The following is a 138675-nucleotide window of genomic DNA, read 5'->3' as shown; positions in this document are numbered from 1 at the left end:
TTTAAAGATTTTAAAAAAAACGTACGTTTGCCCTGAGCATGAAGTATGTCAAAAAATCAAAAATAATTTATATTTTAATAACTTAAGAGGATATTAGGCGCAGTCGTGCAATTATGGAGATATCATCATTTATTATGTCGACTACATACAAAAAATTCTAAGTGCGCTGTTTACGATTATAAACCTGAAAGTTCATTATATAAGGTATATAGCAGTTATTCTCAATCGCATTCAAGCAAAAAAAGCGTCACTTGAAAAAATAAATTTGAATGTCTATGAAACGCGAATTTCAGCCCACTGTGCACCCAGAGGGTGTGATGAACATTAAAATCTCCTAAGATGACGAGGAGACGAAAATGTGGATAAGATATTGTTTAATTCTGAAATTAATGGTGAACTAGGGTGGTAAATAGATTGAAAAAATAATATATTAAATATTTTTTATTATTTGAAAACCAAGACCATGGTAAGGGATATAAATTTGCGAGAAGGTAACAGTTCTATCAATCAGAAGAGCGGACCCTCCGTAGCCATCATCTCTGTCATCACGTCAGCATGAGTAGCCAGGTACTCTAAATATAGAACGAGGCTGAAGCCTAGATTCTGAAAGAGCAAATATTGCAGGTTTATATTTATTGATTAAATAAATTAGTTCATGTTTTTTTTTTATTTCGAATACTTCTACAATTCCATTGTTTGATCGTGCGACCCAGCATTTTTATTAACTAAAGTAGAAATAAGCGTTTGCAATAAACTTAGGACATTGTTCGGTGAAGCGTCTCCAAACTTGGAGATCATGTTGACCAGAGCGCAGACCAAAATCTCAATTAAATTATCGTCAGGAGTTAAATTTGGGGTCGCTCAATCATTTGCGGATTAGGAAAAGCTCAACCGTTAGACATGGTGGATTTAGGAGAGTTGGTGATGGAGGAATAAGCATAAACATCATAAGAGGGACGCAAAGGGGTACTAGGACGAGGAGTACTTAACACCATTTTATGGTAGGAGGTAGAGGGAATAGTAGGAAAGCTTTGGGATTGGTGAGTGATTTGAGGAGAAGGATCTATAGGAGAGCTTTGGGATCGGTGAGTGACTTGAGGAGAGGGCTCTAGCCTAGGCGACGCTTGAGAAGCTACAGCATAGGATAGCCGGGGCAGATGAGGGACACGTGATGAAGCTTCTGTGTAACCAATACTCTCTTTGGTCATAATTAGTTTGATTTGTTTTTGCCTTTCATGCTCCGGACATTTTGAAGAATCTGTAGCCTTATGATTGCCTCTGCAGAAAAGACAAGAGACATTTACATCTGAGACAGAGCAGATTGCGCCAGAGTGAGGTTGAGCGCATTTGTAGCATCGGGGGGTGGAACGGCACTGGCCCTTAGTAAGACCGAAACGGCAACAAGCAAAGCATTGGATGATCGGTAATTGGTACAAAGAAACAGGAAGGGATGCGTGAAAACAAAATACTCGTCATTACAGCCTATACAGTCCGCTGCTGGACATAGGCTTCCACAAGTTTACGCCAAAAATAACGTGAACTCATGTGCTTTTCCTATAGTCACCATGCTGGGCAGGCGGGTTGGTGACCGCAGGGCTGGCTTTGTCGCACCGAAGACGCTGCCCGTCTTCGGCCTGTGTATTTCAAAGCCAGCAGTTGGATGGTTATCCCGCCACCGGTTGGCTTTTTAAGTTCCAAGGTGGTAGCGGAACTGTGTTATCCCTTAGTCGCCTCTTACGACACCCACGGGAAGAGAAGGGGTGGCTATATTCTTTAGTACCGTAGCCACACAGTACTACTCACAAAATACTCTCTCAGGTAAATTCTGCCCGAGAAAGGTTATGGCAACTGTAGTAGTAGGTATCCATTTAGGTTTTCCATCGGTAATTCGTTTTTTATTTAGGCGACAAGCTTTGATGACTTTACCGCAGTTATGAGGTATTCCATTAGCTCAACTATATCTGATAAAGACTATTCAATGGAGACAGAGCGGACGACCCCAATACTCGTGACTTGATATTGTGGGATAGAAGCCTCCTAGAATAGGATTATGGACAAATAAATTTGCTATTTCTGCCTAGGTTTTTAATGCCTCCGTTAACAATTCCATTTATAGAGTTCTGAAGGAACTGTGCGAAATTGAGAAGGCGAATAGATGGACCAGGTTTTTGCACAGATTCCAAATTAGAGATATGAACAGAAAAGGGACCTTTATCATCCTGATTATAAGCAACTTTATTTCCTGTGAAATCTGGATCAGTATACGTGTGTTGCACAGAGACAGACGGAGGAGAGGCTTTCTTAACACTTTCAGAATCAGGATCCATTGACAAGCGTCTTATATTGCCGCCAACGCCGCCACTTCCCCCATCAGGAGGAGGTGAAGCGTCCCACTCCATATTAGGGACTACCACTTATTACACAAAAAAACAGCACTCACACAAACCGGCACAGTATACAAAATACAACAATAAATACAAAAATTTCCACCAAATAACAGCAAAGATACACTAGCACGTATTGACTCTCACCTACCCTCAAACGAAAAAAAAAAAACAAAAGCGAGCGAGGATCGAACCCCCGATCGCCTGCAGCACTGCCAGTGCTTTGCCCGCTGCGCCAACGCGTTGTCATTTCCCTTGATTATTTTGATTATGTTATCAAACTATGGAAAAGGTTGGCGGTTGGCTTATAAAATAAGGTAAGCCGAAAACTTTCTCTCCTTTTCATGGGGCGGCTACTAAAACTGACCTAGGTCTGCTCACACCTCTAAATCAGGTCGGACTTGCTCCAATGATTATTTTCAAACCTGAGATGCGCGGTAAAAACAAAATAATCAAATTTAAGTGTTTCATAAGTCATGATTGTTTATGAGCGAATTCATACTCCGAATTCGTTTCCGAATCCGACTAGCACTTCGCCGATTTTCGGATGGGCAGCCACCCAATCACCATCTTTTTTGAGGGCTGGATCTGCCCCGTCGGCATAAGTTTTAGTATACGTTCATTAAATGGGAAATTACACTATTTACCATTAAATATATTTATATATATATATATAAAAATTATATATTATATTAAATATATTTAAATATATATATATATATATATATATATATATATATATATATATATCTTAATATATATAAATCTCGTGTCACAATGTTTGTCTACTACTTAACCGATTTTAGTCAAATTTGCACACCGATCAACCGATCACCGACAGTTTGATCCAACTTAAAAGATAGGCTATATTTTATTTTGATATATTATGTTATTATTATATTTCAGAAAAAAATAAGGTGATACGAAGTTCGCCAGGTCAGCTAGTATATATATATATATATATATACTTAAATATATATATATATTGTGGTAACACTGTTACTAAACACGTCAGAACCAAAAAATAGAATTAGCTGTCATTATGTACTTAAGTAGTCAGGTTCACAAATTAATTTAAATAAAGTTATGTTAAAGACTGGGGACTTTAATTTACAAACCAATAATACAACATGGTGTCAGGTGAAATTATAGCTATTTAACAAAGTAAACACGTGAATAAGTGTAAAAGTAAAAGTATAATATAATTTGAAAATAATACGCTACGAGCACGTTGTATGATGGAGTTTAAACCACCCTCTGAGTTATCGTTTTCGGGTAGTATTGCAGAAAATTGGAAAAATTGGAAGCAGAAATTGGAATACTATCTTGTAGCAACGGAAAAAGATAAAAAAGAAGATAAAGTTAAAATAGCAATTTTACTCAATTTGATTGGAGATGAAGGTTTGGCTATTTTTAATACGCTTGGACTACCTACTGGACCAACATATGACGCTGTTATTGCTAAATTTGAAAATTACTGTAAAGAAAAAAAGAATGTGTTGTTTGAGCGGCATAAATTCTTTAAAACATTGAGAATTGATGGTCAGACTATTGACAATTATGTGACAGTACTTCGTACTATTGGAGCAAGCTGTGAATTCGGTGATCAGTTAGAATCTTTAATTAGGGATCAAATTGTGTTACACTTAACAGATCAAGGGCTACAGGAAAGAATATTAAGAGAAAGTGAACTAGATTTAGCTAAAGTCGTTGATTGTGTAAAAGCATCTGAAACTTCAAAGGAGCAAGTGAGATTAATACAGGAGAAATCTGTAGAAGTACATGGATTAAAAAGAGGTAATAATAAATCTAATTATATCACAGCTAATGAAGAAGGCAAGAAACCTATAAATAATTCTAGGCATAAATACGGGAATCACAGTGGTGTGAACATCAATAATGAAGCGGTATACTATGAGTGTCGGAAGTGTGGTAATAAACATAGAGCCAATAATTGTCCAGCATATGGGAAGTATTGTAATTTATGCAATAAGCCAAATCATTTTGCAGTTGCATGTTTTAAAAACAAGAAAAATATAAGTCTAGTACAGCAAAATACGAATGAAAGTGAACAGGATTATGTGGATTCCCTTATTGACTCCTGTGAATTAGTGGAGAGCTCAACAAAAATTTGTAAAATTAATATCTTGCAATGGTCACAAAAATTAAATATTAATAACAAGGAATTGGAGTTCAAGCTTGATACGGGAGCTGAGATAAATGTAATGCCACTAAGCTGTCTGTCCAGATTGGGAGTAAGTACTGAAAATGTATGTAATAATAGACAAATAATGCTGGAGGTATTTGGAGGCAATCAGTTAAAATCTTCAGGAGTTGTTAAATTAAGATGTAGTACCAATAATGTGAGGAATTGCCAACTTAGTTTTGTTGTAGTGGATGATGCAAACAATAATAAAATTAAACCCTTGCTGGGGTTGGATGGTTGTGTTAAATTAAACTTAGTTAAAAGAATAAATGATCTTACAGTTGATAATCAAAAGAAAACGGAAATTTTAAAGAGAAATGAAGACATATTTCATGGAACTGGCCTAATAAAAAATTATGAGTGTCACATTAAAGTGGATAAATCTGTAACACCAGTCATCAGACCACCTAGAAGAGTACCTTTAGCTATTAAGGACAGATTGAAAGAAAAGTTGGATCTTTTGGAAAGAGAAAAAATTATTGAAAAAATGGATGGTCCGGTGACATGGCTCAGCAATCTTGTAGTCATCGAAAAATTAGATGGAGGTCTCCGAGTATGTTTGGACCCAACTGATCTGAACAAAGCCATCATTAAAACACCTGCGTTAATACCTACCTTGCAAGAAGTAACTTCTCAATTAGCAGGTAAATGTTATTTTTCTTTACTTGATCTTAAGGAGGGATTTTACAATATTAAACTGGATAAAGAATCATCTAACTTGTGCGCATTTTCAACACCTTTCGGGTGCTATAAGTTCCTCAGACTCCCGTTCGGTGTATCCAATGCCCCAGAGGAGTTCCAAAGAGTAAATGCTTCCATATTTGCAGACATTCCTGGACTTATAATATATTTTGATGACATTTTAATTGCAACTGAGACAGAAAAAGAACACGATGAAGTGCTAAATAAAGTATTAGAAAGGGCTAGGTCAAGTAATTTAAAATTTAATCCTAGTAAATTTCAATATAAAACTAATAAAGTCACATTTTTGGGGTTTGACTTTGATAAGAATGGGATGAAAATTGATCCACAGAGAATAGAAGCTATTAAAAGTTTAGAAAACCCTAGTAATAAGAAGGAATTACAGAGAATTTTGGGCATGCTTAATTACATAAGAAATTTTATTCCAAATTTTGCTGACTTAACTTCTAATTTGCGTGCCCTTTTGAGATGTAATGTGGAATATATTTGGACAGAAGCTCATTCAACGCTTCTAAAAAATTTAAAAGAATTAATTACAAAAATTCCAGTGTTAACTCATTTTGATGCATCTAAAGAAATTACTATTGAATGTGATGCATCTAAGGATGCAATAGGATGCTGTTTAATGCAGGAGGGACAACCTATTTCCTATGCGTCAAGGTCGTTGTCACCAACAGAAAAGAATTTTGCACAAATTGAAAAGGAATTATTAAGTCTTCTGTTTGCAACGTCTAAGTTTCACTTGTACATCTATGGCCGTAAAACTTTAGTCAGAACAGACCACAAACCTCTTGTGTCTCTAATTAAAAAGAATGTTGGAGATATACCATCACCCAGGTTGCAGCGGATGATTCTTAAATTAATTAAATATGACTTAGATTTAAGGTATGTGCCTGGGAAGGAATTATATATTGCTGATTTGTTGTCAAGAGGTTGTGAAAATGAGAACATCAATTCTGAAGAAGGTTGGATTAGCGAGATAGTGCATGAAGTAGCAACTAATAATCATCAGTTACAGGTGACACCCAGAAGAAAAAAGATTCTTGAAGAAGAAACAGCCAAAGATAAAACATTGCAACGTCTAGTTCAGTATTATATGAAGGGTTGGCCCGCCAATAGTAAAGATGTACCTGAAGAAGTAAGGATATATTACAAATTTAAAGACGAAATATCTGTGAATGGAAATTTAGTATTTGTGGGCAGAAAGCTGTTGGTGCCTATTTCCTTGAGAAAAGAAATGTTGGAGAAACTTCATAGCCCGCATTTAGGAGTCAGCAAAACTCAAAAAAGAGCAAGACAAATATTTTACTGGCCGCAAATGAATTCGGATATTGAAGAATATGTATTGAAATGCAAAATATGTGAAACGTATAGGAATAAAAATACAAAGGAACCTTTATTGCCTTACCCGGTACCATCAAGACCTTATCAACGGGTTGGTATGGATTTCTTCCAATTAGGAGACTATTCCTACTTAATAATTGTGGATTATTTATCAGCCTGGTTTGATGTTGTGAAGATGCCACATAAAACATCATCAGAAACAATCAAGGCTGTTAAACCGATATTTGCCACACATGGCATACCGGATGAAATTGTGGCTGATAATATGCCTTTCTCATCCTTTGAGTTCAGGAGATTTTGTCAAGATTGGGAAATAAAATTGACTAACACCAGCCCACACTATCCACAATCGAATGGAATGGTGGAGAAAGCAGTTGGTATCTGCAAAAGCATCATGATAAAATGCTGCAAGTCTGGACAGGATTTCCATTTGGGATTGATTGAGTATAGAAACTGCCCAATCACAGGATTGTCAGTAAGCCCAGCACAAGTGCTGATGAGCAGAACGCTAAGAACTGTCCTCCCAACTGTCGAAGAGAACCTTCTGCCAAATGTTGTTAGAGTGAAGGAGGATAGAGAAATTAAACAGCAAAAGTCTAAGCTACACTTTGATAAAACATCAAAGAGGAGAAGAGTTTTCCATGATGGTGAAAGTATAGTCCATAGAAGAGGAAGGAGATGGGAGCCAGCCCAGATTATTAAATCAAATAAAACACCAAGATCCTACATAATAAGAACTGAGGATGGTCAAGCATTAATTAGGAACTCAGTCCATCTACGCGAATCAAGAAATCCTTTCACTATCAATAGAGATATAAATAATGATTCTGCTTTGGAAAATAACATTATTGAAAGTAGTAAATCGAATACTGTTCCAGCTCAACCATCGAATACTGTTCCAGCTCAATCACCTCAACTTCCGCAGGGGAATCCTGAGGTCACCTCTGAAACCCATAACTCAGCTCAACCTATGTCTAGATATGGAAGACAGATCATTAAACCGAGAAGATTGGTGGAAGAATAAACATTATAATTTAATTGGTATAATTTTATGTATATTGTGAAAATTTATGTTATGTTTTAATCAGTTGTATTTTGTGTCTATTATGAAAATTTAATTTTATGTACATTGTGAAAATTTATGTTATGTTTTAATCAGTTGTATTTTGTGTCTATTATGAAAATTTAATTTTATGTATATTGTGAAAATTTATGTTATGTTTTAATCAGTTGTATTTTGTGTCTATTATGAAAATTTATCTTATTTTGTAGTATTGTTAATCTTTAGTTTAAATAAAAGAAAGGAGATGTGGTAACACTGTTACTAAACACGTCAGAACCAAAAAATAGAATTAGCTGTCATTATGTACTTAAGTAGTCAGGTTCACAAATTAATTTAAATAAAGTTATGTTAAAGACTGGGGACTTTAATTTACAAACCAATAATACAACATATAAATAACTCAAAATAAATCGGTTGTACCTGTTGCGCTGGCGGGTGCGGGTTCGATCCCCGCACACGACAACATTTGTTTTTGCCTCGGAGAGCACGTTAAGCCATCGGTCCCGGTTGTTATCATGTACACCTGATAGCGATCGTTACTCATAGTAGGGAATATATCCGCCAAAGCATTGGAGCAGCGTGGTGGATTAAGCTCCGATCCTTCTCCTACGTGGGGAAAGAGACCTATGCCCAGTAGAGGGATTTTACAGGCTGAAGCATTTTTTCTACAATACCTAACTAATATTTTATTTTATGCAATATAGAGGCGGCCTAAAAATAGGTCAGCTAAAAAATATTTGAAAGGCTTTTGTGGAGTTTGATTGAATATTGTAGTTTTATGTCATATACTGAATTTGGGTAATATTTTGCTTTAGTGGGCAGCTCTACCAATTTTGCACTATTACGTTCCAGACCACTGGTTCACTAGAATTATGGGAGCATTTTTAGTAGCGAATGACCAAACTGGTCTTAAATTATAAATTGTCGGCTACAATCAGATGCTCTGGATAAAGTGCTCTTAATTTTGGGCACAATAACTTTTTTCGAGATTTTAATTGTTTATTATCAGCGTAATAATTAATACAATCAATAGTACAAATCAATACTAAATAAGGATAAGCGTAACAAGAAAAGACGTGATTAGGTGTTTGCAATGGTTTATTTAATAAATTAAAATTAATCCAAGTATGTATTAAAAAATGTTTAGGAACATTTGAATTTGAAACATACTATTACGTAAAGATACGAATTTCTCACATTATCATTACGTAAAGATACGAATTTCTCACTCAAAATTTGAGACATTTTAGGTAAGTATACCTAGTTACAATAAGAGTTGGTTATGAATTTTTCGTTTTTAAATTATACGGCTGATTTGAGACAGTCGATTTTGATTTTAGACGATCGTAACCGCAACAATTCTTCATCTTAACACAACTAGCAGTACTTCTTGAGAGTGAGTTTGGGTACGATGTTCATCGAAGCCAGCTCCTGGAAGAGCAGCTTGCATGCGTAGGGCATCTCGACGGCGGCCACGGCGGCGGAGGAGCGGCAGGCGTGGCACCAGGCGCGGCCCGCCAGACGCCCGCACGCGCCGCAGATGTCCGCGCTGAACGCATCCGACGCGAGCATCAGCCGTTCCATTAGTAACATGCTGGCACACGAAATAGGAATTTAGTACGGATTCTACTAGATAAAAGGCGATGCCTTCAACTAATTTATTTGAAATAAAAACATTCAGTTTTTTGAAAAGAACAGCAGGTAAATAAACAAGCAACAGGTAAATAAATACGCAAAGAACATTTTTTTTTTATACAATTATATGAATATATTAAATTCCAAAAACCAATAAAAAAATAATAATACATTCGAATTAAGAATCTCCTACTTTTGAAGTCGGTAAAAAAAAAGTTAACCTGGCGCCGTATCCGATGAGGCAGTCGCGCTCCATCTCGCCGAGGCGCAGGCCGCCGTCCCGCGAGCGGCCCTCGGTGGGTTGGCGCGTGAGCACTGCGCGGGGCCCGCGCGCGCGCGCATGCATCTTGTCCTGCACCATGTGCTTTAGCTTCTGGTAGTACACCGGGCCCGAGTACACGTACGCCTCCAGCGGCTCGCCCGTCAGCCCCGAGTAGAATATGTCCTTCCCGTTGTAGTTGTACCCGTGCCTCTCAAGCTCCGCGCACACGTCGCGAACTTTCGACCCGCCGAATGCGGTTCCTGTAAAAATTATCAGGAAACTTTTAAACTTGTACAAATATTTCCGACCGACCGATGATAAATCGCCAAAATGTTTCTTTTTGTACCACAAAGATGTCAAAAAAGAGCACGGTCCTACCGTATATACATCGTCACTCATCATTATCATCATCATCATCAACACTGCATCAAGGTGCATTGCAAGCCCGTGGGCAACATTCAGTTCCTCTGCTGTCAACGCAGATCAAACCCCTGGAGAACTGACTACCTTATTAACCATAGGGACACAATACTATTTAAAAAAAGTATTATTTAGTTGGGATCTTATGCTTGTAGTTTGACTTCCCTAGTCGGGCTGCAACATGAGAAACAACGCAGAGTTGTCATTGAATTATTAGAGAAAATAGTAAATGACATTTTAGGGACAAATAGAGGAGATAAAATAGATAAGTGACTGAAAAATATAAAAGCATTTTTTTAACTTGCCATCCTGATAGCACTTTTTTATAGAAATTTAACCATCAGAACTCATAGATAAAAATAAATTATACAAAATAGTACAATATAGGAAAAGTAATTATACAATATTTACATACCATAGTGAAACTTTCCTTCCATCAACCCGGCTTTTCCCGCTAGCAATTCAATAGTTTTGCCGACTGTCATCCTTGAAGGGAATCCATGGGGATTCATAATCATGTCTGGACAGATGCCGCGGTCATTGAAAGGCATATCTTCCTGTTGCACTATTAAACCTGTTACACCCTTTTGTCCGTGACGAGAACTGAATTTATCACCGATTTCGGGTATTCTTGTCTGTCTTAGTAATGTTTTAATTAAAAATGCATCTTCAGAATTAGAAGACACCATTACTTTTTCAACATATGATTCGACTGGGCCCTTATATATTATTGGAACATCTTTATAATCTATTTGTTGTGGTTGACCTTGACTGATTGGGTTTGACATAGCTGTGGGCATCTGTTTGTTTATTAACACCTGTCGATTTTCAACCATCTCCCCTGGAGCAGCTATACCATCACTATCTAAAATTTCGTGAGCTTTTATAACTTTTCCTGTAGTAGCATCTCTAGATGGACCTAAAATTCTGTCCGAAGTTTGATTACTATATCGCTTCATTATAGTTTTTGCACTTTTATAGACAAGACATCGACCATAACCACGATCGATTGACGCCTTGTTCAAAATTAAAGCGTCTTCTATATCATAGCCACTGTAACTCATAACTGCTACAGTTGCATTCTGCCCAGCTGGCAACTTATCAAAGTTTGTCAATTCTATAGTTTTAGTTTTGACCATTGGACATTGTGGATAGACTAAGTTGTACATCAAAGTGTCAATTCTATTTTTTTGATTGTAGCCAATTGTACCTGAAATAAAATTAAAAAAAATTGGATATCAGAAAATTGATTACTATAAGATTTACATTAAGAAATGTTGTACTATAGAAAAATAGTTCAAGGAAATTGTAACTTTGTCAGTTATTTAAAGTACATACCCATAGCTTGTTTGCCCATAGCACATTGGTAGGTATTTCTAGGGCTCTGATTGTGATGTGGATATGGCACAAGGCCAGCACAGACTCCTAAGATTGTAAATGGTTCTATTTCTAGATGAGTAGTCACATATGGTTCAATTTCTGATTCCACAGTTGCTATGTGGCTATCATTCTCTTCATTCACATCTAAGTATTCAATGAGACCATCAGTAAGAAAATCTTGAAATTTCCTAATGCCTCTGTTAAGTTCGTTAATGTGGAACTGCTGGACTAGCGGATAGCCCTTTTCTACAATTATATAAGGCCGACACAACCTTCCTCCATCACTACATATATAAACAGTTGATTGTTTATGATTTGGGTAAATAGATACAAACGCTGAAATTAGGCCGCGGCGTCTAAATTTTCTAAAAATTTTAATTAGTTTCTTATATTCTTTAGTTACGCCTAAAATGTTTCCTGAAAATATACTTATTGTTGTAATATGTTATAATTGTTAGTATATGACATTGTAAAGTGTTGTCAATCTTACCATTCAAAAACACCATGTAATATGCTGGATGGTTGATTTCATGACCTCCAAGAATTCTAACATCTGTCACTCCAGCATAAGATGCCAATTTGGCTATAGGTTCTTCAGAACACTCTGTTGTTATATGTGTCATGAGTGCTAAATTTTTTACAAGACCACAAGATTCTCCTTCAGGAGTATCTGAAGGACACAGCATGCCCCATTGTGATGGTTGTAAGGATCGAGGTCCAGACACTTTTCTTGTTTTTTCAAATTGCGAATTCACCCTTGTCATCATACCTAAAGCTGAAATATAGCTAAGTCGACTTAAAACCTGTGTAACACCATGTCGTTCCATTTTAAACCTTTTGATAGTCCAGTTTCCCTAAAAAAAAAAATATTGTCATTTAAAAGGTAAATATATTGCAAACGTTTGTCAAATTTTGTCGTAATATAGAAACACTTACACTAGATATTGCAGTAAAAAGGCCATTAGCAATTAAATCTGGTCTCATATGTTTCACAACATCAAACGGTGCTGCTTTAACTTTGGGGATGATTTTATCAGCTATAGACTTCAATTCCCAGTTAAATCTTTTAAAAAGATCTTCAAACATAAGAGCCAATAATGACCCAGCTAATTCAAGTCTTTTATTTCCATAATAGTCTGGATCGTCTATAGCCGCCTTGTTAATCTCAGCATCAATTACTCTTTTTACCATTATAGCTAAGTAAATGGCTTTGACATAAAAATTGTAATTTTCAACAGCTACATGAGCCAATATTGTAGTGGCTAAAAGATCTCTAGCTTCATCAATAGGAGTTCTAACTTTAGCATTGGGTGCCTGAAATCTATAAAATACATAAGAGATCATGAGTGGTACAAAAAAAGGGGAAAAAACATTTTTTAAAGCATTTACCTCTTCACTTTAAGTTTACTGCCAATGTAAGCTAAAGCTTGATTTTGAGTAAATATTTTTAAATTGTGGCAGTCCATTATACATGGGCCCATTTTTTTCATAACCAATTCATCAGTACCAACAAGTTGTATTATTTCTTGATCACTGCAAATTCCCATAGCTTTGAAGGCTACAGCTATTGGTATGTCCTATAATAAAGACAATTCAAATTTACAATCTATTTATAAAAAAATGCCAGTGTTTGTATGCATATAACTTCCGAACGTCTGCCCCAAGTTGCATAATTCTTTTTGTTATTATAAAGGCAAGGTTTATGTATAAAAATATTTAAAACAAAATCTATAATTATACTAACGAAAAAAAAAAAAAAATATGACGGTACGAAGTTCGCCAGGGCAGCTAATTCAAAATAATAATTGTACATATTCAGGATATAGGTAATAGTACGGTTGGCTAAGAAAGTGGTGTACCAGTTTTAATTTAGTTTCCTGGTCATCGAAAATTACAACGTTCGTTATTAAAAGATATTACTGAAAGAGACATATAATAATGACGTAAACCTAATTGATAGGTATTCATACGTCATTATTATACATGACATTTTAAACTTTATTATAAATAAAATAATAATAATTTTGTTTGCAGGCAAACGAAGAAAAACCGACTTCAATTATATTGACTAGTAATACAACATAGGTAGACGAAAAAATAGTCAAGTAAATACGCATTATCAAAGATTACTCCAAAAGTTGTAATCAGATCTCGATGAAATTTAAATGTGACCACATGATAAACATTGGCTTTCGATTAAACTAAAAACCATCAAAATCTATACCCCCAGTAAAAAGTTATGCGGATTTTCGAGAGTTTCCCTCGATTTCTCTAGTGTCCCATCATCAGATCCTGGTTTCCTTATCATTGTACTAAACTAGGAATATCTCCTTTCCAACGAAAAAAGATTGATCGAACATACATAATATATATTCCGCCTTTTTTGAAGTCGGTTAAAAAAGGAGATTAATTTCTACAATTTTTTTTAAATATATCCAATCAAAAGTAATAAAAACTATTTAAGTAGACAAACAAATTCCATTTGATAAAGAAAACTAACAATTGACATTTTGTCAAATATATTTAAGTAATTTCTATTATTATTTTACTCTAAAATCGATATATTTTCTCTGTTATTTTTCACTCGACTGCATATGTGTAAGAGCAGCTGTCACGTTACAAACAGTAATAATCGTTATCAATAATCAGATAAAGACCAATCTCGATTTCGATCTGAAAGCGAAACTAATCTTTATCATTTATGAATCTGCAAGCGGCATTAAACCTTAGGGTGGTACACCACTTTCTTGGCCAACAAGTACATAGATTTTTTTTATACTAAACATACATCTGATAAGGCATTGTGTCTTAGAACATATTTCCCATTTTTCACAATAATATTTGTTCTAGTTTTCTTTTCGTGGGTTGAGCTTGTAACTTGACATTGTATAGCCCCTTTAAATTCATCCACAATCATTCGATTACGAGACAGTTGCTCTTGAATTAATATCACTTTTTCCTGACCTAAAAACATACAAAAATCAGAGAAAGACAATAAATAAATGTACATATAACATATAGTTTTGAAATGAGATTAAAATATGAACTTTCATTAAAAATATTTTGAGTTTTACCTCTGATGATAAAGTAACCGCCTGGATCATGGGGACACTCATTCAACTGTGCTAATTCAAAGTCAGATTTGTTTGTTAACACACAATTTGATGACCTTAACATCAATGGCATTCTGAAAAAATATAACAATTGTAGTAAACAAATTGTGTAGAAAAAACTCATCTCTGTATTTAATGTTATAATTTTATTTTAATAGCATTGCTAATGATAAACTTATCATTATAAAGTACTCAGTAGTATGGTTTTACCGTCCAATTAACTGTTTATTTTTAATTACTCTTTGATTTCCTCTAATATATTCAATGTCAACTGTTATTGGTGCAGAGTATGTCATATCCCTGAGCCTACATTCATGTGGAGTTGTAGGTTTTGTTATATTATAAGCTTCCTCTAGGTCTGGGGGTCCAACATAAGCATTCAAATATTTAATGTAGAATAAAGGATCAGAATCACAGAACACTTTCTCATTAGCTTGAACTATTTTCTTAATTTCCACATTAATAAAATAATTAAATGAGTCAATATGCTGTTTAACCAATCCCTTTATTTGAAGAAAAGATGGCACAATTTTCCACTTATCCTGCAAGCAGATAATACATATGATAATAATTTATTTATTGAAAATTCAACAAAAGGTACAGTAAGTCATGCTTTTCACTTTCATTTTACTATATAAAAACTAAATTGTATAAATTCTACTAGCTGCGCCCATGACTTCGTCCGCGTGAAATAGTGACTTTGGACAGCATTTTTTTGGATATATCTTTTGGTTTATTTTGGACATCAGAATAGCTTAGTCCACCACTTTAGTCAGACCAATTCCAGACCAATTTCCTCCCAATCAAAACTTCGTAAAATGCATTAGAGATTTATATTATGAATATTCGTGACCGTCAGCTGCGACTCCGTGGTTGGGACTGGAAGTGGCAGCCTTCCACCCATGGAGAAAAAAAAGTTTTTTTAGTAATTTTTTTCTCACTTTGAATTTGTTGAATTATAGTTTACTTTATATCTTGAAGGAAAAATAAAGTCAGCTGACCATAACATGGTGGATAATACGTAGGCCTGCCATCACATAAACTACAGACGCCCGGCCAAAAATTCAAAAATCTGGGACATTTGGAGTGAAATAAAGAAATTTTACCCGGACGAACATAAAAAAAAATTAGAGCATCATTCTGTGATGACCAATTTATTCTGTGTGGAGCGATTTGTTCGGCTAGTGGGTGAATATTTGTAGCGCTGAATCTTTTAGTATCTATATGCTTAATTTAATGCAAATTATTCATTTAAAATGATTTCTCTTAACATAAAAAGTGTCCTCACCCGGACCAAAAGTGTTTCACCCAGAACCCCACCCAGAACCCCGCCCGGACGCTGCCCGGACGCCTTACAAACTAGGACAAATCTGGGGAAACCCGGACGGATGGCAGCCCTAATAATAAAGGTCAGCTGGCTGCTTGAACATGACAAAAAAATATTTGCAATGATTTCCTCTCAACTGAAAATTTACCTGGTGATAGTTTATATGCTACTATGAATGAAAATTAATGTCAGCTGGCTGTATCTCGGTGTAAAGTTCGTCAGCTGATATCCTTAAAACTTTTTGTTACATCTTTCAAGGTGCATTTTACGAAGCTTTAAATGAGAGGAAATAATTGACTAAATTTGTACCTGGCTCAAGGACCATATGAGTAAAAATCACTATCAGGTGCATATGATAACAACCAGGACTGACAGCTTAAAGCGCTCTTCGAGGCACAGTGAGGAAACCCACAACTAACATCCAAACTGGAAAGAAATATTTGTACAGACAAATATCCATTCTGAGCAGGAATCAAACCCTTCGAAGCCTTCGATGATTAGGTGTGCATATGGCACATGCACCCATAGCACACCACACTAGAGTGTTTTTTAATTAACTTAATAATTAACGAAATTTTATAATTTTGTCAAAATGCATAAATCAAATATGCAACTATTAACACTGTGTCAAATAAAAAGTAATAACTTTGATATTCTTAATATATTTACAACAAAATACTACTTAAATAAATAATCACAACATCTAACCTCTAAAGCCTTGATGGGTTCTCTTAGGCCCTTTGCAGAATCCCATTCTGGATGTTTGTTTGTGTCTTCTATATTTTTATTATACAGCACCATATCTATTAAGTTTTACTACTTAAAATGTGGTTTTTTACTTAATTATTTTGATGTGAGGATTGGTTTACATAGAAATAATAGGTCATAACCATTATTTTTGGTTATGAGTTATATTAAGAGGTCAAAAATGGCTCTGCCAGATTCAATGTAATGAGTAATGCTGTATTATTATTATCCTTGGTTTGTTGGCTTTCAAAGATACACAGTTGATTTCGCTAGCACCATGTATGGTGAAGATCTTTTGAAGGATGAGCTGGGCGAATCAAAGAACGGTCTCAATTTTGAGTCTAACTTGGAAAACTAGCTCAATAATCAACACTTTAATTATAAAACCATGACCTAAAACAAACAAAACAATTTAATTCAAAGTAAAATTAGCACATGTTAGTTGTAATAATATAGTAACTACAACAGAAACATTAAGGACACGTAATGGTTGGACGATGAGGGTACTGTGAATTGTTAATAATAGATTGTTGCATTTTCCTTGTAATGTTACCTGTGCCCGTGAACATTTTTGTTACATGGTTTAGACCGACACTTAGCCAAAATATAACCTAATTTATACATGTATACCTTTGTCATCATAAGAGTAAGTGTTAAGGCAAAGTGTAATTGAGTACAAATTAGTCACTTCATCAATAGATATTTTTCATAGCATTGCCAATGTTTTTTTTTTTTTAATTTTAAGTACTATTACTCCCTTGTGGTGTGAACAAGATTGGTATAAATGACTCATTATCACTATATGCATGAATATTGAGTCACTTTCACAACGCGTTAGCGTAGCGGTTACAGCACTGAATATTATGCTGGTAGTCATGGGTTCGATCCCTGCTCGTAACAGACATCTGTATTGGCCATATAGATGTTTGTCATGGTCTGGGCATTTATGCCAAAGTATTATGTGTTTCCGGATCCCTGACACAGGAGAAAATCCTACTGGGAACTGTTGAGTGTGAAGTGTTTATTTATTATTACTAGTAAAAGCTTTAAAGGAATAAGATATTGCTAGATAATAAGTAACTGATGCTTGATGAGTATGACAGTGTGAAATGAGAGAATCAGTGTCAAAAGAACATTTAGACCATGATCAATTTAAACTACAAGAACAAGAATCTAAAACAACAGTTAGTCAAAGAGTACTCTACTGCAGCATCTGTAGTGCCTAAAAATAAGCTGAATCAAAACTTATTTTAATGTAAAGAACAAGAAACCTGAGGGTGCCCATCTAGCCCGATTTGTAGTTTGAAAGTTAAAAAAATCGTTCTAAAGAACTAGATCGAGGGTAAATTATAAACTGTCTATCGATGGGTGAACTATTGCTTATTTGAAGTTATCACTGGCAGAATTCTTATTAATACTTTTTCTTCAATAGAAAGGATCACACAATTTTTTTATTGCACCCGGTAAAATCGGTCTAAATCAGTTTTAAAGGAATATAATGTATACATAGATCAAGTAAAAAAAGGTAGATAACGCACCTAGAACTAGCGGTGGCCGTTATTTAACGTAATCGGTTTCAGTAACTAGTTACGAAGCTAATAACCATATACGTAGTTTCGCCGATACGAATGTAACGATTATTTTACGTACGCAGTTTTTTTTCGTACGCAGTTTTATCAAAAACTTGACACAACGACCGGCGCATAAGCGTTTTGCCTAATAACGTAACAGGTTACTAATATTAATCATTACAATACGCAGATACGCTTACGCGTAGGATAAAAGGAGATGGCTATAAGTACTATAGATGCATCTTTGTTTTCGAATATGCTCATGGGACGCAATTGACTATGAGCTTAAGTTTATTTTAATACGCACAGTTTTTTTAAAGAAATTTTAATTTCGGTCGTGTTTCTTTTTAAATATTTTCGAATTTACTATTTAGCATTAAGTTAAGACAGTTGACGAGTGATTAATTATTAACGATTAATGTTATTGTCTCGTGTTGAAGTATATACTAAAATAGTATGGGTTTTTTGTTGTATTTTTAATTATATGTATGTATGTATGTATTTCGAAAAATAATTAAAAACTGTACATAAAATCAAATGAACTTCTAAATACGCCTGCATCGATTATTATGAATATACAAAAATCAAAAAGTAATTTAAATAACATGTTTTGCAGGGAGTCGTAAGCCTGGATAAAATATGAAGGGAAGTTAATTTAATTATACTATCCATCAATATTAACTTACGTAACGGAATTCGTATATGCTACAAGTTATAACATATAAAACTACTTCATAACCATAATACAAACAAAAGTAATATAACGTCACCGTCCCGTACTGATACTGTATACAAAAATAACTAGTTTCGAAAAATAAGCAGTTTCGAAACTAGTTACGCGTATCCACGAAACTACGTATAACCGATTACACATAAAAGACGTTACGACCCACGACTACCTAGAACAGAAAAGTGAAGCCACTTTTTTAAAGATGTGTGAGTGAGTGAAGTGTTGACACCTTTTAAAAAAAGTCCCTAAAATTTTTATTAAACAATTAATTTAATATAGGTAAAATGGGTATGTGAAAATAAAAACCTGTTTATAGTTTTAAATAAATTTACTAAAAATAAAACAAAAATCGGTAGAATAATAAAAAAAATATATTCGTAAGATAATCGTATGAAAGGACACTTCCTATCCCCTCTGTTTATCTCTTTTCAGTTTGCAGTCGGTTTTTTTTAACTATTTTTCTTAAACCTAGAATCCTTTATGTTGTATAAGTTTTTTAAATTTTTGTCGCTTAGAACTCAGAGTCATCGTCATTGTTTGCATTTTACTAATATGATGTAGTCTTATATTCAAATATTTTTCAATCACTAATCGTATTAAATTGACTTTATGCGCGTGGCCAGCATAATCGTGGTCATTTTCTCAGTCTTACAGCCGCTACCCATTCACCTCTTATTAAAATATTCGTTGGAAACCTAAAACCATGAAATTTGATAGTAAAATATGGGTACCTAGTTTACTCAAAAATTGTAAAAAGTTAAAACATAAAACAAACGAGTTAATAATTCATAAATTTTATATATAATAATATGTTTTAAGTGGAAACTTTGTTGGCTTGATTATTTTTTTTATGTTTCATGAACGAATTTATTCTTTGTGCTGTTTGTTTCCCAATAAAGAAAAAAAAATATATATATATATTTTGATTTTTTTTATTTTCAATTTATGTAACATAAAATAACACGAGAAAAAAAAAACAATAACTGTGTCTACTTTTTACTTAATTATTTTTCTGATTGCGTACAATTTACTTATCCACATTTTGGGGTATTGAAAAAAAGAACTACTGGCAACACTCCCGTGGTACGTCATTTCGTGACATTGAAATTATAAGTTCCGAATAACCTCAATATTATTTTGGAATAACAATAAATTTAAAGTTTTATATGTACTTACGTGTGAAACGATATTCCTTCAGATTTTTTGTTTACTTTGGTATTGTTTTTGCACCATTTAATCACACAAGACGGCATTTTATAAGCAAAGTTACCGTATGAAGCCTCGTGACATACTAACGAAAATGAGCGTAGTTTGATGCATATGTGTGCGTGAGCGCGTGTATTTACTTGAAGGAGCCGAGTTTTGTGGCTTCACTAACAATAAAGGCCGCGCATTATCTACTTTTTTTTACTATATCTATGAATGTATACAAACAAAAATCAAACTACAATTTAAATTAAACTTACCTAAAGTTATTATGATATTTATAAATCAGCAAGCCCAGAAATCAACTAATAACAGTATAAGCGATATCAAAAAATAATATAAAAACACAAAGATCTCCAAACACGTGCGTGACGTGTGTCATGCAGGGGGTGTCGACTCTATACGTCAAATCAACGACATACCTTCAAGGGCTATTTCAAGTGAGGCTAGAGTAAAAAAAAATCGGGACCTAATGCGAGAAATTAAAAATTCACTGATGACGGCAACACAGAGCATCAAAATGGCGGATTTGTTTATCCAGCGTCCATCGTTGTGTAATGTGTTGTTTTGTTTATTGCTTTGGTTTATTGTCATAAAAGGTTATAAGAATTGAATTTTTATTTTATTATATTAATTTTATTTTTGTTTCGACTCGGTGGGATTGAAATATTTTGAGATAGTGACTCTTGTGTGTGGTTTGAGTTATCTTTACGATTTTTATGAACCTATTTCGAAAAAGTGACTAAGACGTGACTATGTCTTCGGTAAATAACGCGGAAAATCAACGCCGATGTTATAAGTGCGGACGTTCACCGGCTGAGGACTCGCTGACTAAATTGTTTCGCTTTCCTAAACCCGGTATAACGAACACATTACGGTATGTATTTATAAAATTTATGATAAATTATCTAATTATATATAGAACATTGTATGAGTTGTACCAGGACTTCGAACAAGTGATATCTAGTCTAGACTCTAGAACTAGATGTATGTGTTACAACAACAAAGCTACTAAACTACAGCTATGAAGCCTTCCACCCAATCTTCCAATTTAATTTTTGTGAGTAGCACTACAGCCCCAAACAACAAAATGAAATCAGCCATTTGTCATAACATTTTGTTCTGTAAAGTCCAATGCACACCGGGGATGGCAGCGTTGATGCAATTTTATCTTTATGTATCACTACTCTCATAAGTAGAGCAGTGTTTTATTATATTAGGTTGATTCTACTTCACAATCAACTATCCCAGTCAGTTTGTTATTTTGATATAGTTATAATTTTATTTCAGCTGTGAATTATGGGCAAAGTACTGCTTTCCTGATAAAGAGCACTGGTCTCCAGAATTTCAGCAAAAACTTCATACACGACATTTAATGCTCTGTAATAGACATTTTTCAAGGACATCATTTAGTGATTACCCTGAAACTTCAAAGAAGCTTCACAGATTTGCTGTTCCAGATGACATCAAAGAGGTATATAATTAATCTATACTAATATTATAAAGCTGAAGAGTTTGTTTGTTTGTTTGTTTGCTTGTTTGAACGCGCTAATCTCAGGATCTACTGTCCTATTTGAAAAATTCTTTCAGTGTTAGATAGCCTATTTATCGAGGAAGGCTATAGGCTATATATAATCACGCTAGGACCATTAGAAGCGTAGCACCAATGAAGAATGTTTCAAAATCGGTTTTTTTATCCTTTTGAGAGCTTCCGCTGCGTAAAAGGTTAGTTTCGCACAAATCATAAGTATATATGACAGATTTGATCCTATTCCACAGGGACGAAGTCGCGCGCAGAAGCTAGTGTTATTATAATATTTAACATAAACAATATAAAGTCATTTGAAATTTCACATAGTAGGTTTGTTTGTAGTAGTTTCATGTCAAAATGTTTGGAGTATGGAAAGCAATAGACTTTCTGTCTGTTGGTTCAGAACTTAAGCTAGTTTAAGGGATATCCTACTAAATTTTTAAATAAATAATGCTGCCGTCGCGTTGGCGCAGCGGTCACAGCACTGGATTGTGATTGGCTATTGCGCGGGAGGTTGCGGGTTCGATCCCACACACGACAACATTTGTATTGGCCATACAGATGTTTGCCGTGGTCTGGGTTTTCTGGTGCCTCGGAGAGCACGTTAAGCCGTCGGTCCCGGTTGTTATCATGTACACCTGATAGCAATCGTTACTCATAGTATAGTAGGGAATATATCCGCCAACCTGCATTGGAGCAGCATGGTGGATTAAGCTCCAATCCTTATCCTACATGGGGAAGAGGCCTATGCCCAACAGTGGGATATTACAGTCTGAATCGTGAATCATACTAATTTTACAAATGCAAAAGTTTATGACAATGTTTGAAAACTTGTTACTCAATAATGCTAAAATGGATTTATGAATTTTTCTGTGATTAGCCAGCCAGTGAAGACCACAGCTAAATAATACTGTTTTAAAGCAGTATTGTGTTCCTGTTGGTGAGTAAGGTGACCCGATGTTAGATTATTTTGTTATTACAACTATTGTTGCAGTGGTAGTAGTAAGTAAGTAAGTAAGTTTATATGATTATTATTACTATTATTACAACATTTATTTATTTAAATTTCAGACTGAACCTCAACCAGGTCCATCACATTGTCATCTGAAAGTATTGAATGACATTACCAACTGCTATTCTGAACCAAAACCAGTACCCACCATGAAAAAACCTAGACTTAAACCTCAACCTGGGACTTCGCATGTGTCATATGCTTCATGTGCAGAAAATAATGTTTTGAGTAAAATCAACCATCTATCTCAGACACCAACACGGCAACCTAAAACCCCAAAAGAACAATATCTGTTGACAAAATGCAGGAAACATTTAAAACATATTTGGCAACTGCGAAATAGAATAAAAACATTGAAAAATAAAGACATGTTAAAAGTATTACATAAAAACAAGTCTATTGATATGTTGATGAAAAATATTACTCCTACATTTGCCTTGTTGCTGCAAGCACAGATCAAAAACGTAAAAAAAAAAACTAAAGGAAGGAGATGGACTACTGAAGAAAAAGTAACAGCTCTCAGATTATATAAAAGATCACCAACGTGTTATAGACTGTTGAGAAGGTTATTTTGTCTACCATCTGAATCTACTCTAAAATTTCTTTTGAGCAAATTCTCCCTTAAAGTTGGAGTTAACGAATGTATTTTTTCTGTTTTAAAAAGAACAGCAGAACTTCAAACTGCATCAGACAATGAATACATTATCATGTTTGATGAAATGTCAATAAAAAAAAATATCATGTACAACCGAAAGACAGATATAATAGAAGGTTTTCAAGACCATGGACTTCAAGGCAGATCACCACAAATAGCATCACACGCTCTTGTATTTATGTTAGCTGGCATTAGAAAGAGGATTAAGCAGCCTGTGGCTTATTACTTATCAAGCGAGTATGTTACAGCAGACCGATTAGCAGTCTTGATAAAAGAGGTATGTTATTACACAACAATTACAAGTTCTGAGTTGTACAAATACAACTCAGAACTATATTCCAGTGTTATCTTTCTGAAGTAGCAGATGCACAGCACATGGGTGACATATTTAGCAAAACTAATTTGAAACATAGATGTTAAATAATAATTTTAGATACTGTGAAAACTTAATTTATGCCGGTCTGGGCTGGATGGGAGTGGCAGGGGATTGGCCGTCTTGGCGTTTATTGAAGGAGGCCTATGTACAACAGTAAACGGAATAAGGCTAATGATGATGACTGCGTAAACTGCAGGTTATGTATTGTATTAATTGCCAGTTGTTTTTTTTTTTGCAGATAATACGTGAATGTCGTGCGGCAGGTCTTAACATACCGGTGATGGTTTGCGATATGGATGGGGTAAATCGACGAGCTTTGTCCATCTTGGGTGCCACTACCGAAAAACCCTCAATTAATATAGATAATATAGAGATTATCAGTATGTATGACCCACCGCATCTTCTAAAGTGTTTCAGAAATTTATTTCTGAAATATGATATCCAGTGCACTACACAAATAACATCTAGCAACAAAAGTGGAATAGGTAAGAATTAAAAATAGTATAAGAAGTGAGAATATTTATCATTATATATCTTATCTATTTAGAAGATATATTACATGAAATTCTTTATTTTAGGAGTTGCAAAATGGAGCCACATAAAAACTTTTTATGAACTGGACAACCAGAACCCCAATTTTGTTTTTGCTCCTGCCTTAAAATTAGAACACCTCAATCCGAACAGCAGGCAAAAAATGAAGGTTAAGCTGGCAGCACAAACGTTGAGTCATACAGTTGCTGCTGGGATGATGGCAAAAATTTCAGAAGGTATTGTTATGATAATATTATTTCAATCTATTATCACAACCTTGTTTTTTTATTATTCATCAAGCAATAAAGACATCTAAGACTCTAAATACATTTTCACTATATTTTCAGGAGTATTGACTTCTGAAGCAGCTGTAACTGCAGGTGTCATATCAAACATGGATCAACTTTTTGATTCTGTCAACAGCGACTCTAAAGATTTGCGCCGCGGGAAAATACATGCTACAAATTTGAAACAAACCACACCACATCTCACGTTATTTAAGAAAATGAAAATATTTTTTAATACTTCAAAATTTGTAGGCAGCACACGTACACCACCTTCAAAAGAAGGATGGGTGTGGACTCTGAATGCAATTGAACTATTATGGAATAAACTCCGTAATAAGCATTCAAATATTCAAAGTCTTGCCACCCGCAGGCTACAGCAGGACCCACTAGAAAATCTGTTTGGTTGCATTCGGAGTAATTGTGGTGCAAACTACAATCCTACCGCTGGTCAATTTATTGCAGCACTAAAAACATCAATATTAAGCAACCTAGCTCACCTAAGCACTGGGAATTGCGAGAGCGATTACTGCGAAGCCATAATTGATAATTATAAAGACGTATTGACCAGATCCACAAACTTATGCACAAATTATACAACTTCCACTCAACAGAGTTTTTCATATTCCTCAAATTTGTCTGAGGAACTTGAAAGTATATGTAATGCTGAAACATCAAGTGGTGAAGCTCAGGCATGTGCATATGTTTGTGGATTTTTAATTAAAAGACTTGATTGTAGTTGCTCTAGCTGTAATAACATTTTATTTTCCAAGGAAAAGTGTTTAGTAGAACATTTATTCCTACAATTTAAAGAATACAATTCCGAAAAGCAGAGCTTAAAATATCCTCATTTAAATATTATAAATTATGTGGAATCCTGTGCTTTGGTGATAAACAGAATGCTTAAAGATATAGGACACGAAAAGCATGTGCTTAAAAAAGTAGTAGATAAGGTTCAAGAATCGGTCGATCACGATTTTTTAAAGGCTTGTCCAGTACATTGGGAAAAAAATCGCAGTTATTTTATAGAAAATATTTCATATATTTGCATAAAGAGGTACTGTACATTAAAAAATCGTGAGTTCTCAGAGGAAGCTTCAAAGGCTTCGTTAAAAAGAAAAATTGACATTTTAAAACATAAATAAAAAACCGTTTGGAATGAAGTTCCTTTTGCTGAATACCTACAAGTTAAAAGTCGTTTTACGAACATGGATAAATGCACTTAATTTTATATCGGACTATGTAACTAATTTGGTTATACATACTTAAATTACTGAAATAAAAAAGTACCATAATTCCTGAGTTTTTTTCTAATATTTAGTAAAGTAGGAAATTAATGAATACCGATTTTTTTCTGGTTGTACAACAGAAATCAAGTTATGTCAATTTAGCATAATATGTTACATAGGTCATTAATTTTTAAATTTTAATATTGTTTTGTAATGCTAATTTGAGATAAGCAATTCTATTGTACACTTGAAAGAAAAAAATAGTTTTGATTATGCATTTCAAAGTTCCCGCCACATTATGCATTTCAAAGTTCCCGCCCTATTCACGTCCTTCACGCAGTTGTTCTGGGCTACCACTAGATGGCGCGCAGCAATACTGTCTTAACCTTTTATTTAGGAAGTCGTTATTCTTCTCCTAGAGTATTTAATGTTCTGTGGTGTCATGTGTTACAAAAGTTAAGCACACAGAGCCACAGAATCCGTATTTTATTATTATACTTTTTGCACAGAATACTACCGGAGCACAGAGCATACGATAATACTTACCGAAACACAAGGAGGCAAATAAACCGATTTTTTAAATCGATACGTTGTACGAAATCGATTCAGTAAATCAATGTTTCACCCAAGAAGCTTTTAGTGTTTTGTATATAATTCCGTTTTTTTGGAAGTTTTATTTGGTAAACAAACCCCTGTCAATCGTAATTCACGTTTTTTCCGCATTTATCACTCACTTTCACAACACATTAGCTTACGGACACATGTAAAACTCCATTTACTATTTATTTCACTAAAAACAAATATCCATTTATCATTTTAAGCACATAAAAATTATTATAATACTATTTCGAGCGTACAGATAATTAATATTTTCGAAAATGACATTTTAATATCTTTTTTTTATGACGCAAATAGGGATGTGGTAATAATATTTTTAAAGGTGAATGAGTATAAGAGAATGAACGACATGAGCGATAAAATGGACCATATTTTTTACTTATATTTAAAATTTTCACGAATCAAAATTTGTTAGTAAGTTATAAATTAATGTCACCGTAAAGCGATTTGTTATTATGTTTTAGATATTTTTTTTTATTTATTTATGTTGAGTGTAAAATATGCTGACAAAATATTATAAATGTCAATATTTTATGGTAGTATTTATTGTAAAGGCTTTATTTTATATTATGAATACTTCTGAATATCAATTTCACTCTGAACATTTTTAACGCTATCCCATATAATATAAAAGTATAGCACGTAGCATTGCCATAAAAGTTTATTGTAGTTCACAGGAAAATTTTGTGGGACTTTAGTATGAGACTTAGGATTACCCAAAGACAGTTACGTGAGCAACAGTGCTATCAATCCTTTTGTTTATATGTTATAGAGAGTGTGCCGCCGGCGCAAGGCTTTATATTTATAGTGAATACAAATAATGTGACAATAATACTAATAGGGTCAACTTTTTTTCTTAGACACAGGCGGCCCTATTTTGTTGTAAATTTTATTTTTGACGTCTTTTTTACCGACCATTTTACATAAACGAAATATAAATTTGTTGCCTTTTATGCTTGATGCTCGATTAATATATTTTTTTCGTAATTCTGTACCTCTACTAATTCTTAGAAAAAATATTCAATATATTATTAGGTTTTAAAACAATTTTAGCAATATGTTAGCGTTAAATATTTGAACATAAAATGAATTTTACTTTCGTCTATGTTTTATTAATATTGTTCATTCATTTGCTCTTTATGTCACTTTACTATACTTACAATGTCTCGAGCAATCTCTCTTTAGAAGCAGAGATCAATACTCGCATCGGAAAAGCGGCGACTACGTTCGGGCGGCTCAGTACAAGAGTGTGGAAGAACAAATATCTTACCAACAGGACCAAGATGATAGTATTTCAGGGCTGTGTTTTGAGCACGCTCTTCTACGGAGCGGAAGCGTGGACGTCCTATGCGAAGCAAGATCGTCAGATTAACACTTTTTATATGCGCTGCCTACGGAACATCCTGGGTATAAGTTGGAGAGACAGAGCGACCAACGAGAGGGTTCTACAAATAGCGCGGATGCCCAGTCTAACTGCCATGCTAAAACCGCGTCGGCTGCGTTGGTTGGGGCATGTACACCGGATGGACCCCTCTCGACTTCCGCGGCAGATCATGCTTGGCGCAGTTGCGAATGCAAGGAGGGATATTGGGAGGCCTTTGCTCCGTTTTAAAGACTGCGCCAAGCGCGATATGGTCGCTTTTTAACATAAATCACAACAGCTGGGAAAAGTTAGCCGAGAACAGAGACCAATGGCGTAAGAGCGTGAAGGATGGTCAACAACATCATGATGAAGCCTGGTTTGGACTCTTATCGGACAGGAGAAACAAAAAACACCAGAACAGCGACATCAGTGACACTTGCACATCTTTTCCTTGTTCGGTCTGCGGTAGAGTCTGCCGCTCCCGTATCGGCTTGTATAGCCATCAGAAGAAATGCTCTTCAGACACCGTTTAAGTCGTCTGGAATAGACGTAAAGGCCCATGATTGATACTTACAATATTACTGTATTGTCTGTGGTCGGAAGTACGCCATATTTGTTTACTATTTAAGACTCTTCCAAAAAAATAGAATTATATATATATATATATATGTATATATATATATATATAAAGCATAAATTTGTCCAAATATTATCGTACCAGAAGTCGATACTAGTGTGGAATCGTCAATACAATTATCGATATTTTTGCTTACGGGCTTACTGGATATTTTTTTCTAAGTAAATCTGTATATTTTAATGCCTTCCTAAATATAGTAATTAACCTCTGTTTACTTTATCTTTATTATTACAAATTTATTTGATCCTAATATACCAAAACGACGCGTTGGAGCAATAGTCACAGCACTGGTTTGTGGCTCGGCTTTGGTAATAATTGCGACTTGAAAAAAAAACACATTTTGAAATAAAAAACAATTTGAAAATTATAAAACACTGGCTCAATTTGCTTTAAATTTGTTATGTTTTCCCCATTACAGTGCAGATTGTGAACGAGCATTCAGCGAAGTTTATTTAATCAAAACAAAACTTAGAAACAGTTTATCCGATGATACACGTAAGGGCAAATGATTAGCTAAGCAATTAGTTAAGAAGAAACGAAAATTTTACGAATTTTCGAAGTTTAACCCAACAAATTCTTTTATTAAAAAATATGACCACAGAAAATTTTGTATGACAAATAGTTTTATTACATTTATTTTCTAAAACTAAACAAATTTTGATAATTTATAATAAAAAATTAGTACTTAGTCTTAAAGGGCTGTACGATCTTTTTATTTCAAAATTTCCTTGGCATACGATTTTTTTTTTGTACTTGGCGTACCATCACACTTTTTGTGCACCTGGCAGCCCTGCCCTAAACTAAATAGACAAGTACCTATTTATTTTATTATCTATGTGATTGTAGAAGAAATCGGCATTGGGTCATAAAAATTATATTTTTGTGAAAAAGAACATAAATAAAACAAAATCAGTTATGGGAAATTTCTCCTAAAATGTTAACAATTATGTTTAATTAAACTAAATAATATCAAAATGGTGTATGAAACAATCCCTCGAACGGTACGGATAATCTTGCTTGGAGAACCAGGAGTTGGTAAAACATCATTATTACTTTCATTGGTTACTGAAGAATTTGCCGAACATGCACCTCCTAAAGCTGAAGAAATTACAATTCCTGCTGATGTTACCCCAGAACAAGTGCCAACTAATATCGTCGACGTGTGTCGTGAGTATATAAAAAGTAAAAAAAAAAAATCACTAATAAGTCGTGAGAAATTGAAAGTAAAAAAATTGTTTTTTTTTATAGTGGCTGAACAAACTATTGAGCAAGTTGCAGAAGAGATAGAAAAAGCGCATGTTGTTTGTATAGTTTTTTCTGTCGATAGACAAGAAACTCTAAATAAAGTGGCTTCATATTGGCTACCTTTTGTAAGGGACAACAGCCCAGATGATTACCGCAAGCCTGTTATTCTTGTTGGAAACAAAATAGATCTTATTGATTACTCCATTATTGATGTAAGTCTATTCAATTTTAGTGAATATTATAAATAGTATATAAATAAGTGATTAATTTTGAATGGTAATAACATTGTAGAACATTTGGGATATTGCTGAAGAATACCCTGAAGTAGACAGATGCATAGAATGTTCTGCGAAGACCTTAACAAATGTTTCGGAAATGTTTTATAATGCACAAAAAGCAGTATTACACCCTATTCATCCAATTTACTCTATTGAGGAACAAGAGGTATGATTCAGTCATTATTTAACAGAGATGATGACAACATGCAAGTTATATAATTAATTTCCTTACTTTTAGCTTACAGAGAGATGTAAAAAGGCTCTGACAAGAATATTTAAAATTTGTGATATTGATGGTGATGGTCTATTAGATGATTATGAAATAACAATATTTCAGAAGAAGTGTTTCGATACTCCTTTACAATTACAGGTAATAATAACAATAATTATATTTATTATTGTACAGCAGAGTATAAACGATCAAGTAATTATGCAATAACAGATGTTGAAAAGTGATCTTATTGGTAAAAGAGCAATTTCTTCCAGACAGCTAGAAGCAATTAGGAAGTGTACAAAATATTATAATATATATAAATATATCATAATTATATACTAATTATCATACACTATCTTGCCCTAAGTATTGACACAAAGAAAAAAACATTTTTTTTTATTGCATGTAACATTTATTACTATTACAGTGTGTTGGTATAATACATTAATATAAAATCATTAAAAATATATAAAGCTTATTCGAAGTGGTCTCCATTGGCTGCAAAAAAGTCCTTTAAATGTTGAGGCCAGTGATCAATAGAAGGACACACTCTTTCCATGGGAAAATACTTTACTGTCAATCGTATGGATTGTGTTAGGGACTCTTAATTATCATAGCATTTAGAGCAAGCCATACTCTCTAAAACTGACCATAAATCATAATCCAGCAGACTTAGATCGAGACTAGATAACGGCCAGTCTTCAGCTTTAATCTGACATCTGGAACGTTGGTTTCTAACCAAGATTGGGTCCACCCAACTCACTCAACGCTTGGTCCATCAAGCTTCATGATCCGGCGCCGAGTCCTGCTGCAAGGACCATTCTTGTTTATTGAACATGGTTTTGTTAAGGAGCTTAACTACCTTCTCAAGAATTGTATCTTTTTTAAAAAAGAATTGTATTACAAAAATATGGCTCAGTCACTGCTTCATAACTAACACCCTACCAAATAATCACTGAAATCAGATAATGTCCACATTGTATCATCATCATCATTTCAGCATATTGCAGTCCACTGCTGGTCATAGGCCTTCACAAGTATATGTATCTGTTGGATACCTTCATCCGTCAAATAGTCGCAATTGGTTATACAGGCCCTCATAATTTCCTTTCAGCCTATTGCAGTCCACTGCTGGACATAGGCCTCCAAAAAATTCACGCTAAAAATGGCGCGAACTCATGAGTGTTGTCCATAGTCACCACGCTGGGCAGGCGTGTTGGTTACCGCTGGGCTGGCGTCGTCGTACCGAAGACGCTGCTGTCTGTCTTCGGCCTGTGTATTTCAAAGCCAGCAGTTGGGTGGTTATCCCGCCATCGGTTGGCTTTATAAGTTCCATGGTGGTAGTTAGTGGTATTGCTTTAGTCCCCTCATACGACATCCATGCGATGAGAGGGGATGGTTATATTCTTTAATGCTGTAGCCACACAGCCACATTGTACTCTGTTGTCTAATTGGGAAGCTTCCATAGACCTTTGAGCATAAATACGGTCATTTTGTTTGTTAAAATATTGCTCAGTTATAAAAATGTTCTCATCTGTAAACAAATTTTTTCTGCGACCTCACTTTGCGTACCGCTTAAGTTGTTGTTTTGATTTTACCATCCTATTATTTTTTAAATTATCAGTTAAGAAATGACCAATGTGTCTCTTATAGGCTGCAAGTCTTTTAAAATATGCGACACGGTTCTAGGTGCTATCTTCATCTCCCGAGATATTCTTTTTGCTTTCAGGCAGAATTTTTTAAAATTCTTTCCCTTACTGCTTTGAACGCCTTTTTTGTATGAACACTATATAAACGGCTAGATCTTTTCACAAGAATAGGTTTCATTGTATCTATCAATAGCCCAGTACACAAACATTTGACTAATACCTCTTAAATAATAAATAAACAAACGCTTCTCATCAAAAGCGCACAGTAGGATTTTCTCTTGTGTCGGGGTTCCGGAAATACACACTACACAAACACAAACGCCCAGATCATCACAAACATTTATATGGCCAATACAAATGTCTGTCGTGAACGGGGATCGAACCCGCGACCGCCAGCGCAGTCAGTACTGTGACCGCTGCGCCAACGCGTCGTAAAAGTTTATTACCCCATTCCATTTTAATTTCACAAAATAATCTACAATGTATTGGCACGATGAAATGAGAAAACACAATTTATAATCATATGAAAATGACAGATTCCAAATTCAAATGTAATATTTTATTTCAATCTCAACCACAATGATCATTCTCCTTCGTGTATTTTCTATCCCACGTGACATTGGCAAAATCGACAGTGCCCCCTGGCATGACTGAAAGCCTTTAATCCCAAGAATAATAATAACATTTGTTTATTTTTAATTGTAACAGTATTTATGGCCAGACTGTACGAGTATATCTTATAAATCTGAAATTCTCGTATCACAATGTTAGTTACGATACTCCTCCGAAACGTCTGGACCGATTTTTAAGAAATTTTGTGTGCATTTCGGGTAGGTCTGAGAATCGGCCAACGTCTATTTTTCATACCTCTAAGTTATAAGGGGGGGTTACGAGGGTTAGTAACATATACGGCAAAACAACGTTTGCGGGGTCAGCTGGGATATATATAAAATACATACATACATACAGGTATACAGTGTATTTAGAAACAAAGTAAAATTCAATAATTGAATTTATTCTTCTTAATAATTATACATTTTGTAGGTTTTAGATGAAGTAAAATCAGTAATTGCACAAAATATTGCTGGAGGCATAGAAAATGAGTGTATTACAATGAAGGGATTTATATTCTTGCATTGTTTGTTTATACAAAGGGGAAGAAATGAGACAACCTGGACTGTTTTGCGCAAGTTTGGTTATGATGAGAGCTTAGAGCTTGTACACACTTACTTGTATCCTAAGTATGTTTACAGTTTTTGTTTTGACAAAGATTTTTAACAGTATTAAGTCGTTAAGTTTTTAATTCTTACTTAATTTACTAGTTTTAATGAATTTTTTGACTTTTCATGACAGTATTAAGGTTCCCGTGGGATGTACTTCAGAGCTGTCTTATAAGGGGCAGCAGTTTCTGACTCAGTTATTTGAGAAATATGATCGGGACAGAGATGGCATGCTCAATCCAACTGAACTTAAAAATGTATTTTCTTGTTGTCCTCGTATACCTTGGCACAACTTACGTTACACTGTCCCAACTAATGACAAGGTAATCGAATCTATACCTTTCGTCAATATTAATGTTTTACCTTTTAGAGACTATGTGGTTGCAATTTTTTTTCTTTTCAATTTAATTAAAAATTATGAGATTTTCTGCAGGGTTTTCTTACTCTACAAGGTTGGATGTGTCGATGGACTTTGATGACTTTACATGATTTACAAAATACTAGTGCATATTTAGCATATTTAGGCTACAATTTTCTTGAAAACGATACTCAGAAGTCAGCTATACATAGTAAGTTCAATATTTACATGACAAATTTTACAAAAAATATTAAGAATGTAAAAACAATATTAATTGCATTTCCAGTTACCAGAGATAAAAAAGTTGATATAGCTAAGAAACAGTCAAGTCGGAATGTATATCAATGCCACATTATTGGTCCTAGATCATGTGGCAAAACTTCTATATGTAGGAGTTTTTTAGGAATAGCACATAAAGTAAGAATTCCATTGATTATTTAACTCTGTAACTTATCGACACTTATTGTTTAGTTCACTTTTTAATTTTACTTATGTTTGTTTTACAGAAAATTAAACCAAATATGCATGACAGAGGTGATAATAATACAGAAAACAATTGTTGTATCAATACAGTGCTAGTCTATGGGCAGGAGAAGTATCTAGTTTTGAAGGAAATTCCCATAACACGAGTGTCTGACCCACTACAACCCCATGAAGTTAATTGTGACGTGGCCTGCCTTGTATATGACATTGCCGCTACTAGATCATTCGAATATATTGCTAGAATATATATAGTAAGTAAAAGAGAAATTTAATATAATTATGTAATAAATTCTTTTCATTTGGTTAAAATTTAAAGTGAAAATGTTTGAATTACTCTTTATGTTAATAGCCATTCTTTTTAACCAGGAGTGTATTTTGATTTTTAGAAATATTTCGCTGAAAGTCACATCCCTGTCTTGATTGTTGGCACCAAAAGTGAAAATATAATGATGAGACAGGAGTATATTCTACAACCAGACGTTTTTTGTAACAAATATCAACTACTGCCTCCGCAGTATTTTAATATCAAAGAAAACAAACACGATGTTTTTGTCAAGTTAGCAACTATGGCGGCATTTCCGTAAGTATTGTTTATATTAAATATACGCTTTTTTACGTGATTAAAATACTTATAAAAATCTATGAAAATTTATTACTGAATTGAATATGACAACTCAAGTTTTTATGTACAATTATAACTGATAATTAATATTTCATGTGTTTTCACACCTTATGAAGCAGTTTTATTACTTATATTAAACAGGTGACTAATTTTTGGGATATTTTAATTTTTTTTAACCCTAGAAAGATAACGTTATTTTTAGTACGGAATAATTGTGTTTGCTCGCAAACGAAAAAAAAACCGACTTCAATTACATCGAAGAGTAATACAACGTAGATCGACGAAAAAATAGTAATACTTTGTTCGTATTCCATATAACGCGACATTATAAAATTGTAGAATTATATAATGTTCTACTGTTATTTCTAACATTTTGTTAGCGATTGTAGGCAAAAATTTCATAAAAGACCCGTCGTCGATTCGCGCGAAGCGCTGACATCGCTTATTACGGCGGGTTTTTTAGTTGAAGCGGATTTATATTGAATTACGGTTTATGTCTTTTTTATTAAAAATATGTAATGTTCATGTTTTCACACAGCTCCGATGCATGACTGGAGTTTACCCCTTCAGATCAACTGTCTAAATAGGCACAAAAAGGCTTACTAGTCTAAGAAATATATTATTACTATATCAAATTGTAAATAAATGAATGCAATAACGCCATCTATCGGAACCTAATTGCGTTATTAGAAAACGTCTGAACGCCATCTCTAACAAGGTCATTCGTTCAGTAGATTTTACTGTTCAATTTTTTCATTCCGGGGCCTTAAATGAAAATCGATTCTTAAGGAGAAAACTCCAAAAACAGTCAAGTAAATACGCCATATCAGATATAGCTCAAAAAGTTCGAGTCAAATCTGAATTATATTTAAATGGGACTACATGACAAGCACCACCTATCGATTAAAAAAAGAATCATCGATATCGGTCCACCCAGTAAAATAGTAATGAGGTTAATATAACGTTGGTCGACGTAAAATAGCCAAGTAAATACCCAGTATTAGCGATAACTCAAAAATTAAAAGCTCAAATATATTTATAACGAATAAACTGCTACTCTCTACTCTAGTGGAATATTGTAATTTGATCGATAGTGAACGAAGTAATTTCATTACATTTTGATAGATGGCGTTGTGGCAAAGTATTGAACATGACCACAGTCGTCTTAACATCGTCATGTAAATACGTGTCATCAAAGATTACTCAAAAATTGCTCATTATATCTCAATCATATTTAAAACGGACGACATGACAAGTATTCGCTTTTGATTTATACAAAAAAGATGAAAATCAGTGCACCCAGTAAAAAGATATAACGTATAATACAACGTAGGGTGACGAAAAAACCGTCAAGTAAATACGCAATATTAGATATAACTCACAAATTACGAATCAAATCTCAATTAAATTTGAATGGGACCACGTGACGAAGCTTTTAATTTATATAAGAAACGTCAAAATCGGTGCACCCAGTAAAAAGTTATGAGGTATAATACAACGTAAGGTGACGAAAATAATGTCAAGTAAATACGCGTTATCAAAGATTAATCAAAAAGTAGTTATTAGATCTCAATAAAATTTATATGTGACCACATGATAAACATCAGCTTTCGATTAAAGTAAAAATTATCAAAATCGATACACCCAGTAAAAAGTTATTGCGGATTTTCAAGAGTTTCTCTCGATTTCTCTGGGATCCCATCATCAGATCCTGGTTTCCTTATCATGGTACCAAACTAGGGATATCCCCTTTCCAACAAAAAAAGAATTATCAAAATCGGTACACCCAGTAGAAAGTTATGTGGTATAATACAACGTAGGTCGACGAAAAAAGCGTCAAGTAAAAACGCATTATTAGATATAATTTGAAAAGTAGTTGTTAGATCTCAAATAAATTTAAATGGGACCAATCGGCACACACCACCTTTCGATTAAAACAAAATTTGTCGAAATCGGTCTACCTGGTCAAAAGTTCTGATGTAACATACATAAAAAAAAAAAAAAAAAAAAAAAAAAATACAGTCGAATTGAGAACCTCCTCCTTTTTTGGAAGTCGGTTAAAAAATAAACATGCGCTTGAGAAGCACACAACTTTTAATATCGATTTACTTACAAATTAAAATAAATAATATAATTTTTTAACTTCAATTCAATTTTACAATTATTAATTAATAAATAAAATACAAATACGTAATATTATTTTTTTATTGTTAGAAATTATGTTAGAATTTACAAAAAGTTTCTTTTTTTTAAATCTTCTATTTACAATCAGCCTGAACTTTTCTAGGACTTTTCGGAATCAGCATATCCAACGATGTGACATCCCTCATTAATTTAACTTCAAATGGAAGCTGGTCTTGATCTTTTAAGTCGAAATATACTATTATCAGTGTCCATTAGTGTTCTAGCCAGTAGGTTTTCGTGTCGGTCTAATTTATATTTGTACGCTTTACAGGAGATATCAATCTCCTCCTTGATTGTGGGTATTTCCAAGTATCTGTGTATTTCTGTGTTTTGGGTAAACCAGGGAGCATTACTTAAAGTTTTTAAGGCTTTATTTTGAAACTGTTGAAAAATCTCAATATTGGAGTTGCTGGCCGATCCCCATAGTTCAATTGCATACATCCATACTGGTTTTATAATACATTTATATATCAACAGTTTGTTTTCTAACCTGAGTGAGGACTGTCTTCCAATTAGCCAGTACAGGTTTTGTAGCTTAAGGTTTGCCTGATCTCTTTTGGCCTTTATGTGGTCCTTCCAGGTAAGCCTCCTGTCAAGGTGCATCCCTAGGTATTTGAATGTAGTATTCTGAGGTAGGACAGTTCCATCAAGTGTCACTGGTCGCTGGTCACCTCTTTTTAATGTAAAGGTAACATAGGTAGATTTTGCAGCACTTGTTTTAATTTTTAATTTCCTCAACCATGATCCAACCTTTTCTAGGTGCCTTTGGAGGTTTTCCGATGCTTTGCAGGGATGCCCCCATGGCATGGCAAGATAGTACTGCCGTGTCATCTGTGTAGGTAGCAGTTAAGAAGTTATTGGAAGTGGGTAAATTGGCAGTAAAAACTGTGTACAATACTGGATCGAGTACAGATCCCCGGGGAACCCCAGCTTTAATGTCACAAATAGGTGACATTGAACCTTCTGTTTTTACTTGGAACATGCGGTCCTGTAAGTAGGATCTTAAGAGCATATAAGCAGTGTTGGGGAAGCAAAGTTTTGCTTTACATTCGAGACCTTTATGCCACACACGGTCAAAAGCTTGTTTCACGTTGAGGAATACAGCAGAACAGTATTCTTTTCGTTCCAATGCTTGGCGGACCGTAGAAGCCACTCGGTGTATCTGTTCTATGGTCCCATGATGCGCGCGAAATCCAAACTGGTGTTCTGGTTTTATATTTTGCTCCTCGAGTATCGTGATATATATTGCGATGGAGCCGTCACAAGAGAAGTTTTTCAAAAAGTTTTGACATTATAGGGAGAAGACTAATTGGCCTGTATGAAGTCACCTCTGTGGAAGGCTTTCCAGGTTTGAGAATCATATTTATGATCGAAATCTTCCATAAGAGTGGGAAATACTGCAATCTTAAGATAGCATTAAACAAAATTGTCAGAAGAACAATTCCCTTCCTTGGCAATTGTTTTAATATTTCCGCCGTTATAAGATCAAACCCTGGTGCTTTTTTATTCTTTAGTTTTATTATAGCCTTTACTACTTCTGCTTTTGTTGTCAATTTCAGGGGTAAGAACATTTGTTGGTAGCTTTTTAATATATCATCGATCTCTCTTTCAGAATCCATGTTGTCGAGTTTGTTCGTCTTAAATGATTCTTTCAAAGAGTACGGGAATAACTCAGCATTCTCTAAAGATTTCCTTGCCAAGCTACCGTTAGCTTGTCTCAGTGGAGGCACATGATCCTTGGGTCTTTTCATAGATTTGGTCATTGTCCAGAGTTAATAATCTTCCGCTTTGCTCGTAGATAAGTTTCTAAGCTTGTATTGTAAGGTCTTGTTTTCATTTTCTTTTAGCATCTTTTTTAATTTCTTCTGTGCTTTATTGAGTGCCCTTTGTGAGTGATTGTTTGATAATAATTTGCTCAAGCAAATTTGCTGGCTGAGGTTGTACATCCTCTGTGTTTATTTCGTTCAAGTGTCCTGTAACACTACTATATTTGCGTGTATGATGAGGGTTCTTATGTTCCATGTAATCATTTTAGGGTTGTTTAGGATATTTTTTTGTTTTAAGTGGCGGAAATTCTTGAATTCTTGGCGTGAAAGGTTGTTTGGGTGTTTTATCTGATCTCAAAGCCGATACTGTTTTATTGTTTACTACTTGAACCATTTTTCGTGCTCTTATCTCTTTATAAACTTGGCAACCTTTATAATTAGCCGGGTGGTCACCAAAACAGAGTGTACAGGTAGCTGGTGTGTTCCTGTCTTTTTTGGGACATTCTGTAGTTTTATGACCTTCAGCGCACTTGACACAACGGTAAGGACGCATGCAGTTGTTTTTTGTGTGCCCATATTGCTGATATCTAGTACTCTGAGAAATTTAATTAGTGTTTTGGGATCTTCAAATTTAACTTTTGTGTGATAGATGTATTCGATATTCTTCACTTCCCTGTTATTTAAGCTAGGCTCCAGGTTTACAAAGAACATGTTTAAGGGTTTCTTATTTCTCCTAGATATTGCACAAACCACTTCACCTCTAACTTTATTGCCGGTTTTTTCTATTTCTTCTACTATTGCTGGTTTAGGGGTAGTGTGGTGCAGGTTTTTAATAACAATTCTATACCACTTAGTAAGTTAGTAAAAGTGGGTCCAATAAGGCCATTTTTTCGAATATGTCCTATAAAATTTTTGTATGTTTCACTTGACTGTGTTGAAATTCGAAGTTGATCTCTGTTGATAATTTTATAGGGATAACTGCCACTAGGAACACCCTTATTTATTAGTCCCGTTAGTTGTGACAGCTCTTCTATTCCATATAAAATAATAGAAGGAGGTTTACCGTCTTTTTTAGGGTAAGCAGTCTGAGTTCGATTTTTTGTATCCTCAACTGGGTCCTTAGTTATATCTATGGGCAAACCACTAAACCTGTTTGAGGTATTAGCTTCCGTCTGCGATGAGCTGATATGTCTTTTTGGGCTAGGTGGACTATTTGCTACCCTTCTCTTTTTTACGATGCGTTGGGATGGTAATTTTTTTGCCACGTGGGATGACAATCTGTGTTCTCATCATCCAAGAATTTCTCCTCAGATATAGAGGATTGGTTTCGCTTGTCGCGCAAATCACTTCCTAACGATGATGATCTTCGCCTCTGGGTGAATAGACCTGGATGAAACGGCTGCTGCACTAGTTTTTTTTATTATTGCTTCCAGTAGCATTCACCATCACGGAAGCCTGGTCGCTCGCTCCTGATCGGTATTCGGTAGCTAATTTCACACTTGCAGGCTCGGGTACCTGCAAGCGTCGGGGGTTAGCCGGATCGCATAACATAACAACATCACATTCATTTGTAATTTCCATGTAAAAAAAAGAGAAAAATGGGAAATACTAACGATGCTTTCCCAAGGCACCGCAGTCACACTTTAAAAGGGGATTTAATCTCTTAAGGTATGTGATAACCTAAAATTCAGGTTAGACAACCGCCGCCTCGGTATACTCGACGTTGTTACTCGTTTTGATTAATAATTAAGTTAATTTACAAAAAGTAACAAAAATTAGAGGTATTTATAGTAGAAACCTATTGTGTAGTTGTACCTGTTGCGCTGACGGTTGCAGGTTCGATCCCCGCATATGACTAACATTTGTATTGGCCATACAGGTGTTTGCCGTAGTCTGGGTATTTGTGCAGTCCTAGTGGGTCTCCCCACCGTGCCTCGGTGAGCACGTTAAGCCGTCGGTCCCGGTTGTTATCATGTACACCTGATAGCGATCGTTACTCATAGTAGGGAATATATTCGCCAACCCGCATTGGAGCAGCGTGGTGGATTAAGCTCTGATCCTTCTCCTACATGGGGAAAGAGGCCTATGCCCAGTAGTGGGATATTACAGGCTAAAGCGTAGTAGGAACCACATTTTAGAAATTTCTCTTAAAAATAAGTGCCATTTGTAGCATTTTCTATTACTAAATAATAAATTATGATTTAATTAGTGTCTAATTATTATAATTACTGGAAAAATCAATAATTACATACAGTTGCTGCAAACACATATCTTTTTTGCTTGCGCAACAGAGGCGCACGTTATCTTTCTAGGATTAAATATGTGGTCATTTCGGATTGCCAGTATATAACGTTTCATTATAGATACTAAGTTGATTAAGATATAATTTCGATTACAATTTTAAAAAGTTATTTTAATTATATCTTGGTCAGTCAATTTCAAGCTGCTTGGATTTTGTTCAGCAAACACAGGTCAGTATAATATACAACAGTAAAATACTTGTTAATTAGTGTTTAGTTTCGTTATAATGTTGCAGCGTTTATATTTGCAAAGTGAATAATATATATACATACATCATTCGGCAAAACATAAAAATTGTTTTTTTTTTTTTAGTTTCCACTATGGGTTTATCGTTTTTTTTTTAAACTGTTTATTTTTTATGCACCCATATATTTAAATAAATTGATTACGCTCAATTAAAAATTTCGAAAAGAAATTGCAACATTAAATTGTGCTACTTTGCAGGCATCTTAAGCATTTTGCAAGTTTGGCGGGAGAGAATTCATCGTGGTGGAAAGCCGGTATTGGCGTTGCCGCAGCTACAATTATGGGCCTCATGCTACTCAAGATGTTGAGTTTTCAAAGTCGGTAGACATTGGCTTATGTATTGGATTTGTTAAACCTAGCCAGTAATTAGTATAGGCGAAAAAATATCTAAAAAATAGTTTTAATGAATTCAGAAACATCCAATACAAACCAAAGATATGTGTAATGCGTTGTGCGTACATTGATAATTTTAATTTCTGTTGTAAATAAAATATTTTAATTTAAAACATGTCTATTTTTATTTTGTAAAGGGTATTAGATGCCCTGCTGAAAGTTCCAAATAAAAAAAACGATGATTGATGGGAAGTTATTGTAGTAGGGAATATATGCACCAAACCGCATTGGAGCAGCGTGGTGGATTAACTCTGATCCTTCTCCTACATGGGAAAAGAGGCCTATGCCCAGCCGTGGGATATTACAGGCTGAAGCATAGCGTTATATTACAAAACAAATAAACATAACGTCCGCGGCGTTTTTTACGTTAGTGGAACGGCGGATCATATGATATCAATTATTACAATAAAATAGTTTGTTATTCTTGTTTTTTAAAATACGAAGATGTGCTTAGCTTTGTTTTTAAATTTTTAGTTTTATTTGATTTTGAGACTAATTACTATAAGGTCGTTTTTATTTGATGTCATAAAGACTGAATTAAGAAATGTAAGTATATTAATAAATAAATAAATATAATATATCACATGTTGCTATGGCTGTGTACTAATAGTGCATTTATAGAAAATAACGTATTATTTTAGGTGATTATGGTGTATTTTCCTACTGTACGAACTACGAACGAATGTACCCCACATGTGGGGTACATTCGCACAATTTCAAAGTTTTCGTAAATCAATTATATATCTAAAGTGACACATCACACGTAAAACATAGCTACCTAGTTTTGAAACCAAATATACTACCTATCCGTTGATATCTGTTCAACTTAAAAAAAGATTTCGTTTCGTTTTTATGCCCCAATAAGTAAAATATGTACGAAGTAGCCCCCCCACCTTCCCCTATTTATAGACCAGTATTGGAGCAGCATGGTGGATTATGCTCTGATCCTTCTCCTACATGGGAAAAGGGGCCTATAACCTGTTAAGCAGTTTATAAAATATATTTGTTATTTTTAAAGTACTAATTACCAATTTGTGTATTATAAGACGTCCCACACTGCGTTTGCCAAGACGCCGTGTCCACTCCAGGACCCGTCTGCTCTAACGGCCATCGGTCCTGCGACACAGATGACGAGCCCACTGCCACTTCAACTTGCTAATTCTGTGGGCTATGTCGGTTACTTTCGTTCTCTCGCAGATAGTCTCTTTTCTAATCCTATCTTTGAGAGAAACCCCAAGCATAGCCCGTTCCATTGCAAGTTGAGCGACTTTAAACTTGTGGACCAGTCCTTTCGTCAGTGTCCACGTCTCGGCTCCGTATGTTAACACAGGCAGGACGCATTGCTCGAAGACTTTTTCTTCAAGCATTGCGGAATCTTCAAAGTGAAGACTCGTAGAAGGCTGCCAAATGCCGCCCAGCCCAACCGAATCCTCCTATCGGCCTCCTCGACGTTGTTGCGACCTAGTTGGATAGTATGGCCTAGGTAAATAAAATTCTGAACAACTTCGAAAAGGGTACCATCGACCGATACCGGTCTCGGTATGACTTGGTTGTTAAACATAACTTTCGTTTTGTCCAATTTCATACAGCGACCGACACGCTGGGAGGATTTGTTTAGGCCGGCCAGCATTTTACCTAACTCATCCAACGTCCCCGCAAAGATGACAATATCGTCGGCGAAACGAATGTGACAGATGAATTCACCGTTGACGTTGATGCCTCGTTCCCCCCAATCCAAGGTGTTAAAGACATCCTCCAGCGCAGTGGTAAACAGTTTCGGTGATATTACATCTCCCTGTCTTACCCCACGCCGGAGGGGAATAGGATATAGGTCATTCGTCGAGTCTTCTGGCGAGATGATTCGTAACAACCCTCGAAAACAGCTTATAGACGTGGCTCAGAAGTGAGATCGGTCTGTAATTATTCAACAAAGATTTATCGCCTCTCAGAACAGCACCACCACACTCCTGGACCACGCCTCCGGCGTGGTACCTTAGTGGGTAACGGCGTTAAAGAGTCTTGCCAAGGCTTTTAGGGCAGGTCACCCTGCGGCTTTAAAGAGCTTAGTAGTAACTTCGTCATACCCTGGGGCCCTTCCGTTTTTAAGCTGCCCGAGCGCTACACTAATCACATCCTCTTCGAAGTCCGGGATACACTCCGAATAATGGCGCAGCAATGGTGCCGGTGGATCTTCGGTGTCCCAAGTCGCAGGCTTGCGTCGCTTGACGAGTACAGCTGTCCATAAAAAATCTCAACCTCTTGGAGGGGGACTTCCTACGGACGGTTGGACAGATGATCTACGTAAGATTGCCGGTGTAGGCTGGATGAGGATTACGGGAAACCGAGATGTCTGGCGCAAACTTGGGGAGGCCTATGTTCAGCAGTGGACTGCATTAGGCTGAGCTGACTGACTGATACTGATAAGACGTTTTTTTATACAGACTGAGTAAAAAGATCAGTGATAAATTTTCAATGTATATAAAATAATAATTTCAGGTATATGTCCTTTACAACAAATAAAGAATTATCAAAATCGATTCATATATGACGAAGTTATCGCGAACATACATTACCGATTATATATATATTAATTTTATATATATACAGGGTTACAGGAAAAGTCGTGCTAGATCCGTTAAGGGCGTGAAGTACCCATCATTTCTGACTTATTTCACTATGAAATACCCTACCCTAAACTTAACCCTTTTCGAGATATTCGACTTTTAATTTTTTTATTGAAAATTGCCGATTTTTAGGCTACTAAATTTAATTTTGTTTATTTTGTGTGTCTTATTATTATTATTGCATTTTTACATCTCTAATAAGATGCTTTACGACGTCAATCATTAAAATAGTGCATAAGTTAATTGAAAAGGCCGTAGTGGACAAGTGAAAGTTAAGAAATTAAAAAAAAAATTATAAAGTTTATTTTTCTCTAAGGGATTAACTAAGAAAAATATTATGGCAGTTGTTCGGCAGATGTGTTTTAAAATATCTAAGTTTCATCAGCTATCTAACGAGGTATAACAACCTAGGGTTTTATTTAAATGCATTGAAAAAAACTTAGTTTCATAGGCGACAGTGGAGAAGAAAATTAATACTTAGCCCTAAATGCCGCGAATAGACCTTTTTTTGCGGGCGGTGTTTTCCAAAAGGTGGACATATTAACGATCGCGTCGCAGTATATTTATAACAATATTATGTATATCCACTAAAATTTTCATTGTTTTGAAATAAATAGTAATAATCGCATTGTACACACGAGACGGAAAAACAAAATTGTAACTCCAAGTTTTCGACTGCGCAAAGTAAACGTTTCCTTTCTGGGTCATGGTATTCGCATGTATAAATAACAAAATACCACAAACGATTTTGGAATTGTCTCAACATAAATTTAAAGTTTTTATTAAAAAAAATTAATAGATAAAGCTTATTACTCGGTGCAGGATTACATAGTTGATAAAGATGTGTGGACTTAGTGACGCTGTATTTCATGCAACATGTTTCTAATTTTGTTCTAAAACACAGTTTGTATATTATTTTCAAAAGAGTAACTGCGGAATTTCTTGCAGATTCTTCTCTGCAGAATCTACATTCCGAATCGGTCGTAGCTTCACTTTTACAAAAATAATAATTAATTTTTAAAGTTTTAATTTGTAAAATGACGATTCCAAAGTGCTCTTGGAGCCTATTTGAATAAAGCTATTTTTGATTTTGATTTTTTGAAATAGGGATTCTAAAATTTTCATTCAATTTTCATTTTTTATCTGTTTTTATTTGGGCTATCTGGATACAGATCTATTTCGAATCCAGATAGCCCAGACAAAAAGAGATAAAAATTGTATATGACTTTTATTATATTACTTACTACGAGATTATAATAAAACCAAATTCAGTTCATCACCAGTTTATTTCGTACATATACATTTTTAAAGAACACTTCAGGCTAAAAATTTTTAAAATTACTAAAGTAGTAATGAAATTATATCTTTCACAGATTCATACACTATAGTTATTCTTACGTTAAATAATTTCAGTGGCTTCCTGATTTTATTCTATAAATAAAATTAGATCGTATTTATAGGTAAAAGAAATAAAAAATAGACAAAATCACCTTACATCACTGCAGAAATGTCATGTCAGGTAATTTTCAGTTAAATGGATGTTTTAGTAAGAGTCAATAGAAATAGAATCAGTCACAATAAAATATAACCTAGGTTCAGATTAACACTAAAATAAACTATTTAATATGGTCTCTGGCGATCTCTGCCTCTGTAAAGGAAAAGGAATTTCTTTTTAATAAATATCGAAATTAACTACATTTTTTACTAAATATAAATATAATACATGGTAATTAGTCCACTCAAGTATGCCGAACACAGTATTCTACAAGTCCACAATTGCTTTGGAATGTCTTATATATGAGAAATACTTATTATGTATATATAAGATAATTGTAATGATTTATACAATATTGCACATAAAATTTATAATATTTAAAAATATCAGAATCGTTTAGTCGGAGTTTTTTATTTTTTATTACTAAAGATGGCCTTGTACTGAACTTAAACTGAAACATTGTTATAAAATCTGTCTTTTTTGATCTGGAGGTATTTTATGTAAAACTGAAATTTTTGTCTGGACTTACATTATAACATATTAGAAAAATATTTATGAGGAAAAATTATTGCAATTACCCTCCATCTCCTCTCATGGCTCCTCCGCCGGCGCGGTCACCGCCGCCGCCTGACCCGCGCCGGTCACCGCCACGGTCGCCGCTGCGGTCGGGCCGGCCGCCCCAGCCGCCGCCACCACCACCGCCGCCACCGCCGCCGCCTCTTCCACCGCCACGACCACCTCCTCCGCGGCCTCCTCTACCAGGAGGTCCGCCACCACCGCCGCCACGACCGCCAGGAGGACCTCCGCCGCCTCCACCGTTGCCGCCTCCATCGTTACCTCCGCCCCCTGGTTTCTCTTCGTTGCATCGATTGCAAGCTTTCCGCCAGGAGAAGTTAGTGTTACCACAGTTAGGATTAGGGCAGCGCCAATCGCCAGCGCGGTTGCCAGATGGAGGCCCACCACCTCTTCCACCTCCTCCACCGCCTCCACCGCTACCGCCTCCTCCACCGCCGCCCCCGCGTCCTCCACGGAAACCACCCCCGCCGCCGCCTTTCCCTCCACCCCACGTGTTCTGCCTCTGTGCTAATGAGACCTTTATCGTTGCTCCGTTGAAATCTTTACCGTCGAACCATTGAATAGCAGAAGACGCAGCATTGGAGTCTTCATAGGTAACTGTTGCTTCACCCTTTGGTTGACCGGTTGCTTTATCTTTATACATCCAAACTTTTGGTCTTTGTGTTTTCTTATCTGTCTGTAAATAATAAATCAAAGATGACATGTTTTTTTTTTAACAATAAAATCAATATTGGCTACTGCGAATCATACACCGAATAATACATAGATAAGAAAAAATTTCCCATAGTTAATTTTATTTCTTAAGGCAATACTATAAAAATTTTAGGTCTGTGATTCTGTGAATTATATTATACAGGTTTTTTTTTCTTATTGATTGACATATTTGAACACGCGTATTTCTATACTAACATGTAGACAGTTATGGCTACTATGGTAACATTTTATTTTTATTACCTTTATGATACCGATTGCACCAAAGTATTTACAAAGTTCATCTTCAGTTGTTGAGGGGTTCATTCCTTGAACGAAAACTGTATCTTCTTGAGTTATCATATCACCTCCACCTCCACCCCTGTCTCCGCCGAACCCACCACCGGCACCTACAAACAATACTGAAATTAATCCCAATGACACTACAAAACAAAATTTAACTTATAAACCATTTTTTCGTTGTAATTTTAAAATCGATTACTCTTTAACCCTCAGTAATCATATTATCTAGATCTGACACAAATCCCATTACTGTGTATGTAGATTTTTTTAAACGAAAACGAGATGTAAACCATGCACTTCATTAAACCATTTTTGTAGAGAAATATACAACCAAATCCATAGATATTACCACCAAACCATTGTTTACATAAATTTAACCAAAGAAAAACAACGTATCGTTCTATTTTCGCAATGATACATTTGATGTAGTTACTTTAAAGCACAGGGCTGCCAAAATCTTTACAGTGTTTCTGGTATACTAAAAAAAATATTGCATGTTTGTTGCAACATATACATTGAATGGAGGTTACACATTTTTCTCCACATACAAATAATTATACAAATAACAACTATACACTTTGCCAGACTGCTGACAATTGCTGAAAAATCAAGTGTTTACTAAAAATAACGACTTAAATATGATAACCGCCTTGTGTTTGTTCTGAATAGTTATATACCTTAGATTTATATTATAAACTAGAAACACATCCTTTGCAATCTTATTTTTACCCTTACAAAAAAAAAAACATTTCTATAAGGTTTGAAAAAAAAAACTAATTACACGAAACTAAATTGATTTGATGTTATAATTGTAAGATTCATTTATGCAGGAATTTGTTATGCTCACTGAAGTTTGTAATCTGTAAAATATTGTTTACATACCAGAAAATCTGTTTTTTACCTGACATTAATCTACTACTACAGCCTGATGAATTGCATCAAAAAAAAAAATATTTTTCGTAATTCTTCTATTGACATAACATGAAGACAATTTGTCAACAGCCAAGAAGTGACTCACACAACCTTTGATTAATTTGGCAGCCCTTCAAGATTACAAATTAATAATATTTAACAGCACCAATCGCTCATAAGCGAGGAGCTTTACCTTTATTATAACCACCCCCCCTGCCGCCGCCACTAAAACAACAAAAAACCATTTTTAGTTCAGTCTGGGCAGGCTGGGGGCACCTTATGATGCACGCAGATTGAAATATAGGTAGGTCACTTTTATGTTGGACCATATCGATGTTGTAGCCTTTTTCTTTTGCATTATGTTATACCTTGATACCTTGAAAATCTTAGAACAATTTGGATGTAAAACATAGTTTTTGCAATTGATATAAATCATGCACATTATTAATTTTGAAAAAGTGTTTTTAAAAAGTACTTAAATTCACTAATTTTGTAAATTAAAAAAAAAAAAAAGAAAAAAAAATTAGAAATATTTCAGTAACACATACTTTTAATAACACTTATTCAAAATTAAATCTATGGTCTAGTGAGATAAATTCTAAGTTCAACAAGTTTTTGAAGTAATAAAAATACTATACATTTTCCAGTAAATATTGCATCTAGTTATATATAGTAATATAATGCATACAGCTTCTGCTTTTATTTTTTGAATGCCTATCACTCAGGTTTTCAATAATATTATAACTGAAGTATATTATACAAAACATCAATTAATATTACAATGTATTTTAGCAACTTGTAAGAAGAATATAAAACTATTATTTAAAAGTATGTTTGTAATACTGTAGACATTAAAATCAGTGTATGTGTATGATAAACAAATTTACCTATCTGTATCAAAATTTATATATCAATTAATAGCAGGATGTATCTTAATGCATAAAGAGACCTGTTTTAGAATATAACAAATATTTTTCAGATAAGAATGTTTTTGACCCTTAACAATTTCAATATGAATGAAAAAAATAAAGCACTAGTATACTTTCATCTAAAAACATTTTTGAATTACCACCTATTAATACAAATCATTTAAAAAACTACAATAGCGCATCCAATAGTGCTTAAATTTGTATGCTGGCTTGGCAGCTACGAATGTTAGTGTAAAATTTGATTGATTCAGCCCGTAACATACCACTGCTGGGCAAAAACCTATTTTCCAATCCAAAGTTTATAGTTCAATTAGTGAATTAATCGTTGTGATACTGCTCCACTACAGATGGCAAATAATTTTCCTACTAGAAGTGATAAAAAAACAAATTTGAGTTCTCACAGAATAATCCTAAAATTTGTCCATTTTATATTTTACACAAACCAATCAATACAATTAATACTTACTGATTTTCCTTCTCATAGACCTTTTTTCTTAAAACACAAAAATGTTCCACAAGACAATGTGAGAAATATATCTCGCAAGTATCATACCCTAAATACTAGATTAAAATTTATTACCCTTTGTTTTACAACACAAATTGCCTAACACTGAGTATAGTAGTAACTTTTTAGTGATCATCTACATCTGTGTACACAACATACAGGTTATGATATCTTTATTCCGTGACATTCATTAAATATTGAATTTCAAAGAAAAAAAACCAGCACCAAACCTTTGGAATTTCATTAATGCCCAATTTCGTTTTCATTTTTAAGTCAGTTTTAATTACCTGTTATATGTGAATATGTTATGACCAAATACTGTAAATAATTTTTATTTTTGATGACACAGGGGCCAGGGGGTCTAGATGTTAGTTACTTCATCATTTTTTTGTTCTGAATAGATTAAAAAGGATTTAAAAATTACTAAAATTGTGCTTATGTAATACTTGAATGGCTTCTAAAACTAAATAATCCCAAATTTCAAACTGTGTGAAGTAACTAGTTCCTTTCATGTCCAAGATATACACATATATAATAAAATCCCAAAAATGATATTATGCTGTGTGGTTACGGCAGTAAAGAATGTAGGCACCTCCTCTTATCCCATGGGTGTCATAAGAGGCGACTAAGAGATAACACAGTTCCACTACAACCTTGGAACTTAATAAGTGACTGATGGTGGGATAATCACCCAACTGCTGGCTTTGAAAAACACAAGCTGATGAAGGGCAGCGGCGTCTTCTGTGCGACAAAGCCAGCCCTGCGGCCACCAACCCGCCTGCCCACCGTGGTGACTATGGGCAACACACATGAGTTTACGCCATTTATGGCGTGAACTTGTGGAGCCCTATGTCCAGCAGTGAACTGCTATAGGCTGAAGTGATGATGATGATTATAAAATGATTTTAGAATTGCAAACTAATAAGTTTCGTTTATATTATAGTTGTAGTTTAATATTATATTTAGTGCAGGACAACACAAATGATATAAATGTGGGGGCTGAGTAATGCTTGTTTTCATGCAGGACATGACTAAAACAATAATGGTATTAAAGTGTTGAGAGTTTAATAAGAGAAATTTAGACTTTTGGTGAGGATGATTAAAGAATAACAGAATTTACGTTCTGAATTACTGATAAAGATTAACTATAATCTATTAAAAACCATTTATAGGTGTTCGACTCCTAAATGCATTTCTTAAAATTAGGAGTTCTGTAGGTGTAAGAGGTCATGTTCTAGGAGAATAAAATTCCTAGCCCTTTTCTTAATTTTACTTTGTCTTAATATATGAGCTACTGCACCAAGGTATTTCTGCATAACTGTCTAATATTATTTTTTTTGCACTACAAAACATAGTGAAATATTAATATTAACTGTCGCATACAACTAAAGGACTGCATATAGAAACGAATACGGAACGCATCTATCAAAGTAGCTCGCCTATTTAAGCACTCAAATTTAAAAATCGACTAGCAATTCTTTTTCCATGCTGAACATAATCTATTACGTTTATAAAACCCCCATTTGAAAGATTGCAATTGTGAGTTGAACACTGTATACTTAATTAGCTGACAATTCTAAAGTACTTTTGAACTTGCAAGTCTATTTAAATATAACAATTTTTAATTTTGTTATTACCACCTATCTATGTTTTTATTACTTTAATGTAATTGTCAAACACTGTTGAAATAAAAAGTAGTAATAATTACCTATGTTGCATTACACACACACCTAAGTAAATGAATAGTCAATGTACATAGGGAGCCTTTACTATTCATTTACAACTCATGGAACTGTTTACTTGTCATAAATTAACCTGTTGTTGACGGTTAAATTGAGCAAAAATACTTTACAACTTTTATTAAATGATGAATATAGGTATATGTACCGGCTGTTCATATTAATCATATAAACATTATTATTATTGTAAAAAGATGCTTACCCATAGCCACCATCTCTATTCCCCCCGTCTCTATTGTAGCTTGATCTATCACCTCCACCGTATCCTCGGTCACCTCCAGAGTAGCCACTCCCTCCTCTGTCTCCTCCGTAGTTGGAGCCGCTGCCGCGGTCGCTACCACCGTAGCTACCGCTTCCCCGGTCACTGCCTCCATAATTGCTTCCACGATCATTATTTCCATAGTTACTTCCTCCACGGTCACTTCCACTCACGTTGTAGTTGTTACCGTTGTTACGGTCGTAACCCCCACTTCCATAATTAGATCCAAAATTTTGACCATAATTGCTGTCTTGATTTCCCCCATAACTACTTCCACTTCCACCTAAAAGAATAGAAAAAATTAAAGAACTTAAATAACTCTATAAGCAATAGTTTCTTAATCACTTTTCTCACTTCCTGAACCCTGTTGATTCCAGGCGGGGCCAGAATTTTGACCTGAATAATTGCTAGGATTATAGTTTCCTTGTTGCTGTCCCTGGTTATAACTACTATCGCTCGAACTTATCGTAGGTGGTGGTATTGAATACTGAGCGGGATAGCCTGCACCACTATAATCACCGGAGGCGTAAGCTAAAAGTAACATTAATATTTAGGTATGGACTGGTAGATATGTGCGCGGTACTTAAGTTATTAAAAAATATGTATAGCTTACGGTCGCCCATATTGATGTTTCAAATTAGTTTCGTAGCACAATTTATTATTAATTAATATTTGAAATTCATTAGACTAAATAACTTATAACAACAAAATTCTAGGCTATAAACCGCGCCGCACACGGTTTACACTAATGGCCGCCGGAAATACGACGTGACAGTACAAAAGCGTTAAGGAAAAGGAAATGTACGAATGATTGGGAATGGGACAAAACCTGTGTGACCAGATTTCATTTAACGAATCTACTACTTGTGGAGGTTAAAAACTACTAAATTCTACCAAAAGAGCACGAGAAAATACTAAAAATCTATTACATGTTTTCGCTGTTGTGCTACAACGAAAAAGCATTAATATCGTCCTCTTGATTATAACGATAAACCAATAAGATGAACAAAGAAACATCATAACTCAATCAAAGATAAATAAATGTTTATTATGTAAAATTAAAATCTACGGAAATATAGTTATTTTTATATTGTGATCGAGTTATGATTGGTTCTTTACGTTGGGTAACATTGTCATAAAGTTGTTTTGAGTCCATTAGTTTGATTTGAAAGCCCTACTTGTGTTTCACTCGGAATTGATAACTGTGGGAAGCCACTACATTCCAAGAACAATAATATTCAATTCTTAGTACTTATGAAATACAGCTCAAATTGGCTTGTTTAATAAGAGGCTCATATAAAATGCCTCTGGGAAGTAGGTACCATTTATGTAAAGTTAAATTTAGGTACAAACGATGTTACAAACCTCAAAACTGGTATAATTTAAGTTTCATGTGTTAAAATAGAGTAAATCGGGAGAATATACCCTAAAATCTTTTTAACGGTATTTGGTCACCAAAATCACCAGTTCCACCGATAAATTGGTAACTTTTACATACACACGAAAAGAATGAAAATTAAAGATATACCTACCTGATCAATTTTCTCAATACATGTGGGATTCCCCCCAGCAGCTTTCCCTCTCGAATAATTAATATTAGAAAGAGATAGTTACAATCCATTCGATGAAAAGAGGAATACCCCGCATTTTTTCAAGAGGTTTGCCGTGTGAAGGAAAAAAAGTACCAGAATAGTTGAAAAGCGTGAATTCTACCAAAATGTACCAAATATTTTTTACCTACTAGATACTGTTACCGGTACCTCGAAATCTACCAAAAAAGTAGAAATCTACTAAAACTGGTCACGCTGGACCAAACACTCCAAGCAGATGGGGACGATTTTATCTATGCTACTATCTAGGCATGACGATCTGAAATCGATTAATCGAAGAATCGATTCCTCAGTCCCAAGAAATTTTTTGAATCGATATGTTGCATTGAATCGATTCAGTCAATCGATATTTCACCCATGAAAATCGACATTCGACTTTCTCTGTTTTGTTAAAAACAAAAAGCAACACGGAGGGGAGTCACCATAGCGTTTTTTGCCGATACAAAACCGTTTGTCATTTTTTGCGGGGGAAATCATTGACACGCACAATTTATCTAATTCCCACACAAAAATAATCGTCAAAAAAATCAATCATTGGTTCAATAATTCTGTTTTGTAAATACATTTTTGTTTGGTATTTGTTTTTTTTTTTTAAGAGTACATCGACATAAAAGATGAAGGTGTATAGAGAAAGAGATGAGTGAGTATGAAAATCTGAAGAGTAAATAGTGAATTAATTGAGAAAGTGGATACAAGGAATACTATTTCACGTGTTTTTGAGTAATTAACCTTTTAACCGGCAACACCATAATATTACGAGTACATTCAGCTAATTGTAAAGAATTTCATGGTTTTTACCCATAGAGCAAAACGGAGGGGAGTAGCCATATTCAGGCGTTCCCCTCTGTCAAGGTATAAGTTCAAATGGTCCTACGCGTACAATAAAACTAGTTGCAGCCGCACTGATCAGTAGACTAAATCTAGTTGCGCGTTTGAATGAACGTCCTTCGAGAGAGACATATTTGAGATTCTGATTTATTTATAATATTTTTAGGAGAAACAAACTTATTTATTAAAAAAAAAAGACAGAAAACCGAACACTTAACTTCTATTTATTACTTATTTTTACAAATATAACAATTATCACAAAAATTAGCCTTAACCACTAACTTAATCGAAAATAATGACCGAGAATTACAATTTAAATTAACCAAGCAAACAACCGCTACTTTGAGTATAAAAATGATCAACGCACTCGTCATGAAACAACGACCTATCGTTCCGAAAGCCGAGAAGCAAAAGAGCCCTCTGAACGGGTAGGGACTGCTTTTATTGACGTTGTTGCATGACGTTACAAAACGTATTAGCGGGTAGGGAACTATTTTTATTAACACTGTTGCATGACGTCACGAAACGTATTAAAATAATCGAGATTATGCTAACAATATAATATTGCGAGCTTAATTTTAATATACATAGTTTTATAGTAAAATTGCATTAAATTAAATATAATACAATACTTACGGATATTAACACATTTTTCTACAATTACTTAGTGTTAACCTCGATTATAATGTTTTATATTAATTTTTGCAAGTTTCCTAAAGATCCAAATTTAAGGCAGACATGGAATTTTTTGTAATAACAAACTAACCTGGAAATAATAGAAGGAAATAGTGTCATTTGCTCAAGTCATTTCAATACCTCTGACTTTCAAGCGCGGAACTGGCAAGATTAATAATGAAAAACACTACCTAGACCAATGGCTTTCAAACCATGGCTTATGCCTTTCCGTCCCTAAAAGCTACGGAGTTGTATTCACAAAAAAGAGGAATATACCATCCTTTGATTTGTATATTAGGGGTCAAAGCATTCACTTCACAGATAAGGTCAAATTCTTAGGCATTGTTTTCCATTTCAGACTGAGCGGATTTTCTTATGTAGACTACATTATTAAAAAATGCGAAAGAAACATTAATATCCTTAGAGCAGTATCAGGTGTTTGGTGGGGTGCCCATCTTTACACTTTAAAATTAATTTACAATGCAAATAGTACGAAGTCATCTTGATTATGGAACATTTATCTTAGACCCCTTTAACAAGAGTGACTCAGAAAAGTTGTATAGAATTCAATATAAATGCCTAAGAATTATTGTCGGTGCAATGAAATCTACACTAACAAATGCCTTACAAGTAGAGTGCATTGACCCACCTTTACATCTCAGAAGGAAATATCTGTGCGATCGTTACGTCATTAAAGCTCTCCAAATTTCTTCCGATCCCTTATGGTCTCGACTAAACGAGCTATACCTTCTTTTCTCCAATAGTATGCGAACTCTCCCATCCTGCCTATTAGACAACTTTCTTAATTTCGCCAGAATACCCCATCATCTAGCATCATATCCTTCTAACCCTCTTTTTAACACTTCCTATCAAGCTTTAGTGTATCCCCCTCCCTTCATCACAGATATTGGTCTAGTCAAAAGTGCATCCGATACAAAAACAAAGTTTCAAGAAAAGACTTATCAAAATTGGTCAGACTATCTTAACATCTATACAGATGCATAAAAGCTCTCCCCAGATAGTTTTGTTAGTGCTGCCTGCTGGATTCCCAAATATAAAATTGTGCTACAATTCAAAGGTCCTCCTCAATCGTCAGTATTCACAGAAGAAGCTGTGGCACTGTTGGAGGCAATTTTGTTTACACTTTCCCAAAATATTCCAAAATCTTTGATTTTTTGTGACTCACTAAGTTGTCTGTTAGAGATTAAAGGTAACCCGTTTCGTAGTAAATTAAGAATTTCTATCGTTTTAAAGATAAGGTTGGCTTACCTCTCATGCTATCATAAAAGCTTAGAAGTTTTACTGGTATAGATCCCTGGCCATTCTGGTATTCCAGGTAATGAGACTACAGACTCTTGTGCCAAGTCAGCGGTTCAACTTGGCTCATAGGAGCATTTTTTGAACCCAAGTCAAGACCTGCGAGCGCTGGCGAAAACTCATCTAGACAAATCCTGGACTTCATCATGGGTTGAGTCAAAATTGGTTAAGGGCAAACACTATTCTCACATTCAGCCTAATATTCCAAGGCGCCCTTGGTCTTTCCTTCATAGACATGCCGAACGCTGGGTAACATCAACAATTTTTTGCTTGCGCCTTGGTCACTCGTGTACTCCAGTGCATTTAGCAAAAATTAGGGTGCGTGATCACTCACTGTGTGAGTGTGGCCTTGACGAAGGTTCAGCATCCCATATCCTGTTCAACTGTCCTAAGCTCCTTTACCCTATCTATGATGTCCTTCCCTCTGAAATCCCCCGCCCTATAAATATTGTTTGCTTATTGATGCTTGTATTTAGTCCTCATTGTACATTCTTGTGTAGATATATTAAACGTAATAGAATTAAATTGTAAATATATTAAGTGATTGTTCTAGCATAGTGTAGTTGTAAATAAATTATTAACAATATTCTTGTTTAAGTATAGCGTATATTTAGTTCCTGTGTTGTTTTAGGTTTATAGTTTGATCTATACTACCTACTATTTTGGCAGTCTTCAAAATTCTACTGAGGTTGTTACCTCTAATTCACCGATCAATCTCCGTCGTGTCTTCTCCATTTTACGTGACGTTGGCAAAATCATCTGTGCTATTCGGCACTAATGAAAGCCATTATTTCTAAATTCATTCCTTCATTCATTTATTATATATTATTTTATACATTATTGCTTGCTTTATCGGCATCCACAACTAAAGAAATTATTGTTGCTTTTGTTTTTGTAAATTAATTAATTATTTAAAATTATATAAATGGCGGCTTTAATTTTGAAACAACGTCAACATGATTGATGGTCGGTAATTTATTTTGTTATCAACTAACAACAATTTATGTACACTAGGATAGCAAACGGAAATAGCTCTTATAAACAATGGCACTACTTATCCCATAATGGAATCTCTTCCAGTAGTCCTGCCACAGGAAACTTATAAAACAGTCGCAAAATTAGCGTCATAGACCAAGTAATGTAATATAGGGTAAATTTAAACATATTGAGAATAAAAATATAATAAATACATAATTATACAATATATAAATGCACACATACATAATAATGTATACACACGTAGATACAAATAATACGATACTTGTACATACACGCATACACATATGCGATACATAATATAATGCATATGATAATATATTCCAATACGCTTAAGGACACTTTTTAGACTAGGACTGATTAAGGTAGAATTTTCTCACTCTTTTCTTAAATAGCGATAATGTTTTGCAATCGCGAATTTCATATGGTAGGGAATTCCAAAGTCTAACGGAATGTACAGGAAAGGAGTAAGAATAAAAATCGGTACGGTGGTTGGGCATCTGAAGAAGAGAACGTTTAAGAGATCTGCACGGAGAATCGTCATCGTGAGAGAAAGAAAAGCGGTCCCATAGATACGAAGGAGAAAGAGGATTAAAAAGAGTCTTAAAAAAGAAACAAAGTATTCTAAAACTTCTACGATGGCGGATAGGTAGCCATTGAAGCTGCTTACGAAAGTGACTTACATGATCATATTTTTTTAAGCCGAAAATGAAACGCAAGCATAAATTTTGTAGTCGCTCACCTAATTCTTCGGTGACATCTAAATAAGTGACATCGGCGTAATCAATGATCGGATGTATGAGAGTTTGCACGAGAGAAACTTTAGTCTTGACGGGTAAAAGTTTTTGTAGTACTTTTAGAGAATGGAGCGAAAAGCATACCTTACGACTGATCTCATTAAAGCCGCGGGTAAAAGCTACTAGTCTATATAATGATATTGTTTTTATGGCCGCGTTCACATGTCTCAAATATAAAACTTGTTCACGTAAAGAACAGGAAAACTTAAAAAGTAGTTTACAAAAATATGACAAAAATGTATGAAATTGAACTGTAACCCACTATTATATATAGGTACATTAAATAATTTACTTACATTTTGACATATAATTACTGATCAGCTTTTTTAATGTTTGAATGTATGAAGATTGAAGAAATTTAATGAAAAAACAAGTTACTTTAAAGTACCTACTACTACTACGCAGACAAAGTTGCGGGCGGGAACTAATAAGATATAAATTTATATAACATGAATTCTAATTATTATTTTTTATTTTACGTTTAATCTTTATCTCGTATCTGACTTATAGATTAGCAAATTAAGGCAGAAAATAAAACAAATAAGATTATTTTAGGTATGTTTATTTATTTCTATAATTAATGTTTAAACCAAAATGCAATAGATTTATTATTACTGTATACTGTACTGTATTAATTTGTTCAATTTGAAGAATTTAATTTCACACTGATGTCTATAAAAACTACAACTTAGTATTTTAAGCATGTTTCTTGATCTTACTTTTAAAACTTCAAGCTTCCCTTAGAAGTTACTAAATAATACTTTATGAAAAGTTGATATATCTGGCTCCACATTTGAATTTGTGCTGTATAGTGCAGGTTTGGTACTGTTCCTAAAAAGAATAATTGTTTTCAATAATATGAATAAAAGATTAAGTGAGCAAAACATAATCTGTTGATAGTCCTAAAGAAAAAATAAATAAAACAATTTATACATTTTATATTCCAAAAAGTGGCTAGTTTTTTTTTAAATGAAATAATAATAAGGGTGTAAGAGCATACTCTTAACTCACACTATAATCATTACATTAACCAAATCATTTAGAAGAATCATAATGCATAATCATATGTAGGTGTCTGGTAATTAATGGATAAACCCGCAGGTGCTTGTGGGGGGGAGTCACAGGGCCAACGCAGAAAAAATATAAAAAATCTATCTGCAACGCTCTAAGATTTTTAAATTTTTTATTTTATGTACGAAATTTGATACCTTTGTTCAAACTTTTGGGCACTACGGCTGCAAATTCAATAATAACGAATTGATTTTCTCTTGAAATAGACTTCTTTTATTGGAGCAGCTTAAAAGAAAAAGTATACAATAAACCAATCACAACAATACAGAAACTTCGTCGACGTATTTTGGATGCAGCTCGAAAAATTTGAGAACGCGGGTATTCGCGAGTATTAAAAATGTCGTTCATAAAAAGATATAGAGCCTGTAGTAAAGTAGGTGACAAACAATTTGACCATTTATTATTAAACTACCTATTCGAAATTGTTGTTTAAATTATTAATAACATCCCAAATACCCCAATATACACTTTCACTGATTTTCGAAATAAAGTCTTATTTTATTATTTGTTTTGCTTATAAGAAAAATAGGGCTAGAGAAATATAGGTAGCAATAACTCAGTAATTTGTCAAATAAAAAATAATTGAGTGTCATACTATTTAAGAAATTTCATGAAGTAGGCACGTTTTTTAAGCTATGGGCATGGAGTTAAAAGTGTATTTAAAAGGTTTTTAAACCACTAAAATTCTCAATTTTTACTTACGCTAAACAAAAACTATAAAAAAAAAAAAAAAAACTTTTAATTTAAGTAAAAGGAATTAGTTTACGTTATACTTTAAACTTTGATTAGAAAGGGGACATTAATTTTTGAACGCCATAGTCACCTATACTTGACAAGGGCTTGCGAGTCCTGTGCGCCAACGACGTCTATAGGGGATAAAAAACCCGGACCACGAAAATATTAAATAAAATTATTAAAAATATATTTCTAGTATTTAAATTCAACATTTCTGAAAATAGAATATCCCAGCAACATTTGAGTATAAAAAACTAATCTTTTAGAGCTACACGTACTGAGAAACATTGAAATAAAAACATGCATTCTTATTCCACGTAAATCATATGTCCAGAACGCCGAAGTCGTCTATAGTTGACCGCTAGGGATGTGACGCAAGAGGTATAAATAAATAATAAATAAATAAATAAATAAATAAATAATTAAATAATAAATATGTTACACTAGCCCAACCCCACGGTATCAGTGTGCCTCCGACTTAATTTCATACGAAGATAATTAAACAATATACTTGAATATAAGAAACTCAAGTGTGCCCACATCCTTATTTTAGTCTGTACGGCACACGTGCAAGATTTACACATCATTTCGGACGAAGATGGCAAGTAAGGGAAAGCGACCACCGCAGAGACCAGTGACAGTTGTATCTATTACTGGTTTTTATAATTGTGTTTGCAGGCAAACGAAGGAAACCAACTTTAATTATATCGACAAGTAATACAACGTAGGTAGACGAAAAAATAGTGAAGTAAATACAGTAATACCCATCATCAGATCCTGGTTTCCTTATCAGCTTTTTCGGTGCGACAAAGCCAGCCCTGTGGTCACCGACCCGCCTGCCCAGTGTGCTGACTATGGGCAACACACATGAGTTCACGCCATTTTTGGCGCGAACTTGTGGAGACCTATGTCCAGCAATGGACTACGATAGGCTGAAGTGATGATGGGTGATGATATTATACTTATTGTAACTAAATTTTAAGTTATAAATTTCATATTTCACCTTGAAGAAGCAGATGTGGAACGTGGTGTAACAAGAAGGCAGTTCATTGGCTGTCCATCTAGTTGCCTATTATGATAAAGGTCTACTGCTCTCTGGGCATCTTCAACACTTTTGTAAATTACTTCAGCAGTCCCAGGTCTAACCAATCGTGATTCAACCATTCCCCCGACATCACCAAACAACTCCTGAAATTTGATAAATTTGATTATATTAATCACACATCATATTTTTACAGAATGGAAATTCTGTAAAATTGTGATGTTTAAACATTTAAGAAAAAATTGAATAAAAAAAATTATTTAAACGCATTTACAGTTTATTCAGCATAAGGTTAGGCTTTAGATTAAGAACTGTCGAATTATCTAAGCTCAAAATTTTACTTTTTATCAGCATAATTTCGTTACAAAAAAAAAAAAAATAGCCCTAACCTATCTAAATTCCAAATTAGACCGTTTATCGACATAATTTCGTTACAAACAAAAAAAAAAAACAAGAAAAAACCCTAACCTATCTAACTTCAAAATGACTGTTCTTAATCTAAAGCCTAGCCCAGCATACTAATTAGTTCACTTTTTTTATGGTTTATAATTTCCATTAAGTTAATAATAATTAATTACAAAAAACTTACCTCAATGTCTCCTCCTGTAACAGTGCTTCGTAAATTACTCACTATGATTCTATATTCATGGGCTGGTTTTTCTGACTTTTCAGTTTTATTTTCACTACGTAATGCAGCCATAGGTCTTTTTTTTAATATGGATGGTGGTCTCGGAGGGCTTTTTTCTTTTTCAATTATAGCAGTTCTAGAAAATATTTAATAACTAAAATTGAGTTACTGGACTACATTTTTATTGATGAATTAACATTTACTTTTTTTATATAAAGTAAATACCTTTTTTCCCTATATAACTAGGTCGGCCATCAAGCATACGGCTCACGTGATGGTAAGCAATTACAGTAGCCTATAGACGCCTGTAACACCAGAAGCATCGCAAGCGCGTTGCCGACCCAATCCCCAATAGCTCCCCTAGGAGCTCTAGTCACATTACTCACCAACAGGAACACAATACTGCTTGAAAACAGTATCATTTAGCTGTGGTGTTCTGTAAGGTCGAGGTACTGCCCCAGTCGGGCTGCTCCATATTTTGAGCAGGATATTCCTGCTGTGACCTACCTCAATTAAATACCTCTGCCACGATAATAAAAAAAAAACAAAAACAAAAATAGTTTAAAACTGATTGTGACTTATTTATATTACAGTTAAACTTACCTGTGTGCTTCATTATTGTGAGTAACAATTTTGAGCTGCAGGCTAGCTTTGCGGTTAGCAAATGATTTTCTTACAGGTTCATAATCTTCTTCCATTGAGTCATCAATTATTTCAATGTCATTTTCAATTGTTCTAATTATTGGTTTCAATGACGATTTAGCTAGAAGACAAAAGTTAAGCTAAGTTACATACACACAAGGAAGTCTATTCCTAAGATAAGCAATAATTTAATGGTTGTGTTAGGTGACAGCCAAGTTATATAGCTAAATACTTTTTTTTAGATATAATAATATACATAGAAATAAAAAACATGCAAATGACAACCCAAGATCAGACAGGAATCAAATCCACAAACCCCTAGTGCAAAACTGCCAATGGGCTAGTCAAATGTATGTATAAAAAGTCAAACTTTTTCATTCTATTGTCGTTAATAGATAAATTATACTATTAATCTCAATCTTATGCTTCCCAATTTATTGTATATAAGTATTATTTCCAGTTTTTAAATAGAAAAATACCAAATAAAGAATAAGTAAATAAATACCTATAGTTCTGGTTTCGACTGCCCTGTCATATCGGTCTCCAATATTTTTTTTGTTATGGATTGTTTGCTTTCTGAGAGTCCTTGCTGCAAGGGGCTGTGAAATGACATGTCTAGAAGGATCTGTGAACACTATGAAAAAAGAAAATAAAAACAAGTGTTAAATGTTGTATACTAATGAAATAAGAACATTATTACGATAATTACAACATTACTACATAGTTTGTAAATAAAAAATTACCTCTTTCTCTATTGGTTTGAAGTTTTGAAAGCTTTCCACGATTTTGTGGCATAGAAATGCCTCCTTGTATTTTACCCATTGCCTGTTTAAAAGTAAATGATATATATTTCATATTTCTTTTATTTTTAAAAACTTTATTAAAATTGAGTGATAGGTAAACTTTTTATACTAATTAAAAGAGCAAAATTAGATTTATCGACTACGAATATTCTTAAAATAAACGTAAAAAATATACATTTATATGTGGCTACTTACGCGTTTTGCTCTCATTTGCTCTAATCTTAAGCGTGCATCCTTTTGTCTTGCAAGTTCAGCTAATTTTTCTCTAGCATCAGTTATTTGAGTTCTTTTTTTTGATATTATTTTATTTCTCGCGTCAACAATATTGTTTTTAGCAAGTACAAATTGGTTCTTCATTTTTGATTTGGGCCTAAAAGTTATATCAATAAAACTACCTTCAGTTAGTTAATAAAATATATTAAAAATAAATTTAATATCTTCAACACTTTTACTATACACTTATAATATAGGCTATCATGTACAATACAGGAATAAAAACCCACCCTCCCCCCCAAACCACATTTTCCCCCCTTAACCCCATAAATTAGTGACCGATTTAAAAATTTAACCTTAAAACTTTAACCACGATATCTCTGTAACAACGGGACAAACAGTTGTCCCGAGGGGTGAAAAACAAACCCTCGCTCCCCTCCCAACCCCTCAACCCCATAAATTTCTCGCCGGGATTGTACATAATTATCATAATATATAAAGTGAATTAATCACGTAAAATAATTGAAAGTAACGATGTAAGTATTTTTAGTATATCCATGTCTAGATTTATGGTAATAAGTAACCAATAATAAATTATTGAATCGTGTACTATCCTAGTTTTGTCTTTTAATATACTAGAACAATGTTAATAATATGGTAATATAAACATTTATTTTACCTAGATAATCCTCTCTTCTTTTTTTGAATAATATCATCCAAACTCATGTCAACGTATGAAGAAGTCATGGTTATCAGACAATTAAAATATTGGTTTAATCAGTAAAAATTTTGGCGTTATGTTTCAGTATACTTTTCTTACAATAAGAAACATTCCAAGCCAATACCAAAGAGTATGCCAATACCAATCTAAAAGCAAAGTGTAGGTACCTCAGTTTGATATTATAACTGTCAAGTTCGTATAATAGTTTTTATTAACTAGTGATGCATGAAAAGACCAGAGATAATTAATAACAACGAAGCTTAGGTAGTTTTCCAATTACAGCACTGAAACGTGTTAAACGGCATAACGCTCAATGTTGAATGTTTCAACTACAGCAACGATTCGCACAATCAAGCACATTCATTGACTCCCAAAATTTTCAATTACAGCACTGAAGTGCATTATGCGGCATAATGCTTGACGTTGAATGTTTCAACTACAGCAACATTTCGCACGATCGAGCAAGATAGAGCAACACGGAGGGGTGTAGCCTTGCACAGGCGTTCTCCTCTGGCAAGGTATAAGTCCAAATGGTCCTACATGCAGAATAAAATTAGTTGCAGCGGCACTGATCACTAGATAAATCTAGTTGCGCGATTGAATCAACGTCCTTCAAAAAATACCGAATTGTTCCGTTATTTGCTACAAATTTACTAAAAGGCGTCGTTACCTGTCATATGTAACTATTTTTTAATTACATTATTATTGTATACTTCTTTTAAACCTTTTTTAATCTTAAAAACTACAAATGTTATCGGTCGTGTTGTTTCGCATTTGTTTACCAACACAGGCCGCTCGCCCTCATACAATACGTGGATCGGTCGAGCGACTGATCCAAGTCTATTTCCGAGAAGTTGTTGTCACCGAGCGATAGCGTTGTTACCGATTTGTTTGTAGATAGATATCGATAAAAACGGCCAAGGCAAAGGAGGAGAGAGACATATTTGAGATTCTGATTTATTTATAATATAATATTGCGAGCTTAATTTTAATATACATAGTTTTATAATAAAACTAGCTGACTCCGCAAACGTTGTCTTGCCGCTAAACGCTATTTAAAAATAGGGGTTGGTGGTAGGAGGGTGAAAATTTAGAGTTGTATGTATTTTTCAACGCCAAATCATAATAAAATAAAAAATAAATAATTTGTCTAAAAACATAACATTAGGGGGATGAAAAATAGATGTCGTTCGATTATCAGACCTACACAATATGCACACAGAATTTCATGAGAATCGGTCAAGCTGTTTCGGAGGAGTTTAACTACAAACACCGTGACACGAGAATTTTATATATTAGATTACATTAAATTAAATATAATACAATACTTACGAGTATTAACACATTTTACTATTATACAATTATTTAGTGTTAACTTCGTGTTTTATACTAATTTTTGCAAGTTTCCTAAAGATCCAAATTTAAGCCATACAATTTGATAAGGAAACCAGGATCTGATGATAGGATCCCAGAGAAATCGAGGGAAACTCTCGAAAATTCGCATAACTTTTTACTGGGTGTACCGATTTTGATGATTTTTAATTTAATCGAAAGCCTGTGTTTATCATGTGGTCACAATTAAATTTCATCGAGATCTGAGTACAACTTTTGGAGTAATCTTTGATAATACGTATTTACTTCACTATTATTTCGTCTACCTACGTTGTACTTGTCGCTATAATTAATGTCGGTTTCCTTCGTTTGCCTGCAAACACAATTATAAAAACCAGTAATAGATACAACTGTCACTGGTTTTTAAAATGATATAAACATTTAGTTTATTTTTGACATGATAATTATTACATAATAAGTAGTACATAATAAATAAAGTCCATCTTTCTAGTACTTGACTTTATCGATAATGCGTGTCGGCAGTTGTTACAACCACAGCTGTAAGCAATTTGTCAGTGTAGTTGCGGCATGTCATTATACTGTAATGACACAGAATGTGTCTATGTTTGTGAAAAATGTTAGTGTGTTTTTAATTTAGTATGTGTGAGTTTCGTAGTGACAGACGATTATTTTTGTGTGGGGATTAGATAAAGTGTTCGTGTGTGTGATTTCCCACCGCAAAAAATGACAGACAATTTTGAATCGGCAAAAAACACTATGGCGACTCTCCCCCGTGTTGCTCTTTGTCGAGCACATTCAAAAGTACTGCTTTTGCGTGATGCGTACAAGGGTACAATCCATCCCAACTCAGTAGCAGAAAATCAGAGCTGTGACTTGTTTGAAATACTTGTATTTAAAATGCAAATACAAAATACGTATTTTATATTTTGTACTTAAGGTTTTAAATACCTTTATACAAAAAATATTTTGTATTTTATTTGACATACTTTTTGAAATATATTTTATACTTTGTACTTAAATACCTCTTTACAAAAAGTATAATGTATTTTATTTGAAATACTTTTATACAAAATAGGTACTTTTTTATTGTTAAGTTTCAAAAGTATTACCATTTAAAATTTCAAGTGAATGGGTCAACGATTTGGCAAATGGTCACTGATAGAGGCGCTGCAACTTTGAAAGTCTATGTCAGTGATGTTAAAATTATCGATTCATCGGCAGAACTCCTGAATGTGGTGAATAAATACCGCTAAAACGATTTTAGGGTATAATCTCTCGATTAACTCCATTTCAGCACACACACACACACACACACTTCTGCCTATCGCAGTCTACTGCTGGACGTAGGCTTCCAAAAGTTCGCGCCAAACATGGCAACTCATGTGTTTTGGAACGATTATTTTCATATTATTTTACATAGGTCATATAGCACCTTCTATGTACAGTACAACACGCCTTCAGGGCATTGTTGAGGCTGCCGCGGTCTGTAGTGTTTCTAGTATGTTCGTGCACGCAGGGGTTGATAGTTTCCCGGCCATTCTACGCAAAAAAGCAAGCTCACTTTTAAGGCGAGTGCGCGGCAGCCGCAACAGGATCCGCAGGGTCATTGCCGATAGCGAGGGCTGTCCGCTAGTCGAACATGTGTGACATCACAAGGTCACTTTTAGTTATTAAGTAGATACTAACACTAGTTATTAAGATTTTATCATTTCATTTTTACTAACAATATAGATCTTTTGTCATCCGACTTATACAATTTTTTATATTTATTTTTAATTTTTTTTTATAATATTGGTATGATAATGCGTCCACACAGATGCAATTTGTCTGATGCTCTTTTTGAAGAGCTTGTAATGTTTAAATTCTTCAATAAATAAAGAACATTAATAATTTTATCCGAAAGTATTTTATTTGCATAAAGTATTTTGGAATTATCTATTTTGCATTTAGTATTAAAATAATAATAATAATAAAAATCATTTAAATACACAAAGCAAAAGTATTTTGTATTTTTCTTTGAAATAGTAAATTAGAAAAGTAAGTTTTATTTTGTATTCAAATCCTTTACACTTTGTCATTTCATAATATTACGCGTAATTAAAAATGTGCAAAATTTTTACCTATTTTGGTAGGTCAGTGAGAGGTTAAAACCAATTAAAACATTTGTTAAATAGTTTTACTATTCAGTATGATTCCAATAATTTTCTTTTTTTAATTTTTGTGTAGGTAATATTACGGGGAACACACATAGCATATCAAATTTACAATATTTAATAAGTTTAAGTATTTCGTTGCCAACATGACTATATTTATTTCAAGATCGAAATATTCGCTAAACTTTTGCTCGAGCAATTCAACAAATGCGATAAAGACAACAAATAACAATAAAAACAATTATTAATAATAAAATATCATGTTATTACATTAAAATATTAAATCTTGCAACAGCTGAAAAAAACAAACAACAGTGCCACACGTGTGTTCCACTGACCCTGACATTGTGAAGGACAACTGGCTGTGCCGGCTGTGCCAGGGCTGTCAGATTTTTTTTTATGAGTTTAACAAATAAAACTATTTGTTACATTCATTCGAAATTTTCTGTGGTCTTATTTTTTAACAAAAGATTTTTTGGCTTAAAGTTCGTATAATTTTCGTTTCTTCTTATTAATTGCTTGGTTAATAATGTGCCCTTAATAACTGTTATTCATTGGATAAACTATTTCTAAGTTTTGTTCTGATTAAATAAACTTCGTTGAATGCTCGTTTATATTATAGATTTCGCTGTAATGGGGAAAAAATAACAAATTTAAAGCAAATTGAGCCAGTGTTTTATAATTTTCAAATTGTTTTTTATTTCAAAACGTCTTTTTTTTCAAGTCGCTATTATTACCACAAGAGAAATTATAAGTTTCATTAGAAAGCAAACAAACACAACCTTTATATACTTTTTCAAAGAGTCTTAATTCAAGTAAAAGATCTAGGCACGCGTTATGTTATTGAAAAATTCAACGAAATTCATGCTTGCCGGTGGATGACGTTTCTTTAATTATGAAATGCTTCCAGTTAATAGGAATATAAAAATCGTACATTTTGCGTACGATCTTAGTCTAGCGATCATACATGAGTAAAAATGCAAAAAAAATCGTATGAGTACGATTAAAATCGTACATCTGGCAGCCCTGGCGCGTAGGGTAACGTAAACAGGTTATAAGTTTTTCCCCAGTCTCGCCGCGTACGCGACAAGCGGCCAGTGGTCTCTGTTCCGTTTACTTAGGAACTCATATTTCTTGAGGTCATACGCGTTGATTTGTCAATTTTATGCATATGCGCATGAGTTTTGTTCGTTTTAATTAAATATTGGATTATCTCGAAAGACTCTTGGAGTGAATTGTGCGATTTTAAACGCTTTATTTTTGTAGTGAAAACGACATTAACGTAGAATAAATACCTAGTTTAATAGTTATTAATAGAATTTTGGGAAATTAGGCGCTTAATTGTTAATAGTAACAAAAGTTTTTATTTTATTTACAATGCCATGTTATAGATTTTTGTTTACGGAGAATGCCACGGCAATGCTAATTTAGCAATACAGAAGTACCGGGAGAGATATGGGAACACCCATAGAGCAACACGGAGGGGAGTAGCCATTGCGTTTGTTACCGATACAAAACTTTCTGTCATTTTTTGCGGGGGGAAATTACACACATGCACACTTTATCTAATTCCCACACAAAAATAATCGTCTGCCACTACGAAACTCACACATACTAAATTAAAATCACGCTTACATTTTTCACACACACATAGATACATTCTGCGTCATTACAGTACAATGACACGCCACAACTACACTGACAAGTTGCTTACAGCCGTGGTTGTAACAACTGTCGATATGCATTATCGATAAATTCAAGTACTCAGTTAGGGAAATAAGGTTTTTAAAGTGATACAAAGGTAAGATGCTATTATATAAATAGACTTAATTTATTATATACTACAAATCAAACATCTTCATTTAAAATAAAGGATTATAAAGAGTAAAGATTTGATTGTTTGTTTGTTGGCATTGAATAGGCTCCGAAACTACTGGACCGATTCAAAAAATTATTTCACCGTTGAGAAGCTACACTATCCTTGAGCGACTTAGGTTATACTATATTTTCAAAAATATTAGAGATCCTTACTAAAACTCCAATAATGTAACCCAAGGGATAAAAAAATAACCTAAAAAATTCCTTACATTGCGTGCGCTGCAAAAACTAATGATAATAGAAATATATATGTAGTAAGACTTTGTAGAACACATCATTATCTACAATAGTTGTATTTGCTCGCAAACGAAAAAAAAAAACTGACTTCAATTACATCGACAAGTAATCATCATTATAGCCTATACAGTCCACTGCTGGACATAGGCCTCCACAAGTTTACGCCAAAAATAACGTGAAGTCATGTGTTTTGCCCATAGTCACCACGCTGGGCAGGCGGGTTGGTGACCGCAGTACTTACTGGCTTTGTCGCACCGAACACGCTGCTGCCCGTCTTCGGCCTGTGTATTTCAAAGCCAGCAGTTGGATGGTTATCCCGCCATCGGTCGGCTTCTTAAGTTCCAAGGTGGTTGTGGAACCTTGTTATCCCTTAGTCGCCTATTACGACACCCACGGGAAGAGAGGGGTGGCTTAATTCTTTAGTGCCGTAGCCACACAGCACCCGTAGCCACACAGCACTACAAGTAATACAATATAAGTAATATATATGCGTTATCAAAGGTTACTCAAAAAGTTGTTATCAGATCTCGGTGAAATTTGAACGCGACTACATGATAAACATCAGCTTTCTATTAAATTAAAAATCATCAAAATCGGTCCATCCAGTCAAAAGTTCTGAAGTAACATACATAAAAAAATACAGTCGAATTGAGAATCTCCTCCCTTTTTGAAAGTCGGTTAAAAAGTATCGCGACAGCATATGTCTAACTATTATAATTATGTCACAATACGTTTGGTGCAACGTTGTTGTGCCAAACAATGCCAGTCTACAATAAACGATTTAAAGTTAACATACATTTTGAAGAGTTGATGATGTACACGGTGATGTCAACGATTCGGGAATAGGGAGCGTAGCACTAATGGCATCATAAGATGATAGCTTGTCATCTGCTAGATTGAATGATTTGTTGATGACTCTGAAAGGATGGACATTGTTAATTTTCAAAGTTGATAAATCTAAGCTTCATTTCACTACTATGACTAAGGTGAAACATATCTTGATTACTTTGTACATGAAACAAAAAAAAACTTACGGGACAAAAACAGTGTGGCGTTAGTGTTGGTTTAGTGCCGTCGACTAATCCTTCTATTGTTTGCCAACACTTGAAAGTTAGTGGTATTGATACGATCTGAAAAAATTACACTATTTTTTGTGGGCGTCCAGGTTAATCTGTTATTACAATTTTTTTTCCATGTATCCCTTAAATTTGGATTTTTAGAAAACATTATGGTCGAAGTTCACAGTAAGTAATTCTAGTAAAATGTATTAATACTCATAATACGTGTATTATATTTATTTTAATGCAATTTTATTATATAACTATGTTTATTAAAAAAAGCTAGAAATATAATATTTTAAATAAATCAAAATCTCAAAAATGTCTGTCTCCTCTTTTGCCTTTGCCGTTTTTATCGATAACCGTCTACAAACAAACCGGTAACAACACTATCGCTCGGCGACAGTGACTTCTCGGAAATAGACTCCGATCAGTCGCTCGACCGATCCGCATATTGTATGAGGGCGAGCGGCCTGTGTTGGTAAACAAATCGAGTCAACACGAACGATAATATTTGTAATTTTTAAGTTTAAAAAAGATTTAAAAGAAGTATACAAGTAATAATATGATTAAAAAATACTTACATATGAAAGGTAACGCCATGTTTTAGTAAAATTGACGTGGCAGATCTTTTTTTGCAGCAAAAAACAGAACAATTTGGCATTTTTTAAAGGACGTTGATTCAATCGCGCAACTAGATTTAGTCTAGTGATCAGTGCGGCTGCAACTAGTTTTATTGTGCGCATATGGCCATTTGGCCTTATACCTTGACAGAGGGGAACGCCTGTACATGGCTACTCCCCTCCGTGTTGCTCTTTGGCGATACCAGTATAAAAGTGTATAATGATATAATCTAGGGTCTGCGGCTAACCAACCAACAAAATAAATTTGATTGTAAAACTACCCAATTTAGTTGTTCGGTAGTCGGCCAACTTACAATTGTATGTGTGGGGGAGCACTTATATTCAATATACTCTGTGACGTTGACGTTATATGTATTATTATTTATCTAATATATATAAAATGATAAAATTTTGTTGTCATTGTATTTATTTCGTCGTTCATTAGGTTGATTTTATAAGACTAATGAATTAAATAAGTAAAAGTTAATGAAATGTTGTATTGATCTCCGTATACAACACAATTTTATTATATTAGTATCATTACACTTTACACCATAAGTAAGATGGAGCAAGAAAGAGAAGAAGGTGAAATGAGTGACGACACAGAAATGATTGTTGATGACGATGAAGGACCTGAATTAGTGAATGATAAAAGTTCTTTGGTATTACATGTTTATTTACTATATGTACGTGCTCTCAAGTTGAAATGTTAATATTTACTTTTAGTGGTTATTTTTATGATTTCAGTTTTACAAAGCAGATAAAAAAGGTGTTTATGTAGAAAAATTAAATAAAGTCGATGCTACAAAACTAGAAGAAAGAGCGAAGAGATTCGGTTTAAACTTAACTGGTAGCAAAGTAGTAACACCAAATCAAATAGATCAACTATACAGCAACTTTGGAATCGAAAGTGGAAATGAAAGACATTTTCGATTTGATACACTTCATTTAAATGGTGTTAGTGGTTTGATGACGAAAGAAATTTTTGAATATTTGGAAGACTATAAGCCTGTATCACTAGAGTGGGTAGATGATGATTCATGTAAGTTTTATAAATAGTACTTATATTTGTTTATAAATATATTATTTATTCCTTTTAAAAAATAAATGTTTTGGTCTGTGGACTATTTACTAAAATCTAAATGTAAATTAAATGTGTATTTTGTACACTCAAACAGTCATCTAAAATTTTTTATACAGTAAACCCCCTATAACACGGTACATTTGTTCCATGTTATGTACAAATGATTCACATTTTACCTTTGTTTTACTTAAGGTCTGCAACGATCTAGACATTACAGCACTCCTAATTTTATTTGCACCTTTTTTAATTGTTTGTATTGTTGACCCATTTAGCTCCAGATCCATTGCTACTGCTGTTGATTTCTTACCATTATTTAGCTAATCCTTTTTGATAAATCAATTCTTTGTTGTAGTAATAAATTTCCTTTTTAACTAAGGTTTTGTTTCCTTTTTACTTGTCATGTGTTAAAACTAAATATTTTATCTAAATTTATTTTTAAAAATACAGTTAAGGAACACAAATTCAACAAAATAATTTAAATTAACTTTATAGCATCACAATTGACACACATGCAAAGGTACACGAAAGTAATTATGAACTGTACAAATCATTATAAATTTTACAGTACAGAAATATAACGTGGGCAATCCTCGCATTATATGGGGGATAGCCATTTTATACGAGGGTCTGAAATCGCATAATATTAAAACGCATTATAAGAGTACTGTGTTTTAGGGGGGACTACTGTATTTTAAAGGTTTTGTTTTTTTTTTAGAAGAATAATTTGTTTTTTTTAATATCGGCATGGTATTGTTTTAGGTAATGTTGTTTGTCAGGATCACATATCTGTTGCGTTAGCCTTGTTAGTGCACTCTCGAGAAATCACTAATGAAGATATTAAGAAAATGCTTTTAGAGAAATCGTCATACCATTGGCGAGAAGGATTGCCTCATCCTAAAAATGACACAATTTTTATGCGTTTTGCAACAAATAGTGATAAAAAAGTTATTAATAAAATAGCAGAAAGAAAACTTAAAGAAATTTACAAATCAGAAAGTATGTATAACATTTCAAAGAATCCTTGGGGTGATTTATGTAGATCTTGGGGTGTTTATGACCACCAAGAAATATTTCAAAGAAAATTACCAAAATCTGAGGATAGTTTGCAAGAATCAACTGAAATAATACAAATAAAAAATAAGAAGTTAGCAATGCGACTTGGAAAAAGAAACTATCAAGTAGAAAATGACGAGGACAGTAGTGATTCAGATGTAGAGTGGAGGAAAAAGTCTAAAACTCCAAGAATGAGAATGCACGCTGATGATGAAGAATCAAAGCAAGTTAAATATAACCCTATAAATCATTATAAAGTGGAGGAAAATGATACTTATGCCCCATTGTCAATTGAGGTTATAAATTCTAAAACTACATTTGTCCCCAGAGAAACAAAACTTGTTTCTGACAAATTTAAATATAAAGAGAAATCTGTGAAAGGTTCTCATAAAAATATACAATCAAGATTGGGAGTAAAGGTGCAAGAAAAATCTTATTCCAGTGATGAAAGTCACTCTAATGAAATGGACTACAACATAATGAGCAGGGTACAGAAAGTAGCAAACAGTGCAAAAAATTCTGTGTGGTCAAGATTAGAAACAAGCACTCCAAAAATTACATCACAAAGTGATTTGAGACAAATTTTAACAAAGAAACAAAAATCAGATGACTTAAGAGATAAACTTAGTAAATCAAAGCAATGTAATTTACGTATTGAAATAGATAATAATTATGCTGATGAATAAATCAATTTCACTGAAAGTTTATTATTTTGTTTCACTTGTATGCATTTAATTTGAAATGGTTGTAATTATTTCTGTATTGATGTAAATTACTACCATCTTAAGATATTAAAACCTTTTATTTACATTGAAAAGTAATTATGCATGTATGTACAACCCGTGGAACTTAAATTGCAAATAAATATGTGAATTTTGATATTTTTTAATTTTTAATTTTTATAAAAAGTAAAAATGTACATTTTTATTTAAACCTAAATTTAATAATAATAAATAAATTAGTGGATTACTAGTATAGGTAGCCAACTTTCAAAAGGAACCCAATATTTATACTCTAATATTGATTTTTTCGCTTAGTTTCAAATGAGAATCTTTACCTAATCAACAAATAACAGGAAGGACCATTAACTCGACAAAGCAAAAATAATTTTTCTACAATAAACAAGAATTATATATATATATATATATATATATATATATATATATATATACATACATATATATATATATATATATATATATATATATATATATATATAAAATGGTTAACTGGAAAATATAAACAAACACAAGATAAAAAATATTTATTTTATTATTATTATTATTTTTTTTTTTAAATATATAGACTAGCGCTTGACTGCGATCTCACCTGAAGTCAAGTGAAGATGCAGCCTAAGGTGGTGCGCGCTTGCCTAGAAGATGCCTATTCACTCTTGATTTAAAGATACCCAAGTTATAGTTCGTTGGAAAAACGGAAGCCGGAAGGGCATTCCAAATTTTTGCGGTGCGTATTAGGAACGAGGAAGCAAATCGTTTAGTGCGAGATCGTGGGATTTCAACCACATAGCGGTGCAGATTCGTGCGATGCCTTGCGGTTCGGTGGTAGAAAGGTGATGGTGGAACCAAATTGTATAGTTCTAGAGCACACTCTCCGAAATATAGCCTGTAAAATACCGACAAACAGGCAACCTTGCGCCGATGTTCGAGACTTTGAAGTCTAGAGCGAACCAGCGATTTGTCACCGATGAGTCTTCTGGCGCGTCGATCCACAGAATCCAAAGCAGCGAGCTGGTACTTGGCAGAGCCATCCCATAAGTGGCTGCAGTACTCCATACACGATCGAACTTGTGCTTGGTAGAGAGTAAGAAGCTGTTCCGGTGTGAAGTACTGCCTGACTTTATTGAGGATACCAAGTTTCTTACCAGCAATTTTTGCCTTGGATTCTATGCATTGTCCGAAGTTCATATTAGACGAAATATTTATGCCTAGAAGATCAATACTATCGGTGATCGGTACAGATACACCCCGGAAAGTCGGAGCCAATGGGAATGGACTCTGTTTAGCGGTGAAAAGACACGCTTGCGTTTTGGAAGCATTAAATTTGACTAGGTTGGCGTCACCCCAATCGGATACCTCTTTCAAAGCCAAATTCATGCGTTCAACCAGAGCCTCTCTATGCTCATGAGTTTCAGCCCCACCAGCTCGGGGACCGGACACGTATCTCTCTGTAACAGTGCTGTCATCCGCGTATCCAAAGATACCGGGCCTGAGGAGGTCATTTATGTGAATCAAGAAGAGGGTTGCAGAGAGAACTGATCCCTGAGGGACACCGGCATTAACCGCCATCAAGTCAGACGAGGAGCCATCTAAGACCACCCGGAATGATCGTCCACTCAGGAAATCTGACATCCAGTCACACAAGCCCGGGGGTATTCCGTAAGCTGAAAGCTTGCTCAATAGGCTCTCATGCCAGACCCGGTCAAATGCCTTCGATACATCAAGTGAGACAGCTAGCGCTTCTCCGTGCTTGTCCAAGGCTTCGCCCCAGATGTGCGAGGCGTACACTAAAAGATCCCCCGTGGACCTGTTACGGCGGAAACCGTATTGCTGGTCCGACAGGAGGTCATTCAACTCAAGGTATGCTAGGAGCTTTTCATTCAGTATACGCTCCAAACTTTTACACAGTATGGAGGTGATCGCGATAGGTCTATAGTTAGCCGGGTCGGCACGACTACCTTTTTTAGGTACAGGTTGTACGTTGGCAATCTTCCATGCTTTAGGAACTTGAGCGGATTTTAGAGAGAGGCGGTACAAGCGCGTGAGAATAGGAGACAACTCAGGAGCACAGTGTTTAAGTACTCTTGCTGGTATCCCGTCAGGACCACTAGCCTTATTCACGTCCAAGTTACGGAGTACTCTCAAAACCTCAGTTTGGCGAATGCGTAGTTCTGACATAACAGAGTCGCAAGGTGGATGTCTGGGCGGTGAGGCACTACCTGCATCAAGGAGCGAATTTGCTGCAAACAGATTCGCTAAAAGGTTAGCCTTGTCTGTCGCAGTAAAGGCCAGCGATCCATCTGGTTTAAGCAGAGGAGGCAGCGAGGGACGGCAGAAGCTCATTTCAACCGACTTAGAGAGTGACCAAAATGCTCTACTACCGCGCGGATGGGAAGCTAGTTGGGCTCCGATGCGTTTAATACGGTTGAAACGAGCTTTTTTAAGAACCCTTTTGTAGGACTTGGCAGCCGAGTTGAACGCTCTCTTCCTCGTAGTTATGTCCGGAGATTTAAGGGTACGGGCTTCAGCCCACGCTGCAAAAGCTGAGTCCTTACGGGCTGCAGCTTCGGCACATTTTGCATTATACCACCTAGGGATCTTGCCATCTAGTGATACATCAGCAAATGGAATGAAGTACTCCATCCCCTGACGTATCACTTGCGATATTTCTTGTTCGCAACTCGACGGATCACTGGAAGAGAAGCAAGTCCGCCGCCAAGGGTAGGATGCAAAAAAGTGTCGCATCTCATCCCAATCTGCCGACTTATATCGCCACACACGTCTGGTTCCGGTAGGACCTGTATGTAGAGGGTGAAAGTTAGATGCTGACTTTACCACACAGTGATCAGATGTGCCCAGGGGAGCTGCAACTGATACCGAGGACCGGTCTGGGTCAGTTGTCAACAGAAGGTCCAAACAATTAGGTGTATGGTCGTCAACGTCGGGTACTCGTGTTGCTTCTTGGACTAGCTGGGTAAGATCTAGCGACAGAGCAAATTTGAGCGCCTCTCTCCCGGCGTGGTCGGTATTCTGGTATGGGAACAGCCAGTCCTGGTGGTGAGCGTTAAAATCCCCCGGAAATACCATTTGGGCAGCTGGATACCGACGTTGGACCATGTCAGCCGTCTCACTGAGATAGTCGAACATCCGAGTCGTCTCCCGATCACCACTGTGCGACCGATAGGTACAGGCATACACAATCTGCTCCATGTCCGTATCCAATAAACACCACATGATGGAAAGGTTAGGTATCTCTAAGTTACGAAGACGCCGGCAGCAAACATCATCACGAGCAAACATACAGACTCCAGCGTGAGATTTAAAATTATGTTCGAGCGAATACCCAGGGTACTGCAGGTACGTTACATCTGCTGGGCTACCAATTTGCGTCTCCGTAAGAAAAAGTAAATGCGGCCTCTCAGTCTCCAGGTGGTGGTGGACTGCAACGAGATTTGAGTGCAATCCTCGTATGTTGGTGAGGTGCACTTTGAGAGAGAGGAGGTGCAGCCGCTGTTTAACCTTACTTTTTTTCTTGTTCTTCATTGTGGTCAAGGGGTGAATAGGAGGGGAAATGGTAGTTGTACGAGGCGCTGCGTCTATAGACTCCACGATTTTTGCAGAAACCACACTAAAGAAGACTCGACTGGAGACTGCGGGGACGCCCGAACCCCCCAGGAAATCGCCATCGGGTCCTCTCACCGGTCGCCAACCGGCACGATGGAAGCCATCCCTGGATTTTTCGCTAGGTGGCGGGGCAGCCTTTCATAGGTGGCGAACCTACTAGTTGGGCCCCCTACTGCCTGCGGTCGGCCAGCGGTGCACCGTGCTTCGGATCCCGCTACCCTCCAGGTCGAGACGTCCGGCGCAGTGACTACGCAGATCAGGATCCTGTCACTAGACGCAGCGCAACTGTACATACCCATACCCCTATGATTGGCTATTACGAGCATCGTTCCGGAACGCGAGGCGCCTCACGGCACGATAAGTCGTGTCGCAAGACGCGTCACTTGGCGGCGCGTCTTTGCTCGATGGGTGGTCACACTAGCCACGGCCGAAGCCTACCACCTATGTATGTTACTCGTTTTGCACCACCCAGGGGTCACGTGTAGGGTAAAGAGGGTTAAGACCTGACTTGGTACATCCTACGGACGCGAGTAACTGCGACCCCCAAAATTTTATTTTATTTTATTATATTCGATCATCGTCACTACTATTATAATTATCTTAATAATCTTAATTTAGCGGTAACAATAACAAGTATGCTATCGGTACTGAACGCACGAGGGCGAGACAACGAGTACCGGGTGCCGTTTGCTATGTTGGAGAGGAGACGCATTCCAGCGGAGACCTGAGAAACATGTCCATCACTTCGGCCTATGGCAGTGCTGTACATAGGGCTACCCAAGTTCGCGCCAGACATCCCGGTTTTCCGCAATCCCCATCCAGCCCACACCGGCAATCTTACGTAGATCGTCGGTCCAACGGGCCGGAGGACGTCCCACACTGCGTTTGCCAAGACGCGGTCTCAACTCCAGGACCCGTCTACTCCAGCGGCCATCGGTCTTGCGACACAGATGACCAGCCCACTGCCACTCTAACTTGCTAATTCTGTGGGCTATGTCGGTTACTTTTGTTCTCTCGCGGATAGTTTCATTTTTAATCCTATCTTTGAGCGAAACCCCAAGCAAAGCCCGTTCCATTGCACGTTGAGCGACTTTGAACTTGTGGACCAGTCCCTTCGTCAGTGTCCACGTCTCGGCTCCGTATGTAAACACAGGCAGGACGCATTGCTCGAAGACTTTGGTCTTCAAGCATTGTGGAATCTTCGAAGTGAAGACTCGATGAAGCCTGCCAAACGCCGCCCAGCCCAATCATATCCTCCTGTCGGCCTCCTTCTCGAAGTTATTGAGGCCTAGTTGGATATTATGGACTAGGTAAATATAATCCTGAACAACTTCGAGAAGGGTAGCATCGACCGATACCGGTCTTGGTATGACTTGATTGTTAAACATAACTTTTGTTTTGTCCAAGTTCATACAGAGACCGACACGCTGGGAGGACTCGTTTAGGCCGGCCTGCATGTGGCCTAACTCATCCAACGTCTCCGCAAAGATGACAATATCGTCGGCGAAACGAAGGTGAGAGATGAATTCACCGTTGATGCCTCGTTCTCCCCTATCTAAGGTCTTAAAGACATCCTCCAGCGCAGTGGTAAACAGTTTCGGTGATATTAGATCTCCCTGTCTTACTCCACGCCGGAGGGAAATAGGTCCTGTTCTCTGGTCCTGGACATGAACGGTCATCGTCGCCGCGTCGTACATACATTTCAGTATCTCGATATATCGCCAGTCTATATGACATCTCTGCAGAGAGTCCAGGACAGCCCAGGTCACGACAGAGTCGAAGGCTTTCTCATAGTCCACAAATGCCATACACAGCGGTTGATTATATTCTTCTGTCTTTTGAATAATCTGCCGAACAGTATGGATATGGTCCACGGTGCTGTAGCCATTTTGAAACCCAGCCTGCTCTGGTGGTTGGAATTCGTGGAGTCTTCTGGCGAGACAATTCGTAACAACCCTCGAAAACAGCTTTTAGACGTGGCTCAGAAGTGAGATCGGTCTGCAATTCTTCAACAGAGACTTAACACCTCTCTTAAAGAACAGCACCACCACACTCCTGGACCACGTCTCCGGCGTGGTACCTCGGTGGATGACGGCGTTAAAGAGTCTTGCCAAGGCCTTTAGAACAGGTCGCCCTGCGGCTTTAAGGAGCTCAGTGGTAACTCTGTCATCTCCCGGGGCCCTCCCGTTTTTAAGCTGCCCGAGCGCTGCACTAATTTCGCCCTCTTCGAAGTCCGGGATACTCTCCGAATAATGGCGCAACAATGATGCCCGTGGATCTTCGGTGTCCCAAGTCGCAGGCTTGCGTGCGCTTGACGAGTACAGCTGTCCATAAAAATTCTCAACCTCTTCTCGGATCTGAGGGCGAGAGCAGACAGTTCTGCTATCCACTGTTTTGAGCTTCGCAAGAAGGCTTCTCCCCAATGGTCTTTGGAAAACTTTGGACTGAAACTATTCTGCTTAATCAGAGTAGCAATCTCTCTCGTATTTGAGCAGTGAAGGTCTCGGCGTGCAAGTTTCCGTATCCTCTTGGGAAGAGCCCTTTGTCCTGGCGAAGCAGCCGGCAACTCGCGCCTCTACCGCATCAGATCCAAGGCTTTTGGGAGAAAGTTTGGTCTACTTCGTTTTCTTTGTCGGTGGAAAGTGTCTGCGACTCAGTGTACACACCGTCTTCATCACGTTGTCGGTTATCTCGTCCACGTCGCCAGTAGTTTCCAGCGAATCGAATTGGTTTTGGAGTTCCAATTGGAACTGCTCGGAGCCACATAGTATTTGGGGCAGCGTAGGTCGGAGGATAGATTTCATCAAGCGGGCCCGTTCTTTTCGGAGGCATATATTCAGAGTGCCCCATACTAGCCGGTAGTTGCTGCCGGTGTTAAACCTGTTAACCACTGAAACATCTCTGAATATATGCCTTTTATCCGCTATGATGAAATCTATCTCGTTTCTCGTCACAGTATCGGGGCTTTGCCATGTCCACCTCCTTTGGGGCTTCTCAAAAAATGAGTTCATCAAGAAGAGCCCCTCCGATTCGAGAAAGTTAACAAGCATCTGCCCCCTGCAATTCCTGTGCCCCAATCCGTGTGGTCCGATGCTCGATCCGTCGCGGTCTTGTACTCCTGCTTTAGCGTTGAAGTCTCCCATAACAACGCTGTAGAAGGTCGAAGTAGTGCCACGTATGGCCCTTGTAATGTCTTCATACAAGGCTTCGACTTCATCTTCAGAGCCGAGGTCAGCGGATATACCTGTATCACTTTCAGGGAGTACCTGTCAGTGAGTTTAAGTACAAGGTACGCTACCCGGGTCGACACACTGCTGACTTCCACAACGTTGCTAGTGAGAGTCTTGTGGAACAGAAAACCGACGCCACCTTGGGAAAGCCCATCACCTTCACGGAAGTAGAACAAGTACCCGGAGTCCAGGATCATCGTGTCCTCACCCTCTCTTCGGACTTCAGACAACCCCAGTATGCTCCACTTAATGTGACTAAGTTCTACCTCAAGTTCGGTAAGGTGATGGTCCAGCCGTAGCGTGCGTCCATTATACATAGCCAGGTATAGTTTTGTATGGCAGCCTCCCGTACCCCGGTGATTTTTAGCACCCTCTACCCCACCGTTACCGCGTCGCTGCCGGGAATAGTGGGGCTGCCGGGAACTAAGGGCCGAAACTTTAGGCGTGAACTCATGGGGGTTTTTGCCCATAGTCACCACGCAGGGCAGGCGGGTTGGTGACCGCAGGGCTGACTTTGTCGCACCGAAGACGCTGCTACCCGTCCTCGGTTTGTGCATTTAAAAAAGCCAGCAGTTGGATGGTTATCCCGCCATCGGTCGGCTTTTCGAGTTCCAAGGTGGTAGTAGAACAGTGTTATCCCTTAGTCGTCCCTTACGACACCCACGGGATGAAAGGGGGTGGCTAAATTCCAGCTATAACTAAAACATATATTAAAAGTAAAAAACTTTTTAAAAGACAAGCTTTTGTTTTAAATGCGCTAAAAAGAATAAAATAAGTTTTTCCTTTAAACCTTACTTTCAACTTATAAATTCATTTTACACAACTATATTTTTAACTGTGTGCGGAAATTGATAAAATCGTAATTCTCTATTTATGCAGGATGACGATGTGCAATCTCTTACAGTACAGATAGTTTGAACCGTTTTAATTGCTTACAAATTAGAACAAACTCGTATGAAACCTAATAGTCGTGTCCCGAGCTATTAACTAATTCGGGGGACTCCGGTGCACTTGCCCTGCAAACAGGTTATTACAACCTCAAGTTTTTTTTTGCGAAACAGCTTGATTGCGTAAATCACGTCTATGTTTACCAACTTGCATGGACTTGTTTATTTTGTATAACTAGGTCGGGAAACAAGCGTATGGCTCGCCTGATGGTAAGCGAATAAAATAAGTGATTACCGTAGTTTATAGATGTCTGCAACACCAAAATCATGGCAAGCGCGTTGCTGACCCTATTCCAAATTCCCCCCAGGAGCTCTGGTCACCGTACTCACCTACAGGAATACAACACTGTTTGAAAGCAGTAGGTACCTATTATTTAGCTGTGATCTTCTGTAAGGCGGAGGTAGGTACTCCATATTTTGAGCAGGAAATTTCCTGCTGTGCCCTACCTCAGTTACCGACAATCCTAATGAATTAATTATACAATATATAGTTAGTTTATTGAAGTAAGACTTCTATAAGCACGCTTGACTTGGGCTTAGACGAGAGCGTTACAAAAAGTATGATCGGGCGACGAGAACGGAAGTTGTGAGGGAGACATGAGTTAGATAGAGCTAAAGAAGTTTTACTTCAGTCGTGTTGTCCAAAAACACTCGTTTTTTTTTATATTTAAATGTATTAATGTTCATTTACGCTTTAATAATAAGATAAAAATCTTAGACGGCTAGAAAAATGTTTTTTCATCAAAATAGGTGTATTTTCAAAATATTTTATTATATTCAATTTATAATTAGATAGGTATGACGCGACTGACCCCTTGACCCATAACGCTCCCCATTTGCCTTTGGACTGGATACCGCTCTTACGAAAAGCTCCAGCGCCCACAAGTAGGCGGTAACGTCTCCGATGGGAACCTCTATGGGGCTCTAGATTTTCGAGACTAGGTATATAAAGGGCTCCAATATGGTTAGAGCATTTCACAAGGTGGAAGGCCACACCTATTATGTTATCCTAACGCGTTTGAATCATTCCCAAAATCCCCGGTAGGGCTTTCCTAATATTATAGAAATAAAACAAGCTTAAATGTTAAAAATAAAGTTTATTCAATTTGTGCATTTATGAGTTTTAGCATTAAGTGCACTTACGTACGTTAAAAAATTCGAGACTATCGTCATCGTGATATGGTGTTAATTTCGTAGTACCTAGTATGTATAATGTATAAAATAACATTTAATATTTGTAACAAATGTAAACGTTATAGCAGAAAAATATAGGTATAGCAAAAGAACTTAAAAAAAAAAACGAGTATTATAAAGCTCTGCGTTTTTAACAGATGTAAATAACTATTTTGAATATTTATTTATACATTTGATTTAATTTTTGTATAAAGCAATTCTTATATTTTTTCACGTGTAGTAGCGTTTTATTGCCTAAATGTCTGTATACAGCACATTTTTATTTACATATTTCATTTAATTTGGCTCACCTTTGCGCATAAAATAAAATGACACCTTTTAAAGTGTTCTGCAAAACTATTAAAATTTAATACAATAGATTCGAAGAAATATATAAATTGTTAAGATATATCATTAGTCATTGGTATTACGATTAAATACCTACCTAAATAGTAAATATATGGCATAAAAGAAAAAAATATTGACAAAAGACAATATATATAAGTAGATATATTTGTTTCACTGTATACTATTATTACTGTTTTTTTACAGTGCTGTAAAGAAAAGAAATTAATGTCCTTCCGCATGAATATAATTTAAATAGTGGTGATAATTTACATGTTAAGAAACAAAGTTATAATTATTATTCTTGTAATCTTGTGTAGTGTCACAAAAGTTTGTTATTATCGGAGAAGGCTTACTTACTTAACGGTTAAAGATGTGAAGCCTTAGATTAAATTTAATAAAACTAAACTAAATACTATAATAACATAAACAAAAACTATGTGCGTAAAGCTTGTCTAATAAGGAATTTAAACAATAACGAATGAAATGTTAATATATCTAAATATCTAAAAAAAATTCAAAGTTGGGTTTTATTAATCGGTACCTCTATAATAATTTTTTAGACTTTTTTAAAACTATTTACATATAAAAGATAAGTAAATGAAAACTTAATTGAAGTTAACAATTTGGATATCTGGATCAGTGTTCATAATATCAATAAATAAATGGCACAGTATATAAATTGCAAAAGGATAAATTTCTATTTTTGTATAATATGTTGAATACATGCTAATAGGCAATATCGAGATTCTGAAGTGGATAAAGATTATTTTGATAATCTTAGTTGAAACTTTTTGAATGTATCTGTAAGGGTTCGATGATTTCTAATTTTAAAATATATTTAATAAATTACGTATATGTTATTTTTATGATTTTCTGAGTTTAGCTCATATTGTTAATACCTTTGCACTCAAGGAATGAAAATTTCTAAACGCTCTTCTGCTTCTCTTTACAGCGTTTTTTTTTTTAATTAGTTGTTCCATAAAATAAAATTTTCTTGTTATAATTCTGACATGTAATCTACAATTTTAGTGGAATGTTTCAGTCTTTTTAAGTACTTTATGCGCCTTTTATACAATTTTACAAGATCTTAATAATAAAGTCATTTCCACTTAGAGGATATGTTAGTTATTATTAAGAACCATTATTAATAGTACCTATTAAAATCATTTTGATTTTTTTTCTTTGTCCGGTTTGTCCTCATCCTTTTTCTTGGATATTAAAGTGTGTTTTGCCTTTTTCAATTGTTTCTTAACCTTGTCTTTTACTTTATTTTTCTTCCCTGGTGTTACAGCATCTGCAGATTTCATTGATGAACTGTTTGACTCGCTGTTTCTTTGTGCTAAAATAAATTAATAAAGCTTATCTTAATAAATTTTTATGTGATAAATACTTGTATATAGAAGAACATTTGATGGTTTTTTTTGTGTGTTGTCATAACTTTTTACTGGGTGAACTTATTTTAATGATTCTTTCTTTAATCTATAGCTGGTTCTTATCATGTGGTACCATTTAAATTTGAATGAATTGTGACGAGTATTTTTAAATATCTCTCACAACGTCTATTTGCTTGACTATTTTCTGTCTACAACGTTGTATTACTTGTATGATTTAATTCAAGTCGTTTTTTTGTTAGCGAGCAAATATGATTTTTTACCAAGAGATGGTACCCAAGACATGGAAAGAGAAGCCGTGGAAGACAGTGCATAAGATGGGAGGATGACCTCAAAATGACAGCTGGTCCAAGGTGAAGATGGGTAACTTAGGGCAAACCACAGTGGAGATTATAAGAGGAGGCCTATGCCAAAAGGCACATCGTGGTTAGACATTATATAAGTTATAAATGATGCAAACGCATACATTATCTTTAATGCCAGAATAAAGGGCTTTATTATTATTATTATTATTATTATTAAATATGGTTTTTTAAATATAGGAACCGTGCCTCAGTAAAATTAGTGAGTAATTGGTTGTGAGTCAGCGTGTGAGGGTGTGTGCGTATGTGTGTGTGAGGGTGTGTGCGTATGTGTGCGTGCGCGTGTGTGTGTGTGTGTGCGTGTGTGTGTGTGCGCGTGTGTGTGCGCGCGTGTGTGTGTGCGCGCGCGCGCGCGCTTGTGTGTGTGTGTGTGTGTGTGTGTGTGCGTGTGTGTGTGTGTGTGCGTGTGCGTGTGTGTGTGTGTGTGTGTGTGTGCGTGTGAGTGAGTGTGTACCACGCTTGCAGGCGATGGAAGCGGCGATGGCGAGGTCCTCCTGGCGCTCGCGGCGGCGCTCGGCGTCGATCTGCTGCACCAGTTCGTCGCGCAGCCGCACGATCTCCACCAGCCGCGCCACCAGCCGCTCCTCGCGCACCTGCACACACGCACGCTTACTTACCCCCACGTTACTAATGTTCCTAATTCAAACGTTTATTTGCAATCCAAGTGTACGTTGAATCTTATTAAGAGCACCACCTTACGACTGTTCCAAATTCAAACGTTTATTTGCAATTCAAGTGCAAATAGGATGTTATTATATGTAATAATAGTAATGTTTCTAGTTCGATGTTTATTTGGATTCTATGTGTATGTTGGCTCTTATCAATAACACAAATGGACTAACTAGATACCAGTTTCCCTGTACAAATATTGGTATTGCTTATATTTAAACATCTCTTTAATAATTACATATAATTATTAATAAATTTATAGCACATAATATTATTTTTATTTCACGTGACCTCAACCTACTATTGATAAATACTATTATTAGGTGATACAGGAACTCGTCTTTTAATAATCCGAATTTAAAATTTTACTTTTCTCATCAACATCTCTTTAATAATTACATATAATTATTAATAAAATTATAGCACATAATATTATTTTTATTTTACGTGACCTCAACCTACTATTGATAAATACTATTGTTAGGTGATACTGGAGACTCGTCTTTTAATAATCCGAATTTAAAATTTGACTTTTTGACAATATAAAAAAATGTAAATATTTTATTAAGGAGAAAGAGGTGTTTATAGCCTATTCGCGTTAAGAAAATAGTGTATATACACTATCTAGGTCGGCAAACAAGCGTACGGTTACCTGTAATAAGCGATTACTTACGTCTGCATTATCAGAAGTATTGCGAGTGCGTTGCCGATTGAATCCGAATTGTTTTAAGGAGAGTTACTACAGGATTTATAATATCATGATTTATAATAATAATAAATAATAAATATTTACAATATAGTTATAATTACGACTCGTCCATCCGCCTTATATATTAAACATAGACTAAGATACATAGAATAAGGTACATAGAATAAGATATATAAAATAATTAATAGAATAAGCAAGAGACGCAAACTCAGCGTCTGGTCGGCCCCCCTGACATCCGCTGGGCCCAAGACTGTAGTAGTTAAGACAGAGATATTAAAACCTCCAAATCGGTCACATGTCTTTCATTTTCTTTAATTTAAATTAAGTTAGTTAATAGTAAATTAATATAAATTGTTTCCAAACGCTCCGAAACCAAAAGTATATACACACGTTTCTAAAGTAAGCAACTTAATGCTTGTTTTATAGGTAACAGCCAACTGGTGAAGCTTTTTTCAATACATATACATAAAAATAATACATATATATATGAGACGGATGTTTTGTTTAGATAGAATAAACATAAATTTTTATTAATATTTTTAAGTACGACTACATTTACGATCTATTATCATTTTTTATACTAGAATTTACAAATTTTTATCAAGATTTACCTTATCTGCATCTATGCGGTTGACGGCTGGTCGAGATTGTATCACCCTGATTTCATGTTCAATATCAGCTTGCTCTTGCTCCAGTCTCTGTTGCCTTCGTCTGTATAACAAAAATATAATCAATGTCAAAACATGCAGTCAACATCTCAGAAACATAACACGTACATATAAGGTAAATTATGCAAATGTATGAATAATAATTTAACGTTGTCTCTCTCACTCACATGTACATTAACTCCGTTTGTTTCCTGAACAGGTCATTTTTCTCATTGACAAGTTCACAAAGTTGTATAACGAGATCTTCTATTTCTTCTTGCGGCGCTGTCGGCCCGTCGTCACCTGCACACAGCGCTCATTATATTTTATTGCAAACAAAACATATGGAAATTTATTAGGAAATACTGTGTGATAGCACTGTGCAGCATAGTAATGTGCCGTGGAGATTTTTATTTCCCTTAATATATTATTTACACAAGTAAATTAATAGACTTTTTATGCAAGATTTACATGAGGGTATAGCAGAATCAGTCACATACAAAAAAATATTTAGGGTTGTGTAAATAGATCGTGTTTGAATCTTATACAATAAATAAATTGAAATTTAACGAAATAATTTTATGTACATGTAGTTATAATTTGAGTCATTAAAATCCAATCATGTAATTGTAATTCAAACTATCCGTGCGACCCTGTTAACATTTCAACATTTAATAGGTATATAACGCCTGAACTACGATCTCGCCTAAAAGCAACAAGAGAAGTGACAACGATTGTTAACTTTCAACATTTAGTATATACATATGATTTTGTTTGTTGTTATATTTGTGATTTTTTTTGGAATTAAAAAAAATGTTAAAATCCAAACACATAATCTTAATTCAAACTATACTTGCACTTATAAAAATTCAATAGTTATTGTAACTGATAAGGCCGGCGCCTGCACCACGACCTCGTCTGACGGCAAGCAGACAGACGAGGTTGCAGCGCGCTCGCCTAGTCTCAAAGAACAAGCGTGTAATAGCAATAAAGTGCGCGTGTGGAGTTTACCCTCACACTTGTCGCGTATCATGCGCTCGACGAGCACGCCCTGCCGCTCGAGGCCGAGCTGCTGCGTCTCCAGCATGTCGAGCTGCAGCTGCAGCTCCTCGGCCGACAGCTGCAGCCTCACCTCGCGCCGCTCCGGCAGCGGCAGCCCCGGCGCCGGGCCCTTCGCTCGCCGCACACCTGGGAAAAATACTACTACTACTTTTTATTCGTTCATACCAATTTGGTAGTCTTTATTTTATATATATATATATATACACATATATATAGTAGCTGATCCCGTAAACGTTGTTTTGCCATATATGTTATTAACCCCCTTAATGCCCCCCCCCTATATCTTAGGGATATAAAAAATAGATGTTGGCCGATTCTCAGACCTACCCGATATGCACACAAAATTTCATAAAAATCGGTCCAGCCATTCCGGGGGAATATGGTAACTAGCACTTTGACACGAGAATTTTATATACTTATAAGATTATATTGACGATCAATGGATCGAAATATATCAAAGTTCGTAGTTCAGTATCAAAGTTCTTTAATATCCCACTGCCAGGCACAGGACTCTTTCTAATTTAAATAATATCTCTATTGATATAAAGAATGCAAATTTAAACTAACTAAACAGACAAAACCTAAGCCCTGTTGCATAAATATAATTCATCAAAATATACAGGGCATAGGTGGCAAGGAGCATGAAATAGAATTATTATCTGACATTTATAAAATTCATATATTTTGTATTTTTGAACATTCGCTGAAAAGTTATGAAATATTTAATATTCCAAATTTTAGTTTGTCAAGTTCGTTCATTAGAGAGAATGCTTTTCGCGGAGGTTCACTAATATTGGTGCGTAATGATATAGCTCATAAATCCCGTAAAGATATTGCATCAATTTCTATCGAGCGAACTGTAGAGTTGTCTTGTGTAGAATTACAGCGTTACATTTTACTTTGCGTGTACCGGCCCCCCGTTGTGATTTAACTGTATTTGAGACAGTTATGGAAGACACACTTAAAAAGTTGTTTAAAAGCTCTAAATATGTTTTAGTGTGTGGTGATTTTAATGTAGACATGTTAAAGGACACAATGATTAGAAGTAGATTAATTAATTTGTTTAACTCATTTAATTTAATACACAGTTATTGTGAACCAACTCGAGTCACTAAGACATCTTCTACTTGTATAGATAACGTATTTAGTAATATTGAAATTCACAATAAATCTGTTATAACTGTTTTAACTTCCGATCACTGCGGTCAAAAATTCTCTCTTAATGAGAAAATTCACATAAATTCTCGAAGAATTACATGTAGACCAATAACGGTTAAGAGAACGAATTGTTTTAGGGATATTGTAGCGCAAAAACTATTTAAAGTAGATATGATGGCACAGGATCCAGATGTAATCTATAATTCAGTTTTCAAATTAATTTTAGATGAATTCTATCACATTTTTAAGCTTAAAACTTTCGATGTAAACGTAAACTTAAAATTTAGTGAATGGGCCTCTGAAGGTATTTATAAGAGTAGAAATAGGTTGTACGAACTGTACAGTATGAAGCAATGGAAGCAGGAGACTAGATTTTTGAATTATGTAAAAAAACATTCTAAAACTTTTTAAGCTGTTTGTATGGCTTAATTCTGATGATAAAATTAAATGCACATGGAATATAATATAGTATCTGTGGGAAATGTAATAAGCAAACTATACCAATTGAATTAAATATAAATGGTGCTGTTGTAAGCTCGGATGGCAAGTTGGCAGACGTCTTTGAAGCCTTTTTCGATAAAATACCCATTGACTTAACTTCTCGACTGAATTCATATTATAACTGAGGTAGGGCACAGCAGGTATTTCCTGCTCAAAATATGGAGCAGCCCGACTGGGGTAGTACCTCGACCTTACAGAAGATCACAGCAAAATAATACTGTTTTCAAGCAGTATTGTGTTCCTGTTGGTGAGTAAGGTGACCAGAGCTCCTGGGGGGATTGGGGATTGGGTCTGCAACGCGCTTGCGATGCTTCTGGTGTTGCAGGTGTCTATAAGCTACGGTAATCGCTTACCATCAGGTGAGCCGTACGCTTGTTTGCCGACCTAGTGACATAAAAAAAAAAACATTCATCTTCACCTGATTCTATCCAACTTTTTAAAAATAACGTAAGCAAATGTAATGTTGATTATTTATTTATTTACACTTTTTGCACACCAACACTATACAATACAATACAAATACTCTTTGTTGTACACTATCAGAGAAAGATTTTACACCGTAAAAGAGAATATAGACATGTACAAAAGGCGGTCTTATTGCTAAAAGAGCGATCTCTTCCAGACAACCTCTAGCATGAAAAGGACATGACTAAAGAATTAGACGGCATGGAGGTGTACATACATAATATATATGTTACGCTCAAAGATCGAAAACGCTCATTGAGCGGAAAAATAGCTCACAACGCGATACGCGATGTTACGGCTCTAATGAAAACGCGCACGACGCGTTGTGGCAATCAAAGAAAGACCAAATAGCGAAATTCGTGTCGTGGCTTACATGCTATTCGATCTCAACGCGTTGTGGCAATGAAGAAAAGCCATGACGCGTATGGAATACTATTTGATTACAACGCACACTACTTTCCGATATAGATCCTACTAGGCCTAGGCTGGAAACGTTTTGGTAGATATATAGTATATTAGTTAGCTTCTTGAATGATTCCAATGTTTCAGTTCGTCTTATAGTTAGCGGCTACGAATTCCAGAGTTGACAGGCTTCTACAGTGAAAGATTTAGAGTAAAGGGTTGAAGAATGATATGGGATCTTTAGGATGAGGTTATCATCAGAGCGGAGAGATCTTTCGTGAGTATCACTAAGAAATTCGAAACAATTTTTTAGATAGGAAGGTGTTAGAGGATTAAATAGGATTGAGTATAGGAGAGACAGAATATGAGTATTCATGCGAAGTCGGATAGGTAGCCACTTGAGCTGTTTGCGAAATTCTGAAACATGGTCATATTTACGTAAACCAAATATGAACCGAATACAGAGATTTTGTAAGCGCTCAAGTTTATTTAATTGTTCCTCATTTAAGTTAACAAAACTAGTATCAGCATAGTCAAGAATCGGTAAAAGGAGAGTCTGTGCAAGCATAACTTTAGTGGGAATAGGAAGAAAGTTGCTTAACCTTCTCAGATACACAAATGTTGCAAACAGTTTTTTGCTTATAAAGTTTATTTGATGTATCCAAGATAGGTGTTTAACAAAAATAATACCAAGATTTTTCACTTGATCGCTTATCCGTATACGTATTTCGTCAACAATCACTGACGGGACCTGTGACCAGATAATGCGTGATATTAATTTCTGGCTACCAATGACAATAACTTGCGTCTTTAAAGGATTGATTTTTAAACCAAATGATTTACTCCAATTTTGTACACTAATAAGATCGTCATTCATCTCTTATTAAGTAAACTTGAGTATTACGGCCTTAATGGTAAAGCTCTTAATCTAATTGCTTCATATCTATCTAATAGAATTCAACACGTATCAATAAACGGAACGAAGTCTTCTGGATCTGTGCTAAAAATGGGCGTTTAACAGGGGTTCTGGGTCCATTTCTTTTTTTTAATATATATAAATGATCTGCCTTTTTATGTTAAATATATTTGTGATATAGTACTATTTGCAGATGACACTTTTCTAATATTTAAAGTTGACAGGAAAAAAGTAAATTATGATGACGTGAACACTTCTTTATCGCGAATTCAAGATTGGTTTAAAATAAACAACTTGGTTTTGAACGCCAAAAAAACCAAGTGTGTTGTGTTTTCGTTACCTAATGTTAAGCATCCAAATTATAATTTTATAATAAATAACGAGATGATTGATACAATGATTATACAGTTTTCTTAGGGATACATTTGGACTCAAAACTTCAGTGGAATTCCCATTTGTTATCTTTGTAGACTCAGCTCCGCAGCATTGGCAGTTAGAAAAGTACGACAACTGACCGACGTTGCAACTGCACGCTTAATATATTTTAGCTATTTCCATAGTGTCATGTCTTACGGCCTGTTACTGTGGGGTAATGCTGCAGATATTGAGACTATATTTATCTTGCAAAAAAGGGCTATTCGCGGCATTTACGATCTTGGAGCTCGAGTCTCCCTACGGGATGTTTTCCAAAAGGTAGACATATTAACAATTGCGTCGCAGTATATTTATAACAATATTATGTATATTCACCAAAATATTCATTGTTTTGAAATAAATAGTAATAATCGCATTGTAAACACGAGAAGGAATAACAAAATTGTAACTCCAATTTTCCGAATGCGCAAAGTGAACGTTTCCTTTCTTGCTCATGGTATTCGCATGTATAATAGAATCCCACAAACGATTTTGGAATTGTCTCAACATAAATTTTAAGTTTTTACTAAAAAAAAAAAAAATTACTAGATAAAGCTTATTACTCGGTGCAGGATTACATAGTTGATAAAGATGTGTGGACTTAGTGACGCTGTATTTCATGCAACATGTTACTAATTTTGTACTAAAACACAGTTTATATATTATTTTCAAAAGAGTAACTGCGGAGTTTCTTGCCGATTCTTCTCTGCAGAATCTACATTCCGAATCGGTGGTAGCTTTATTTCTACAAATATAATAATTCATTTTTAAAGTTTTAATTTGTAAAATGACGATTCCAAAGTGCTCTTGGAGCCTATTTGAATAAAGCTGTTTTTGATTTTGATTTTCCCCATGTAGAAGGATCATAGCTTAATCCACCACACTGTCAATGCCGGTTAGCGGATATATTCGCTACTATGAGTAAAGATCGCTATCAGGTGTACATGATAACAACTCGGACCGACGGCTTAACGTGCTATCCGAGGTACGGTGGGGAAACCCACGAGGACTGTACAAACACCCAGAGCACGGCAAAGATCTTTATGGCCAATACAAATGTTGAATGAACCTACAAACGCCCGCGCAACAGCCACAAACCGTTGCGCCAACGCGTCGTCAATATATACATATGTATGAATATTTAAGGTAGTTTGATAGTCAAATGATAAAATTGACATAAATTTTTTTTTGTATTTATTCGAAAGATTATAATTAAAAAAACCTATATATATATTGAAAAAAAGGTTTTTTCACAATTCACACCGTTTAATAGATATAATTAAATAAAGTTTTGCAAAAATACACGATCTATTATGAATGTCCTTGTTCAATAACTCCGGAAATGGTTGTAAAAAATTGGCAAATAAAATGGATAGAACTATATCCTAAATATACATTGAAAAAATTTCAGAATAATTTACCACATACTTTTGATGTAATTAATTCTTCAATATTGTCAGAGGCATCTATCTCTGTTGTTTAGCGGAAATAGTGTAAAACAACAAAGCTTTTGTAATTTTTCGTAATTTTGATTTTTTTTTTTCATATAACGTCCAGATAGTTTTGTCCGCTTCATTTTTATTTATAAATATTAATTTCCTGATAAATAAGCTTAGTGTCCACGATATAAAATCGGAGTGACAGTTCAGGGTTACGTTTTCAAATTTAAAACTTCTTCATTGGGGTTATTGGGTAAATTTAAAACTGCAAATATGGCGCATCTAGTGACAGCTATCACTGTGACAGTTTTATTTTAGTTTTTTAATTATAATCCGTGCGTTGTATTAAATGAAAAAATAATTCTTATGTGAATTTCTGTTTATTTATTTACTTATAAGGGGTGTACCATACACAGCACAGAAAAAATTATAAAATAAACAAGAATGAAATATAATCAAAAAGGCCAATTACGACCATCCCATCCGTTTAAAATTTAAATTAACAAACGTGAAAAAAAAAAAGAAAAAAAAAACTTTATTTCATATTAAACCTATGGGGAGATTCCTCCTGGAGAGTATAATTAAAAAAAAAAACTTTATTTGGAAGGAAATATAACATATATAATAAAGATAATAATAGCTGTGAAAATTATATACATACTTATGAAATATATATTTAGTTGTTGTTTTGATTACTTTTTTTAAAGAACTGTTGTTTTATTTTATTTTGAAAAATATTTTGTGAACCATTGAAAATATCTACGTCTTGAAATTTCAAATTGTATGAGTTAGGTAATCTTCTAAGTACAGAATTCTGTTCATAGTTGGTGGAGCAGTTAGGGACAAAAAATAAGGCAGTGCGTCTTGTGCGCCGTGAAGGGTTGTTTAGTATAATGCATTCAACAAGCTCCGGGCAGTTGATGCGGCCACGAAATATATCATACAATAGCCCCATGTCTAATACCTCCCTGTGTTCCTTTAACGTCAGAAGGTTATAAGCTCGACATATAATATCTACGTATTCATCACTTATATCGGCTTTTCTACACTTAAATTTAAGGTGATGAACAAATTTCTTTTGTACACTTTCAATGCGTTTTATATAAACATCATATCGTGGGGACCATATAGGAGCAGCGTATTCTAACATGCTTCTAACGTATGCATAATAAAATATTTTGAAGCTAAGAGGATCTTTAAAGGGACTACAGGTTCGTATGACGAAACCAAGATTTCTGAGTGCTTTGGATCTAATTATATCAATTCGAGAAGATATTAACATTTTGCTATCAAAATATACACCTAAATCACGGACTATCTTTGTTCTGCCAATTTCAACGCCATTAAAATTATATTTAAAAACAATGGGATTATTTTTACGAGTAAAACTAATACATTGACATTTCTGAATACTAACATTTATATTGTTCTTTGTATAGTAATCAAATAGGTTGTTAAGATCATGATAGCATGCTTTGTGTATTTATGAGTAAAAAACAAATAAAAAATAGTTTTTAAACTGCCTTCGGTTTGTGGCTACCAAACTATCTTAAGTAATTATATGCATAACAAAATTGTACACTTAAGGCAGATTGCACCTGGTACTGATAAAGTTTATCCTCCACATAAGTTACGAATATACTTTAACAGTAGGAAGTAGTATAGGCAATCAGGACCTGTTTCACCTCAACCAATTATCAAACTAAAACTTTAGATTCCTATTAGTGAATAGAAATGTCCCATAAATAAAGTAGAGTTAGATGGTAACAAAGAATACGATTCAGCCTGTGACATCCCACTGCTGGCCATAGGCTTCTTTCTCCAAGTAGGAGAAGAATTGGAGCTTATTTCAACACGCTGCTCCGCTGCGGGTTGGCGGATATGTTCCCTACTTCATAGTAGGGAAAATATCTGCCAACCTAACGATCGCTATCAGGTATTTATGATAACAACCGGGACCAACAGCTTAACGTGCTCTCCGAAGAACGGTGAGGAGACCGACAAAGACAGACATCAAAACCGTAAAGAACTATTTGTACAAATACAAATATCCATTCCGAGCGAAAATCGAATTCGAAAACCGTCGGTGTTTTAAAGGCGATAGATTACACGCAACACTACACCAGAGTGCCTAGTACGAGTTTTATTCATAGAAACATGACAGAAACGCGTTTATACGTGAAAATTATTTTGTATGGGAATTTAAACAGTGCAGCCTAGATGATAAGAATAGTATACGATACAATCGATACAGTCATCTAGCGGTAAACGCGAGAACTAGGTTGAAATCCCGAATTTCCCATACAAAATGAAGTTAAAGTTTACGCCAGTTATTGCGAGACGGATTAAACAAAACTCGCATTAGGCACTCAGAGCAGTTTTGTTGAATAAAGAATAATATATCATAAACTTTTTTTTTCTTGAATACATTCAGATAGCTTTAACGGTAACCTATGAAGCAAGCCCTTGATACAGGATTTTAAAGAGAACATACCGTCAGATGTGTTACGTAGATCCAGTGAGTCGACGCCTTTCTCGACCGACTCGCCGCATCCTGAGACTGTCGACAGACTGTCGGGCGGTGTGGGCGCTGGACGCTTTTTCTTCATCCTAGGTGTCGATACGCCGAATGATTTCTGCAGAACGGATAATTTAATAAAGATTAGCTGATACCTACAACTTCGTTTGCGTTGCTCACTTTATTTGCAAAGGAGAAACATTAAAAGCTTCACCGCAATAAAATATATATCCCTGAACACGCGCTGTTTATAAAAATCATTGTTTCTTAAAACTCTAGTAACTTTATATTAAATGGAGAAATCAGAATTATTTTTTAATAAGGTAAAATTATTTAAGAAGTAAAACTAAGAAGGCTACATATATGTCGTCGATACGCCAGAGTTTCCTCACTCAGAGCCCATTACAGTGAAATAACACAACGTATTTCTTAGTTTATTTACGCATTGCTAATATAGAACAGAAAGCTCTTTACATAAATCAACCGCTTTTATAGTTTTCTTACAATAGATAGGTATCAAATAAAACTTATTTTAAAACGAACAAATAAAATTAGGTACTGTAAAATAATTCTTAAACACAGCTTAATATTTGTAATAAATGTTTTAATGAATTTAAAAAACTTCAAATGATTTATATAATACAAAGGTTATTTAATTTAATTTGAACAAACATTAGTCAGTGTAAAGATGGCGCTGCACGCAAATTCGAAATTAAATTAATAAAGACTTATTGCATAAAATAATAAAGTTTGGTACAGAATAATGATATTATCATCTTCTTCGAAGTCCGGGATACACTCCGAATAATGGCGCAACAATGATGCTCGTGGATCTTCGGTGTCCCAAGTCGCAGGCTTGCGTGCGCTTGACAAGTACAGCTGTCCATAAAAATTCTCAATCTCTTCTCGGATCTGAGGGTGAGAGCAAACGGTTTTGCCATCCGCTGTTTTGAGCTACGCAAGAAGGCTTCTCCCCAATGGTCTTTGGAAAACTTTGGACCCCCTATTCTGCTCAATCAGAGTAGCAATCTCTCTCGTATTTGAGCAGCAGAGGTCTCGGCGTACAAGTTTCCGTATCCTCTTGGAAAGAGCCCTCTGTTCTGGCGAAGCAGCGGGCAACTCGCGCCTCCGCTGCGTCAGATCCAAAGCTTCGGGAGAAAGTTAGGACTGCTTCGTTGACTTCGTTGGTGGAAAGTGTCTGCGACCCAGTGTACACAGCGTCTTCACCACGTTGACGGTCATCTCGTCCACGTCGCCAGTAGTTCCAATTGGAACTGCTCGGAGCCACATAGTATTTGGGGCAGCGTAGGTCGGAGAGTAGATTTCATCAAGCGGGCCCGCTCTTTTCGGAGGCATATATTCAGAGTGCCCCGTAATAGCCGGTGGTCGCTGCCGGTGTTAAACCTGTCATCGTCAGAATGTGCCGAGGTCGGCGCATATACCTGTATCACTTTCAGGGAGTACCTGTCAGTGAGTTTAAGTACAAGGTACGCTACCCGGGTCGACACACTGCTGACAATATTGTTAGTGAAAGTCTTGTGGACCAGAAAACTGACGCCACCTTGGGAAAGCCCATCACCTTCACGGAAGTAGAACAAGTGCCCGGAGTCCAGGATCATCGTGTCCTCACCCTCTCTTCGGACTTCAGACAACCCCAGTATGCTCCACTTAATGTGACTCAGTTCTACTTCAAGTTCGGTAAGGTGATGGTCCAATTGTAGCGTGCGTCCATTATACGTAGCCAGGTGTAATTTTGATTGGCAGCCTCCCGTAACCCTGTGATTCTTAGCACCCTCTACCCCACCGTTACCGCGACCGCTGCCGTAGCCAGGAGTGTTTCAGACATGTCAATAATAATTTATTTTTTATTTTTTTTTAGAAATTATTTTTATTTTTTTTTTAAAAGGTAATAAACCCTACACACTCAACGGATCCTCCAGTAGGATTTTCTCCTGTACTAGGGGGTCCGGAAATACATACAATACACAAACACAACGCCCAGACCACGACTAACATCTATATGTTCGATATAAATGTCCGTCGTGAGCGGGAATCGAACCCGCGACCGCTGGCGCAACAGCCAGTGCGTCAACCGTTGCGCCAGCGGGTCGTCAAAATATATATATTCACCTTAACGATAAACTAAAACATACATATCAATAGTTGCATTGGCGATTGCGAATATATACTTAGCAGTATTTTATTTTTAAGTTTACTGTGTTGAACGTAATGAATTAATATTCTTCGTTGAATGGGCTTTTTAAATTTATAAGAATTTATAAAATCTGATCAATACAATTCGAGGTTAGTTTTAAATGAACAAGTATTTTTGTTGCTTTTAATTTTGAACAAATCGATTTAAAAAATTGAATCCTTAGCTTAATTATTATTAACTATTAAAAATATTTTATAACTTGAATGTATAATAGCAAAACAAATATTTTAAATCCACTATCTAAGATTGAGCGAATCGATATTGTTGGCTTTCGATTTTCTTATAGGGGAGAATTTTTTAATATCTACACTGAAATAGATACGTTATATCGTATTAAAAGGATTTAACATTATCACTGCTTAAGAATAACGTTTTCTATACATATGTATGTGTCATATTTTAATCTCTTTATCTTATTTATACCTATCTTAAATAAAAACTATGACGGATCTTTAAGCGTTTCATTACGCACATCAATTTACATAAAAGTATCTACTGGTTTCTAAACAATATAAGGAGTTAGAAAACTTAAACTACTGACTAGTAACATTGTCGAAAGATTTACTGTTCTTGAGATCGCGATCGAAAATAAAGGTTTTCGAGTGTCGCAAACCATTTCTATATTCTTTAACTAGCTGACCCGGCGAACTTCGTATCGCCTAACACAAACTTTATCGTATGGTATTAAAGTTCAAATTGACTTTTAAGTATTATCACAAATCTTTTGTATGGGAGTATAAAAAAGTGTTGTTTTTAGACTTTTTCAGGAAATTTAAAATTCTTTGTTTTTTTTTTTGAGAATTTTTCTCTCCGTAAGAACCATCCTCGTACTTCAAGGAATATTTAAAAAAAAGAATTAGCGAAATCGGTCCAACCGTTCTCGAGTTTTGCGCTTAGCAACACATTCAGCGACTCATTTTTATATTAAAGAGATATACCACTAAAGCGACAAACCAGCCTATGGTCTGTCACAATAGACAAGGAAACGGTTACAGTATACTATGGACGCCTGCAATGCCAGGAGCATCGCAAAGGTTTTTTCTGACTCTATACATCTCCGACCCCACCCATTCGCTTCGGCTACTCACGACAAGAATACAACAAGACCAGCAATATTTATAGCCAACGGCACCGTTGGTAATATTATATCTAATAATATATAATTCTCATGTCGTGTGTTTGTAGTTAAACTCCTCCGAAACGGCTTGATCGATTCTCATGAAATTTTTTGTGCATATCGGGTAGGTCTGAGAATTGATGTATGTGGATGTGGTGATGGATGTATTTTTCATACCCCTAAGTTATACAGGAGGGGTTAAGAGGGTTAGTAAAATATTATGTAATTTTCCGTGCATATCGGGTAGGTCTGAGAATCGGCCAACATCTATTTTTTTATCCCCCTAAGTTATAAGGGGGTGGGGGGGATTGAGAAGGTTAATAAAATATATGGCAGAACAACGTTAGCGGGGTCACCTAGTTAATATATAATTAGAGTTTACTTCTTTACACAAGTAACTATTCTATATCTAAGTAGTTCAGCGTAAGTTACTTACATCGCACAATTTAATATGGTCCACTGCTACATACAGCGACAAGAGATTAATGTTTTAAAATTTTTGCTATAAATTTTGATTTTGCATAGTTTTAATTCTAATGCTGGGTAAAAGTTATTGAGCACACAAGCAATGTTCGGTGGGGGACACTAGTTAAATAGAAATATGAATTCCCATAAGGTTGTCAGCATAACAATAAGCCTGGTAAAAATACGGACTTTCACTTCTCATATTTGTAATGACACTTGCAAATAGAAAATACTATCCAAATAGAATTATTGATTCCATTTTATTTATCTATTGATAGGTATATTCACTACTATGTATGTATACATAGTTTAACTAATTTGAAAGATTAAATATGATTTTTATAATTTTGAAATTTAAAGTTTTAAATTTAAAATTAAAATTTCTAGTGTTGCTCTTCCTTCTGTTATTGCGTCGGTGCATAGTATCAAGGGTCTATATCCGAACATCTTAAAATCAGGCCAAATTAAAGATGCTTAGGATGGTATAAAAAACTGGAAGTTAAGGTGTCCTAATGGCAATATCCTCAAGGGTGTTACAAAATAAAAACTTTGTGATATGCCATTACTTCACAACAAACATATAAATTTGTCGCTAAATACTACAAGTGACAAAAACCGTGCCAGGCTTCTATAGCTGTGTTCTAACTTCGGAACAATTTTAGATAATGAAAGTTTTAGAATTTGAGAAGGAGGTTTACTGTGCTTTAAACACGGATGCCCGTGCGGAAAGGAGGTTGATTCTTTCGGACAACACGGCCTTTTCTGCAGAGTTTAGGTAGATTTTCCCACGACGGTGATCTAAATGAAACCATAAAAGGAACTCTTGCTTCCATCGACGTTCCTGCTCTTATCGAGCCTACTAGAATTCATCGCGATGATGGCAAAAGACCTGATATATTGACATTCCCTGGGAAAGGGCACGGGCGCTTTTGTGGGATGCAATCTGCGTTGATACACTTGCTCCGTCTCATGTCAGGGAAACAGACTTAAGAGCGTCAGACGCTGCGGAAAAATCTAAAACGACTAAACTGCACAAACATTTGTAAAGATTTAGTTCTTAAGTTGTGAATTGCAAATATGTATAATATTGTAAAATTTCGAAATAAATGTTACTGTGTGTGTCTTAAAGCTTTAATTAGGCAAATTAATTTATTAGGCAGAAATAATATTTGATGTCGAAAGACATTTATTTACATTGATAATAGTATGCAATATTGTACGAATTAGTAAATCATTAAAATTTTCCTAAAATACGATTAACGTAACTAATTAATCACAGTGGAAGTTAAAGAACATTTGTTCAATAAAACGGAAACGTATCTGCATTCTTACACTATCTAAGAAAGTTATCTATCAGTTTTGAGAAAATAGTAGGTAGTGATGCTTAAAGATATACCTTACAGTTGAGTAAAAATTCAAACGTTTTATATTTGGAGTGATCAGCTGACATTAATCAAAATCTTAAATATAATTTATAATTTATAATTATATTATAATAATAATATACTCTGCAAACACAATTATTATATGTACATTTTAAAATATGGTTTGGAATAAATAAATGATATAAAAAAAAAAAAAAAAAAAATTATAAATTAATATTAATATTATGGTGTCTTGTGTTAATTTTTATTTTTAAGCGTATAAATATATTTTTTAATGTGTGTTCGCGGATAACTTCGTCGTTTATGAACCGATTTTGATGATTCTTTTTTGTTGGAAAGTAGACATCCGAAGGGTCACGATTAGGAAACCAGGATCTGATGATGGCATCCCGGAGAAATCGAGGGGAACTTTCAGTAGTCGTAGTGGCGACTAGTGCGTTTGTGTATGTACATTGTATTACTAGCCGAGGTAATTGAAGTCGTTTTTTTGGTTTGCTAGCATATATTTTAATTAATATTCATGATATATATCACGCAAAATCTCTACCTACATAGGAAAATCTGTTTAGATCTCTAGTCAGGTGGTTACTATGAAATAGGGTTTATAACATTTTGCAAACTTGGTTAAAGTTAAAGATTTTGTCCGTTTATAGGTTTGAACGCGCTAACATTAGAAGTTACGATCTAAATTAATAATTTTGAAACAAAAATTATTTTAAGGTATGACTACGACTTGTCGAACGGAAGCAGTAATCATTAATGTTAACCTAACTGATAAGTATAGGAACTCAAAAGTGTGGCATCCCTTTTAAACTTCTTTATTACAATGCAATTATTTGCATATAAAATAAGCTGCACAATGAATGGCCTACTCTTGGCGGCGGGTGTCTATAGTACCCGGCGCCTTTCACCGGTGACGCTGTAATGGCCAGTAGGGCCAACAGTAACAGTCATTTCGAAAAAAAAAAGAAAAAAAAATGGTCCACAGTACGATGTTGAATCCTGGGTCAGAAGTCCGTAAATACATAAGCATAACTCCAATGTATATAAATAAAAATGTATCCTCCGCAAACCTTGAGGAGGAGTGGACGGACTTGACTATTTTTATTGTTATTATTTTTTCCATTTATTTTGAAGATTTATAGGTCCTTACATAATAAAAAAATTATAGATAACTTCGAAAAGGCGTAACCGTAACGGTTTAACTTCACGCGTTTGAAGGTTTCGAGACATTACAACATCATCATCACAACCTATTGCAGTCCACTGCTGGACATAGGCCTCCACAAGTTCGCGCCAAAAATGGCGTGAACTCATGTGTGTTGCCCATAGTCACCACGCTGGGCAGTCGTGTTGGTGACCGCAGGGCTGGCTTTGTCGCACCGAAGACGCTACTGCCCGTCTTCGGCCTGTGTACAACATATATCGGGTCAAGTAGTCAACAAATAGAAATAATAGTATACCTGATCAGAGTGTATGGTAGACGTGTGAGAGCTGAACGATGATATGCTGGCGACATCATCCATGGACGTCGAAGGAGCGTCTAAATGTTCAGCGATTATTACTGGCGGTGGTGGTGCTTTGGGTTTCCTTCGCCTCGGCGTACTAGACGGTAGATTCGGTGTGCTGGTCGTTAGCGGTGACTTGTGCATGCTTGAGCTGTTCCAATTATATACTATACTATTAAATGAGCGAATAAAAATACCTATAAGAAATGAGTAGTTGTATTGTATAATATATTAACGTAAGACTACTTTTAATTGTGCCTAAGTCACATTTCTCAGGTCTATTATTTTATTATTGCCTTTATGTATCAATAGAGGCCAAAAATAAAAGTATGCCATAAGAAAAGTTATGAATTATATTATACAACTCTGCAATTATTTTATTAAATTTTGTAATATGAATATAAAGTAATAACATTATAATAATTTTGAAAATATATTTTTATTACAAAATATAATTTTGAAAATATATTAATATTCCTCTGGATTCTCAACAAAAAATATTACCTTTTGTTATCTAACTCTTCATCAGTAGAGGGTTCCTCACCATCAGACCAAAAGGGGTTATAGGCTTTAATGTGGCGTTTTCTGATAACAAATAAAACATCACACTATATAGCTATCATACAATAAAGGTAGATTTATAAAGCTCTTGTTCATGCAAAGAATAAACATATTAGTAACATACAACGGTGTTGAAGTCGGACCCTCGGGTACTTTTGGTGTTTGTTGAATTGAAGAAACTTCATCTACTTCATCATCACTGCTACCAAATGGATTTGTGCTGACTTTTTGAGTCACTGCCTGTTGGTCATGCTAAATAAAAAGGGAAAGGCATGCATTATATCCCATATCAAGACCGAAATGTTTTTATTTTAATGAATTACACATACCTCATCTTCATCCTCAGAAAACGGGTTTAAATGATCTGGATATTCTTTGACTAATTTTGAAGTTTTCGGTTCATTTTTTAATTTCTTCTCAATGTTATTTTGTTTTTTCCTTCTAGGAGGTACACTTATGGTAATTTCTGGTTCAATTTTATTTGGTTCACTTATGTCTAATGATGAAATGTCTAAATTTGTAGATATACTGTTATCTTGAGCTATTCTGCTATCATCTGTCACATTATTATCATTTTCAATATTAAATGATATCTCATTGTTTTCATTTATTAAAGGAGTATTTTCAGTGTCAGTGTCTTTTATATTTATTGCGTCATTTTGTTTTAAACTGTTTATAGTGTTATCAGAGTCTATTGTATCATCCGATAGTTGTGTTTGTAAAAAATTAAACTTGTCCTTATTACTTTTGTATACTTTCTCTGGCAGATTTTTATATGTGTCATCAGTTTTTAAATTATTATCTTCTTTTTCATCTAATTCTATTTTGAATCCATTTTCATCAATATTTTGCTTCTCTTTATTATTAGAATTATCAGTTTCATTTAAATTTAATACTTCTTTATACTTATTACTACAATTTTCTTTTAAACTATTATTTCCTAATTTATCTTCAAAACTTGAATCTTTTTCTATATTCTTTTCAAACATGTTGATTTTTTCTGAAAAATTTTGGTAAAATAATACAACAGTACCTGGGTGACCGAGCTTAGCTCGGTAATTTTAGTAAATTGTGTTTTGGGAATCATACTTAAATGCGAATTACATATTGATAAAATATGAATAATATTTTTCGATTTTACAGACATAATAATAAAAAATATGAACTGGCTATTAGAATAAAAAATAACGAGTGCAATTAGAAAAAAAAAGCAAAAATGATAATCGATCTTGGAAACATTAGAATTCAAATTCTCTTGCCATGACCATGATCTTTTCAGTCGATCGCGACCACCCGTTTTTCCCTGAGCTATTACAACTTTATTGAGAGGTGCGAAATTTACCTTCTTATTATAACGATATTGTAGCCATTTTTTTATTGCCTAAAAACAGGGATAAAACGACATTTTCTAAAAATGAATCCTAGCTAGATTCATTTATCTCCCCTGAAATCCCCTGCATACTAAATTTCATGAAAATCATTGGAGCCGTTTCTGAGAATCAGATTATATAGAGATATATGTATATACAAGAATTGCTCGTTTAATAGTATAAGATACCTATTTATTAAAAAGCAAATATGTGTTACATTCTATAAAAAGCTAAATATGCATATTTTAAATTACTTTTACACCAATCTTTAAAATAATTATTATAGAATAAAGGTTATCTGTCATAATTTTATTTCATAAACTTTTTCACATCATACTAATGAAATAATAAGAATATATAAATAAATAATTTACCCCTAGTACAAAAATTAACAATTAATATGAACTATTTTACTTCATTTAATAAGCTTTTCTAAAAATGTATATGTGAACAAAGATTTTTAGAGTAGTTTATGTGATTTTTAACCGACTTCCAAAAAAGGAGGAGGTCTCAATTCGACTGTATTTTTTTTTCAATAACTTTCTACTGAATGTACCGATTTTGATAATTCTTTTTTTGTTGGAAAGGGAATATCCGTAATTTGATACCATGATAAAGAAACTAGGCACTGATGATGGGATCCCAGAGAAATCGAGGGAAACTCTCAAAAATCCGCAATAACTTTTTACTAGGTGTACTGATTTTGATAATTTTTAATTTAATCAAAAGCTGATGTTTATCATGTTGTCACACATAAATTTTATCGAGATCTGATAACTACTTTTAGAGTAATCTTTGATAACGCGTAGTTACTTGACTATTTTTTCGTCGATCTACGTTGTATTACTCGTCGATGTCATTGAAGTCGGTTTTTTTTTCGTTTGCGAGCAAACACAATTATGTTATAGCAAAAACTGTAAGATTGTATAGTTCGCGTCATGTAAAAAGAACGCTGGCCTTAAAGCTGCGCAGAAGCGATTTATCGGTCTATTTGGTGGTATGGGGTAAGGGACGGGAGTGTTTATCACGTGTCGCATGCTTGCCGGTGTGCTATTGGTTGGACAGTTCGACGTCGACTCAAAATACTATCGCGCACAAAAGTTTTAAATTACGAAATAGTTTTACATAGAGAAGTGAGAAAAATTATTTATAACATATAATTCGCGTCACGGAAAAAGAACTCTGGCTATCAAAATGCGCAAAGGTGATTTACAGTGTTGCCAACTCTTGAAAAAACTTTTTCGTACTGTCCATTTTTTGGAACAGTCTTATTTGGTAAACAAACCACTGTCAATAATAATTCACGTTTTTTTCCGCATTTATCACTCACTTTCACAACACATTAGCATACGGACACTTGTAAAAGTCCATTAACTATTTATTTCACTAAAAACCAAATATCAATTTATCATTTTAAACACATAAAAACTTTTAAAATACGAATATCGAGAGTACAGATAATTAATTTTTTTTTTTAAATACGACATTTTAATAACTAAAGAATTTGTTATTGCTTTTATTTAAAAAAAAATGTAATTTTGTAAAGTGATAATTATTATACTTATTTAGTCCAAATTATTCGCACTGGTATTTTTATTATTTTTTAACCGACTTCAAAAAAAGGAGGAGGTTACTCAATTCGACCGTATATAGATATATATTTTTTTATGTATGTTCGGAGATAACTTCTTCGTTTATGAACCGATTTTGATAATTCTTTTTTTGTTGGAAAGGAGATATCTATAGTTTGGTACCATGATAAGGAAACCAGGATCTGATGATGGAATCCCAGAGGAATCGAGGGAAACTTTCAAAAATCGTAAGGGTGACTAGTAAATTTAATCATGTTTTCATTAAGTACTATAAAGCACTACTATTTAATAAAGGTCTGGAGTCGATCTGATGATGGAGACGAAAGATAGTCGAGGGAACTCTTCAACGACTTATAGCAATTACCTGCTTTTTGAACTTAATTCGTTTCTATTGATGAGAACTTTGCACTTGTATGAGTTATAAGTGCAATTACAGTCTGATGATGGAGACAAAAGATAGTCGAGGGAACTCTTTAACGATTTATAGCAATTACCAGCTGTTTGAACTTAATATGTTTCTATTGATGAGAACTTTGCATATGTATGAGTTATAAGTGCCATTTCAGTCTAATGATGGAGACGAAAGATAGTCGAGGGAACTCTTCAACGACTTATAGCAATTACCTGCTGTTTGAACTTAATTCGTTTCTATTGATGAGAACTTTGCACCTGTATGAGTTATAAGTGCAATTACAGTCTGATGATGGAGACAAAAGATAGTCGAGGGAACTCTTTAACGATTTATAGCAATTACCAGCTGTTTGAACTTAATATGTTTCTATTGATGAGAACTTTGCATATGTATGAGTTATAAGTGCCATTACAGTCTGATGATGGAGACGAAAGATAGTCGAGGGAACTTTTCAACGATTTATAGCAATTACCTGCTGTGTGATCATCTGTGTCGCAGGACCAGGTTTGATGATGGAGCCCATAAACACTCGAGGGAATTTCTCAACAATTTACAGCAGTTACCTTTTGCTGTTTGACGACCGCTTTGATATAATGGTGCATGTGCCGTGTCGGTGGCGCCTAAACACCGACGGTCGCGGGTTCTATTCCCGCTCCGCTAGTTGTTAATCCTTGTGGTTCTCCCAGCCTAGCCTCAGAGAACACGCTAGGCTGTCAGTCTCGGTTGTTATTATGTACACCTGATAGCGAACTTTACTCATAGTATGTCGACGCGTTAGTGCAGCGGTCACAGTACCGGCTGTTGCGCTGGCGTTAGTGGGTTCAATCTCCGCGCACGACAGAAATTTGTATTGGCCATATAAATGTTTGTCATTGTCTGGGTGTTTGTGCTTGTGTATTGTGTATGTTTCCGGACCCCCGATACAAGAGAAAAAGCACCCTTGTTAGGTTTACCCATCACTAAAAATTATAAAATAAAATAATTTTTAACAAAAAAAACACCGACTTCAAACAGGAAACTAAAAAGTGAAAAATAAATTTACTTAGTACAAAGTAATTCGTATTTTGATTTAGTTAATCAGACATGATTAAATAAATATTTTATAATTTTGAAGTTGGTGCCAAGTAAATACTACAACAACCTGGCTACAATAACAAATACAAACAACACACACACAACAAACAAGTACAAAAAATATTATTAGATATGTCAAAACAATAACAGAATAACAACAGGATTTAACCTAATAGTCAATGAAACAAATTATGAAAGAAAACTGAATACAACTTACGAGTAGATACTAGAGTAGTTATTGTTTTACTTGGCACCGACTTCAAAATTATAAAATATTTATTTAATCATTTCTGATTAACTAAATCAAAATACGAATTACTTTGTACTAAGTAAATTTATTTTTCACTTTTTAGTTTCCTGTTTGAAGTCGGTTTTTTTTTTGTTAAAAATTATAATGTATCTACCAATAACCGTTATAGGAAGTCGCGAGTGAAAGCCTAATTAAAAAATAAAACAGTAGTACTTTTGTGCGCGAGTATACGCATGCGCAAACGCACCCCCTCCATTTTCCTTCAGCGTTCTTTTTACATGACGCGAACTATAACATGTATTAAATATGGTTTAATGAATTTAAATTTATGTGAACAATCAACGATTTTATTGAAGTTCAGGTAACACCTACAAAGTATCTTATAATTTAAACACACATAAACATAGAATAGAAAAATGTATTTGAAAGAAACTACACACATGCATAGTGAAATAAAGAAAAAAGTTGAGAGTCAAAGTATTTGATTTTTGCTCACCTAATATTGATTGTGGTCTCGGTTTGCCTTTTGAACTTACTGGCTCTTCAGTTCTCATTATTACTGGACTTGAGCTCATATCACTATCAATAGCCAGCATTCCTATTTGGTCATTATTATTTACGAATTTAGGTAGAGTTTTTTCATTTTTGCAGGAATCACAAGAAAAACTAGATGGATCAATAACATGAAAATTTTTTGGGTTTAAATGTCCAGAGCATTTTGAGCATCGGAAACATCTTCTGTGATAGAGCTTCTGTGACACCATAAGTCTCTGTGCTAAGTATACGGGCAACCCACATGCCGCACATTTATCTAAAGCTGCTTTTCCAAATTTGATTGGAGTCTAAAAGGGTGAATATATAGAGAAAGATTGAGAATTAAAGAAAAAGAATAACATCACATTTAGAGCAGTGCTGAGTAAAGCCATCATACAAACAGATATAATGTGCAAGCTTGTAAAAAATGTAAATACTAACTGATCCTTGACTAGCTGTTGACGATGAAGTTACTTTAGTTTCATTTTCAGATATTTTTGTGTTAACTGAAAATAAAATTTTGATGTACTACAGAAATACAAAGTAAATAAAATAAAACATAAGTATAGTAGTTACCAGTATGACCAAGGCGTTGATAAAACTGAGATAAATAGGTTAATATCGATAATCTATCTGGAACCTCATTTTCCACCATATCTTCAGGATCTAGAAGAGCTGGAATCCCTAAATGTTTTTCGGCAATACTATAAGCCAACTGATTATTTTCATATATATTTTCAGGCTTCAGCTTTGATACATCTCTGCAATATTAAGCAAAGAGTATCAATGTACTATTACTACCAAAATAATTTAATACTAATAACATTACTTAAATTAATGTAATTGAATCTACTCACATTAAATCTGGTCTGAAATGGTGAACGAGAGCACAAAATGCCATGCCATTTCTCCAGGATGTCGTCATATTATCTATCTGCACTTCGGGACAATCTTTTACTAAGCGTTTGCACCACAGTTCCAAAGCTTTAGTTCCTTTAACTTCAGACATTTCTGTTTTTTTACTTTAACTATTTTAATAAGAATTATGTGTTTTTTATATTAAAAATATACATTGTCTGATTTTAAACTAAAACCTAATGAAATGACTATTTCGTAATAATGCTATTTTTAAAACAATGCATTTTAATTTAATATGTTGAAATATTTTTTTAGTAAATATAAGGTTTTTGCTTCGAAAGTGAGATTGTTCAATTGTTGTAATGATGTGTCAAAATAAATTTTCTCCAATTTTTCTTGAATAAAGTTTGTCTATGGATTTTGTATGGAGAAATAGTGACCATTGTCACTATGGTTGTTTTCCATTAACTAATACAGAGGGTCTCTCTAACACAGTGCAATACTGCCAAACGTTGATATTGATTCGTTTAAGAGCGCTTTGTAAGAGCTCTAAATGGAACAATGTAGTGTCTGAAAACAACACTGAAGGGAATTCTTATAGGTCTTAATCAATCAATATGTATAGTGCAAAGAGTAAAATAACTTGCATAAGTATAGTGATAGATACCCCATTTCGTGTATTCTCCATTCTACGTAACATTGGGAAATTAATTTGTTTCACCTTGGCACTATTGAAAGCACGGTCTTATATACAGGTCGTGCAACTACAGTAGTGGAGTACGTCGGCTTAATGGTTTACGACCGCCATAGGAATGACGATCGATGGGTATGCTGTGCAACGAAAACATAATAGCATTCCCTCTCTTTTTCTATTAACCAATATACCAATTATAACCAATTACAATGAAACGTCACTTAATATAACTAATCACAATGAAGTATCACTCAACCGGCGTACGCAGTGTGAACCGCAACACGTGACCGTACACATCGACAGCAGTAAAATCCTGGAGAGACCCTAAAATACTTCAGAATGGTCGGTCAGCATTTGTCATCATCAATGCTCTAAAGCATTCTAAAATGTTCTCAATTAATCTGAAATATTATAGAATAATGAAATTAAATTCAAAGGCTCTAAGACTATTTAAAATAATTGATTATCATCTAGAATGCTCCCAAATGATTAAGAATATTTTATACTAATCCAAAATGAACACCGATAATATGAAGTGGATTACCATTTTTCCTTTATTTTGTTTCTTCTTTTCTTTTTTGATAGTAGTATTAGGTAAAACAGATCAAACGTTGTCAACGCGACTTTTTCACACGGTCTTATATACAGATCATGAAACTAAGCCCAATTTCAGCGACGAGAGATTAGTACGATAATTTCATAACTTTTCGTTAGCGTTAATGCCGCGGTACGTCACTGCTATCGATGTGTGCGGTCACATGGTTCGGTGCGCACTGCGTTTATTTAGTTAAATTGAATTATATTTCCTAAAATAGGCTTACAGAGCACTATTTCGAAGTTGGCATGATAAATCACTACATAGTATAAAACAAAGTCGCTTCCCGCTGTCTATGTGCGTAGATCTTTAAAACTACGCAACAGATTTTGATGCGGTTTTCTTTAGTAAATAGAGTGATTCCAGATGAAGGTTTATATGTATAAGACATGCTTAATATAGTAGAGGAATACTGTTATGTTTCTAACGTGATGTCGTAAATAAACACTTTTTTTGGGCTTACATTGGAAATATTTATTTTATATTTTATATTTAGCATCAGCATTACACCCGTGCGAAGCCGGAGCGGGTCGCCAGTTAATGCTAATTATTAAAAGCGAAAATCTTATTTCACTTTAAAAAATTCCAAGTAACCTTTCACGCGGTCCTATGAAGGTACTTGGCATTTGCATGCCTATTTAAACGCAAGTATATCCTAATCAGCCCCTTACCTTATATTTTATAATTTATCTAATAAATTGATAATATTAATGCTTACCTTTTGCTGACTATATTCAATAATAATATACCTACTTGTTATTGGAAACTAATTTCGTTAAGTAAACATTAAGTTAATTATATTCCTTTCCTCGAACAACCTCTTAAATCCTTTCCAATCCGGCTTTCGGAGGGGCCATAGCACGGTTACTGCTCTTGTCAAAATTTCTGACGACATTAGACATGCTATGGATAACCGAAGTCTTACAGTGTTGGCATTACTTGACTTCAGTAATGCCTTCAACACTGTGGATTTCGATATTTTGCTTTCTGTCTTGCGTTCCTTTAATATATTTCCACCGGTTATTGATTGGTTTCACAGTTACTTGTATGGGCGCCGGTAACGGTTGCGAGTTCAAGATACTTTCTCTGACTGGCCTAACGTCGTTGCCGGCGTACCGCAAGGTGGCGTGTTGTCTCCTCTCTTATTTTCTTTATTTATTAATTCAATCAGCAAAAACATTTCTTCTCTCTACCACCTGTATGCGGACGATCTTCAAATTTATACCCATTCTAAGCTGGCTGATTTACCCTCAGGTATCAATCAACTTAATAATGACTTAAATAACATTTACAAATGGAGCAACTCGTTCGGGTTAAAAGTCAATCCTTCAAAGTCCCAGGTCATTATTGTGGGTTGTGAGTAGTCCAAAGTTGATTAGTTGTATAGACTGGTCACTTATACCACCTGTAGTTTTTAACAATACAATTCTGAACTACAGCAAGAATGTTAAGAATTTGGGAGTAACTCTAGATCAGTTTCTCTCCTGGTCACCTCAATTAACTGAACTTACTAGAAAGATATTTGCAGCCGTCGGGTCACTTCGTCGTCTTCAGTTCTTTTTTCCTTTGCCTACTAAAATTGCACTAGCCCAAGCACTCCTTTTGCCGATTCTTGACTATGCAGATGCACGTTTCTTAGATCTTACAGAGGAGCAACTGAATAAGCTTGAGCGACTCCAGAATCTTTGTATAAGATTCGTATTTGGGCTTCGCAAATACGACCACGTCTCCGATTTCCACAAGAAACTCAAGTGGCTCCCGATTCGTTTTCGCAGGAATACTCATGTACTTTCCCTACTTTACTGTGTACTTTTCAATCCTGATGCCCCTCAATATCTTAAAGAACGGTTCACGTATCTTTGCAATTCCCATGAACGTTCCCTTAGATCTGATTTCAATTTACTTCTAAAAGTTCCTTCCCATAAATCCTCCTTCTATTCAAATTCCTTCACTGCTAAAGCTGTCCGCCTTTGGAATTCTCTTCCGCTTTCAATAAGACGTGCTTCTACTCCAGCCTGTTTTAAGCAACGTTTAAAGAAGTACTATATGTCCCTTAACATACAATAATATTCAGAATTTTAACATGCATATTTTATATTATCAATATATATTTTACAATTATACACTTATATTAATACTATTTTGATTATTTATGTATGGATTTTTGTACTTATATGTCTATGTGTATGAATCACTATTTTTTTATTCATCCTTAAGGAGTTACAATAGTACACTTCCTATCTGTCACTACTATATCATGTCCTATGCCCAAAGGTTATCTGGAAGAAATCGCTCTTCTGCGATAAGATCGCCTTTGTACATCTTTTTTTTTGTAATTACTACTGTTTGTTTATATTTTGGTGTACAATAAAGAATATATTATTATTATTATTATTATTATTAAGACTTGCCCAAGTGTTGAGAGTCACTAAAATTACTAATTAGAGGAGGTGTGTCAATATGTTCATTATACCAATTTATTGCTAATTTATTACTGATTTGGCATTACTAAAGTCAAGGTGAGATATTCTATTATACGGTAAAATTATACTACTTTTAAAGGTTTTAATTTAATAAAAATCATTAAGCTATTATTATTTCCTATACTTATTATAATTTGATGCCACGCACTGTTGCCACTCTTTTCAAACTCCTGCGCGGCTTGACGGTGCGGTGCGGGGATTCCCGCGCGTCGATTCTTCTATGCTTCTATTGATAAAATATAGATATATATAATGTGTGTATTTTTTTATCTGAAAGCCACCTGCAATTCCTACATTCAACGAGCTTTTGCAAAGTTACAAGAATTGTGAGTGCGTTGACGTCCTAATTAGTAGTAAGATCTATAACCTATATAGCATATAGTTAATAGTAGTTTATGCAACTGTCATATAATGAAGGGTATTAAAACACGAGTGTGAGTTTATGAAACGAGCGCAGCGAGTTTCATAATAGTAACGAGTATTTTAATACCCGTGTTATATGCAGTTGCATACACTACTTTATCTTCACTAATGCAATTAATCAAACAACAAGAGTAAAAGCTGACAATAGTTTATTTATAATAATTGTTCAAATTTTGGATGGTACAATTTTGAAAGTTAATGTTAATTATTGATCCAACAGCTGTAGCGGTCGCGGGGCAAGCAGTAGAGCTCGTAGACGGAGTCGGAATAAGTTATTATATTCATTTTCATATAATTTTCTAGATTTTTCTGGCAAAAGATTGTGAGTTAATTTTGTTGCCAATTCTAGAATATCCGGAGGCGTACAAATATCATCGTCGCTATCCATTTTTAACTTTTAATTTATTAAATTAAATTCACGCGTACGTGTATTGTCACAGTGATTTTGCCGCCATTAAAATCTAACCAATGAGAGCGCAGCTGCGCGCATGCGCGCGATGTTATAATGAGATTTTACGATATCGATGTGGATATTATACCATCATGTGAAATTGCTTAAATTGAGTGTTTTGTTGTCTGCGCTAAAACAGTAGTAATTGTAAGTCAAGTATTGGAAACATAAGTAGAATGTTACAACATTAGTGTAGATAAAATATTTTTTTGGTTTGGGTTTTGAAGCTTAGTGATCTGTCAAACAGACTAGCTCAGTAAGACAATATGGTGTATATTTAACAAAGATTTTTATAGATTTCTCTAGTTTGTCTACTATTGTCTATTGTTTATTATTAATTGAGTTTTTTATATTTATGGTTTATATTTTGAAAGTATAGTATTTCAAAAATATACAGTTAAAATTTGGTGACGATTTTTCACTATTTCATGTTGTAAAACCTATTTAAAAAGTCAGCGCCAAAGCAGGAGGTGATCGAACCGGTCGGCCCAGAGAGTAATTCTGTTGTTTGGTGGAACGTAATACGCATCTTCTTAGGTTTCTTTACCTGAATTGCAGTTACGGGAAATATTTTACTTTCGGGAGCTGAAAAAACTGAAGAAATTGAAGATTTTGAAACGACTGAGGGTATACTATAATGGTGTTGGAACAGCTGATTAATATCGTAAATATACAAGTTAATTTTCTTGTGAATATCTAGGCTATCTAGCTATCGCAGGACGAAAAATTTTTGCGTTGAATATTTTTTTTTACATGCAAAACGTGATTAAAAAATAGAAATTTTCGGACAAATTTTAACGCCATTTCTTATTTTTTTTTTCATTTTATGCCCCGCGATAGCTTTATTTATAATAATTAAAAATCCGTTTTGTTTTTTTTATTTCAGACCCATAGAAGAGCTAGGTAAATCATCGCGCGCCGCCCAGGTTTTTTTCTTAAGGCGACTGACTTCAACGCCATCTTTAAAATAGTTAGGTAATATAATTTTTTTTTGTAATAATGATTTTTGTATACTTAAATAGTAATAAAATAGCCCTTTACAAGTTTCAAAAGTTTTGGTTGTTATTTAACAATTTTTTTTTTGTAAAAACTCATGTACCATATTCTGAGCTTCTAGACTCTTAAGTTAATTAATATTATTTACTTATTTTGCTTACATATACCAAGTGTAATTACTCCACACACATTATTACATAAGTTGCTTGTTAATATTATATCTATATACACTTACTCTATATATCTAGAGTACTAAATTTGGCTGTGGGTATTAGTGCAAGATTAATGTAACTAAACTTCTGGTTAAACAAAAAAATTATACTACTATTTTTTAATATCTTATTAAGTCTTAAATCAAATCGTTGGATATAAACACAGTTTGCCAAAATTTTTAAGTTTTAGCCTTATAAACCTAAAAATATATCTATATACTAGCGGACCCGGCAGACTTTGTCCTGCCCGGAAAACAGCTAGCAATTTTGATTGCTAACATACCGATAGCAGCGCCACCTACCGGGTCCAATTGAGATAAAAGCTATCATATCTTCCAAGTTAGACCAAATTACAGATGCTTACAAAACTTGATAAAAATTGGTTCAGTAATTTCAGAGTTACATACCGATAGCAGCGCCACCTATCGGGTCCAATTGAGATAAAAACTACCATATTTTCCAAGTTAGACCAAATTACAGATGCTAGTAGTTTCGGAGTTACATACATTTATTAATAATATTTCTAGCATCATTGTGTTCCCCATCGAATGCTCGGAATTATGTTCGGAAAGGAACCCATAGATTGAAAAAGAAGAAAAAAAATTCTTCTATGTTAAGTTATTAGTCGATCTTAAACTTTTTCAAAATAAAGATAATCATAAAGTAAAGTATGCTTTACAATGATTTATTATAATTCGACGATTTGCCTGAGACAGACAATACGCCAGCAAAACACAATACAAAATACAGTCACGTGATCGGCTCATTGATAAAATAAAAATAAAAAATAATTAGCGAAAAATATTTTTACTAAGAATTTTATATCTGCCTGAAACCATTGTTATTGATATTTTGATAAATTGTTACATTAAAAAATTTTGCGACAAATACCAAGTGCATCAGGTTTGTACCCTTGTGGACATTGATTCGGAATGCTTATTATATTTTTCCCTGTCAAGTTATCTTCAGATAAGTCTTTTGCTTCACTTTCTTCTGTCTGCCTTGGGTTTCGATTGTGAGACAGTCGTGTCCATAGTTCTTTTAAAAATATTTCAGCAAGCTTCGATTCACTGAAAAAAATAAATAAAAAATGAGCACTTCATTGTTAACTATTTTGCTTATATCTTCAATAATAATAATAATAAAAAACTGAAATAATTGAAATCTATTGGTGTAATTTGATAATTCTATGGTTTATTTTTGTGTTACCCACACATTAGGAAATTCTAAAATAGGTCGCTTAGACTGAATATAAAAATCATCATATCAAAATTTCGATCTGCGGTTACTTCGTTCCATAGCGTAATTGGCTAAAGCACCGACACGGTAAGTCGGAGATGCAGGTTCGATCTCCGCTGGAACAGTTAATTTTTGATATGATATTAAAAATTGTTTAGTAACTTGATAATTATAAATATGATGATAACAATTTATTATGGTAATATTATTATGGTACTATGTAAATTGCCTTCTCACTCACTCAATTCTCAGTCACTTCTTATTGGTCTCTTTAGTTGCAATAGTTTCAAACGTCAGTTTAATCTATACATATAATAAAATAGTAGGAAAGTCAAAACTGTACATTGAATGTTTTTTTAAAAGAATACTTGGGGTGTGATCTACAATTGATATCGAAGCCAAAAATATAGTTTTTAGAATTTTTGTCTGTTTGTCTGTGTGTATGTCCGGGATAAACTTAAAAAGTACCGGATTTATTTCCTTCAAATTTGGCACGAATATTATTAAGAAGTCGGGTCAACATATAGGCTACATATTATCGTGCCTATATATCCACCTCCGGCCATATCACCTACCGGGAACGAGCAGTGAACCTTTATTTCCTCAACACATTCTGTAATAACGTGTAATCTAACGACGCACATTTGAATGTTGTTGTTATTATGTTAATAACCATGCTATAAGCTAGTTTCACACTGTAAAAATCACGCAATAAAAGTAACTAAGCCGATATATGAGATTTTTCTGTAGATATGAAATGTAAAGAAGAAACGGGTAAATGAATATTATTTTAAAAGGTATAATCGTAGGTATTTTTGGTGCTGTATAGCGTTCACGTAGACGACGTCGTGGGCAGCAGCTAGTTTTTAATAAAATATATACGTTTATATAACAACGACAAAAGAGATTATTTACACGTGACAAAGACATGATGAAAATTATTATCGCTTCGCTTCAGCCTTTAATATTCCACTGCTAAACATAAGCCTCTTTCCCCATGCAGGAGAAGGATCAGAGCTTATTCCTCCACTCTGCTTCAATGCGAGTTGGCAGATATATTACCTACTACGAATATATGTAACTATCGCTATCAGGTGTACATGGTAACAACTGGGACCGACGGCGACTCACAAAGACTGCACAAATACCCAGAACATGGAAAACATATGTATATATGGCCAATACAAATGTTGGTCATGTGCGAGGATTGAACCCGCAACCAGCGCTGTGACCGTTGCGCCAACGCGTCATGTCGCCGTCGAAAATTATTATAATAATTATACACTATTTATTAACAGCCATTCTGGTGTTGTGTGGTTCGCGAAGGCGTCTAAGCACCGGTTCGATTCCCGTAATGTGGATATTTGTATTTATATAAATACTAGCTATGCCCGCGACTTCGTTCAGTTCACGAAAAAATTTCAGTTCGCAGAGTTATAAAATAAATAAATTTCTAAAATAAAAGTAGCCTACGTTACTCCTTACTATATTAGCTATCTGCCAGTGAAAGTCACATTAAAATCGTTCCAACCATTTCAGAGATTAGTCGGAACAAACAGACACAGACAACAATTGCGAAAAATGTTATTTTGGTCTATGTACTGTGTATACTTACATCCACATACATTTAGTAAAAAGCGGTTATTTTAATATTACAAACAGACACTCCAATTTTATTTATTTGTATAAATGTATAGATTAGTTTCCGCTCTGAGTATTTGTTCTTGTGGGTCTCATGCCCTGGGAGTGCACGTAAAACTGTTTGGGAGTATACTATTAATAGTAGGGAATATATCCATCAGCCCGCAGTGGAACAGCGTGGTGGATTATGCTTTAAACCTCTTCTTACATGAAAAAGCAGCAGTGGAATGCTACGGTCTGAATCAATATACTTAATCAAAACAATTGCGCATATACCTACAACTAAAACATAACATTTATCCATTGTAAGAAGGAAGTGTTCGTGTTCTTTTTTGCTCTCTCTACATGTCATCATGTATCTTAAAAAGGACACATTGATTTTCTGATTTGCAAATTTATTAAAACTAGTGGTCACCCAGAGGTCGAAATTCGATCATAATAAAAATTTAAATTAAAGAAAACCAAGACAATATTAAAATAAAGAACCTTTTTTTATTTATTTATTTGAAATTTACACTATTATGTTTTTATGCATAGTTTTAAAAAAAAATTAGCATTTTGCACTGCTTCTCTATATAAACTATATGTGTGCGAAATTTCATACACCTTCGTCCACGCAATTTTCGTAAAAAGTGGTACAAAGTTTTTGCTTCACGTACATATATTTATCGATGTTTACTCGATGTCTAATTTTGTTTTTAAAGCTTTATCGAAATTTTTTGATTCCTTATTATTTTGTTTAAGATGTTAGATTGTATTTCTTTATACATATATCGTATTTTAATTATTATATTATTTACACGTAGGTAACATAAATTAATAACTACACTTAAAGTGAAGCATACGTAAGGCAACACAAATTTATAAATATGAAATGATGCTTCATTTTAGATGGTTATTGACTGAAATTACTGATAATAGCCGATTACAACTGGTAATGGTATCTAAGTTCAGCATCAGCCAACGTTTGTACCCGGTCTGTACGTAACTACGGACCTACTGCTTTGCGTTTACTAGATGTGATGACGTGATATTTTAGAGGAAAGAAGAAAAGTTTAGGAACTTCCTTAATTAATAGGGTTTCCGATGCAATTTGTTTTTAATCAGCCTTTCAGATTATTAGACTGTTGTAACACAAAGAACAAAATAAACTTCTGTTTTATAAGTAAAACTTACGTTAAAGCTCCATTTCTCCATATATCGCGGCATACTCCATTTATCAATACTTGTCCTGGAGGACAGTTCGTTGGTACGGTCACCATATTTCTGCTATCGTACCTAATAAAAAATATTTTATTATAATTATTATTTTATCACAATTATTGTTAAGCACGGTAGAACTACCGCAGAGTAGGTACCTATAATCGGTAGAACTATACTTTTATAAACCGTTGCCTTAGGCTTCTTCCCGTGTCTATCGTCCGGATTGCATGGTCCCGAGGAGGGAGGTGACCTTAGTGTTTGAGAGAGCTTCTCGGAGGTTGCTTATGCGACAGGCCCAAGTTTGGGCAAACGCCGGAGGGTTCTCGGAAGTGCTCAGCGTCCCCGTGATCCCGCCCCAGGCGAAAGGAGGAACACCCCAGGGGTTTTAGTCCGTGCGAATCGGACATAACCCGCGGCTCCGGGCCGTGGGTATCCTTTAGGGATTTCGCCTGGGTAAAAAAAAGGCTTTTTCCCGTAGTAGTAATAATATCAAATAATCTAATAATAAGTTAATAATACCACAGTAAAAACTGGTTAAAACTTTGTGGATAAAGAGAATTTACTGCAGCAAATCTATATTTGCTGCAGTAAATTCTCTTTATCCACAAAGTTTTAACCACTTTTTCAACACAAATTATAAATAGAGTTTACATAGCTTACTAACAAACAAACTCAATACATACTTACATACAGACACACATAACACTCTCCCACACGCAACAAACACACTCTCACAAACTCTCATATACAACAATCTTAACTTAATGTGCTTGCCATCTTACAAACTTAAAGCTAATGTATATTTATTAAATTAATGTATAAGATATACTCGTATATTTCCTGGCACCTATTATTGTATAATAAATAATTACTCGAAGAGAATGGTGCTGATAGCCGAAATACAGGCTATGCCTAGTTCGGTTACATATGCTAATATCATTACTTAATTTCTAAGTTTGTGAAATAAAGATATTATATTATATTAAGTTAAGTTAAATATCTCCTTTGTTCAACAATAAAAGGTTAAATTATAATTGTGTTTGCTCGCAAACGAAAAAAAAAACCGACTTCAATTACATCGAAGAGTAATACAACGTAGATCGACGAAAAAATAGTAATACTTTGTTCGTATTCCATATAACGCGACATTATAAAATTGTAGAATTATATAATGTTCTACTGTTATTTCTAACATTTTGTTAGCGATTGTAGGCAGAAATTTCATACAAGGCCCGTCGTCGATTCGCGCGAAGCGCTGACATCGCTTATTACGGCGGGTTTTTTAGTTGAAGCGGATTTATATTGAATTACGGTTTATGTCTTTTTTATTAAAAATATGTAATGTTCGTGTTTTCACACAGCTCCGATGCACGTCTGGAGTTTACCCCTCCAGATCAACTGTCTAAATAGGCACAAAAAGGCTTACTAGTCTAAGAAATATATTATTACTATATCAAATTGTAAATAAATGAATCCAATAACGCCATCTATCGGAACCTAATTGCGTTATTAGAAAACGTCTGAACGCCATCTCTAACAAGGTCATTCGTTCAGTAGATTTTACTGTTCCATTTTTCATTCCGGGGCCTTAAATGAAAATCGATTCTTAAGGAGAAAACTCCAAAAACAGTCAAGTAAATACGCCATATCAGATATAGCTAAAAAAGTTCGAGTCAAATCTCACTTATATTTAAATGGGACCACATGACAAGCACCACCTATCGATTAAAAAAAGAATCATCGATATCGGTCCACCCAGTAAAATAGTAATGAGGTTAATATAACGTTGGTCGACGTAAAATAGCCAAGTAAATACCCAGTATTAGCGATAACTCAAAAATTAAAAGCTCAAATATATTTATAACGAATAAACTGCTACTCTCTACTCTAGTGGAATATTGTAATTTGATCGATAGTGAACGAAGTAATTTCATTAAATTTTGATAGATGGCGTTGTGGCAAAGTATTGAACATGACCACAGTCGTCTTAACATCGTCATGTAAATACGTGTCATCAAAGATTACTCAAAAATTGCTCATTATATCTCAATCATATTTAAAACGGACGACATGACAAGTATGACCTTTTGATTTATACGAAAAAGATCAAAATCAGTGCACCCAGTAAAAAGATATAACATATAATACAACGTAGGGTGACGAAAAAACCGTCAAGTAAATACGCAATATTAGATATAACTCACAAATTACAAATCAAATCTCAATTAAATTTGAATGGGACCACGAGACGAATAGTAGCTTTTAATTTATATAAGAAACGTCAAAATCGGTGTACCCAGTAAAAAGTTATGAGGTATAATACAACGTAAGGTGACGAAAATAATGTCAAGTAACTACGCGTTATCAAAGATTACTCAAAAAGTAGTAATCAGATCACGATAAAATTTATATGTGACCACATGATAAACATCAGCTTTCGATTAAAGTAAAAATTATCAAAATCGATACACCCAGTAAAAAGTTATTGCGGATTTTCAAGAGTTTCCCTCGATTTCTCTGGGATCCCATCATCAGATCTTGGTTTCCTTATCATGGTACCAAACTAGGGATATCCCCTTTCCAACAAAAAAAGAATTATCAAAATCGGTACACCCAGTAGAAAGTTATGTGGTATAATACAACGTAGGTCGACGAAAAAAGCGTCAAGTAAAAACGCATTATTAGATATAATTCGAAAAGTAGTTGTTAGATCTCAAATAAATTTAAATGGTACCAATCGGCACACACCACCTTTCGATTAAAACAAAATTTGTCGAAATCGGTCTACCTGGTCAAAAGTTCTGATGTAACATACATAAAAAAAAAAAAATACAGTCGAATTGAGAACCTCCTCCTTTTTTGGAAGTCGGTTAAAAAAATAAATACAGTCGAATTGAGAGCCTCCTCCTTTTTTGGAAGTCGGTTAAGAGGAAAGGGTACCGGAGAGACTTTTCAAAAATAGGTATTTGAGTAAAATGTTTCTGTCGCGCCGCATGCCGCTACCGCGCCCCGCACCATCTCCGCTCCGTTTTTTTTATGTGTGACTGTCGTATTGTTAGTGTGCGTGCGCCGGCTATTCAGCTATTAATTGTTGACGATATTTTAGTATTCGCATCTTTCGTTTGTGATTGACTTCGAGTACATAGAGCGCATAGTGCTATTTTTCTGAATTTGGCTTGTTTTATTGAATTTGTTTTGCATCGTATTGCTGAGACTCGGCTTACTATTATTGAATTTCGTAAACTACTTATTATTATGTTTTATTATTTTGACTTGGATACTCTTTGTGACTTGATACATGTCTATATTTTTGTGGGTAATTATCGAAATACTTAGGTACTTTATTTATGAATTAGGTATGTAATTACATGGTTGAGGTGTGTGTAAGAATGGGTAATGAAATACATACATAATTATAGTGTATACATGTAGTACATAGTATAAGTGTAAGTATAGTATATATATGTAATGTAGTACATACATAGTATAAAATGTTTGTCTTAGTACCTATATAATTTGTAATGTCTCATGTTTGTTGCAGTTATTAATACATAGGTATAGGTTATATGTATTAATTAACATATAATTGCGGCGATATAACAATGGTTAAAAATAATATTATGATTTTAAAAAAAAAACAAGAAAAGCCGCCTGCGTGAAGAACAACTATTAAAAAGTCAATTGAAAAGGCTGGAACAAGATAAAAATTCAATAATTACACAAAGATAGCTATATAAATCACACCAATTTCACACATTATGTACACTTACAAAAATCATGAAGGCGACTTTTTCAATTATTATTTTATTTATGTTTTTTTAGTTAGGCAAATTACGTAATCGATTGAATTTTTTTAAAGAGTGGTTAACATGACATAACATAATAATACACTTTATTGTACACCAACAGAAAATAATAATACGTATCAGATTGATTTTTAACCGACTTCCAAAAAAAGGAGGAGGTTCTTAATTCGACTGTATTTTTCTTTTTCTTTTTTTTATATATATGTTACTTCAGATCTTTTGACTGGGTCGACCGAGTTCGACTTGTACGCAAAGGAAAAAAAGCCGACTTCAATTACATCGACATGTAATACAACAAAGGTAGACGAAAATATAGTCAAGTAAATACGCGTTATTAAAGATTACTCAAAAAGTTGTTATCAGATCTCGATGAAATTTAAATATGACTACACGATAAACATCAGCTTTCGATTAAATTAAAAATCATCAAAATCGGTACACCCAGCAAAAAGTTATGCTGTATAATACAACGTAGGTCGACGAAAATAGTCAAGTAAAAACGTATTATTTATATAACTCGAAAAGTTGTTGTTAGATCTCAAATAAACTTAAGTGAGACCAAATGACACACACCACCTTTCGATTAAAAAAAATGTTGAAATCGGTCCACTCAGTCAAAAGTTCTGAAGTAACATACATAAAAAATACAGTTAAATTGAGAGCTTCCTCCTTTTTTGGAAGTCGGTTAAAAATAGAAACCGATTTTACACGTCTATAGAATTCCTAAGTCGACAAGCTTGAACAGTGAAAGATTTAGTATAAAAGAAAGAGGAGTGAGAGGGAAATTCAAGAAGTAAGCTTTCCTCAGAACGAAGACTGCGTTCATTGGAATCACTAAGAAATTTAAATCGTCGTTTTAGATAAGCAGGTACAACAGGGTTAAAAAGAATAGAGTAAAGTAAGTTGAGAATATACGTATTCCCGCAGTAGGGAATTGGGTGCCACTCAGGGCGTAACTACTGCCATATCAGCCGTATCAATGATACGGGGCCCCCTATTTACAGGGTGTTTTTTAAGGTGTGTAAGTAAAAGTTTTGACTGAGGTAGGGCACAGCAGGAATTTCCTGCTCAAAATATGGAGCAGCCCGACTGGGGTAGTACCTCGACCTTACAGAAGATCACAGCAAAATAATACTGTTTTCAAGCAGTATTGTGTTCCTGTTGGTGAGTAAGGTGACCAGAGCTCCTGGGGGGGTTTGGGGATTGGGTCGGCAACGCGCTTGCGATGCTTCTGGTGTTGCAGGCGTCTATAAGCTACGGTAATCGCTTACCATCAGGTGAGCCGTACGATTGTTTGCCGACCTAGTGACATAAAAAAAAAAAAAAAAATAGTAAAATGTTATCCACAATGTCACTTAATCTTGTGAATCCTGGAAAAAAGAATAAAAAAACTGTCATACATACCTATAGAGTTTTCACTTCAGAAATGACTGAAGTCTGAAAAGCAATCCCCTTTTATCCGAGTCAAGCGTGCGCCCAATTGTTGATAACATTCTGCATCGTTTATTTCGGGATTCAGTTAATCATTATGAACAATGAATTAATCTTTTTTATATAAGAATGGGGCACACAAGCAGACGAAGCCATCTGATTTATAACGGCTACCGTCGTCCATGGCCTTTAGAGAAAAGATTTAAACACTAGACGCTTGAAAACCCCCAAATTTTAGCAAGGTCATTCCACACTTTGAATGTACGCGGAAAGAATGCGCACGAAGCTCGCACATTGGTTGCAAACCACTGGTGGATACAATTAGCACCACTAGACTTCTTGACATCGAAAGAATGCAGAACACGACAAACGACACTGCTCATAGTGCACATTACGCATCGCGTGCTCGCACCGTGGAATGCTCGATGGTGATTTTCCCTCATCGTCAAGAGTTGAATTCGACGCAAAAAGAGTGCAAAGAATTTTCGCTTACTTTTTCGCATAATGTGCCAGAGAGCCTTCAGGTTCGCGCAATGATGGAAGTGTAGACTAAAAAACGTTACCTTCGACAGCTTTTGTAAGAAACAAAAGGCAAGGGTTCCATTTGGAAAGCCCAATAGTCTCTCGCCAATTCTGCTGTGTTTGAACTTTGGCCTAGCGATTTACAACCTGTAAGACCTGGAGGCAGCGTTGAATCTCTTCTTCAGGTTATGCGCCTGTGAATCTCCCATATAGATGCGGAAGATTCATAGGAATTCACTAATAGTATTGGCCTCACAGGCTGAAGCGAACGATCCCCCGCATCTATTGCTGCAGGTCAAGGCTAATAACTCTCCAGCTTGGAACTACAAGCTCTTTAAATTAGCTTAAAATCCGAAATTCAAAACATTGATTTCATTAAAGAACTCATGGAATTATTACTGATAAAATTCAATAGCCTTGCATCCAGTTTTTGGGGGGTATTAACTTGATGTTTTTCAAAACTAAAAGTGATAAAAAATTACCTAAGGATTTCGATGGAACAGGAACAGCTACAGCAGACTACACTCACTATTGTCTATTTTAGGAGAAAGTAATAACTTATAATCAATAAATATTTATTTTAATTCAATGCAAGCATTTTTTAATGAGAAATCTTTACCCATTATTTTGCCTGCCCCCCCACTAATTTTGATATAGGGCCCCAAGGTTCCCGGGGTTCCAAGGAATGCTGCGCCAGTGGTGCCACTTGAGTTTTTTACGCAATTCAGAAATATGATTCTATTTGCGAAGTCTAAATACGAATCGCATAGGTACATAGATTCGACCAAATTTAATAATCTGCTCCTTCCTTTCATCCTTACCGATGAAAAAAAACAGAGGAGGTTCTAAAGTCGCCACGTACCTATATTTATTTATCTTTGACCATGCATAACTTTTTACAGAGTATTCCGAAATTGATAAAAAAAAATATATTGGAAAGAGTAAACCCCGAAGTTATTTTTCGCCTAGGAGGCGAGGAAGAAGCGCGGCTCGCAGCTTGCTTGGCATAGGCATGGGAAAGAGCAGAATCCTAATTTTTTTAAACTTTCTTATTGTATTTTTTATTAGTATTACGGTAATAATAATCATAATATACTTTTTTGAAATCCTTGTATTGAGCCCTTTAATTTGATACCAAAAACAAACAACACAGTTATTTACCATAATTATCATTGCTATTTGTTAGCGAAACCCTTCGTTAGCCCAGGTTTGCACAGTGTTACAATAAAAACCGCATATACAAATACGGTTTTATTGTAGTTATGAAAAGAGAAATTATTTAATTTTGTTAATACGAATTTTAGAAAATATCGACTAAAAATTACATCACTAGTGTATCGATATAATTATCGACTATGAGGCATCACTTCGCTGGCGTATATACGTATTGCTTTGACCCTTCCCTCCCCCAGACCTATCCCCCAAAAAGCAAGAAAGGGACAACTGCAGCTCAGACCGTTTTAGGTAGATAATTTTTGACCAAAACAGTGTTTCGTAGTCGACTGTTTTCTCCTCAAAACATGGCAATTTTTTTTTAATATGTACGATTTTTATTTTTGTGTTACCCACAATTAGGAATTCTAAACATTTTTGAATATCATATCAAAAATTGACCGCTCCAGCGGGATTCGAACCCGCGTCTTCGACATACCGTGTCGACGCTCTAGCCAATTAAGCTATGGAACGATATACCCGCTAGAGCGAAACTTTTGATATGATGATTTTTACTTTCGGTTTAAGCGAACCGTGGCGCCGTCTATAGTGAGTTCTTTACAGAGACTCGTAACTATTCAAAGTTTCATATTACAATGAAAATCTTTGACAGGAGACGACACCATGCTATTTTTAATATGTACGATTTTTATTTTTGTGTTACCCACAATTAAAAAATTCATAATTAAAAAAATCATCATATCAAAAGTTTCGCTCTAGCGGGTATATCGTTCCATAGCTTAATTGGCTAGAGCGTCGACACGGTATGTCGAAGACGCGGGTTCGAATCCCGCTGGAGCGGTCAATTTTTGATATGATATTCAAAAATGTTTAGAATTCCTAATTGTGGGTAACACAAAAATAAAAATCGTACATATTAAAAATAGCATGGTGTCGTCTCCTGTCAAAGATTTTCATTGTAATATGAAACTTTGAATAGTTACGAGTCTCTGTAAAGAACTCACTATAGACGGCGCCACGGATTGCTTAAACCGAAAATAAAAATCATCATATCAAAAATTTCGCTCTAGCGGGTACATCGTTCCATAGCTTAATTGGCTAGAGCGTCGACACGGTATGTCGAAGACGCGGGTTCGAATCCCGCTGGAGCGGTCAATTTTTGATATGATATTCAAAAATTTTTTTTTAAATTTAATTTTAGAAAATAAAAGAAGACTTCGGCTATGCCCCTATGTTTTCATTTTTTTGAAAATATGCATATATTTTTTTTAATGAGTGTCTGAAAATGTACAAAAAATTATGCAAAATTTCGAGTTTTTGAAGTCTCCTAATTCCTATGATAATAAGAATATGAAAAAAATCAAAACATAGGGGCATGGTCATGGCAGCAAAGAGTTCTATGTCACAAAAATATTTGATCTAGTGTCATTATCCAGGGAGAAAACAGTCGACTACGTTTGTATGGAGAAAGAGCCGGTACCCTTTCCTCTTAAAAGAAAAACATAAGATACGTATAACAGAAACAATTCTCTTATACGTAGGTATGTAATCAAGTGAATAATATTTATTCATCGATGTGTAGAACCAAAAATTAGTGTTGCAGATATTGATGCAAATATTAAAATTAATTTATTTACCTAAAAACACAAATTACACATTTTCACTTTTTTTTGTAAGTAATTCTAATATTTTTTTCTTTTTGTGTAATGAAAAGTGTTTAGTCATACTTTTACCGTAACAACAAGTATAGTTATTTAAATTAGTGATTTTAAATATAATCGTTCCTGAGTACAGGTAGCTATTACCTCCAGATTAAATTTCGATACTAAACTCTAGCATTTTGAAAATGTAATAATGTAGACATAAAGGGGTTTCTTTATAACACAGACAAATGTTATTCAATTGAAATTAATATATTAAATATGCGTAAGTATAAAGGTTCATATTATCACAGAAAACTTAAATACTTAAATAAATAAGACTGAATTATTACTGCATCAATTACTTACATTTGTAATGATGGCGCTGATGTTACAGAGCCACCTTTCCAAATGTCTCTACATTCGCCATTGATAAGTTCTTGTCCTATTGGACAATTTGGTGGTACCGTTATTACATTCTGTGGATAAATTGCTTTCGATTGCGCAGAAGAGATAAAAATAACACCTAATACTAATACACTCAGGAACATATTTAGTAAAAGCGAACACAAAGTAGTGTGATTGTTAAATGAACTGTGAAGAAAGGTACGTGGATGTATTGTTTAGAACTTAAGTATTAACTTCAATAATTACTTTATCAATTATCTTTAACAGAGTTTAAAGATAAATAAAATAATTGTTTCGATATGCTATCTTATTTTCATATCATGTCGTGGTGAAATCACAAAATAAAGAACATAACAGAAATATTATTTTGTAGCATATTTAATTTTTAACGAAGGATAAAATTTCTTTTATACCTATTAGCGTGTACAAAGGCGTAAAATTCTTATTTTTATTTTTAAAAGACTATATCTTATATATAAAAATGAATCGTAAAATATGTTCGTAAGCGCATAACTCAACAACGCCTGGACCAATTTTACCAATTCTTTTTTTTAAATGTTCGTTGAAGTCCAAGGATGGTTTTCGGGAAAACCCTAAATACAGCCCTTTTCTTTTTTCCATACAAACGTTTTCTCACTAAAATGTAGAGTCAATTTGAACTTTACTACTTTTCAATAAAGTTCATATTAAATTACAAGCACTTACTGTTGTCTAAGCAATGTAGGTGTGTTCCTAATGTCAAAGAGTCAATTTGAACTCTATTATCGCTGCACAAAGTTCAAATTCAATTATATCTATCAAAACAGTGTGCGTGTTCGCGTTGGACGATCTAATGTCGCGTTCCGAAACTCAACAAAAGTGATAATATCGCGAACCCGACCAAATTGAATAGTTAAAAAATGTAAGAGCTATAGATCATTAGTACTGATTTTTATTTTGGTAAGCTTCGTGATATTATTTCTTTTGTTTTAGTTTCGGCACGCGACATAAAATGCATTAGTTTTCAAGTCATTACATTTGTCAAAAATCGCGTTAAAAAGGGTTTTATTATCTTTAATTATTAAGTTAATATCACGTCACGATCAGGCCAAATCGGCGCGATCGGGCACGACGCGTCGCGCCACTCTTAAATACAATCACGTCGGTTAATAACCCGTCTAACTCTATGTTATGTCATTGAGGCACACAATTTTTAAATATTTGTCACCTTTAGGTTCCCACTGTCCCTTTAGATTATTTTCCAATCAGGTTTGAACCCTAAGTTCGCCTCTTAGTTTGAAGCCCTCTAGCAGACATCCCAGTCGGGGTTTTTAAGTGGGTCACAGAAGGGTGGCTAAAGTTCGTGGAAGCGAAGATACTTTGGTCACCCTCAACACCACCTCACACACCACCCTATCATCAGGGTGACGGTTCTGTTCAGGAGAATTTTTTGCGCCGACTATAAAATAGGTAGGAACAAAAAACTTCCACATTCCAAATCTTTTTGACAAAACGAAGTCTGTCGGGTCCGCTAGTATATGCTGCTATGTCCGCTAGTGTATTTTATATATTATTTATTTATTATATATTATTACATAAATAATTTATACACGAAAAATTTTCTTGACATGTCAAAGTCTAAGTCTGCACAGTTTATCAATTGATCTTGAAGAGTTGTTTTAAAATTGAATACGCAGATATACTGTAAACAACTTTCAATTTTGACCTTTATTCCTTTGACTTAAGGACTATTATATTTATCTTCAACATTTACTACGGTAACAAGAGCAAATGACACTTCCGCCGAAGTTGGAGAGTTACTATAGAAACAGATTGCAGAATATTTTTTTCAGATGTTATAGTTCAGTTAACGTTGATAACGAGTGAATATAAAATTACTGTTTCAAATAACTTGTACCGTTTAAAATAGTTGCATTTTATGATTATTTTTTGTTAAAGCATACTTATATTAATAGGCAGTAATTTTATTACCTATTGACTTATTAAAAAAGTAATATGTTATACCTACTTATCAATGTTAATTTATTAACGAGATCTAGCGATAAAAGAACAAATATTTTTTATCAAACTACAAATGTATAAAATACAAAATATATTCACGTAAAATATTAAAATTTCTTAAAAACAAATTATTTTCATTATTATTTGTTTTTTTTTTAAATTTAAATTTTTAATTATGGTCGAATTTCGACCACTGTGTGACCACTAATATGTATAGATCTTTATACTATACTTATATAGTTTATACTTATAAACTTTTCCTTCTGTTGTTCTGTGTTACTTCTGTAATTTGCTTTAGTCTAAAGTAATGAATTGTTTCAGGTTTTAGTGCTACCAAGGTAACTTTATTGATTCACTAAAAGAATTGTTTGCGCGTGTCAAATTGTAGCTTCGATACAAAGGTAGACCCTCTCACAATAATGACACTTATTATGAAGTTACATAGGGTGGGTGACCAACGATCACGTTCCAGAGACATATTCTATTGAACAATTGCTTTGAACGCACGTTTATAAAGTTTATTATAATACGTACATTACGTTTCCAATAACAGTGACATCTTAAAAGTGTGAAAATGATGAAAAAGACGTTATTTTTATTCCTTTTGGTTCTTATAATGATCATGGATATAAATGCCGCCAGAAGGAGCATGTCTCGTAGTCGCAGTTCGGGGTCTAGTCGTAGTGTAGGCCGAAGAACTCATTCGAATCCTCCACCCGTGCCTACATCTATAAGCCATTCACAGCAAGCGTCAAAACCATCTTTATTCGGTTGGCAAGAAAAATCAGCTCAAAAAACTCAGACGTCATCAAATTCAAAACCAAATAATCAAGGTCATTCATATCCCTCAAGTAATACTGGCCTTTCTGGGAATAATCAGCAAAAATCATCATTACCTCAACAAGAAACCATGCAAAGGAGTAACATACCTTCACAACAATCTGTACAAAATGTCCAAAATAGTCAATCCAGTCACTCTTATCCAGGATCTAATGGCCTATCAGGAAATTCTGCTTCAGGTGTCGGGTACCCACAAGGAACAGGTTTGTCAGGCGCAAACGTCGCTCCATCTCCCTACCAAGGAGTAAACTCACCCAGTAATATTAGACCCAATGCATATCCTACGAATACTATGAACAACAATAACCAGCCTCCACATGGACCTCCACCTCCATATTCAAGTTCAGGGAATAATTTCTACCATCATCCCCAAGGACCTCCTCCACCGTATACAAATTATGGACATGGTTATGGTGGCTATGGAGGAACGTTTAGTCCTCAATCACCAGGTTATTTTGGTGGTTATACTAATAATGCTAAAAATTTTGGAAGTGTAAGCAGAACAGGAAGTGCTTTAACTGGAGTAGGTATTGCTGGTGCAGGGATTGGGACTGTATTAACAGGTTTAGCATTGTGGAATTTAGCTAGATCAACTGGACGTCATCATCACACAGTCATTTATGATAATCGAGGTCAACCGATTGCTGTTGCTCCAGAAAATAGTACAGCACCTGTAGTAGATTCTATTTTAGCAGATTTAGTTAACTGTACCCTTTCTATAAACAATGATAATACTACCGAAGTAATTGCAATACCTTGTTCTATCGCAACATCATTTACACCAGATGCTGATTTGAAAAATGTGAGTATGGAGAATATACAAGAAGATAATACAAAATGTACTGTAACCGTTGTGACGAAAGCGGGGAGAGAATTTGTGACAACTATACCGTGCTCCATCCTACTTAAGTCGGCGGCAGAGAATAATGTTACAGAAACACCAATTATTATTAACGCAACGATCACAGATAATTCTACCATACTGCCTACTGATGATAAACTTAATTCAGGCCAGCCTACTGCTTTAAAACTTGCTGATTTTCCAGAAAATATAGACAAATTCGATGCTTCGTTTAATTGTACTCAAGAAGCAGGAGATTCAAGGGACCCTATTAATCCTTGTTTTAGTGTAAAGAATAATCTTACAGTTATTCCTTTATCAATGGAACAACAATAATATTATTTATTTTCTCCATGCTAACACAAATAACTGAAAATGTTGAAATTAAATGTTGCTAATCATTGTTATGTTGCATTACGATTATGTTAAAATAAAAAATAAATTTTATTTTTTATGCAAACAAGAAATTTATTTAATAGTAACTTTATTTAATGCCATTATTTGTCTGATAATATAAAAGATTTTTAGGTATTATTATTTATAAATCATAATACTAAAAACGACTTCAGATTATAAGGCTTTTGTTCACAATTTGAGGTTTTATAATTAGATCAATATACGGAAAAAATAGGTACAGTATAAATGAAAATTCAACTTTTTTAATAATGACCACTTAGCTTTTACACAATAACAAATTTGCGTCAACGTATTATCGATTTGTGAGTCATATACGAGTATAATTGTTTGATATGGAAAAGTAGGGGTATTTTAATGACGTGTTTTCTGTGTTGAGTGTTTTAAACAAGAAACAATTACTTATTATTGGTTTATACAAAACATTTTGTTTGTTTTGTGGTTATCTCGAGATCTAATAGTTCTATTTTAAATGAACAGTTTCTTCATTATTCTCTATTTTATTTGATGGCGTAACGGTCACAGCATTGGATTGCGGCTGTTGCGATGGCGGTCGCGAGTTTGATACTCGCACATGGCATACATTTGTTTGGGCTTTACAAGTGCTTGCCGTTGTCTGGTCATTTATGCTTGTGTAATTGTGCGTTTCCAGACCCCTGACATAGGAAAAAATTCTAGTGGGGTCTGTTGAGTGTCAGTCGTTTATTTATTTAAATATTTAATAGCTTAAGTACGCCTGTTTCTCGCGAAAGGTCATAGATATTAAAAAAGTAGAGCACTAAACATAAACGTGGGTTGCGTGGTCCGTGGTAACGCAAGAAATATAAAAATTGTGGATATAGTTTTTTTTTTGACTTTTTATGGATTAATTAAAGTAGCACCATGTTCAACTCACCTTTTTCAAATATTATGGGAAATTTTTACTTTATAATTTCAAATTAGAGTAAAAAAAAGTCACACGAAATTTCGTGAAACGATGATATTCTTTGATATCACGAATAATGTTAGATACATTATCACAGTATTTATCGCAATTCAAGTTAATCACAAGTTAAAACAATGGGTACTACAACTAACATAAATCAAAAGCAAGTAGGGTGATTATTATAGCTACAGCTTATTTTAAATAATTGTTAAAAACTGTACTAAGTTAATGAAAAAAATGTTACATATATTTATATCTATATATTAATACGTGAAGCAAAAATGTATGTACCCCTTTAACGAAAATTGCGCGGACGGAGGAGTATGAAATTTAGTTTTTTTTTTTTTTTTTTTTTTTTTTAGAAGAGGGGGCAAACGGACAGTTGTCTCACCTGATGGTAAGTGAAAAACAACATCCACAGACACCCGTTACATAAAATATTAGCAGGCGCGTTGCCGGCCTTTCAAAAAGGAATATGCTCTTCTTTTGAAGGTCCCTAGGTCGTATTGTTTCGGAAATACCGTAGGTGGCAGCTGGTTCCACAGAGGGGTCGTGCGTGGCAGAAAATGGCGCAAGAATCGAGCTGTCGTAGACTTCCAGACATCGAGGTGATGTGGGTGAAATTTTGAATTTCGACGCGATGTCCGGTGGTGGAATTCTGCTGCAGGCATAAGTCCGAACAATTCCTCAGAACACTCCCCGTGGTAAATACGGTAGAAGATGCAGAGTGACCCGACATCTCTACGCAGTGCCAAAGAATCGAGCCGATCGGAGAGAATCTTGTCGCCAACGATTCGAGCCGCTCGGCGTTGAACACGGTCAAATGGAAGGAGCTGGTACTGGGGCGCTCCAGCTCATAGGTGAGAGCAGTATTCCATGTGGGGCCGGATCTGTGCCTTATATAATTGTAGGCGGTGGCAAGGCATGAAATACTGCTTCGCCCTACTGAGCACACTAAGTTTCTTTGAGGCTAGTTTAGCCTTTCCTTCCAGATGACCACGAAATTGCACATTGCTCGATATGTCGACGCCAAGTATCCCAATACTGGCTGAGGCTGTTAAGGGAGTGCCTTCAAATTTAAGAGGAACGACGAAGGGTGATTTTTTTGCGGTAAACGCGCAAACTTGTGTCTTATTAGGGTTAAACTGGACTAGATTATGTCGTCCCCATTGCGAGACTTTGGCTAAAAGAGACTCGATTTCAGACACAAGTTTGTTCCGACACTCATCGACTCGTTCCCGAGAAATATTAGGACGGCCTGTGTATAAGGCGTCCCCGGTGCTGTCGTCCGCATAACAATGAATGCCACTTGTTTGTAACAGGTCATTGATGTGCAGAAGGAACAAGGTAGGTGATAGTACACAGCCTTGGGGAACGCCAGCATTGACAGACTTGAGGTCCGAGCATGCACCATCAACAACGACCTTGATGTTCCTGTCTGCCAAAAAACTGGTGATCCATTTACATAATTTCTCGGGAAGCCCATAGGATGGTAGCTTTGTTAGAAGTGCCCTATGCCACACCCGATCAAAGGCCTTCGCTATGTCCAAACTGACCGCCAGCGCTTCTCCCTTGCTCTCGACTGCCTCCGCCCATCGCTGAGTTAAGAATATTAGAAGATCACCAGCCGAGCGACTCCGTTGAAAGCCATATTGGCGATCGCTAATCAGCTGGTGATCCTCCAAATACCGCCGGAGCTGGCAGTTGATTATGGATTCCATAATCTTTGAAAACAAGGAAGTTATAGCAATTGGTCTATAATTGGACGGATCTGAGCGGTCCCCTTTTTTAGGGATCGGATGCACCAAGGCCATCTTCCACGAACGTGGGACAACGCCTAACGAATAAGAGTGCCGGAAAAGACGCGTAAGGACGGGTGCCAACTCAGGAGCACAAGTTCGTAGCACTAGCGGAGGGATGCCATCGGCCCCACTCGACTTATTGACGTCCAACGAAAAAAGGGCTTTGCGTACGGAGCTCTGTTGGAAAACTATTTCCGGCATTATAGTATCACACCGAGGGATCGTCGGTGGTATTTTTCCCCTATCATCCAAAGTCGAGTTGGAAGCAAAAAGAGAGCCTAAAAGATCGGCTTTTTCCTTCGCGGTGTGGGCCAACGAGCCGTCCCTCATGTGCAATGATGGTAGGGATGGCTTACAAAAATTCCCTTGGACAGCTTTGGCGAGTGACCAAAATGCACGAGTTCCCGAAGGAAGTCGAACCAATCTCTCCCCAATTCTGCCCACGTACTCCGCTTTTGCCTCAGCGATGACTCTTTTGAAGGACCTGGAGGCAAAGTTATACTCCTTTTTTAATGCGCTGGTCTGTACATCCTGGGACATCGATGCATTAGCCCAAGCTCGGTAGCTTTCCCGCTTATGGCGTGCAGCTATTTTGCATGGTCGACCAAACCAGGGCTTGGATTTGCCGCCTATAGGCACCGCAGAGCACGGAATAAAAAGTTCCATGGCTTGCAGAACCACTTCGGCGACAGAATCAGCAACGATGTCTGGATCATCCAGCGAGAAGCAGATTCGCCCCCATGGGTAGGATGCGAAGAAGGACCGCATTCCATCCCAATCAGCTGACTTATAGTGCCAAACGCGTCGGCTGCCCGCAAAGCAGGGCCATCGTGGGCGTGTAACTGGCACAGAACTCCGGACCAGACAGTGGTCCGACGAGCCAAGTGGAGAATCCACGGAAACTACATAATTTTCTGGGCGAGACGTCAGCAAAAGGTCCAACAGGGAAGGCGTATGATCTTCCACATCAGGGATACGCGTTGGTGATGCTACTAATTGTGTCAGATCATACGCTGAGGCAAAGTCGTAAACAGATCTTCCCGCATGATCGGTTGTAAGCGAGCCGAGCCACTCGGTGTGATGGGCGTTGAAATCACCAAGTATCACGATCTCTGCAGATGGGATCTGTTGTAGCACGGTGTCTGTAGCCATTTGAATGTGCTCCATGAGTCGATCAGTTTCGTCGTTACCGCTGTGGGACCTATATAGGCAGGCATAGACGCGGGGATGGTCGTCGCTGTCTACGCGCAACCAAAGGATGGAGAGGTCCCTACCTTCAAGACTGCCGAGGCGACGAGAGCACACATCCTCTCTGACGTACGCGCAAACTCCAGCCCGCGGTACAAAAAAGTATTCTAATTTGTACCCCGGACAGGAGAGATAAGAGGTATCAGCTGGAGAGGATATCTGCGTCTCTGTCAAAAAGAGCAAGGCCGGCTTCGCCGTCTGGAGGTGGTAGTGGACGGCGTTAAGATTAGTATGAAGCCCTCTGATGTTACAGAAATCCACAGTCATAGTGGTAGGGGACTTCTGCCGACTGCTCCGTTTACCCCAGGCAGTTAATGTGTTGAGCACAGATTTGCCCCCCCCAGAATTCGCGGGGCTGCCTAGGCTTCTGGAATCAGGTGCAGGTCCTGAGCCCAGAAGTCCAGAGAGGGATTCTCCGGTGCTATTGCTACCGATACCCTCCTGAGGTAATCTTTGCGTAGTCTGTGCTGCCATCATGTTTGGGGGGGGGGGAGGGAGGAGCTCTGGTCACCTTACTCACCAACAGGAACACAACACCGCTTGAAGACAGTGTTATTTAGCTGTGATTTTCTGTAAGGTCGAGGTACCACCCCAGTCGGGCTGCTCCATATTTTGAGCAGGAAATTCCTGCTGTGCCCTACCTCAGTTAAAAAGTATAGTACACTTATAGTTTGTATAGAGAAGTGCAAAATGCTAACTTTTTTTTAAATTACGCATAAAAAATATATTAAATCAATTAAAAAAACATTACACAGACTACCATTTGACACACACACGTATATATGTATACTAATCTTTTGTTTATTGTTTTAAAAAAGTCTGTGGTTAAATTATGGTCGAATTTCGACCACTGGGTGACCACTAGTTATAATTAATGTAAATAAATTTTGTAAAATTATACCTCGAAATTCTAAATGAAATAAGAAGAAACTTTTTTACATACATACATACATACATATTATCACGCCTCTTTCCCGTAGGGATAGGCAGAGACCACTTCTTTCCACTTGCTACGATCCTTACATACTTCTTTCGCTTCGTCCACTTTCATTATTCCCTTCATACATGCTCTTCGGTTTAGAGTACTCTTGACCTGGCCTTTTTTCAAGACGTCCCTTATTTGGTCTCGGATCGTCCGCCTATGTCTACCCCTTCCAACCCTTCCATCTACACTCGCCTTTTACACTTTTTTCGTCAATCGTTCTTAAATCATTCTCTCGACATGACTAAGCCATTTGAGCATACCTTTCTCAATTTTTGTCACTAAATCTTCTTTCAGACCACAACGTTTCCTTATCTCACTATGTCTTATCCTGTCACTCAGTTTAACTCCTATCATACATCTTAACGCTCTCATCTCAACTGCATTTATTCTGCTTTCATGTTTCTTCTGCCATACCCAACTTTCACTGCCGTACATGAGTGTCGAAACCAACACCCCCTCATGCACAGCCAAACGAGCTGTGTTAGACACCTCCCGACTGCTCATAAAGGAGTGCAAAGCTTCATTCACCCTGTTTCCTGCATTCACTCTTCTTTCAATATCACTCTCACACTTTCCATCTCTTGTAAACTTTGAACCCAGATACACAAACTCATTCACCTGTTCAATTTGTTCATCTCCAATCACGATATTGCAGTCTGTCACTGCCTCTCTCAAACTCACTCTTTCAAACACTATTATTTTCGTCTTCTTTACTTTCATCTTCATTCCCTTTCTTACAAAGGCTCCAATCATATCAGTTACCATCTCCTACAACTCCTCGGGCGAAGACGCAAGTAATACTTGATCATCAGCATAGAGAAGACATTTGACGAGTAAATCATTCATTCTCAACACATTTTCACTATCTTTTAAATCTGTCAAACAATTGTCCATGAACAGATTAAATAGCCACAGTGACACTACACATCCCTGTTTAACACCTTTTTCGATATTAAGCCATTCTGTGTATGCCCCATTTATCCTCACACAAGCACTAGAATACCTATAAAGAGATTGTAATGCTCATATGAGGACACTGCTCACACCATTCACGGACAATGCTGACCACAATTCATTTCTCATCACTCTATCATAGGCCTTTTCTAAACCTACGAACGCGCAATAGACTTTTTTGTTTTTGGCCAAACACTTTTTGACTATGAACCGCAAAGAAAAGACCCGATTCGCACATGCCATTCTCTTTCTAAATCCCGCTTGTACATCCTATACTTTATCGTCTGTTTCATTCACAATCCTCTCAATCAACACTTTTGCATACAATTTACCGACGACGCTGAGGAGGCTTATATCGCGGTAATTCCTGCAGTCCTGCCGTGACCTTTTTCCTTTGTACAATGGGACGATTACGGCTTTGCACCAGTCTCCCGGTACCTGCCCGTTTCGCCAGTACAAATTGAAAAGGCGGTACAGCTGGCTAGCAACTATGCTATGTCCAGCCTTCAGCATTTCGACGGTAATCCTGTCATACCCTGCAGCCTTACCTAATCTCATACTTTTCAACGCTTTCACTATTTCATCCATGCTTATCTCACTTTCATCACCATTTATACTCTCTTCCATGGAAGGTGCCGTATGTTGTACCTGCACTTCCTCTCTTTCGAACAAACTTTCAAAATACTCTTTCCATCTCTTTAACACACATTTTTCTTCTTCTATAATGGTCCCATCTTGACTCCTGATTGTACTTAGCTCCGAGGTAGAAGTTTTTCCTCTAGCAGTTTTGATGGATTTCCAGAAAAACTTGATGTTTGACTGGAAATCTTCAGTGAACCTTCTATCAAAATCATCCTTTCG

General features: G+C 35.2%; 10 protein-coding genes and 1 long non-coding RNA gene across 12 annotated transcripts; 5 read left to right on the top strand and 6 right to left on the bottom strand.

The window, feature by feature from the left end:
- Window positions 1–8779: 8779 nt before the first annotated feature.
- LOC123653506 (DNA-directed RNA polymerase III subunit RPC2) lies at window positions 8780–16975 on the bottom strand. The gene is made up of 11 exons (XM_045589497.1): window positions 16545–16975; window positions 14720–15051; window positions 14471–14583; window positions 14185–14360; window positions 12786–12973; window positions 12333–12717; window positions 11887–12250; window positions 11355–11813; window positions 10432–11226; window positions 9556–9856; window positions 8780–9293 (listed from the first exon to the last, which is right to left on the bottom strand). Exons 1-11 carry the CDS (start codon window positions 16635–16637, stop codon window positions 9077–9079), a joined length of 3423 nt encoding a protein of 1140 aa, XP_045445453.1. The 5' UTR covers window positions 16638–16975; the 3' UTR covers window positions 8780–9076.
- Window positions 16976–20501: 3526 nt separating this feature from the next.
- Window positions 20502–25774, top strand: LOC123653507. The gene is made up of 6 exons (XM_045589498.1): window positions 20502–20967; window positions 21381–21564; window positions 22693–23565; window positions 23903–24149; window positions 24243–24431; window positions 24543–25774. Exons 1-6 carry the CDS (start codon window positions 20846–20848, stop codon window positions 25622–25624), a joined length of 2697 nt encoding a protein of 898 aa, XP_045445454.1. The 5' UTR covers window positions 20502–20845; the 3' UTR covers window positions 25625–25774.
- A 3355-nt stretch (window positions 25775–29129) lies between these two features.
- LOC123653514 (mitochondrial Rho GTPase) lies at window positions 29130–41398 on the top strand. Of its 2 annotated transcripts, XM_045589504.1 has the most exons (12): window positions 29130–29493; window positions 29575–29783; window positions 29863–30015; window positions 30088–30219; window positions 32757–32953; window positions 33066–33255; window positions 33366–33501; window positions 33577–33707; window positions 33797–34024; window positions 34160–34353; window positions 40778–40816; window positions 41091–41398. In XM_045589504.1, the coding sequence occupies exons 1-12, from the start codon at window positions 29301–29303 to the stop codon at window positions 41215–41217; spliced, it is 1929 nt and encodes a 642-aa protein (XP_045445460.1). In that variant the 5' UTR covers window positions 29130–29300; the 3' UTR covers window positions 41218–41398. The 2 variants fall into 2 exon arrangements, with proteins under 2 accessions (XP_045445460.1, XP_045445461.1); XM_045589505.1 differs by lacking the exon at window positions 40778–40816.
- A 3778-nt stretch (window positions 41399–45176) lies between these two features.
- Window positions 45177–52120, bottom strand: LOC123653509 (RNA-binding protein cabeza). The gene is made up of 7 exons (XM_045589500.1): window positions 51931–52120; window positions 51672–51848; window positions 51261–51600; window positions 48079–48110; window positions 46935–47080; window positions 45983–46656; window positions 45177–45557 (listed from the first exon to the last, which is right to left on the bottom strand). The coding sequence occupies exons 1-7, from the start codon at window positions 51938–51940 to the stop codon at window positions 45530–45532; spliced, it is 1407 nt and encodes a 468-aa protein (XP_045445456.1). The 5' UTR covers window positions 51941–52120; the 3' UTR covers window positions 45177–45529.
- A 5966-nt stretch (window positions 52121–58086) lies between these two features.
- On the bottom strand, window positions 58087–63644 carry LOC123653511 (polymerase delta-interacting protein 3-like). The gene is made up of 8 exons (XM_045589502.1): window positions 63354–63644; window positions 62657–62831; window positions 62402–62483; window positions 62164–62292; window positions 61620–61779; window positions 60978–61152; window positions 60350–60534; window positions 58087–58371 (listed from the first exon to the last, which is right to left on the bottom strand). Exons 1-8 carry the CDS (start codon window positions 63419–63421, stop codon window positions 58281–58283), a joined length of 1065 nt encoding a protein of 354 aa, XP_045445458.1. The 5' UTR covers window positions 63422–63644; the 3' UTR covers window positions 58087–58280.
- Window positions 63645–71062: 7418 nt separating this feature from the next.
- On the top strand, window positions 71063–73541 carry LOC123653510 (nuclear cap-binding protein subunit 3-like). Its single transcript, XM_045589501.1, has 3 exons — window positions 71063–71359; window positions 71445–71739; window positions 72541–73541. Exons 1-3 carry the CDS (start codon window positions 71261–71263, stop codon window positions 73518–73520), a joined length of 1374 nt encoding a protein of 457 aa, XP_045445457.1. The 5' UTR covers window positions 71063–71260; the 3' UTR covers window positions 73521–73541.
- A 518-nt stretch (window positions 73542–74059) lies between these two features.
- LOC123653800 lies at window positions 74060–77114 on the bottom strand. The gene is made up of 2 exons (XM_045589781.1): window positions 75748–77114; window positions 74060–74063 (listed from the first exon to the last, which is right to left on the bottom strand). The coding sequence occupies exons 1-2, from the start codon at window positions 77112–77114 to the stop codon at window positions 74060–74062; spliced, it is 1371 nt and encodes a 456-aa protein (XP_045445737.1).
- A 5338-nt stretch (window positions 77115–82452) lies between these two features.
- Window positions 82453–109283, bottom strand: LOC123653513 (MICAL-like protein 1). Its single transcript, XM_045589503.1, has 14 exons — window positions 108887–109283; window positions 108606–108790; window positions 108471–108535; window positions 107992–108337; window positions 103118–103797; window positions 102922–103043; window positions 102741–102821; window positions 102192–102387; window positions 95523–95664; window positions 87683–87859; window positions 86860–86974; window positions 86636–86735; window positions 85101–85239; window positions 82453–84232 (listed from the first exon to the last, which is right to left on the bottom strand). Exons 1-14 carry the CDS (start codon window positions 109036–109038, stop codon window positions 84057–84059), a joined length of 2676 nt encoding a protein of 891 aa, XP_045445459.1. The 5' UTR covers window positions 109039–109283; the 3' UTR covers window positions 82453–84056.
- On the top strand, window positions 86645–87196 carry LOC123653515. Its single transcript, XR_006743116.1, has 2 exons — window positions 86645–86807; window positions 86892–87196. It is a non-coding gene; the product is annotated as an uncharacterized LOC123653515 (long non-coding RNA).
- Window positions 109284–115531: 6248 nt separating the features above from the next.
- LOC123654012 lies at window positions 115532–128038 on the bottom strand. Its single transcript, XM_045589974.1, has 3 exons — window positions 127766–128038; window positions 118798–118899; window positions 115532–115811 (listed from the first exon to the last, which is right to left on the bottom strand). The coding sequence occupies exons 1-3, from the start codon at window positions 127945–127947 to the stop codon at window positions 115610–115612; spliced, it is 486 nt and encodes a 161-aa protein (XP_045445930.1). The 5' UTR covers window positions 127948–128038; the 3' UTR covers window positions 115532–115609.
- Window positions 128039–130287: 2249 nt separating this feature from the next.
- On the top strand, window positions 130288–131946 carry LOC123654011. Its single transcript, XM_045589973.1, has one exon. The coding sequence runs from the start codon at window positions 130380–130382 to the stop codon at window positions 131820–131822; it is 1443 nt and encodes a 480-aa protein (XP_045445929.1). The 5' UTR covers window positions 130288–130379; the 3' UTR covers window positions 131823–131946.
- The last annotated feature ends 6729 nt before the right edge of the window (window positions 131947–138675 follow it).

This window comes from Melitaea cinxia, chromosome 5, assembly GCF_905220565.1.
Source record: "Melitaea cinxia chromosome 5, ilMelCinx1.1, whole genome shotgun sequence".
Taxonomy (NCBI): Eukaryota; Metazoa; Arthropoda; class Insecta; order Lepidoptera; family Nymphalidae; genus Melitaea; species Melitaea cinxia.
Note: the sequence above shows the minus strand (reverse complement) of the source record. Positions and strands in the feature narration are given on the sequence as shown.

Bases quoted from the DNA above. Each gene is read 5' to 3' on its own strand.
- LOC123653506 (XM_045589497.1), bottom strand. From the start codon at position 16,637: ATGGTGCTGTATAATAAAAATATAGAAGACACAAACAAACATCCAGAA. The intron at 12,974-14,184 runs GTATGTTTAGTA...TCTTTATTATAG, and splicing joins GACACAATGCCTTATCAGAT to GACATACCAATAGCTGTAGC. The intron at 11,814-11,886 runs GTAAGATTGACA...GTATATTTTCAG, and splicing joins TTACATGGTGTTTTTGAATG to GAAACATTTTAGGCGTAACT.
- LOC123653507 (XM_045589498.1), top strand. From the start codon at position 20,846: ATGTCTTCGGTAAATAACGCGGAAAATCAACGCCGATGTTATAAGTGC. The intron at 20,968-21,380 runs GTATGTATTTAT...ATTTTATTTCAG, and splicing joins GGTATAACGAACACATTACG to CTGTGAATTATGGGCAAAGT. The intron at 24,150-24,242 runs GTAAGAATTAAA...TCTTTATTTTAG, and splicing joins TAGCAACAAAAGTGGAATAG to GAGTTGCAAAATGGAGCCAC.
- LOC123653514 (XM_045589504.1), top strand. From the start codon at position 29,301: ATGGTGTATGAAACAATCCCTCGAACGGTACGGATAATCTTGCTTGGA. The intron at 29,784-29,862 runs GTAAGTCTATTC...ATAACATTGTAG, and splicing joins TTGATTACTCCATTATTGAT to AACATTTGGGATATTGCTGA. The intron at 34,025-34,159 runs GTAAGTAAAAGA...TTTGATTTTTAG, and splicing joins ATATTGCTAGAATATATATA to AAATATTTCGCTGAAAGTCA.
- LOC123653509 (XM_045589500.1), bottom strand. The intron at 48,111-51,260 runs GTAAGCATCTTT...TTGTTGTTTTAG, and splicing joins AATAGAGATGGTGGCTATGG to TGGCGGCGGCAGGGGGGGTG. The intron at 47,081-48,078 runs GTAAAGCTCCTC...TATTGTTTGTAG, and splicing joins GGGGGGTGGTTATAATAAAG to GTGCCGGTGGTGGGTTCGGC.
- LOC123653511 (XM_045589502.1), bottom strand. From the start codon at position 63,421: ATGACTTCTTCATACGTTGACATGAGTTTGGATGATATTATTCAAAAA. The intron at 61,153-61,619 runs GTAAGTTTAACT...AATATTTTCTAG, and splicing joins CACAATAATGAAGCACACAG to AACTGCTATAATTGAAAAAG. The intron at 60,535-60,977 runs GTAAGTTTTTTG...ATCAAATTTCAG, and splicing joins TTACAGGAGGAGACATTGAG to GAGTTGTTTGGTGATGTCGG.
- LOC123653510 (XM_045589501.1), top strand. From the start codon at position 71,261: ATGGAGCAAGAAAGAGAAGAAGGTGAAATGAGTGACGACACAGAAATG. The intron at 71,360-71,444 runs GTATTACATGTT...TTATGATTTCAG, and splicing joins TGAATGATAAAAGTTCTTTG to TTTTACAAAGCAGATAAAAA. The intron at 71,740-72,540 runs GTAAGTTTTATA...GTATTGTTTTAG, and splicing joins GTGGGTAGATGATGATTCAT to GTAATGTTGTTTGTCAGGAT.
- LOC123653800 (XM_045589781.1), bottom strand. From the start codon at position 77,114: ATGAAGAACAAGAAAAAAAGTAAGGTTAAACAGCGGCTGCACCTCCTC.
- LOC123653513 (XM_045589503.1), bottom strand. From the start codon at position 109,038: ATGTCTGAAGTTAAAGGAACTAAAGCTTTGGAACTGTGGTGCAAACGC. The intron at 103,044-103,117 runs ATTCATTAAAAT...ATTTAGCATGAC, and splicing joins ATGAAGATGAGGTATGTGTA to CAACAGGCAGTGACTCAAAA. The intron at 87,860-95,522 runs GTATGTTCTCTT...TATTTTTCCCAG, and splicing joins TCTACGTAACACATCTGACG to GTGTGCGGCGAGCGAAGGGC.
- LOC123654012 (XM_045589974.1), bottom strand. From the start codon at position 127,947: ATGTTCCTGAGTGTATTAGTATTAGGTGTTATTTTTATCTCTTCTGCG. The intron at 118,900-127,765 runs GTAAGTAATTGA...ATTTTTTATTAG, and splicing joins TCAGCGCCATCATTACAAAT to GTACGATAGCAGAAATATGG. The intron at 115,812-118,797 runs GTAAGTTTTACT...TATTTTTTTCAG, and splicing joins TGGAGAAATGGAGCTTTAAC to TGAATCGAAGCTTGCTGAAA.
- LOC123654011 (XM_045589973.1), top strand. From the start codon at position 130,380: ATGATGAAAAAGACGTTATTTTTATTCCTTTTGGTTCTTATAATGATC.